The sequence below is a fragment of the Scyliorhinus canicula genome, unplaced genomic scaffold (assembly GCF_902713615.1).
Source record: "Scyliorhinus canicula unplaced genomic scaffold, sScyCan1.1, whole genome shotgun sequence".
In the NCBI taxonomy this organism is placed as follows: Eukaryota; Metazoa; Chordata; class Chondrichthyes; order Carcharhiniformes; family Scyliorhinidae; genus Scyliorhinus; species Scyliorhinus canicula.
In genome coordinates, this window is record NW_024055733.1 from 490,113 (window position 1) to 615,266 (window position 125,154).

A 125,154-nucleotide genomic window follows, 5' to 3' on the forward strand; every position below is an offset into this window, starting at 1 on the left:
ACAAGTATACCGTTTTGGATACTGTTGCGGGAGACGACTTACCAGGGGTAAGCAATGGGGCATAGGTCTCTGGCACAGAGTCTGTCCCTGTTGCTCAGAAGGGAATAGAGAAGAGGAACAGAGCACTTGTCATTGGGGACTCCATAGTTAGAGGAACAGACGGAAGGTTTGCAGGAGCGAAGGAGACTCACGGTTGGTGTGTTGCCTCTCAGGTACCAGGGTTCGTGATGTCTCTGACCGTGGTACCAACGACATAGGTGGGAAGAGAGATTGGGATTAGAGACAAGAAATTTAGGGAGCTGGGGTGGAAGCTGAGAGCTAAAACAAACAGAGTTGTTATCTGTGTGTTGTTACCCGTGCCACGTGCTAGCGAAGTGAGAAATAAGTAGAGAGGTGTTGAACCCGTGGCTCCAGGGATGGCGCAGGAGGGTGGGTTTTGGTTTCCTGGATAATTGTGGCTCATTGTGGGGTCGGTGGGACCTCTACAAACAGGATGGTCTTCACCTGAACCAGAGGGGTGCCAATATCCTGGGGGGCGGAGGGATTTGCAAGTGCTCTTCGGGGGGGGGGGGGGGGGGGAGTTAAACTAATTCAGCCGGGGGATAGGAACCTAATCTCAAGTCCAAGTGTACAGGATGTTGAGAGTAGTGAGATCAGTGACAGGGTTAAAAGTTCGAAAGAGGGCACCGGCAAGCGAAATGCTGGTTGAAGGATGCCTACTTCAACGCCAGGAGCATCCGGAATAAGGTGGGTGAGCTTGCAGCATGGGTTGGTAACTGGGATCTCGATGTTGAGGCGATCTCGGAGACATGGGAAGAGCAGGGACAGGAATGGGTGTTGCAGGTTCCAGGATTTAGATGTTTCAGAGAAGATGATAAAAGAGGGGGGGTTGTGGCATTGTTAATCAAGGAAAATATTACGGCGGTAGAAAGGACGTTTGAGGACTCGTCTACTGAGATAGTATGGGCCGAGGTTAGGAACAGGAGAGGAGAGTTCGGAGTTGTCTACAGACCTCCGAATAGTTCCAGAGAAATAGAGTAAAGGATTGCTCTACAGGAGCGAGAGTAACAGGGTATTTGTTATGGGGGACTTTAACTTTCCAAATATTGACTGGAAATACTATAGTTCGAGTACTATAGATGGGGCAGTTTTTGTGCAGTGTGTGCAGGAGGTTTTTCTGACACAGTATGTAGACAGGCCAACAAGGGGCATGGCCACATTGGATTTGGTACTCGGTAATGAACCCGACCAGCTGTTAGATTTAGACGTAGGTGAGACTTTGGTGATAGTGATCACAATTCGGTTATGTTTACTTTAGCGATTGGCAGGTATATACCGCAAGGCAAGAATTATATCTGGGGGAAAGGCAATTATGATGCTATTCGGCAAGATTTAGGATGTATAGGATGGGGAAGGAAACTGAAGGGGCTAGCTACAATCGAAATGTGGAGCTTTTTCAAGGAACAGCTACTGCGTGCCCTTGATAAGTATGTACCTGTCAGGCAGGGAGGAAGTAGTCGTACAAGGGAACCGTGGTTTACTAAGGAAGTTGAAGCACTTGTCAAGAGGAAGAAGTCTTATGTTAGGATGAGACTGGAAGGCACAGTTATGGCACTTGAGAGTTACAAGTTAGCCAGGAAGGACCTAAAGGGAGAGTTAAGAAGAGCAAGGAGAGGACACGAAAAGTCGTTGGCGGATAGGATCAATGAAACCCTCGGGCTTTCTATAGGTATATCAGGAACAAAAGAATGAATAGAGTAAGATTACGACACATCAAGGATAGTAGTGGAAAGTTGTGTGTGGAATCAGAGGAGATAGAGGAAGCGTTAAATGGATATTGTTCACCAGTGTTTACACTGGAGAAAGAAAATGTTGTAGAGGAAAATACTCAAGTACAGCCAACCAGGCTAGATGGGATTGAGGTTCACAAGGAGGAGGTGTTAGCAATTTTGGAAAGTGTAAAAATAGATGTCCCCTGGGCCAGATGGGATTTATCCTAGGATTCTCTGGGAAGCCAGGGAGGAGATTGCAGAGCCTTTGTCCTTGATCTTTATGTCGTCTTTGTCGACAGGAATAGTGACGGATGACTGGAGGATAGCAAATGCTGTCCCCTTGTTCAAGAACGGGAGTAGAGACAACCCTGGTAATTATAGACCTGTGAGCCTTACTTCGGTTGTGGGTAAAATGTTGGAAAAGGTTATAAGAGACACTGTTTATAATCATCTTGTAAAGAACAAATTGATTAGCGATAGTCAACACGGTTTTGTGAAGGGTAGGTCATGCCACACAAACCTTATTGAGTTTTCTGAGAAGGTGACCAAACAGGTGGATGAGGGTATAGCGGTTGCCGTGGTGTATATGTATTTCAGCAAGGCGTTTGATAAGGTTCCCCACGGTAGGCTATTGCAGAAAATAAGGAAGTGTGGGATTGAAGGTGATTTTGCGGTTTTGATCAGTAATTGGCTAGCCGAAAGAAGGCAGAGGGTGGTGGTTGATGGCAAATGTTCATCCTGGAGTTCAGTTATTCGCGGTGTACGGCAAGGATCTGTTTAGGGGTCACTGCTGTTTGTCATTTTTATAAATGATCTGGAAGATTGTGTAGAAGGATGGATTAGTAAATTTGCAGATGACACGAAGGTTAGTGGAGTTGTGGATAGTGCTGGAGGATGTTATGGGATACAGAGGGACATAGATAAGCTGCTGAGCTAGGCTGAGAGGTGGCAGATGGAGTTTAATGCGGACATTTGTGAGGTGGTTCACTTTTGAAGGAGAAACAGGAATTCAGAGTACTGGGCTATACCCTATACCCGTAACCCAACAACCCCCCCACCCCCTTAACCTTACTTTTTAGGACACTACGGGCAATTTAGCGTGGCCAATCCACCAAACCCGCACATCTTTGGACTGTGGGAGGAAACCGGAGCACCCGGAGGAAACCCACGCACACACGGGGAGGACGTGCAGACTCCGCACAGACAGTGACCAGCCGGGAATTGAACCTGGGACCCTGGAGCTGTGAAGCATTTATGCTAACCACCATGCTACCGTGCTGCCCTTTTTTTCTGCAAAAGTTTAACCAACACAAATGATGGAGCACTACTCTTCTCACCCTGAATTCAACATATTACAAACTTTTCTGGCAATATTATTCCCAAACTACATAATTCCTCTTCTCTTACCATTAATGATTGCCTAGCTCCGTATATCGTAAAATTGTGACCACTTTACCTGCTCTTTCTGGTACACATGAGTAAACTTTACCCATACAAGGAAATTCTTCAAAGAGATCTTGCAGCTTCTTATCAATTACCCCTTGATGAGGCTATTCAATCTTTTGCTTCTCCGTCGCTTTTCTTGGGCATTCATTAACCACTTTAAAAAACCTCACTGTCTTAACCTGTTTGACCACACCAGCTTTCCCAGTGCTTTTCTTCAACCACCAACACTGTGACTTTACATGGCGTAGTTTATTATAGTGAAAACATTTCAAAATTTTCATGTCTCTTCCACCCTCTTGGATTATTTAAATCTGTGATACACTCCCCTTATTATCTTCCATCAGATCTCCTTTACCTCTACCACTTGAATATGTCTCTTGTCCCCAGTTTCTATCCCTGATAGGCTGCAACTGATGATGGAAAGCAAGCTTTTATTGATGAACTAATTGATAATCATCTGCTATTTCTGCTGGTTACCTTGAACTTACCTTTAACCGTCTGCTCTTCCAAATGAATTCTCATGACATCAGGAATTGAATTATTAAACTCCTCCAAAAGTATAAGTTGTCTGAGAGCTTCATACGTTTGCTCTATTTTCAAAGACCTTAACTACCTATGAAAGTTACTCTGTTTGATCCCTTCAATCCCAATGTATGTTTGACTAGGTTATGTCCTTAAATTTCTAAACGTTTGTCCATAGGCTTTAGGCACTAATACATTTGCAACTAAGATGGATTTGTTCACCTCCTCATGCGTTTCAGATACCTCCTCCGCTAGTTATGCAAACACTTCACTAGCCCTACCTTCCAGCTTTGTTTGAATAACTAATAACCACAAATACAGTGGACATTTAATTTGTTACATTACCTTCTCAAATGAAATGGAAAAAAGTTTCTACCTCCTTCTCATCAAACCTTGGCAATTCTTGGACATATTTAAATAGCTCCCCACCAAGCCCCCGACTATGACGCAACTTTCTCTTTTTCCTCATCACTATCCTCCAGCTGTACGTTTCCCTTTACATCTGTCAATTTGAACTGACTGTCATGTCTCATGGCCACTGTCTGAAGTTCAAACTCTCTCTCTCTTTCCATTTCCCCCCTTTATCTCTCTTTTTCCCTGATATTTACCTCCCTTTCTCTTTCGTATTGTTCTGCTCGGGCCATTATTTCTTTTCTCGTTTCTTCTCTCTCCAATTATTTTTCCTCTCTTTCTTTGTTTCTCTTTATATTTTTCCTCCCTGACTCTTTCTCTCCTTTTTTCTGTTTCCTCTCTATCGTATTCAAGTTGCTTTAATCCCTTTTCATGTTAAAGTTGTTTAATCTGCAACTGAATCTTTGCCATTTCTAATGAGTCAGACAATTCAAAATGCTCATCTGCTGTGGTAAGATCTTCTTCTTTTCACGCTGTCAGGTAACGTTAACTGCATTTGCCAAATCCAAGTTTTTTTAGTCTCTGTTCGTGAGGTGCTGCGTGTGACCTGATCCACCCCCAAAATCTTCCGTGTCCATGAAAGTGCCATTGTCCACAACACACTCCCTACTTGAACTGATATGCCAGACCTGAAAAGTAACCGCAATATGCTCACTCCTCACTGTCTTTCAGTTCACAAAATGAACCCAATAGATAGACTTGTATCCGCCTCCAGCCCCCAAGTTGGTACGGGCCAGGGTTTCGAGAACATCAAACTGTATCATGGAGTCTACCTGACGCATAACGTTTGATCGATTTTGGTTATGGTATCCCAGATGCCTTTGAGCCAAAACAACGAGTGGATTCAGGGAACTGTGAGCATTCACAGGCAGGTCCCTCTGGTCGTCTGGAATTCCACACTATCCGACCATTCACTGTGTATTAATTTGCATTGTTATCCTTCCCAAAACGGAATACCTCATAAGCTTCGGCATTGAATTCCAATTTCCACTAAATGCCAATCGTACAAACTACTTTATATTTTTCTGTAATCTCAGCTTTTCAATCACATCGTTTAGCACACCGCCATCTTTTCTGTCATCTGCTAACTTATGATAATTCCTGCATCCAAGCCCAGGCCATTACTGTGGACTACAAACAGCAAGAGACGCACCATCGATCGCTGGGGAATATCACTGGACACAGCCTTCCAGATACATATCAACCTTCGATCATCACATACTACATTAGATGCCCCCTCACCCTCTGGCACTTCACGTCTGACCAGACACGATCTCCAACGTTATTGCCAAAACCTCTAGAAACTCCACCCCTGGCTTCCACAACATTCTCTCATACATCTCATCTGGGTCTTGTAATTTAGACACATTTAAGACGCCTTATACCGTTCTTGCCTCCTCCCTATCAATCCTAAATCGCTCAACTACATCACAGGTTCCCACCCTGTTGTTTATACCTATACCGTCCTCCTCCGTCGTGAACACAGAAGCAGAAGACTCATCGACAAGTCATCTATGTGTTCAGGTTCCGCAAACAGATTTCAGGTTGGACCCTACTACTTTCCTGCCTACGGTAGTGCCTTAAATAAACTTATATTCCACCATTTACCATTTCTGGAACATATTTGCCCTATACTATATTCATGTACTTCATCAATTAATTCCACTGGTCTGATGACCAGTCGGCTTTGGCGAGGCCCTGGTTTATCCTACATAAATTGGCGTTCTCTAAATTAAGTACATGTTTTTCTGTTCCAACTTTGTCCCTTTTAATAACTGCCTCACATTCTACTGAGTTCAGGTCACTGTCAGTAAACTGCTCTCCCAATGAAAATTCTGCAGCTTGTCCGTCTTCATTAAATCCAACTTTCTCGCGCACCGTTCTCATTCTTGGAGATTTGCTAGGTCTTGCAATACATAGCAATACTGGATGCATGTTTTAGTTCTACTCGCTCTCAGCCTCTAATGCTTCGTATCCCAGTTATTGTTGGGGAAATTGAAATCTCTAACAATGATTACCCTAATTAATGTAAATGCATCTAATATTTGGGGCGACACAGAGGCACAGTGGGTGGAACGTTTGACTCACAGCTCCAGTGATCCGGGTTCCATTCCGACCTCGCGTGACTCTCTGTGTGCAGGTTGCACTTTCCTCTGGTTGCTCCGGATTACTACTACAGTCGAAATATGTGCAGTTTCGGCGCACAAGACACACTAACGTTCCCCTTGGTGTCCAACGACTCGGTGGGGTTGCAGGCAAAGAGCAGGCAAAAGTCGGTGCCCTTTGAAGGGTCGTTACATACTCGATGGGTTAAATTGCGTCTTTCGGCACTTGAGGGATTCTATGATTCTGTGATTTGCCTACATTTCTGACAATCTATAACTCCCTGACAGTTTAGGGAATTCCGTACACACAATTGGAAATCTTTCCCCTTTTTACTTCTAGTTTCTACCCAAATGGCCCCAGGTGAGGAACGTACTCAGATATAATCCCTTCTTACAGCAGTAATTGACTTTTGGACAATATATGGAAGCCCCATATTCTCCTCCCCACTCAACGCGGCTCCCATCTCTCCTGAAGATTCTATACCCCGAATATCGAGCTGGCAGGCCTGTCCTTTATTCTGGCATGTATCTGTGATACGAATGTTATCATAGTCTCATTTGTGAATCAACACCCTCAATTAATTTGCCTCACTTGCTAGAATCCGTCCATTAAATAAATGCCATCCTGCTTTTCCAAATTAATCTCATATCCCTGACTTTATCTATAATCTCTGCGTTCTAAACTGACCTATCTTTCATTATATAATTGGTTGTGCATCATTCCCTCCTGCACATCCATCCCATATACTATCGCTCTGCCAAATTATTTTCAACCTTCCCCAATAGCTCTCGCAAAACACCCCGCAATGATGTTATTCCAGTTGAGGTTTTGGTGCAAACCGCTAACTTGGTATAGGTTCTATCTTCCCCAGAACCGGACCAAGTGAACAGTAATTTGAACAATTCCCCCAACACCACTTCTTCTTCCCCGCATTGACCTCCTGCAACTATTGTACTTCCACTCTTATTCTTCTCCCATTGTGCAAGTGAACAACCCACACGTCCGTGAACCAGGCCCTGGCTGCGCTCCCCAGAGGAACTATAACTCTCACAGATTTCAGACACAAATATATTATGGTGGAATGACAAGCACTGCGGGGCCGCTCTAACTATATACCGGCGTCCCTTCTTCTGAACGCTCGTCACCCAATTCCTCTCCAACAGCACTTCCTTAAGTTGCAGGGTGACTCCGCCTGTGTCTCAGCCTCCCGGAAGCACGTTAGTGCCTCCATTCGACCTCACGCGTTCAAACCCGGAGCTAAACCAGGTGTCACTGCCCGCAAACATGATAATCCAAACTGCGAGGCGAATCTACGAATTTCCACATGCTGCAGGCGTTGCAACACGCAGTACTGAACTCTCCTGAATCCAACCACAGAATTATGGACAGTAGAAATGGATTTCACAACCGTTAAGCTATAATTCTAACAATGTATTGACGAAGGCGAGAGAAGCAAGTTAGCCCACAGTCCTCTGCAATATGATGACGTCAACATTCAGAAAATAACCTTCAACCTTCGGGTGCCACCGCTGTTCCCTCACACGCCAGCTCATGTTGGTTTAACGTAACTCGTATCATATACATTCCTCAGAAATTTATATTAATTCACTTCATATTCTATCTATTTGTCCCTTTTCTCCGAATGTTCACTGTCTCCAAATTCACAATGAAGCGTCTCTGTTTAAATGTCACTCCGTTTCAGAACCGTTCTGCTCACAACTGTTCTGCTCAAGGCTCTGCGAAGAACCTTTGCCTTTATTCTATTTCCAAGTTCCCAGTGACGTTTCAACTGTCTAACACTTGATTTGCGCCTCTTCAAACACAAATACTCACAACTGATTGTCAGTAACTGTCTGTGGCAGGTAGGTCCTGTTAAAGGTATAACCATGGAAATTTTAATGAGTGGAGCTGGTAAATTAGGCTTCAGATTTAAGAGAATCCACTTCCCAATACTGACCAGCGACCCGCACTGTCTCCAAATTCCCAATGAAGCTAGTCAATTCCAATGAGACTCCCTTTCAGAACACTCAATTCAGAACCCTGTGTTACTTTCCTAATGTAGGCCATGTTTCGAGAATTGTCGGAAATGATTTTACTGTTAATTAATAAATAAATGTTCTGTCTTTTCAGTGACTGACCTGGTTAAGAGAAGCGTTTCTCAATGCAAGTGTTGGCATTTCTCTCTGAAATCATTATATTAAGACAGCGTTGGAATCCCTACAATGTTAGAATATGCCATTCAGCCCATCGAACCTGCATCGGCCCTTATAGGATATACGGCCCCACTCCAATTATGTCCATGTATCCCCACCTCAACTCCACATCTTTGGGCGCTAAGATTTGATTAGATTTGATTTATTATTGACGCATTTATTAGTATCCGGTGAAAAGTACTGTTTCGTGCATGCTTTACAAACAATGCTACGATACATAGGGAAGGAAGGAGAGACTGCCAAATATAATGTTACAGATATAGAAAGGTGCAGAGAAAAGATCAACGTAATATGAGGTAAGTCTATTCAAAAGTCTGATGGCAGCAGGGAAGAAGCTGTTCTTGAGTCGGCTGGCACGTGACCTCAAACGTTAGTATATTTTGCCTTACGGAAGAAGGTAGAAGCGAGTATGTCCGGGGTGCGTGGGGTCCTTAATTATGCTGGCTGCCTTTCTGAAGCAGTGGTAATTATAGACAGAGTCAATGGATGGGAGGCTGGATTGCGCGATGGACTGGGCTACATTCACGACATTTTGCAGTTTCCTGCCATCTTGGGCAGAGAAGGTTCCATACCAAGCTGTGATACACCGAGAAAGAATGCTTTCTATGGTGCATCTATAGAAGTTGTGAGAGTCGTATCTGAGACGCCAAATTTCCTTAGTTGTTTAAGAAAGTTGGTGGGCTTTCGTAACTTTAGTGTCGGCATGGGGGGCGGGGGGGGGGGGGGGTGGGGGACCAGGACCGGTTGTTGGTGATCTGGACACCTAAGAACGAGAAGCTTTCGATCCTTGGGGGCTGGCTTAGCACACTCGTCTAAAAGAGCTGGTTTGTAATACAGAATAATGCCAGCAGCGCGGCCTCAATTCCATTACCGGCCTCCCAGAACAGACGCCGGAATTTGGCCACTAGGGGCTCTTCACAGTAATTGCATTGATGACGACTTGTGAAAATAAACGCTACTTTCCTAGTTGTGACTTTTTTCATAGGGATCTACAGGAGGAGGGGCATGGTAGCATGTCCCCATGAGGTGCTTGTTTCTGAGGGTCACATGTATTCGCCGGTGCGGGTCGGAGCGCTGGATCTCTGGAGCGGAGCTGGGAGTTTGCATTCTTGTATCCTGGACGTGGTTATATCATTGACTGTGCATCGTGTTTAGTTAAATAAAACATCCATTCATTAATCCATCTGATGGCCTCCCGTCTTTCGAGATATTAAAAATATATAAATGAGGTGCAGCTCACTCTTCAGTTCTCGCATAACTTCGAAACATATTTACATTGAGCTCATGAGATGTGATTTTCCATTAAGTTAGCCGTGCTTCTGGTCACTCATAACTCCATTCCTTCGCTCAGAAACAATATTTCTGTCCTCCAGTCTGACGGCTCGAGAAGTCCTCATGACACATTATACGGGCGGTCTCTGTCGCTGTAGTGTTTGTCACTCTCTCTCACTCCTGTAAAAACAGGAGGGGACATCAATAATCCTCCAGTCCCATAGAAACACTCATGTATCAAAGGAGGATTGACCATTATTGCATGCACCACAGATCTCAGGCACACTACCACAGCGAATCTCCATGCGGTTAATCTTTTACATCATTGCTGTAGAAAAAGTGCTGGATTGAAAGGAGTTGACTGAACACGTTTGTTCAGTGACTGTTGATAATGTCAGTCTCCATGGATTCTTATCGTGACACTGATGGGAATCAATCTTCTATTAATAAGCATTCCATTCAATGTGAGAGCCCAATCTGTCAGCGGGAGCATCAACTCCAACAAGAACAGATCAGCGACTCCAAGTCGACCGAGAGGAGGGAGCAGAATCTGAGAACAGTCGCTTGGAACGTAACAACAATGGATCAGAATCTGAGAACAATCGATCGGAACGGTACAACATTGGACAGGAGTTTACACATGGGTCTTCACTATATGTCTCATTATAATTTCCCTTCATCACAGTGGATCGAAGGCATTCTTTTCCTGATTCAAGTGGGTTACTATCCTCTACTGGCTGTTATTGGCGTCCCTGGTAAGTCTCACCGTACAATTATTTATGGACTAAACCACGTTAAGTGTTTTATTGCTCCAGTCATTTACATACTGGGAAGAATGAAGCCATGTTCCTCAGTTCCAGTCACAAATATTAGTCTCTATCTCGTGGATTTACTCCGGTCTCTCATTGATATCGGAGGCTGTTAATAATCTCCACACTCCTCCGACACTGAAGTAGAAACAAAGAAGATAGAAACAGGAGGAGGCCATTTTGCCCTTCGAGCCTGCTCCGCCATTCATCAAGAACATGGCTGATCATGCAGTAAAAAACCATGATCCCTCCATCCCAATGCCCGTGATTCTAATCGCCCCATGAGCTATATCTAATTGTTGCCTGAAACCACACAATGTCTTGGACACAACTATTTCCTGGGAACCGGGATTTCTCCTCACCTCAGACCGAAAATGTTTTTCCTCAAATTATGACCTTGGTTTGGACTGCCCAAACATCAGGAATATCCTTTCCGAATGTAACAAGTAATATCTGCTCGAATTCCGTAAGCGTCTATGAAATGAGATTTCACTCTTCTAATCTCCCATGCATACAATCCTAACTGATTCACTTCCTCATCCTATGACAGTCCCGTAATCACTGAAATCAGCATTCTCAACCGCCTCTGCACTCCCGTCATAGCAAGAACATACTTCCTCACATAAGGATACCAAAACTGCACAAAATACGCCCGAAGTGGCCTCGCCATTCCTTTATTCAACTGCAGTAAAACGGCTATATTCGTCTACGAAAATCCTCTCGCTACAAAGGCCAACATGCCTTTGCCTTCTTTGGAGCCTGCTTACTTTCAGCGACTGATACACGAGAACGCCATGTTTTCCCTCAGTTTTCGCTATTTTCAATTTGCACCTATTCAAACAACGATCTGCGTTCCTATTTTGCTACCGAAGTGTATAACTTCACATTTATCCACATTATATTGCATTTGCCATGCACATGCCCATTCACCCAGCCTGACAATATCACATTGAGGCAACTCTGAAGCCTTCCCAAAGATCATCCTCCCACCCAACTTTGTATGATCTGAAAATTTGGAGGGAAAGTTCCCTTACCCAAATCATTAATATATAACGTGGACAGTTAGAGTCCTAGCAGACATAATCGCGGCATGGCACGAATCACGACCTGCCAATCAGAAAAAATATTACTTTATTCTAACTTTTTGCTTCCTAACGTTTTATACTTCTGGGCACTACCCGTAATCCCATGAGCTTTAATTTTCCATATTAAACTGCTATGTGATAGTTTGGCGAAAGCTTTCGGAAAGTCCGGATAGACCACAACCGCGCGTGCTCCCTCGTCAGCTTTACTACTTGGTATCCAGGTGTTCTCTATATTCTCAAGCATGTCTATTTACCATTGTCTCCTTGGTCAGATATCAGCTGCAGCATAAACCATCATCTGTGTCTTTGTTAAATCCAAACTCAACTATTCCAATGATATTGTATGATATGAATTCCTGTTAAAAAGCGTCCTGACGCACAGCTTATCCACAACTCTGCCGTCGATATCCTATCTCTCATCCAATCACAGTCACATATCACCGTGTGCTCAATGATATACGTTGGTTTCCCGTCTAGCAGCATCTCAATATCAATATCCTCAGTTTGTGATTTATATTCCCAATAGTGTCGGAAGGAATTGCGTCCTCCATTTTTCTCATTGCAACAGAAATGAGGGAATGAATAAACTCCTCCTACTCCGTTTAGAGGGTAAAAGCCCGAGGAACGGTATGACTTCTTTCTCCTCCTTCCTTGCGGAACAGGCTCGGAGGTTTCCTGACTGTTCCTCCTTTTCGTTCTGTTCCAGAGTAAAATACTGTATGGATGGAATAGTCTCCTCCTGTTCCAGTGTATCTGTCACGATGGGCTGACTAAACTCCCACCCTCACTGTTCCAATGGAAGATACCTGAGGCAGAGAAGGAGCTCTTCGTCATGTTCCAGTGGAACAGACTCGAGGGACTGAGTGACCGCGTCCTCCCGTTCCAATGGAACATTAACGAGTGATGGAATGTCTTACTCCTTCTCCTGATTCGGTGTAACAGACTCGAGGGGCAGAAAGATCTCCTCCACCTCCAGCATCAGTGATTCCGACTCGAGGGTCTGAATGTTCTCCTCACCCTGTTCAGATGTAACAGACTGGGGGGACTTTCTGCCCCCCCCCCCCTTCTCTCCCTGTTCCTGAGTAACACAGTTGAGGGACTGAAAGGCCGCCTACTTTTCCAGGGAAACAGACATGAGACAAAAGTGTCGTCTCTTCCAATTATGTATACACAGACCATCGTGTCTGAATTGCCTCTTCCCCCTCATTCCTGGCCTAACAGGTTCGAAGGTTTGCTTACCCACTACTTTTGTTTGGCCGTGACAGGCTCGAGAGGATGAATGCCCTACTACTCCTTTTCGGGAGTAACAGACTCTGAATGAGGTTCGGAATGACCTCGGCCTCCTCCTGTTCTTGTTAACAGATGCAAAGGACTGAATGACCGTCATCTCCGTATCTTACCACGTAGGGACAATGTTTTGGATATAACAGAGACGTGGCTGCAAGAGCTGGGATCTAATTATACAAGGATATGTGTCATATTGAAAGGACAGGCAGTTGGGCAAAGGGGGCTGGGTTGAATTGTTAGTAACGAATGCATTTAAATCGACAGCAAGGAGCGATATAGGATTAGATGGTACACAATCTGACTGGAGTTGCGGAATCGCAAAGGTAAAAATGCCCTAATGGGAATTATGAATGGGCCACAAAGCAGTAGTCAGGGTGTGGGGCAAAAAAATAAATTAGGAGATAGTGAAATAATGTAAAACATACAATATTAGAATAATCATGCGGCACTTCAATATGCAGGTGGACTGGGAGGATCAGATTGGTGATGGACCTTAAGAAAAGGAATTGGTGGAACGTTTAAGAAATGTTTTTTTTGGTCAGATTGTGGCATAACCCACGATCGAACAGATAATTCTGGATTTCGTGATGTGTAATGAGGCAGACATGATTAGGCATCATGGCGCAGAAACTCTTCGGGAGCAGTGTCCACAATATGATCTAATTTATCCTGCAGTTTGAGAGGGAGAAGCTGGAATCTCAGAAACTCTTCGGAAGCAGTGTCCACAATATGATGTAATTTACCCTGCAGTTTGAGAGGGAGGAGCTGGAATCTCAGAAACTCTTCGGAAGCAGTGTCCACAATATGATCTAATTTACCCTGCACTTTGAGAGGGAGGAGCTGGAATCTCAGAAACTCTTCGGGAGTAGTGACCACAATATGATGTAATTTACCCTGCAGTTTGAGAGGGAGAAGCTGGAAACTCAGAAACTCTTCGGGAGCAGTGTCCACAATATGATCTAATTTACCCTGTAGTTCAAGAGGGAGAAGCTGGAATCGGATCCCTTATACACAAGGGAGGAGCAGGCGTGAATTGATTGGAAAGTGAACTGAGCAGGGAAGTCAGTGGAATAGCAATGGCGGGAATTTCGGATTTTATTCGGGAGTGTTGCCAGTCTGCATCGGAGACGGAAATAATGTTGCCAAATTAACTAGATATGGCAGTTCTGAATAATAATATTGCATTTCAGCGTCGGCAAGTATGAAATTATACCACCACAATGCTTTACCAGATATCGATAAAAGACGAAACAACCAGTTAGTCAGTTCAAGTTGATTATAGTTTATTTACACACAAGGATTACTTCGACATGCAACATAAAACACTACAATTAAACTACACCTAACAACTACAATAACCTACACTTAACTTCAGGGCAACCGGCTCTTTTTAGATGAACAAGGCCTTTGACCGGATCTTGCGTGGCTGGGTAGAAGAAGTGGCTTCGCTTCCGCTGGGCTTATCCGTTGGTAGCGATCGTTGGTCTTGAACTAATCTTCTGTTCGTAATGCTATACTTGTTTTTTGTCGGAGGCCGGGGGAAAGAGAGGCCGAACACATGGCTGTGTCTCTTTTAATCCCTCTGGGATTTCACGCTTTTTGAGACGGTCTTTAGCTTTGGACCCAATAATTGGACGGGCTTCGATCACTGCATTCGATTTTGGCCAATAACGGGGTCGATGCATTGATGGTAGGATTGATCTGAGTAGTCGTTGACATTTGCTGTTTGGGCTTTCTTAGCAAAGGGAGTGGCGCCGGTAAGTCTGCATCTGTATCGGGTTCCTGAGTACAGTGCTTTCGTTCTGGGAAAATGGGCCATTAGAATGCAAACGAGCGGGGGTTTCGATCGCGCCTAGCTAACTGGGTTGCAAATACACACACAATCTCTGAATGTGCCTGAGTCATGGGTTGGCCATAATTCCCATGGTCCTTTGCAGGTGGCCATCTGAGATGGCTACAGAATGTACATCAGAAATTCATATCAATGAGGAGGAAATGTGCGAAGAGAAGGACAATGCATCCATAGTTAACGATGGAAATCAAGGACAACATGAAAGCTAAATAAAAAGCATCCAAACAGGCAACGATTAGTGAGTAGCCAGAAGAGTGGGAAGCCTTTAAAAGGGAGACGAGGACAACAACAAAAGCAATAAGGGGAGAAGATGGAATATGAGTGCCTTCTCTTATAATCCCTGATCTCCTTATGAATGAAGTACCCATGTATCCCTTGATTAAACACCATCAGTGATTGGGCCTCCACAGTCGTCTGCGGCCAAGAGTTCCAGAGATTCACCACCCTCTGCCTGAAGAAATTCCTCCTAATCTCTGTTTTAAAGGTTCGTCCCTTTAGTCTGAGATGGTGTCCTCTGGTTCTAGTTTTTCCTACAAGTGGAAAAATTGTCTCTGCGTACACTCTATCCAGGCCTATCCAGTGTCTTGTAAGTTTCAATAAGACCCCCGATCCTTCTGAACTCTAAAGAGTACAGACCCAGAGTCCTCAACCGTTCCTCATACGACAAGCTGTTCAGTCCACGGACCATTTTGTGAACCTCCTCTTGACACTTTCGAAGGCCAGCACATATTTCCTTCAGAACGGGACCCAAAGCTGCTCACAGTACTCCCAATGGGGTCTTACCGGAGTCTTATACAGCCTCAGAATGCACCCATGGTCTTGTATTCTAGCCCTCTTTACATGAATGCTAACGTTGCATTTGTCTTCCTAACTGTCGATGAACCGGCACGTTAACCTTAAGATAATCATCAACAACGGGGCCTCACGGTAGCATGGTGGTTAGCATCAATGCTTCACAGCTCCAGGGGCCCAGGTTCGATTCCCGGCTGGGTCACTGTCTGTGTGGAGTCTGCACGTCCTCCCCGTGTGTGCGTGGGTTTCCTCCAGGTGCTCCGGTTTCCTCCCACAGTCCAAAGATGTGCGGGTTAGATGGATTGACCATGCTAAATTGCCCGTAGTGTATGGTTAATGGGGGAATTGTTGGGTTACGGGTATACGGGTTACGTGGGTTTAAGTAGGGTGATCATTGCTCGGCACAACATCGAGGGCCGAAGGGCCTATTCTGTGCTGTACTGTTCTATGTGCTGTGTTCTAACGACTCCCAAATCCCTTTGACTTCTGATTTCCGAAGAATTTCCCCAATTACAAAACTGTACATTCCTTCATGCAACACGGTTCCACATTCCGTTTCACGTGCCAAATAATCGCCCTCTCTCCAAGCCTGACCAGTTCCTTCTACAGACCTCTGCTTCCTTAACAATTCCTGCACATCTATACATCTTTGTATCTTCAGCCTAATTAGTAACAGTGCCTTCAGTTCCTTCACCGAACCCAGATGTAAACCACTCGTCCGCGGCTGTCAACCCGAAAAGACCCCTTAATCTCCACTCTGTTACTCTGCCAGCCAGACAATCCCCGATCCACGCCAGGATCTTACCCTTATCATCATTGGTTCTAAACTTATTTAACAGTCTTCTATGCGATACCTTGTCAAAGGCCTTCTGGAAATCTAAATAACTCATGTCCACTGTTTCTATTTTGTTTAACTTACTTGTTAGCCTCCTGAAAGAACAGGTTTGTCAGACAGGCTTCCGGTGGACAAATCCGTGCTGACTGAGGCCTATTACATCATGCTCTCCAAGTACTCCACAGTGTAATATTTTATAATGGACTCTAACATCTTACCAAAGTGCGAAGTCAGGCTAACCGGCCTATAATTTCCCGTCTCCTGCCCCGCGCCTTTATGAAACAGTGGGGTTACATTAGCTACGTTCCAGTCCCATGGAACCCTTCCTGCCTCCAGCGATTTCTGAAAGATCACCAAGAATACCTCCACAATTTCCTCAGCAAACTCTTTAGAATCCTGGGTGCAGTCCATCCGGCCGAGGTGGCTCATCCACCTTCAGACCGTTTAGTATCCCCTGAGTCTTATCCTTCGTGATTGCCACTGCGCAGACCTCTGCTCCCTGGCTATCCTGGGGCTCTTGCGTCCGACTGGCGTCTTCCACCGTGAAGACTGATGCAAAGCAACTATACAATTCGCACGCCATTTCTTTATTTCCTATTATTACTTCTCCAGCCACGTTTCCCAGTGGTCCAATGTCTATTTCTGCCTCCCTCTTCCCTTTTATATATTCAAATAATGATTTCTATCTTTTATATTACTAACTAGCTTGCAGTCATATTTCATCTCCACCCCCCTTATTGCTTTGTTAGTTGTCCTCTGCTCGCTTTTATAATCTTCCCAATCGTCTGGCTTCCCATTAATCCTTTGCCATCTGCTTTGCATTTTCTTTTGCTTTTATGCTGTTCTTTACTTCCCTCGGTTTCCATCGATGCCTTGTCCTCCACTGAGCAACTTTCTTTCTTTTTGGGAATATTTTTTCTTGTCCCGACCAAAGAACCCGACCAAACCCCTGCCATTGATGTTCGACTGTGTTCCCTGCTCGGCTCCCTTTCCAATCAATTCTGGCTAGCTCCTCCCTCATATCTTTATAATTACGCATATATAACTGTAATGCCGTGTCGTCTGATTCCAGCTTGTCCGTCTCAAGCTGCTGGGTGAATTATATCATATTCTGGTCTTTGTACCGTCAGGTTTTATTCACCTTGATTTTCGAATCAAGTCTGTCTGATTTCAGATCACCAAATTGGTTGCCCATATTAGGCTCTTTCATAAGCTGTTCCAAAATCGCATCTCTTAGATATTCCACATATTCATTGTATTGGATCCATTATCAACCTGTATTTCCCAGTCCACTTGCTGTTCATATAATTCATACAATTGGCAGTGCTGAAGGAGGGCATTCTACCTCCTGGTGTGTGCGTGTGTCTGTGTGGTTGTTTGTGTATGGTTTTGTGTGCATGTATGGTTGTGTGTGTATGTTTTCGAATGTGATGTGCATGCTTGTTTATATGAGGGTGAACATGCGTGCCAATCTGACTGTGTGTGTCAGTCTGTTAGAGTGGGCTTGAGTATGTGTGTGTGGATATCCGTGTGGCTGTTTCTGTGTGTGTTGGCGAGTGCACGTAAGTGGCCATATGTGTGTTTCGTTGTGTGTATTGGAGTGCGTGTGCGCGTTTAGGCGTTCACGTGTTTGGTTCTGTGTGTGTTTCGTTGTGGGTGAATGCATCTCTGTGGGGATAGTGCGTGTGTGTGCGCGCAGGTGTGTGTGTGGGTCTTTATACATTTGTGTGTGTGAATGTGCTTGTATCTAAGTGTTTGTGTTATTGGGTGTCTGTGGGTGTGCAAGTCTGTGTGGGTGTGGAGATTGTGCGCGTGTGTGTGTTGGCTGTGAGTGTGTCTACGAACATTTGAAAACGTTTGTTTTGATTTATGAGTGTGTCTTTGTGCGATTGTGTTCTGTGTGTCTGTGTGCCTGTGTGTGTGTGTGGCTGAGAGTGTGTGTATGTGGGGGCGTGTATGAGTTTGTGCCTGCGTTTGTGTGTTTCGAGCATAAGCGTATATTTGTGTGTGTGTATTAGAGTTTACGGAATCGGTGTGCGTGGCGAGGTGTGATGGGGGCCGCTGTCTTTGTGTGTGTGTGTGAATGTGTACGCGTGGGTGTATTTGTATTTGCATTTATGTTGGCGTGTGTTGGCGCATGTCTGTGTGTGTTGGTGCGTATGTGTGAGGGTGTGTTTTTTTTTATAAATGTTTTTTTATTGAGTTTTCATATTTTATATATGACAAATTACAAGTTATTAGAGAGAGAGAAAAAAAAAAGGAAAACACAAAAATTTGAACATGAATATTTACAGGTAAGCATCTTCATAACAATAATTGTGGCCGCCCCTTCAGCCAGCACACATATTTTACATTCCCAAATATGGCCGAGGCACATGTTTATAGGCATTTATTTATAGTTTGGTTTTGGGCCTTGGCTTGCCATCAAACCCCCATACCGAGCCCGTATCCCCCCCCCTCCCCCCGGCTACCTTCCCCCGATTCCCGTCCATTTTCCCCTGGTTCTTGGCCACCCGACTATTCTTCCTCATGTACGTTGGCCACAAACAGGTCCCGGAACAGTTGCATGAATGGCTCCCACGTTCTGTGGAAGCCGTCGTCCGACCCTCGGATGGCGAATTTGATTTTCTCCATTTGGAGAGATTCCGAGAGGTCGGACAGCCAGTCTGCAGCTCTGGGTGGTGCTGCTGACCGCCAGCCAAACAGGATTCTACGGCGGGCAATCAGGGAGGCAAAGGCAAGGGCGTCCGCCCTCCTCCCCAGGAATAGATCTGGCTGGTCTGAAACCCCGAAGACCGCCACTATCGGGCATGGCTCCACCCTCACCCCCACCACTTTGGACATAGCCTCGAAGAAGGCTGTCCAGTACTCCACAAGTCTGGGGCAAGACCAGAACATGTGGGCGTGGTTGGCCGGGCCTCTCTGGCACCGCTCACATTTGTCCTCCACCTCCGGGAAGAACCTACTCATACGGTTTCTCGTTAAGTGGGCTCTATGTACCACTTTTAGTTGCGTCAGGCTGAGCCTTGCGCACGTGGAGGTGGAGTTGACCCTATGCAGTGCTTCGCTCCAGAGTCCCCACCCTATCTCCATCCCCAGGTCGTCCCCCCATTTCCTTCTTGTTGCGTCCAGTACGGTGTCGTCCCTATCTACCAGTCGGTCATACATGTCACTACAGTTCCCTTTCTCTAGGATACTTGCGTCCAGTAGGTCTTCCAATAGTGTCTGTCGTGGCGGTTGTGGGTACGTCCTTGTCTCCTTTCGTAGGAAGTTTTTGAGCTGCAGGTACCGTAGCTCGTTCCCCCCAGCTAGCTGAAATTTCTCTGTCAGTTCGTCCAGTGTTGCGATCCTGTCGTCCGTGTACAGGTCCCTGACTGTCAGTGTCCCCCCGTCCTGCCTCCACCTTTTGAAGGTGGCGTCGGTCAATGCTAGTTTGAACCTATCGTTGTTGCAGATGGGAGCCTTGTCCGACATTTTGTACAGGCCAAATTGCTGCCGCAGTTGGTTCCAGGATTGGAGGGTGGCTGTCACCACTGGGCTGGTGGAGTGTTTTTTGGGTGGGGATGGGAGTGCTGCCGTGGCGAGGGCCCGGAGGGAGGTTCCCATGCAGGAGGCCTCCTCCGCACGCACCCACTCGGCTTCTGGCTCCTGGATCCATCCCCTTACTCGCTCGGCTGTTGCCGCCCAGTGGTAGAATTGTAAATTCGGGAGGGCTAGCCCCCCCCCCCCCCCTGGATTTTGTTTTTTGTATGACCTTCTTTGGGATCCTAGCATTTTTACCCCCCCCCCCCCCCCCATACGAACGCCATGATATGTTTGTCCAGCGCTTTGAAAAAGGCCTTGGGGATGTAGATCGGAATGGATCTAAACAGGAAAAGGAAACTGGGCAGTACGTTCATTTTGATATTCTGGACTCTCCCCGCGAGGGAGAGCGGGAGTGTGTTCCATCTTTGCAGGTCCTTTTTAACTTCCTCCGTCAGGCTGGTGAGGTTCCATTTGTGGATCCCTTTCCAGTCATGGGCTATTTGGATCCCCAGGTAGCGGAATTTATTTCGGGCTTGTTTGAACGGCAGCCCCTTTAGTGCTGCCCCCCCCCCCCCCCCCCCTTGCGGGTGTACTGGGAAGATCTCACTTTTGCTCATGTTGAGGTTGTAGCCCGAGAAGGTTCCAAACTCTTTCAGGAGCGCGATGATTCCGTCCATGCTGCTTTGTGGGTCCGAGATGTAGAGGAGCAGATCATCCGCATAGAGTGAGACTCTGTGCTCTCTACCTCCGCTTCGGATCCCCCTCCAATTTTTTGCTGCCCTGAGCGCGATTGCTAGCGGTTCGATTGCTAGTGCGAACAGCAGCGGGGACAGTGGGCATCCTTGTCTGGTGCCCCTGTGGAAGTATTGGGAGTTGGTATTGTTGGTCCATACACTCGCCATGGGAGCATTGTATAGGAGCTTTACCCAAGCGGTGAACCCTGTTCCAAGTCCGAACCGCTCCAGTACCTCTATGAGGTATTTCCATTCGACTCTATCGAAGGCCTTTTCTGCGTCCAGGGAGACGATCACCTCTTGTGTTCTACCCCCGGAGGGGGTCATTATCACGTTCAGCAGGCGCCTGATGTTCGCGGTAAGCTGTCTACCTTTGACGAAGCCCGTCTGGTCTGTGACCACCTCAGGTACACAGTCTTCTAGCCTTTTGGCTAGGATTTTGGCCAGTATTTTGGCGTCTGCGTTCAGCAGAGATATGGGTCTGTATGACCCACATTCCGTTGGGTCTTTGTCTTTCTTAGGTATCAGCGAGATTAAGGCCTGTGCCAACGTGGGTGGCAGTGTGCCCCTAGCAAGCGAGTCTGTGAACATCTCCCACAGGTGCGGGGCCAGCGCTGTCGCGAATTTTTTGTAGAAGTCCGCCGGGAATCCGTCCGGTCCCGGCGCCTTCCCCGTCTGCATGGAGCTAATGCTCTCCATGATCTCTCCCAGGGCTAGTGGTGCTTCCAGATCTTGTTTTCTGCCCTCTCCCACGACTGGTATGTCCAGTCCATCAAGAAACCGGTTCATCCCAGCCTTCCCCGTTGGGGGCTCCGAGGTGTATAGCTCTTGGTAGAAGGCCTTGAAGGTTTCGTTAATCCTCTCTTGTTCTGTTTCCCACGTGCCTCTGGTACCTCTGATTTGCGCAATTTCCCTGCTGGCTGCCTGCTTTCTCAGCTGGTGTGCCAACAGGCGGCTGGTTTTGTCTCCGTGTTCGTACAGGGCCCCGCGTACCTGGCGGAGTTGGTGTACTGCTTTCCTGGTGGAGAGCAGGTCAAAGTTCCTTTGTAATTCTTTTCTCTCCGCCAGGAGCTCTCCGGTCGGGGCCTCGGAGTATTTACGGTCTACCTCCAGTATGGAGTCGACCAGCTTCTGCCTAGCCACCCTTTCCTCCCTATCTCTTTGCGCTTTGTAGGCAATGATTTCCCCTCTTAGTACGGCCTTAAGCGCTTCCCAGAACGTGGAGGATGAGACCTCCCCGTTTTGGTTGTTCTCCGTGTATTCCGCTATGGCCCGCGCTATCCTTTCGCTGAAGGCCTTGTCAGCTAGTGAGGCACCGTCCAGCCTCCATGTGGGGCGCTGGGCCCTTCCCGTCTCCAGCCGCACGTCCATGTAGTGTGGGGCGTGGTCTGATATCACAATTGCGGAGTATTCCACCTTGTCTATCCCTGGAAGCACCGTTTGCCCCACCACAAAGAAGTCAATTCTGGTGTACACATTGTGTACTGGGGAGAAGAAAGAGAATTCTTTCTCCCCCGGGTGGGCGAATCTCCAGGGGTCCACTGCTCCCATCTGCTCCATATAGTGACTGAGTTCCCTTGCCATGTTTGAGGTTTTCCCCGTTCTGGGGTTTGATCTGTCCGTCTTTGGGTCCTGTACACAGTTGAAGTCCCCCCCATGATTAGTCGGTGCGTCGCTATGTCCGGGATTTCTGCCATGGTCTTTTGGATGAAGCTCGTGTTGTCCCAGTTGGGCGCGTACACGTTAACTAGAACTACCGGCGCCCCATCCAGGGCCCCGCTGACCATGACATACCGTCCCCCTGGGTCCGTAACCGTCTTTGTCGCCCTAAACATTGTCCTCTTGCCAATCAGGATCGCCACCCCCCTGGCCCTTGCCCCATAACAGGAATGATAGGTTTGTCCCACCCAGCCCTTTCTTACCCGCAGTTGGTCCTGCTCCCTCAGGTGCGTCTCTTGGAGGAAGACAATGTCGGCCCTCATGTTTCTAAGGTGGGTGAGGACTCTAGATCTCTTCACTGGGCCGTTGAGTCCCCTTACGTTCCATGTGACAATTCTGGTGGGGGGCTTCTGCCCCCTTGCTCCTGTGGGGTTAACCATATTTGTCCGGTGGACTCGCCCCTGCCCTCTGGGGTTTCCCTTTGTTAGGGGGCCGTCCAGGATGTCCACTATCACTGCTCTCCCCATGCGGTCGGGTCCCTGCGCTCCGGGGTTCCCCCTTGTCCCGGGGACACCCGCCATGGCCGTCCACTGTGTGTCCGCCACGCGGGTAGTCCCCTGCACTCCGGGGGGCCCTTCACCCACAGACCGTACTGGGTGGGTGCTTGCAGTGGTTCCCTGTTTCGAGCCCTTGTCTGTGGCACTTTGTGGCCCTATTCCCTTTCTGGCCTCTTTTGTCCCTTCGTCCTGCATTTCCCCTCCCTGGTCTCTCGCCCCCCGAGTGCCCCCCCCGCTCTATCCCTTTTCCCCCCTCCCCTGTATACCCCTCCATTGCTCCTCTCTCCCCCATTCCTCTCCCCATTTGCTCTCCCACCTTTGATGGGTGATCCCCCCCTCCCCTGCCTGGCGCCTTCCCCCCTGTTGGGGGTGCGCTGCGGCCCTGCTCTGTTGCGCGCCCCCGTCGCTAGCTTTCCTGCTAGCACAGTGGCTCCCCTCTCGGAGGTTGCTGTCCCGCTTCTCCTCTCCCCTCTCCAGTACTCCCGTTCCCTTGTGCCGGGGCCTGGCCTCCCACCTGGAGCGGGCCCTTGGGCATTGGGTTGTTTTTCGTTCTGGGTGTTCCTGCCAGGGGGGAGGGGGCTGGCTTTGCCTCGCCCCTCCCCACCCCCCCCCCCCCCGTCGGCATGGCGTTTCTCCTTGCCATGGGCCCCTCGTCCCTACTTCCCATGGCGTTTTTCCAGCCCGTGCTCCTCGACGAATCTATTCGCCTCGGCAGGGGCTGTAAAGAAATATTCCTTGTTTTGGTATGCGACCCAGAGTTTTGCTGGGTACAGCATACCAAAACGTACTTTGTTCTTGTAGAGAGCGGCTTTCGCTCTGTTGAACTCCGCCCGTCTCTTAGCTATGTCCGCTCCAAGATCCTCGTAGATTCGGATGGCGTGCCCGTTCCATTTGCAGGCTCTATTCTCCTTGGCCCAGCGCAGGATTGTCTCCCTATCCCGGTACCGGTGCAGTTTGGCTATAACTGCTCTCGGTTTTTCTCCTTCCTTGGGCTTCGGGCGCTGTGACCGATGAGCTCTGTCCATTTCCGGTGGGGTGGGAAAAGTTTCCCGCCCCACTAAGGAGCCCAGCATCGCAGCCACGAATGTTGTGGGATTTCTACCCTCGATACCCTCTGGCAGGCCCACTATCCTAATATTTTGCCTTCTCGAGCTGTTCTCCTGGTCGTCTACCCTGCCCTTCAGGCTCCCCTGTGTTGCACTCAGTTTCGCCATTTCCCTCTCCAGGGACATGACCCGGTCGCTCACGTCAGTCGCTGCCTTCTCCAGCTCTTTAATGGTTGCCCCCTGGCCTTCCAGTATCTTCCCTTGGGCATATCTTCCCTTGGGCATCCACTTTCTTCTCCAATCTGGTCAGAGCCTGCTGCACCCCTGACATGGCCCTGGTCACTGCTGCCTGTGCTGCGGCCTCTGCGTCTGCTTTTAACTCTGCCTTGATTGCCTGCAGCTGCTCCCTCACCACCTCGGCAAAGGCTTCCTTCCAATTCACGCCCCCCTCTAACCCCAGGGGAGAGGTTGCCCGCCCGTCCAACTCTTTTGGATGCGGCGATACATCCTTCCCGCCGCTTCGCGTTTTGACTCGTTCGCCCAAGCTGGCTTGCCCTTTGCCCCGTCTACTTCCGGTGCCCCCTTTCTCTTGGCTCCCTTCTGGCATTTTTTTCTCCCCTTCCCCTTCATCTTTTCTTCTCTCCTTGTTCTTCTTTTCCCAATTTTCCGCACCCTATTTTTATTTTATTTATTATTATATATATATATATATTTTTTTTTTTAATAAAAATTTTATTTCCCCCCTTCTTTCCTTTATCCCTTTATTTTACCCCTTTTCTCTTTACCAGTTTTCTTTTGTTTTTTTTTAAAAGAACAGAAATATAAGTCTCTTTTTTCTTTTGTTTTCTCTCCCCACTCACCCAGGAGAGAGAGAGTCCCTTTGTCCTTGCCACGTGGTGGTCACTGCAGTTGGGGGGGGGAGGGGCGAGTGGGCCGGTGGTCGCTGCCGGTAAGGGGGGGTTGTCCCCGCTGCTGGTTGGGGGGGGGTCCCAGCTGCTGGTTGGGGGGGTCCCCGCTGCTGGTTGGGGGGGTGTCCCCGCTGCTGGTTGGGGGGGGGTGTCCCCGCTGCTGGTTGTGGGGGGGTGTCCCCGCTGATGGTTGGGGGGGGGTCCCCGCTGCTGGTTGGGGGGGGGGTCCCTGCTGCTGGTTTGGGGGGGACCCCCCTGCTGGTTGGGGGGGGGGAGAAAAGAGGGCCCGCCGCTGCCGCACCTCTCCCGGCCCGCGTCTGGGGGGGGGGAGAGAGAAGAGGGCCCGCCGCTGCCGCACCGCTCCTGGCCCGCGTGGGGGGGGGGGGGGGGTGGGAGAGGGGTTGGACCTGCCGCTGCTGGGCCCCCCTATCGCCGCCGCTGCCTCTCCTCCGCCGCCGCTCCTCTGCCGCCGCCGCTCCTCTGCCGCCGCCGCCGCCTCTCCGCCGCCGCTGCCGCTCCTCCTCCGCTGCCGCTGCCGCTCCTCCTCCGCTGCCGCTGCCGCTTCTCCTCCTCCGCCGTCCGGCCTGTCCTTGTCTGGCGCTTGCGGGAGCCCCTCTCCCTGCGACCTCCTTGCTCGCCGCCCGGAAGTCGAATGAGAGAGGGTGTGTTTTTGTGGGTGCGTGGGTGTCGCCGTGTGTGAGTCGGAACGTGTGTTTGAGTATTTGTATTTGTGTGTGTGGCTTTGTGTTTGCAGGTGTATGTGTATGGGTGTGCGCGAGGGTGAGTGGATGTGTATTTATGGCTCTGGGTGTATGTGTGCGAGTGTGCGTTTGTGTGAGAGTGTCTGTGTTGTTTTTGAGTATGAGTGCACGTGCAAGAATGTGTGGCGATGTATTGCTTCCACTGTGTGAACTGAAATGTAATTAATAACGTATATTGTCACAAGCAGGTTTCAAATGAAGTTACTATGGAAAGCCCCGAGGCACCACATTCCGCCTGTTCAGGGAGGCTGGTACTGAACCCGCGCAGCTGGCCTGCTTTGGTCTGCTTTCAAAGCCCGATATTTAGCCCTGAGCTAAACCAGCATCCTCAGATATTTCCCATCACAACTTCCCCTTGATCACCATTCTGTCAGAAAAACAAGCAACGCAATCATTTTCATTCTCATGTTTATCCACCAGCACATATAATTACAGAAACTGAACATCGACGCTCGCCCCCCCCCCCCCACCCCCCACCCTCCAAACACGTATTCCGCTGGTACCCTAGCAGAGTGACCGGCAGCATAGGCTGTATGTGGGTGTTCGCGTGAGAGATTGTGTGTGTTTATGTTGGAGTGTTTGCGTTTGTGGGTGAGTGTTTGTGGGGGTATGCATGTGTGTGTGTGTGTGAGTGGGTGTGTAATTCGGTGATCTGTGTGTTGAATGTGTGTGGATGTATGGGTCGTGTTTACGATTGTGTTTGTGAGTGGGTGTTTTTTTTGAGTAAGTGGGTTGTTTTTTCTGTGTCAGTCTGAGTTCATGATTAAGTGACTCCATGTGAGTGTGTCTGCTGTGTCGGAGTGTGCGTGTGTGTGTGTGTATTTGTGGGGGTGGGTGGGTGCATGCGTATGAGTGTGTTATGCGTTTGTGTGAGTGATCACTTATGTTATTTGGGTATGTGTGTCTTTGCTACGTGCTTGCGAAGCGTGAGTCAGTGTTTGGGTGTATAAGTGAGTCAATGCGTGTGCTTGGGTGAGTTTCTGACGATGCTTGAATACATGAGTGTGTATATGTGAGTATGTTTCCTTTTGCATGTGGTTGTGATTTTCTGTGCGTCTGTTGGTATGAACACAGAACGTAGAATTTACAGTGGAGAAGGAGAACATTTGGAGTCTGCATCAGTCCTTGGGAACGCCACACCTCATCTGCCCACATTTACACCCTATCTCAGTATCCCAATAATCCCCGACACACGTTTTTTTCGACAATAAGGGTGAACCCGGAAGAAACCCACGCAGATATGTGGAGAATGTCAAGACTCCGCACAGACAGTGACCCAAGTCAGGAATCGAACCTGGGACCCTGGAGCTATGAAGCCAGAATGCAAACCAGTATGCTACCGTGCCACCCGTGGCTACATGTATGTATGGGGTTTGTCTGTGTTTTTGAATTGGTCAGTGTATGCGAGGGTGGCAGTGTGATTATGAGAGGAGTGTGAGTGAATGCGCATGCGTTTCCGCGTGGGTGTCTGTGCGTGCTTGGGTTTTAGTTTGTGAGTGAGAGTGTGGGTGTGAAAGAGTATGTGTCTCTGGGTGCGTCTATGTGTAGGTGTGTGTGACAGAGTGATTGATTGTGTGCGGATCAGTTTCTGGGTGTGCGTGTGTGGTCTGTTTGACAGTGTCTGTGTTTGTGTGTGTGTCTGATTGCTTGTGTGTGTTTGTGTGTTTTGTGTGCGCGCGGAAGTGTGAGTGACTGGTTTCTCATTGTGTGTGTTGGACGGTGTGTGTAAGAGGGGGAGAGTGTGTCTATATTGATGGCTGTGTGTATTGGCGTATGTGTCAGTGTGTGGGATAATGAGTATGTGTGTGGGTCGTTGTGTGTGCGTGAGAGAGAAAGGATCTGCCTGTATGTTGGTGTGCGTGAGGGTGTGCGTCAAGGTGTGGCCATTTGTATGCGTATATTATGTGCTTGTTTGTTAATGCGTGAATTTGTCTTTCTCTCTGAGTTTCTGCATTTTGGCTTCGGTGTCTGTATGAACATAGAACATAGAACAGTACAGCACAGAACAGGCCCTTCGGCCCTCGATGTTGTGCCGAACAATGATCACCCTACTTAAACCCACGTAACCCGTATACCCGTAACCCAACAATCCCCCCATTAACCTTACACTACGGGCAATTTAGCATGGCCAATCCACCTGACCCGCACATCTTTGGACTGTGGGAGGAAACCGGAGCACCCGGAGGAAACCCACGCACACACGGGGAGGACGTGCAGACTCCACACAGACAGTGACCCAGCCGAGAATCGAACCTAGGACCCCGGAGCTGTGAAGCATTGATGCTAACCACCATGCTACCATGAGGCCCCATGCATGTGTCTTTCTCCCTGTGTGTCTATCAGTGTGTGTATTGTGTCTCTGTGAATATGTGTAGCGTGTCTTTATGCATTTGTGTTCCTTTGTGCCTATGAATGTGTGCATTTGTATATCGGATACTGTGATTGTGTGCATGTGTCACTTTGTATCTCTGAGTGCGTTTTTGTGCCGGTGCGTCTGTGAATGCGTGTATTTGTGTCTGCGTTTGTCTTTATTTGTGCGCATTTTTTGTCTTTGCCAACACCACCTCAATCACATTGGTAATGCATTCCACATTCTGATGGAAAATTCCATTGTTTATTTCTCTTTCTCACAGTGAACATCATCACAACAGTGATCTTGACGAGACGAAACTGTGGACTGTCCAATTGTGTCACTTGTTACCTGGTGGCCATGGCAGTGGGGGATCTACTGGTTATTCTTGACCTGATATTGAGACACATTCCCATTGCTTTTTATGAACAGTTTTTCTTCTTGCTTTTTACCCACTTTTGTAATATCCACGCCGTGCTGCTTTATGCAGCCACTGACTGTTCTGTCTGGTTCACCGTCACTTTCACCTTTGATCGATTTGTGGCCATATGTTGCCCAAAGCTGAAAAGTAAATATTGCAGAGAGAAAACTGCGGCTGTGATTCTTGGAACAGTGACTTTGCTGAGCTGTTTGATGAATATTTTCTGGTATTTTATGTTAACAGATTTTTATTGGCTGCAGAACTTACCCTGGTTCTGTGGCATCACAATAGATGCTGCGCAATCTCCTGTCTGGGGAGCAATCGTGTTCCTCCACCACATTCTAACCCCCTTAGTTCCATTTGTCCTGATTCTGCTGCTCAATGTTCTCACCGTCAGACACATTGTCGTGAGCAGCAGGGTCCGCAGGAGACTCCGGGCTCACAGCAGTGGGGAGAGTCCCAGAGACCCAGAGATGGATAATCGGAGGAAATCCATCATTTTACTGTTTATTATCTCGGCAAACTTTATTCTGTTGTGGTCATTGTTAATATTTTACTCCATATGGTCCCAGATTGATCTTTTGGGATATAATTCTGTACAATTAGATGTTTATGTTCAGGAACTGGGTTTCATGCTCCAGCTCCTGAGCTGCTGCACAAACACTGCGATTTACGCAGTGACACAGACTCAGTTCAGAGAGCAATTGAAGAATCTGCTGAAATTTTCCTTCACTCCAATTCTTCAATTTTGTAAATCCTGAGAGGAACCCACCACACAAAATATCTCACCTCCTATTGGCCTCTAAATCGTTCCATTGCTATCATAGTCACACTGATTGGACAATATATTTGCCTCTGGTCAACTCTACCCTTCCATGTAAGACGTACTCGAACATAATTGCTATCCTTGATCTCATCGTCCAGACATCCGTACACGTGCCATCTCACCTTCCCCATTGCTCGATAAACTGTCCATCGTCAAAATAACTCAAACTCCAGCAGCGAGTTGCACACCCGAAATGCCCAAAGTAATCCACCATCGACAAGCACGAGTCTGAATTCTGATGACATACAGATGGACATCGGGCTAGTAAAAGTAACCTGTTTGTTTGCCACCTCCTCCAAACCGATTCACTTCCGATCTTAACCCTTCCCCACCGACTCATAGTGACAGCAGTGTGCACGATCTCCAAATACGTTGCTGGATCAGACAAAATCTAATTTGACAGTAACTTACAAACTCAGCAGCACAATAAACTATATGGGTAAGGCCAACAGATGCATAAGAACACTATTTTTATTTCACACTCATCATCCCCGTGCGTAATAGCACGCCTTCCTGATTTAAGAACATTTGAAGGGCAGGACGGTGGCACAATGGTTATCACTGCTGCCTCACAGTCATGGCGCCTGGTGCAATTCAAGCCTTAAGTTACTGATGGGTGAAGTTTGTTTTTCTCCTATGTCTGCAGGAGTTTCCTTCGACTGTTCGGGTTTCCTCCCTGCACAGTCGAACGACGCCTGGGTTCGGTGCATTGGCCGTGCAAAAAATGCCCCAATTGTCCACAATGTTAGGTGGGGGTGTGCCCAAAGGAATGGTGTTCTTGCAAAGGGCGTGCGCAGACTCGATGGGCCGAATGACCGCCTTTTTGCATTGTAGTAACTTTTGCATTCTAATGACACGATGTGCAAGCCCCGCTCCATGTTATTCACCATCCTTAGATGGACCGTCATCGTTTGTGTTTCACTGTCGCTGGGCACAATGCTGAGACTGCCGCTGTAGTAGACCTGTGAATGGAATTACATCTCATGGATAGGAGCGGGTGAACGGAGCAACTCATCGCACTTTCCCAGGCGAATATCAGGGATGGGCAGTAAATACTCGTCTCCGTAATTATAGAAGCAATTGATGCTGGTGTCTTTACCAATATTGGTCACTCAATCAAGGTTAAAAATGATCTGATAAAGATATTAATTCCCAATTTGAATGATTGGCTTCTATATTCTTTGCATTTCTTCATTGACTGAATTTTGTAGGAAAATAAATACTGACTGCAATGGGTTACTTAAATCTGTGATATGAATCTGCAGCTCCTTTACGTGTGTATTGATAATTTACTTACGAACTGGTATATGAAGAAGAACTTGGCCCTTCGGAATGAATGCTAATTTTATTAGCATGACTTCCATGTTCATTTTGAGCAGCGAACAGCTATCGACTCAAAAACATTGTTTTCAAGGGGAATCGTTACAGTCGTTTTACTTATTCGGTTGTTACATATGGCCAAAGTATTAGCCCACGAAAGCGGCTTGTAACACCTTCGAAGTGTATTCCTGAAGGGGAGAGGGGAGATATTTTAATCTCACTGTCCGGCAAGCAGCAAGCCTGCGGTCAAGTGTTTGATTTACAAAAAGGTGGCGCAGGTGAATGAAGAGGAATAACGTTGGGGAGAACATTGTGACGTTCCATCATCTGAGCAAAGTGTACTTATCAAAGCGAGACAGCAGAACAGAAATAGACTCCGATAGGAAGGGAAGTATGCATGTTTCAGTCATACTTCCAGAATGTGCTAGGTTCCAGAATTACCATGTTCGCACTGAAGCACCAATCTGTGTGCGAGAAAATCACACCGTTGCTCACTACTTCAGACCCCCAACAATTCTTCGCTAATGTTAAACAGCAGACCACCATGTACGGCCTGGACGAGAGAGAGCAGGTAAAGCTCACAGTTTTGAGCCTCGATCCTTCAGTCGTAGCAGCCCTTCACAACCCACAGAATGTACGAGGATGCACCCTAGCAGAGATGCACAGAGCGATCCTTTATGCGATCGGCTATAACAGAGGAGACCAGATAGAAGGCCTAAATAGATAAAGGCAAAAGAAGACCGAGCACCCCACAGCGTTTGCTGGACGCTTGTGGATTAATTTCACTGCAGTGTTTGGAGAATTACCGCGCACCCACTTGTCCCCAGATAAAATGGTCTCGAATGTTGAACTCTCCTGCAACAGAGGAAGGACAGAGAGCTTGCGCGAATTATAACCCCTCAGATGAGGCCCACAATGAGAAATGGGTTTTGAAAAGGTTGTCTCGCGCTTGCGAGCTATCCGTTCAGAACAAGAACAATTTTCGGAAACCCGAGGAAGAGCAGGCAGATGCAGATATGCATACAGTTAAAGCACACCAGAACCCCGCATGGATAAATGAGAGTAGAAACAGCTCACCCCAGCCCAAATCGCAGGAGTGTTACAACTGTGGTCAGTTAGCAGAATTTGCACGAGAGTGCAACGCGCCACATAAACCACAGAGAGCCCAACAGGCACCCTAAATAGGAATAGGGCAAAGCTTAATCATAGTGTTAGCGCCCGTTGAGACCAGGGAGACATGAACTGCACAGTCTGATGCTGCTCGAGCTCCCCAACATGGGTCTGCGACACACTTTGGGATAAGTCCGGTCCAACTGTCGTAGCTGCCAAAGTCCGACGTCAGCCCGTTGAATTTCTTTGTAACACAGTAGGGTCCCGCAGCACACTTTGTTCCTCCACGATGTTTTAGAGGGACACATGGCCCACTATAGACACCATCACCCTCAGCGGCTTTACAGGCCACTCACAGCAGGGTCACATCACAGCCTCTGTATCCATACAAATCGGCAATATAACAACCAAGCACCCCATAGTGTTAGTTGATCTGCCCCACACAGTAGAACACATTTGAGGAATCAACTTTATGAGCTCCAACAACCTTTCATTTGATCCAGTCAACAAATGTGTCTGTAGAATGGCAAAAGCAGCACGAGCCCCCGCCACGCTCACAGTAGGATAATATGTGAATATGATCAGCTCAGTTGGAGACGACTGGTTTGACCCGAGAACAAATAGTGCAGATAAACAGGTTAGGGCAGTCCTGCAAGAATACAATGCAGCATTTGCAAAACACAAGCACGACTGTGGCTGACTGTGCAGATTACAGGGCCTGACCCCAGACCCCAGAAATAGTACGGATTTCCCCAGGAAGCAGAGGGAGAAATCTCAAAACTAATAGATAGCTTGTTAGAACAGGGCGTACTGAGATCAGTAGCCTCCACTAATAACGCACCGACTGTGCCCGTCAGGAAACCCGAAAGATCATGGCGACTGACCATTGATTACCGGGAACTGAACAAAGTAACCCCAGCAGCAGCCCCCACTGCAGCCACAAGTCCCGAGACCATGCTCAAGTAGGGACTCCAGTCACGATTCTTTACGGTTCTGGACATTAGTAACGGCTTCTGGTCCATTCCATTGGCTAAAGCGTGCCAGTATAAATTCTCCTTCACTTTTAAAGGACAGCAGTATATGTGGACGTGACTTCCACAAGGTTTCCACAACTCCCCCTCCATGTTCCACCGAGAGCTGGCAAATTGATTAGCTACATTTTTCCGCCCCGAACGTCTGGCCAAGTATGTAGACGACCTGCTATTGCAGACAGCCACAAAGGCAGAGCACATTTCGCTTCGAGCAGAACTCCGAGGACTCCTAAAAGAAATTGGATGTAAGGTTAACCCCAAAAAGGCTTAGATTTTGGAAGAAAAAGTGATATACTTGGGAACAGTTATCAAGCATGGTAAACGCGCGATATCGAGTAGAAAAGGGTTGACTCGATTGTCAAATTGCCAGTTCCCCAGAATGTTTCAGCCCTCCAGTCGTTTTTGTGACTGGTTGGCTGCTGCGGAAACCACATAGACAGTTTCGCCACCAAAGCAGCGCCCCTATCCGATCTTCTTAAGAAAAAAGCAACTTCGTAATGGCTTCCGCAGCAGACGGATGCTGTGGATGCTTTGAACCGCGCCCGCAGCACTACAGGTCCCAGACCCACTTTCCCCGTACGCAATCGAAGTAGCAAGCACCAACCGAACCCTTTCGGCCGTGCTCCTCCAGAAACGGCATGACCAGTTAAGGCCTGTAGCATACGCATCCCGCGTATTAGACCCTGTCGAGCAAGGATTTTCTGCCGGTGAAAGGCACCTGCTCGCCGTTTCTTGGGCAGTACAGTACTTTTCATACATTACAGGACTCAACCCCATCACCATTCTCACAGAACACACACCTACACAGCTATTATTAGACGGCCGACATAAAGATGGCATAGTCAGCCAAATCCGAGCATCCCGTTGCACCCTTCTTTCACAGGGACTGAACATCACAGTTAAAAGAACAAAGACACACACTTTCCTTGCGGACAATTTACAGTACCCAGGCACCCGTCATGAATGTGAGATTATTTCCAGACAGCACAAAACAGGCACATTCATTCGAAAACCCGTCCCAGGAAGATAGGTAGTTCACCCCCAGAGACCCCAGCCCACAGACACTTGCGCACCCCTGAAAATATATGTGGATGGCTCCTCCACAGATTTAGACGGCAGACGCATAACAGGATGCGGTATATATGTAGAGGACGCGCAGGGACGCGCCCTAGAAGAGATTTCCCTAAAGTTGCCAGGACACTTAGGCTCGCAGGCAAAGGAGCTGGCAGCAATAGCTTACATAGTAGACCACCCCGATTCGTTCCCCACCCCAGCAGACATCTACTCAGACAGCCTGTTTGTCTGTAACAGCTTAACCGAATTCCTACCCCTGTGGGAAAGAAGAGGATTTGTTTCCGCAGACGGAAAACCCCTGTCATCAGCCCCATTACTCCGCCATATTTTAAAGCAGGCAAAGGACATGAAATACGGCATTGTAAAAGTTCGCAGTCATCACCATTCTTCCCCACCTGGAAATGTTAAAGCAGACGCCCTAACAAAGCCAGGTTCTATACACTGTTATTTTTGGAACCCCCCTGAAAGCACCCCAGTACACGCAGTTCAGTACTCAAAGACCATCATACAGGATTTCGCCCATGCACAGAAACAGGAATCAGGTAAGTTTTAAAGGAAACCTTCCCAGCCCCCTTTTTTTTTTACAAATTTAAGGATTCCATGACCACACATGACGTGTGATTCTTAATGACAACCTTTATGCAGTTCCAGAGCAGGATAGGAACCAACGCATTTGTTTGTTCCATGACAATCATGGACATCAGGGAATTGAACCCACTTTAGCCCACCTCGGACCGTTCTGTTGGTGGCCAAATTTGAAAGCCGACATAACACACGACGTTGGGAATAGCTTGATCTGTGCCCAGAACAATCCGGAGAGATACGCAAAGAAGGCTCAATTCAGCCACAACAAACCTCCAGATAGACTTCATAGGACCCCTACCCCCTTGCAGAAACAGAGATAAGTATTTGCTGGTGGTCATCGACACCTTCACAAAATGGGTGGAAGCATTTCCATCGCGCACTAATACAGCAAAGACCACAGCCAAAATACTAACCCACCATATCTTTACAAGATGGGGACTTCCTCGTAGCATAGAGTCCGATCCCATTGGACAGGACGAGTAATGAAGAACGACCTCACAATTTTTGGATTTACTCAAAAGTTTTATATCGCGTACCACCCCCAGTCAAGTGGTAATGTCGAAAGAATGAATAGGACACTAAAAGCCACCATTAGGAAAATGGTTCTGCAGAACAATAGCACCTGGGACTCAGTTCTCACATTTGCATTGATGTTCTTACGAGACACGGTATCCACGAACACAGGATACATCCCCACACTCTCCTGACCGGACGCCCATGAAAGGAACGGAATATTTATTAGGTTTAGATTTGGCCAGCTCCGCAGTGACAGCCCTCACACACGAAAACGCTGTACAGCAGTTGATAGCGAATGTGCACGCGGCCCAAATCGCAGCCGCTCTGAGAATGGGCAGAAGGAAATAACAGAGCAAGGCTTGTTTCGATTAGACAGTGCATGCCACTGAATTTGAAGTAGGGCCGAAAGTAATGCTTTAACTTTACAACCCCAGCAGGTTCCTGTCACCTAAGTAATCAGGTTCGTACTCCATTTCAGACAAAGTAAGCCCCTCTGTCTACAAGATAAAGTTCCCCAATGGAAAGACTGCGTTGTTTCACATAAACCAGCTCAAGGCTTATTGTCTACAAGATAAAGTACCCCAATGGAATGTCTGTGTGATTTCACATAAACCAGCTCAAGGCGTATTGTCTACAAGATAAAGTACCCCAATGGAATGTCTGTGTGATTTCACATCAACCAGTTCAAGGCTTATGGCTCACAGAACAACCACACGCACCACATCCTGCTCGCAGCAACAGACGACCTCGCTGCGCTCACAGAAAAAAACATTCCAACCCTCCCCCAGCCAGTTCAGCCCGTCCTCAGACTCAACTTCGACTCCGCCCCCTGACACACGACTCCGACTCTCCCCGCACCCAGACAGCAGCGACAGCGACAGTGACTGCGAAAGCACTGACGACAGCAACAACGCACCACGATACTATCCCCCTGCACCAGGCCCCACTCCCAGCGACTCCGAGTACAATTCAAGTGATCTCTTCGAGATCACATACATTAAAGCCCCTGACCCAGACCCACCGTCTGACGATTACGAACTGAACTCCAGTAGCTCCCACCTAGGCACACGAATCTGGAACCGGGAAAATTCATTCAGGCTCATCAGGAACGATGAGGTGGGCCCCAAGTCACACCATGCAGTTTTGGAAAGACTTATGCAGCCGGGAGAAGATGATGACATTGAGTCTGATTCCCACCACGCGAATCCCTTTGCGAGCCTGCCGCAATTGAAAACTGAGGTGTCCAGATGATCTTTAAAAGGAACAGCTCGAGAGATACGGTGTCCTTTCTGATGGAACCTACACGATATTTGTTGCATGTTTGTTTGTATGTGTTTTTATTAAATGTTCAGTGTTCTGAATTTAAACAGCTTTTCACAGCCACACGCAACCACTCCTTTAACGCCCCCTGGCAGTTAATGGAACACGTTTATTCCACGAACAGCTGCCTAGTTTGTCCGCAGAAACCTTTGAGATTTTGCACGACACCAGTTCATAACTGCTCTTCTAATTTGAGGGTACAAGAGGCATTACTGCAACCCACCACATTGACTACATGCTTGCCCGTTCTTGCGGGTTAGGCAGTGGAGAAACGGCACATCCCCGCCCTGCCTGAGGACCCCCCTCTGGTCAGCTAAGCTTGGGGAGAGCACATCCCGGTCTGGTCGGGGATTCCATCCAATTCTTACCCGCCGTGGCCCATATGCACTAATTTTGGCTCTTGAATTTCAAAAGTATTTGTTTTGTTTTATAGCGACCCTTCGGTTGCTTCCCCCCATGCTATTTACACCCTCAAACATTGGGATGGTAAACGCACAGGCTGCGAGACGGCTCGCACTTTGTCAGTACTTTTCAAGAATGTGTTGTCCAGAAATTTGTTTTTTTTTTAAATGAGGGAGTCACAGATGGTTGCCAATTATAAAGGGTATTTGGCAATAAAGGACAGACAAACACACGAGGCCTTAAACAACATAATGACAGATATTATGCTTGTGTTCACAGCATTCCAGACGAAGACAAGAAGAGAAGAAAGAAGAGAAGAGAAGGAAAGATGAAGACGACCTCCATCTTTGTCATATGGACACTAGCAGGATCACTTTGGTTCCGCGCGGACGCTAACCCCCTCACTCCCACCCCACAGACCCTCAATGATTCACTCCCCACAGTACACAGAGCCCAGTATCAGTTACCAGTACCCCGACCTGGTGTGATAAGTTTATCACTTGGTATTCCCTCTCGTATTGTGGTATTGTGTGAAGCAAATAATTGCATGATGGGGAAACTAGTCAAGTCTTCTTAGTACAATTGAATTTAAACGGATTTTCACATAACCTAAGGCACAGATCCAGAATACACATAGACAGCATGTCCTGAGAACTGGATGACTCTGAGAGTCTAGATAAGGCTTGAACCTAGAAGTAGTCTCAATGCATACCAAGCTGATCAACTGTCTCTTCCTGTATGTAAACAAGTTTGTCCAGTTCTTAAAACAAAGACAAGATAATGATATGAAACTCCATTCCCCTAAAGGTCAGCAAGGTGACGCCATTGTAACGATTATTACTTATGTTTTACTTTCGATAAAATTCCTGACCAAGTTGTATTCATGTTATCTTGATCCTATAATGTATAAGAATCGCCTTCTTTTTCTGTAATATCGCAGACTTGGGACGGACTCAGCAGTTTGTATTTGACTGCCTTCCGACTTCATTTACTGCTAGCAGTCAGTTCTAATTCGGAAATAAAGTTCAGTTTTGCTTACCTAATGAATCATGCTTGTATTTCTCTATCACAGTCAAGACGCGGGGAAAATATAAAATACAACATTTGGCGCTGCAAGAAAAAATCCAATATCCTGAGTGAGCTTCCATGAGGGACTGAGAAAAAGTGATCAAGGCCACGACCGGAGTAAAGAGACAGACGTCGGCACAAGGTATGATTCACCTTGGTCTCTCTCTCGGATCTGTGCTGCGACCCCTCATCCCTGTCGGAAGTAACTAAACAGGTGACGGTTCTCGAATCTAAATTTGACTGAGTACATTTTTTTTGTGTAATTAGCCTCAGGTTAGGGACCTTTTTGATCTCGTTTTTCATCCGCATCAGATTTATACAGGCTCTCAATAAGTTTTGGGGTCAGGGACCCTTTGATTAAGTTTTGGGGTCAGGGACCCTGTCAATAATTTTTTCGGGTCAGGGACCCTGTCAGTAATTTTTTGCGGGTCAAGGACCCTCCAATTTGATTTGGTACCAGAAATCTTGTTTGAGCGTTTTTTTGCCTGGGGCACATTTTACTGACATTATGCGACAAACTTTAGACAAAACTAGCGGCAATTCCCCTCTATTTTTCATATGTTTAGAAACCCCCTTCTCGAGAACGTAATATTCGAAGACTGGCTGCAGCGCTGCTTTAAACAATAAATTAGGTAACGATATCTGGCCACTAGGTAACACAGGGAACTTGGAACTTTGACAATAGCATTGATGCAGAAAAAAAAGCAATCTGGAAAAAAAAATGCCAGTTTCAAATTGTTTAATTTTACAGTGGAAAAAAACAGTCCACTTAACGCAATGAACAATCACTATTAATGAGTTTGAGAAATAACACCCGCAAAAGCGATTAATTATGTGTGAACGGTAAAGCGAATGATTGGAAAACTTTAAAATTGTAATGTGAGCTTTGGGATAGAAAACAGTCAAAATGATAAAAAGCAATTCGGCAATAAGAAACCTCCTCTCACCAGACAAATAGGGCTAGCTCGTAAGATTATAGGAAAGGAGGATCCTCCCAGTTGCTCTGGCATGCCGATGTTCCCATATTCAAGCGATACGGTAGACGAGGAGAATTTGAACCCTGGACCCCACCCTCATTTTGCGCTCCCCGATCTTACAATTCCACTTTCCCAAGTCCTGACTCCCACTTCTGATCCCATTACCAATGAAACTCCTGCTAACGTATCCCCCTTAGCGACTCGGTCACAGACGCAAGCCGTAAATATCGAACAACCCTTTCTCTACGGAAGACATGATAATTGACTAAAAGATGTTGATTAAACGATCCACAATAAGGAAATTATAGAAGTGAAGTTAATAAGTTACCAATTTAGAAGCATGCTGGCAATAATGACTAAAGTTTAACATTGCTTTTGAATGAAATTTAGTAGATCAGATGGTGTTAACTAACTAATGCTTGGAATGTTGTACTGGCCTTATTATGATAACAAGTGGTTCATCTATAGAACAGTGCAGCACAGAACAGGCCCTTCGGCCCTCAATGTTGTGCCGAGCCATGATCACCCTACTCAACCCACGTATCCACCCTATGCCCGTAACCCAACAACCTCCCCTTAACATTAGTTTTTTTTTGGACACTACAGGCAATTTAGCATGGCCAATCCACCTAACCCGCACATCTTTGGACTGTGGGAGGAAACCGGAGCACCCGGAGGAAACCCACGCACACAGGGGGAGGACGTGCAGACTCCACACAGACAGTGACCCAGCCGGGAATCGAACCTGGGACCCTGGAGCTGTGAAGCATTTATGCTAACCACCATGCCACCCTGCTGCCCCTATTCTAAAGGACAACAAAATGAGTACTCGAATTGTTTTAAAACTAATGGCAAAACATTCATATTTCCTCTTGCAAAGGTTCCCAAAGTTGTTCACACTATATCAGTTTAAAAGAAAGTAACTTTACAAATAAGAGTAACTGAAATATTAATACGTTTTTAGATTGCGTGAAAAGACGTAAATGGCATCACGCCATGTTCTCCGCCCCTTAGATTCTGCAGGAAACATTAACCATTTCAGCAGACAGTTGGTCTTTTTTGAATTGACAAAGAAAAAATACATCTCAGAGAACAGCTAATGCCTCTAAGATTAATCAGTGCAAATTGACTTAAATGGAATAACACAGATAAAGTTTTCGAAGGAGAATGAAGAATGTTTGTTCAAAATTTGTCCGCAAGGACAAGGGCTGAATCCAAGAGAGAGAAAGAGAGACAGAGGAAGAGATTGAAGGAGAGAGAGAGAGCCAGCGACAGAGACAGGAACGGTTAGAGAGAGCGAAAGCGAGCGAGTCAGGCAGAGATGGAGAGGTATGCAGATAAAGAGAAAGAGCAACAAGAGTTCCAAAGACAGACAGTTATGTAGAGAGTGAGAGAGATGGATAAGAGAGCGAGGGAAAGAATTCATATTTCATTTTTCAGACTTTGTTATTTGAAAGAGGTAAAGAGATATCGATGCCAACATGGTCTTTGTTATTACTTGAAACCTTCACGATAAAAGGTTCCCGTTAACTTTGTAAGGCGGGTTACATAGAATCTTTACAGTGTCACCTTCGAGCTGTTAATTGGTTTGTACGAAGCGCGATTACTCCGTGATTTAAATTATAATCTCCTGCAGATGGAGATTACTCTGCTTAATAACACATATACAGGGCAAAAAGCGTGCGGACCCTGACATAAAACATCACACACGTAATTTCCTTAATCAATTGTTAAAATTGTAATTGGAAGGACCATCTGGCATCAGACAAAGTGTGCAATGGGTTAAACTTTAGATACAACTTTTTAAAATGGCAGCGTACTGCAAACACTGTGTGAACTTAAGCCCTCTCACAGGAAGGATGTACCTGAACTAGCGACACCTGACCATATTAGGCAGACAGACACTGCAAATTCGGAGCGGTAATACATCGCATTGATAATGGTATGTTTATAGAACTGTCTCAAATACGAGGTCACCAGCTTCAAGATTTAATAACTTCTGTGCCTGCGCCTGATTGCTCTGTGTTCTATGCTGGCAGCTAACGTTAACCCTGAGTACCACTGTTTAAAACACCCGATAGAGTCCAGATGAGAGAACATAGTGACCCAAGCCTTGATAACCGCATTACTATATCACCTATTCCGCAGGTCCAGCTTCGAAACTTTCCCCTATTCGCTACTCCACAGTGGTGGTCGATTGATTTTGCTCCCTCACACTTTTCACCTCCCTTAGATATTCCCAATCCACATGTCACTCTTTGCTACGATCATACAGTAACCTCGCCCGATTTGGAGAGCATTTACCAAGACAAAAGAAGGGTTTGACTTTCTTGTCGATTTACCCCACAGCCTATGGCATCAGTCGATACTTGTGTCACCCCACGTGACCCTTTCTGTCAACGAAGTCTACAATGCCAAGTCCTTGGGATTTCTGGCAGCTGCACTAAGAGGACAAGCTGATCCTTTCCTTAATGATAGTCAAACCCTACCCGCAGGCACTTTAGAATATGTTAAACGCCCATTTGTCTACATTGGCACACTGCACCATCATCATTCAACCCAATCTACGACTCCTGAACTACCCACAGATTTATGGGCAGCCTCCAAACACGAAGTTGGTCTCACTAATGTCCCTCCTGTTGTTATTAGAATCAAACCTGATATGCCCTTGCCCTCTATTTCACAGTATCCTTTGCGCCCCGAGGCTGAAAAAGGAGGCTCGGTCATGATTCAATCGTTCCTTCAACAGGGAATTCTGATACCATGCCAATCCCCCTGTAATACCCTGATTCTTCCAGTTCCTAGGATAGGAAGACCATCCGAATGGCGTTTAGTCCAAGACCTCCAGCTTATTAATCAGATAGTTGAACCCTTACATCCTATTGTCCCAAATCTAGCGACAATCCTTAGCAATGTCCCACCGGAAGCGACTATTTTTACCCTTGTTGATTTGCAACAGGCCTTTTTTGCGAAAACCCTCGCCCCTGAATCACAGTATTTGTTTGCCTTTACATTTAAGGGGACGCAATAGACTTGGACTAGACTTCCACAGGGCTTCATTCATTCTCCAACCCTTTTCTCACAGGCATTTCACTCCCAGTTAGCGACATTAGCACCTCCTGGTGGCTCCACCATCATTCAATATGTTGATGACTTACTCCTTGCCAGCCCTGATTTCATCGCTAACCAGCGTGACACCTTTTTAGCTGCTCATCCGTCTCCATTTATGGGGATATGTGATCCCGCCCGCTAAAGTTCAAAAAGGCCAACGACAGGTCAAATTTTTGGATGTCCTAATAAGTGCTACTGATCGCTCCCTTACTCAGGAACGCATTACTCCTATACTGCAGACCCCATCTCCTACATCGCCCAAGCAGGTGCGAGCCTTTTTAGGATTAGTGAACTTTTGCAGACAATGGATTCCGAATGTTACTGTATATACTAAAGAATTAACTCCGTACTCCTCTCAAAATGCTCCTCTTAAGTTTGAACTACCTGATTCAGCAAAGCAATCTTTTATTACTATGAAAAACACCCTGGCTACCGCCCCAGCACTAGGGCGACCTATGTATGACAGACCCTTTCAGCTGTACGTTAATTTTCTTGATAAATGCGCCACTGGTGTTCTTACACAAGAACACGGTGATCGGCGTCGTCCGGTCGCCTACTATTGTACCAAATTAGATCCTGTAGTTTGCGGTCTACCTCCCTGCACCCAAATTCTTACTGCTGTCCATTTGTTAGTCCAGGCAGCCTCTAATCTAACCCTTCACCAACTAGTACAAGTGTATACTTCACATTCTATCGTGGCTCTCCTAACGTCTCAGCAAACCCAGCATCTGACTCAAGCGCGCTTAAGCCGCTATGAGGTTTCACTATTGCAAAACCCCTACCTCTCTTTTCATTATTGTTCAACCTTAAATCCTGCTGTGTTCCTTGAACAGCCCCCCGATAACCTTGGGGACCCACCACACGATTGTTTACTTCGGAATCACTTCCTTACTGCACCTCGCCCGGATTTAACAGACAGGCCTATTGATAATCCAGATCTAATTTTTTATGTTGATGGCAGTTCTTCCATTTCCCCATTTGGCGTCCTACAGTCGGGATATGCCATGGTAACCGACACTGACGTGCAAGAAGCAGCAGCCTTCCAGACCCCTGTCTCTGCACAAAAAGCCGAGCTATTCGCCCTTACTCAAGCATGTATTTTGGCCACAGACAAAAGTACTAATGTTTACACTGATTCTAGGTATGCCTTTGGCGTGACCCCATGATTTTGGCCGCCTCTGGCAACAGCGAGGTTTTCTCACCTCTGTGGGAATTCCCATTCAAAACGCTCTTTGGGTTAAAAATCTCCTCGATGCTATTCAGCTTCCCCGTCAATTGGCAGTAATTAAATGCGTTGCACACACGAAGGGTGACACTCCTGTTCAATTAGGAAATGCCTGTGCTGATTCAGCTGCTAAAACTGCAGCTTCATCAACCTCTTTAATTATTCCCAGTGGAGCTAATCAGGCTCTAAACCAGGTACCTGCATTACGGACGAAGGGCATGCCAGAGATAGCTGAAGTTAAAAATTTGCAGAGGGACGCCTCTGATTCTGAGCGAACACTATGGAAGTCAATGGGGTGTTCGCACTCCTTGACACGAGACCTCTGGCTGACTCCAGTTGGTCAAGTTTGTATTCTGAATTCTTTATTGCCGTAACTTGTTGATTATTTGCATTCTTGTACCTATCTTGGCAAGGAGGGAGTGGTACAGCTACTCCTAAAAACTTGGTGGCACCCAGATTTGAATACAGCAGCGCAAACGCGGCTGGATCGATGCGTCATTTGCATGTAACATAATAAGAGTAAAGGTATTAAATGCCCTCCGGGAACCACCCCCTTGCCAGATGATCCTTTTGCTTGTATACAGCTTGATTTTATTGAATTGCCAGAAGCACAGTGTTATAAATATTGTTTAGTAATAACTGACGTGTTTAGTAAATGGATTGAAGCCTTACCCACCAATAATTGTACGGAAAGAGCCAACGGGACTTTAAAAGAAAAATTATCTAAATTAACTGAAGAAACTGGGTTAAATTGGCTAAAAGTAAAACCCTTGGCATTGTTTCACATGCAAGTGGCTCCCGATTCGCGGACCGGACTGTCAGCTGCAGAGATAGTCTATGGTCAGCCAATGAGGACTCCCTGGGATGCCCATGAAAAACCCCTAGAGGGAGTAGACCTCCATGTGATGGGGGAACAAATGCAGAACTACTTGATGCAATTAACACTTTCTTTGAAGTTTCTCCACTCACAGGTAAAACAGGCACATCTCCCAGTGACGATAGGGACAGCCGTCCCTCGATATCCAGTGGTCAAACCCGGACAACTCGTGTTGGTAAAAAATACTGGGACAGAAAGAAACTAGGACAACGCTGGAGCGGACCATTCCTCGCACTACTGACGACGCCAACTTCGGTCAAACTTGAAGTACGTTCAAGTTGGATACATCTGGGTTGGATACCGTGAGGGGCCTCACTGTAGCATGGTGGTTAGCATCAATGCTTCACAGCTCCAGGGTCCCAGGTTCGATTCCCGGCTTGGTCACTGTCTGTGTGGAGTCTGCACATCCTCCCCGTGTGTGCGTGGGTTTCCTCCGGGTGCTCCGGTTTCCTCCCACAGTCCAAAGATGTGCGGGTTAGGTGGATTGGCCATGCTAAATTGCCCGTAGTGTAAGGTTAATGTTGGGATACCGGTTACGTGGGTTGAAGTAGGGTGATCATTGCTCGGCACAACATCGAGGGCCGAAGGGCCTGTTCTGTGCTGTACTGTTCTATGTTCTATGTTCTATCTATCCGATTGCAAGAAGATAGTCTCCAACCCAGACGAGAACACAGAATGAAGATCTTCAGTATAATTTTTGGACTTTCTGGACTACTTAGCCTTGATGGCCACTCGGTAGTAAAAAAAAACGAACTAAACGAGACCTGCCTTCCAATACCTATTTACATATGTCATATCTTTACGCCGAAAAATTGAATATTAGTAAGTGTTGGGTTTGCACCCACATCCCTGTCCATTCAAGGGAAGGAATACCTCTCCAATCTCTCCCCTTTCATACCACAGAAACAGTTGAATGGATTGTACGACAAAATCAAACAGGAATCAGGGGAGATAGGGGGAATATGAAAATATGGAGGTCTGTTAGCTATGACATGACTAAATTTTCAGCTTCGTATCAACCTACCTATAATCATGCCCTAACTCCACTTTCCCTCACTGTCCACTCGGATAATGTTCAAGGTTCCGTATGTTTTAATAAAACAGGGAAAGGAAAGTTAATGGGGCAAAGTAGATGCAACCTACCAATACAATCCCCTGGATGACATCAGCTGATGATTTTACAGCCTACAATGTCATACCCCAAATGCGTCACCTATCCACCCTTAAGCACTCCCCGCGAGCAAAAAGAACAAATTCTTAAATGGAACAATTACTTATGATGGCCTTTCCCTTGTGTGGAACAGGCAAGGCTTCCAAGGAACTGATCTACATGGCCTCAGCATTGGAACATCTGGCAAACGTAATGGCAACAGAAGCCAGGGACATTGGACAGGCACTGGCCGAGGTCTCAGCTGAGCTTGTGGCTGTCCGGACCGTGGCATTACAAAATCAACTGGCTTTGGATTATCTGTTAGCCTCGCAGGGAGGAACGTGCGCTATCGTAGGCCAAGAACGCTGTACTTACATTCCAGATGGCTCTGAAAATATCACTAACCTGGCCGACCATATTAAGAGACAGGCTGCTCTAATTCAAGAAATTGGCAGTGAATTTCACGACTATAACCCGCCGAGTTGTCATGGATTATTTGACTGGATCTTTAAGGCCTTTATTCTACTGCTACTAATGCTACTAGGGATAGGATTGCTTTCCTGCTTGTGTAAATGCATTTTCAAACGAATCATGGATATACCTATTTAGCTAGTTGTCATGATATGACAAAAAGGGGGAGTGTGGTATTGTGTGAAGCAAATAATTGCATGATGGGGAAACTAGTCAAGTCTTCTTAGTACAATTGAATTTAAACGGATTTTCACATAACCTAAGGCACAGATCCAGAATACACATAGACAGCATGTCCTGAGAACTGGGTGACTCTGAGAGTCTAGATAAGGCTTGAACCTAGAAGTAGTCTCAATACATACCAAGCTGATCAACTGTCTCTTCCTGTATGTAAACAAGTTTGTCCAGTTCTTAAAACAAAGACAAGATAATGATATGAAACTCCATTCCCCTAAAGGTCAGCAAGGTGACGCCATTGTAACGATTATTACTTATGTTTTACTTTCGATAAAATTCCTGACCAAGTTGTATTCATGTTATCTTGATCCTATAATGTATAAGAATCGCCTTCTTTTTCTGTAATATCGCAGACTTGGGACGGACTCAGCAGTTTGTATTTGACTGCCTTCCGACTTCATTTACTGCTAGCAGTCAGTTCTAATTCGGAAATAAAGTTCAGTTTTGCTTACCTAATGAATCATGCTTGTATTTCTCTATCACAGTCAAGACGCGGGGAAAATATAAAATACAACATTTGGCGCTGCAAGAAAAAATCCAATATCCTGAGTGAGCTTCCATGAGGGACTGAGAAAAAGTGATCAAGGCCACGACCGGAGTAAAGAGACAGACGTCGGCACAAGGTATGATTCACCTTGGTCTCTCTCTCGGATCTGTGCTGCGACCCCTCATCCCTGTCGGAAGTAACTAAACAGGTGACGGTTCTCGAATCTAAATTTGACTGAGTACATTTTTTTTGTGTAATTAGCCTCAGGTTAGGGACCTTTTTGATCTCGTTTTTCATCCGCATCAGATTTATACAGGCTCTCAATAAGTTTTGGGGTCAGGGACCCTTTGATTAAGTTTTGGGGTCAGGGACCCTGTCAATAATTTTTTCGGGTCAGGGACCCTGTCAGTAATTTTTTGCGGGTCAAGGACCCTCCAATTTGATTTGGTACCAGAAATCTTGTTTGAGCGTTTTTTTGCCTGGGGCACATTTTACTGACATTATGCGACAAACTTTAGACAAAACTAGCGGCAATTCCCCTCTATTTTTCATATGTTTAGAAACCCCCTTCTCGAGAACGTAATATTCGAAGACTGGCTGCAGCGCTGCTTTAAACAATAAATTAGGTAACGATATCTGGCCACTAGGTAACACAGGGAACTTGGAACTTTGACAATAGCATTGATGCAGAAAAAAAAGCAATCTGGAAAAAAAAATGCCAGTTTCAAATTGTTTAATTTTACAGTGGAAAAAAACAGTCCACTTAACGCAATGAACAATCACTATTAATGAGTTTGAGAAATAACACCCGCAAAAGCGATTAATTATGTGTGAACGGTAAAGCGAATGATTGGAAAACTTTAAAATTGTAATGTGAGCTTTGGGATAGAAAACAGTCAAAATGATAAAAAGCAATTCGGCAATAAGAAACCTCCTCTCACCAGACAAATAGGGCTAGCTCGTAAGATTATAGGAAAGGAGGATCCTCCCAGTTGCTCTGGCATGCCGATGTTCCCATATTCAAGCGATACGGTAGACGAGGAGAATTTGAACCCTGGACCCCACCCTCATTTTGCGCTCCCCGATCTTACAATTCCACTTTCCCAAGTCCTGACTCCCACTTCTGATCCCATTACCAATGAAACTCCTGCTAACGTATCCCCCTTAGCGACTCGGTCACAGACGCAAGCCGTAAATATCGAACAACCCTTTCTCTACGGAAGACATGATAATTGACTAAAAGATGTTGATTAAACGATCCACAATAAGGAAATTATAGAAGTGAAGTTAATAAGTTACCAATTTAGAAGCATGCTGGCAATAATGACTAAAGTTTAACATTGCTTTTGAATGAAATTTAGTAGATCAGATGGTGTTAACTAACTAATGCTTGGAATGTTGTACTGGCCTTATTATGATAACAAGTGGTTCATCTATAGAACAGTGCAGCACAGAACAGGCCCTTCGGCCCTCAATGTTGTGCCGAGCCATGATCACCCTACTCAACCCACGTATCCACCCTATGCCCGTAACCCAACAACCTCCCCTTAACATTAGTTTTTTTTTGGACACTACAGGCAATTTAGCATGGCCAATCCACCTAACCCGCACATCTTTGGACTGTGGGAGGAAACCGGAGCACCCGGAGGAAACCCACGCACACAGGGGGAGGACGTGCAGACTCCACACAGACAGTGACCCAGCCGGGAATCGAACCTGGGACCCTGGAGCTGTGAAGCATTTATGCTAACCACCATGCCACCCTGCTGCCCCTATTCTAAAGGACAACAAAATGAGTACTCGAATTGTTTTAAAACTAATGGCAAAACATTCATATTTCCTCTTGCAAAGGTTCCCAAAGTTGTTCACACTATATCAGTTTAAAAGAAAGTAACTTTACAAATAAGAGTAACTGAAATATTAATACGTTTTTAGATTGCGTGAAAAGACGTAAATGGCATCACGCCATGTTCTCCGCCCCTTAGATTCTGCAGGAAACATTAACCATTTCAGCAGACAGTTGGTCTTTTTTGAATTGACAAAGAAAAAATACATCTCAGAGAACAGCTAATGCCTCTAAGATTAATCAGTGCAAATTGACTTAAATGGAATAACACAGATAAAGTTTTCGAAGGAGAATGAAGAATGTTTGTTCAAAATTTGTCCGCAAGGACAAGGGCTGAATCCAAGAGAGAGAAAGAGAGACAGAGGAAGAGATTGAAGGAGAGAGAGAGAGCCAGCGACAGAGACAGGAACGGTTAGAGAGAGCGAAAGCGAGCGAGTCAGGCAGAGATGGAGAGGTATGCAGATAAAGAGAAAGAGCAACAAGAGTTCCAAAGACAGACAGTTATGTAGAGAGTGAGAGAGATGGATAAGAGAGCGAGGGAAAGAATTCATATTTCATTTTTCAGACTTTGTTATTTGAAAGAGGTAAAGAGATATCGATGCCAACATGGTCTTTGTTATTACTTGAAACCTTCACGATAAAAGGTTCCCGTTAACTTTGTAAGGCGGGTTACATAGAATCTTTACAGTGTCACCTTCGAGCTGTTAATTGGTTTGTACGAAGCGCGATTACTCCGTGATTTAAATTATAATCTCCTGCAGATGGAGATTACTCTGCTTAATAACACATATACAGGGCAAAAAGCGTGCGGACCCTGACATAAAACATCACACACGTAATTTCCTTAATCAATTGTTAAAATTGTAATTGGAAGGACCATCTGGCATCAGACAAAGTGTGCAATGGGTTAAACTTTAGATACAACTTTTTAAAATGGCAGCGTACTGCAAACACTGTGTGAACTTAAGCCCTCTCACAGGAAGGATGTACCTGAACTAGCGACACCTGACCATATTAGGCAGACAGACACTGCAAATTCGGAGCGGTAATACATCGCATTGATAATGGTATGTTTATAGAACTGTCTCAAATACGAGGTCACCAGCTTCAAGATTTAATAACTTCTGTGCCTGCGCCTGATTGCTCTGTGTTCTATGCTGGCAGCTAACGTTAACCCTGAGTACCACTGTTTAAAACACCCGATAGAGTCCAGATGAGAGAACATAGTGACCCAAGCCTTGATAACCGCATTACTATATCACCTATTCCGCAGGTCCAGCTTCGAAACTTTCCCCTATTCGCTACTCCACAGTGGTGGTCGATTGATTTTGCTCCCTCACACTTTTCACCTCCCTTAGATATTCCCAATCCACATGTCACTCTTTGCTACGATCATACAGTAACCTCGCCCGATTTGGAGAGCATTTACCAAGACAAAAGAAGGGTTTGACTTTCTTGTCGATTTACCCCACAGCCTATGGCATCAGTCGATACTTGTGTCACCCCACGTGACCCTTTCTGTCAACGAAGTCTACAATGCCAAGTCCTTGGGATTTCTGGCAGCTGCACTAAGAGGACAAGCTGATCCTTTCCTTAATGATAGTCAAACCCTACCCGCAGGCACTTTAGAATATGTTAAACGCCCATTTGTCTACATTGGCACACTGCACCATCATCATTCAACCCAATCTACGACTCCTGAACTACCCACAGATTTATGGGCAGCCTCCAAACACGAAGTTGGTCTCACTAATGTCCCTCCTGTTGTTATTAGAATCAAACCTGATATGCCCTTGCCCTCTATTTCACAGTATCCTTTGCGCCCCGAGGCTGAAAAAGGAGGCTCGGTCATGATTCAATCGTTCCTTCAACAGGGAATTCTGATACCATGCCAATCCCCCTGTAATACCCTGATTCTTCCAGTTCCTAGGATAGGAAGACCATCCGAATGGCGTTTAGTCCAAGACCTCCAGCTTATTAATCAGATAGTTGAACCCTTACATCCTATTGTCCCAAATCTAGCGACAATCCTTAGCAATGTCCCACCGGAAGCGACTATTTTTACCCTTGTTGATTTGCAACAGGCCTTTTTTGCGAAAACCCTCGCCCCTGAATCACAGTATTTGTTTGCCTTTACATTTAAGGGGACGCAATAGACTTGGACTAGACTTCCACAGGGCTTCATTCATTCTCCAACCCTTTTCTCACAGGCATTTCACTCCCAGTTAGCGACATTAGCACCTCCTGGTGGCTCCACCATCATTCAATATGTTGATGACTTACTCCTTGCCAGCCCTGATTTCATCGCTAACCAGCGTGACACCTTTTTAGCTGCTCATCCGTCTCCATTTATGGGGATATGTGATCCCGCCCGCTAAAGTTCAAAAAGGCCAACGACAGGTCAAATTTTTGGATGTCCTAATAAGTGCTACTGATCGCTCCCTTACTCAGGAACGCATTACTCCTATACTGCAGACCCCATCTCCTACATCGCCCAAGCAGGTGCGAGCCTTTTTAGGATTAGTGAACTTTTGCAGACAATGGATTCCGAATGTTACTGTATATACTAAAGAATTAACTCCGTACTCCTCTCAAAATGCTCCTCTTAAGTTTGAACTACCTGATTCAGCAAAGCAATCTTTTATTACTATGAAAAACACCCTGGCTACCGCCCCAGCACTAGGGCGACCTATGTATGACAGACCCTTTCAGCTGTACGTTAATTTTCTTGATAAATGCGCCACTGGTGTTCTTACACAAGAACACGGTGATCGGCGTCGTCCGGTCGCCTACTATTGTACCAAATTAGATCCTGTAGTTTGCGGTCTACCTCCCTGCACCCAAATTCTTACTGCTGTCCATTTGTTAGTCCAGGCAGCCTCTAATCTAACCCTTCACCAACTAGTACAAGTGTATACTTCACATTCTATCGTGGCTCTCCTAACGTCTCAGCAAACCCAGCATCTGACTCAAGCGCGCTTAAGCCGCTATGAGGTTTCACTATTGCAAAACCCCTACCTCTCTTTTCATTATTGTTCAACCTTAAATCCTGCTGTGTTCCTTGAACAGCCCCCCGATAACCTTGGGGACCCACCACACGATTGTTTACTTCGGAATCACTTCCTTACTGCACCTCGCCCGGATTTAACAGACAGGCCTATTGATAATCCAGATCTAATTTTTTATGTTGATGGCAGTTCTTCCATTTCCCCATTTGGCGTCCTACAGTCGGGATATGCCATGGTAACCGACACTGACGTGCAAGAAGCAGCAGCCTTCCAGACCCCTGTCTCTGCACAAAAAGCCGAGCTATTCGCCCTTACTCAAGCATGTATTTTGGCCACAGACAAAAGTACTAATGTTTACACTGATTCTAGGTATGCCTTTGGCGTGACCCCATGATTTTGGCCGCCTCTGGCAACAGCGAGGTTTTCTCACCTCTGTGGGAATTCCCATTCAAAACGCTCTTTGGGTTAAAAATCTCCTCGATGCTATTCAGCTTCCCCGTCAATTGGCAGTAATTAAATGCGTTGCACACACGAAGGGTGACACTCCTGTTCAATTAGGAAATGCCTGTGCTGATTCAGCTGCTAAAACTGCAGCTTCATCAACCTCTTTAATTATTCCCAGTGGAGCTAATCAGGCTCTAAACCAGGTACCTGCATTACGGACGAAGGGCATGCCAGAGATAGCTGAAGTTAAAAATTTGCAGAGGGACGCCTCTGATTCTGAGCGAACACTATGGAAGTCAATGGGGTGTTCGCACTCCTTGACACGAGACCTCTGGCTGACTCCAGTTGGTCAAGTTTGTATTCTGAATTCTTTATTGCCGTAACTTGTTGATTATTTGCATTCTTGTACCTATCTTGGCAAGGAGGGAGTGGTACAGCTACTCCTAAAAACTTGGTGGCACCCAGATTTGAATACAGCAGCGCAAACGCGGCTGGATCGATGCGTCATTTGCATGTAACATAATAAGAGTAAAGGTATTAAATGCCCTCCGGGAACCACCCCCTTGCCAGATGATCCTTTTGCTTGTATACAGCTTGATTTTATTGAATTGCCAGAAGCACAGTGTTATAAATATTGTTTAGTAATAACTGACGTGTTTAGTAAATGGATTGAAGCCTTACCCACCAATAATTGTACGGAAAGAGCCAACGGGACTTTAAAAGAAAAATTATCTAAATTAACTGAAGAAACTGGGTTAAATTGGCTAAAAGTAAAACCCTTGGCATTGTTTCACATGCAAGTGGCTCCCGATTCGCGGACCGGACTGTCAGCTGCAGAGATAGTCTATGGTCAGCCAATGAGGACTCCCTGGGATGCCCATGAAAAACCCCTAGAGGGAGTAGACCTCCATGTGATGGGGGAACAAATGCAGAACTACTTGATGCAATTAACACTTTCTTTGAAGTTTCTCCACTCACAGGTAAAACAGGCACATCTCCCAGTGACGATAGGGACAGCCGTCCCTCGATATCCAGTGGTCAAACCCGGACAACTCGTGTTGGTAAAAAATACTGGGACAGAAAGAAACTAGGACAACGCTGGAGCGGACCATTCCTCGCACTACTGACGACGCCAACTTCGGTCAAACTTGAAGTACGTTCAAGTTGGATACATCTGGGTTGGATACCGTGAGGGGCCTCACTGTAGCATGGTGGTTAGCATCAATGCTTCACAGCTCCAGGGTCCCAGGTTCGATTCCCGGCTTGGTCACTGTCTGTGTGGAGTCTGCACATCCTCCCCGTGTGTGCGTGGGTTTCCTCCGGGTGCTCCGGTTTCCTCCCACAGTCCAAAGATGTGCGGGTTAGGTGGATTGGCCATGCTAAATTGCCCGTAGTGTAAGGTTAATGTTGGGATACCGGTTACGTGGGTTGAAGTAGGGTGATCATTGCTCGGCACAACATCGAGGGCCGAAGGGCCTGTTCTGTGCTGTACTGTTCTATGTTCTATGTTCTATCTATCCGATTGCAAGAAGATAGTCTCCAACCCAGACGAGAACACAGAATGAAGATCTTCAGTATAATTTTTGGACTTTCTGGACTACTTAGCCTTGATGGCCACTCGGTAGTAAAAAAAAACGAACTAAACGAGACCTGCCTTCCAATACCTATTTACATATGTCATATCTTTACGCCGAAAAATTGAATATTAGTAAGTGTTGGGTTTGCACCCACATCCCTGTCCATTCAAGGGAAGGAATACCTCTCCAATCTCTCCCCTTTCATACCACAGAAACAGTTGAATGGATTGTACGACAAAATCAAACAGGAATCAGGGGAGATAGGGGGAATATGAAAATATGGAGGTCTGTTAGCTATGACATGACTAAATTTTCAGCTTCGTATCAACCTACCTATAATCATGCCCTAACTCCACTTTCCCTCACTGTCCACTCGGATAATGTTCAAGGTTCCGTATGTTTTAATAAAACAGGGAAAGGAAAGTTAATGGGGCAAAGTAGATGCAACCTACCAATACAATCCCCTGGATGACATCAGCTGATGATTTTACAGCCTACAATGTCATACCCCAAATGCGTCACCTATCCACCCTTAAGCACTCCCCGCGAGCAAAAAGAACAAATTCTTAAATGGAACAATTACTTATGATGGCCTTTCCCTTGTGTGGAACAGGCAAGGCTTCCAAGGAACTGATCTACATGGCCTCAGCATTGGAACATCTGGCAAACGTAATGGCAACAGAAGCCAGGGACATTGGACAGGCACTGGCCGAGGTCTCAGCTGAGCTTGTGGCTGTCCGGACCGTGGCATTACAAAATCAACTGGCTTTGGATTATCTGTTAGCCTCGCAGGGAGGAACGTGCGCTATCGTAGGCCAAGAACGCTGTACTTACATTCCAGATGGCTCTGAAAATATCACTAACCTGGCCGACCATATTAAGAGACAGGCTGCTCTAATTCAAGAAATTGGCAGTGAATTTCACGACTATAACCCGCCGAGTTGTCATGGATTATTTGACTGGATCTTTAAGGCCTTTATTCTACTGCTACTAATGCTACTAGGGATAGGATTGCTTTCCTGCTTGTGTAAATGCATTTTCAAACGAATCATGGATATACCTATTTAGCTAGTTGTCATGATATGACAAAAAGGGGGAGTGTGGTATTGTGTGAAGCAAATAATTGCATGATGGGGAAACTAGTCAAGTCTTCTTAGTACAATTGAATTTAAACGGATTTTCACATAACCTAAGGCACAGATCCAGAATACACATAGACAGCATGTCCTGAGAACTGGGTGACTCTGAGAGTCTAGATAAGGCTTGAACCTAGAAGTAGTCTCAATACATACCAAGCTGATCAACTGTCTCTTCCTGTATGTAAACAAGTTTGTCCAGTTCTTAAAACAAAGACAAGATAATGATATGAAACTCCATTCCCCTAAAGGTCAGCAAGGTGACGCCATTGTAACGATTATTACTTATGTTTTACTTTCGATCAAATTCCTGACCAAGTTGTATTCATGTTATCTTGATCCTATAATGTATAAGAATCGCCTTCTTTTTCTGTAATATCGCAGACTTGGGACGGACTCAGCAGTTTGTATTTGACTGCCTTCCGACTTCAAACGTCTCAGCCATTTACTGCTAGCAGTCAGTTCTAATTCGGAAATAAAGTTCAGTTTTGCTTACCTAATGAATCATGCTTGTATTTCTCTATCACAGTCAAGACGCGGGGAAAATATAAAATACAACAGTATGTCTTGAAGCACTTTTCGCACTGGCGATACTTTGCAGTGTCGTGCAGACCATTCGAATGAAGAAATGGTGAAGGACAGCCTTCCACTCTCGCACTCCAGTATACAGAATTAGATACCCAATTTTCGGTTTCTACTAGGCCCCGAAATCATTGACATAGATTAAAGTACATTCGTTCTCTTTGTTTTTGTGTGTGCTAGATGGTTGAATTAAGAAATGTGAACTCTGTGTTTGACTGCCAAACCTAGAAATTTGAATGCTCCTATTTTTGTACAGTTAAGAGGTTAGGCTATATTGAATTGTTTGAGTGTGGACAGTTTATTGAGAATAGTTAGAGATTCCATTTTTTTTATTTTGTAACGCATGTCCTTAATGACATAGCGCCCCCATAGAATGTTGATGATGTATGTATGTAAAGTTGTTTAGTTAAAGATATGTTGCATAGTTAGGGTCAGAGTAGAGCCGAGTCATGGGTGCCCAGCTTGGTCAGAGAACGAAAACATCGCAGTAGTGTGATCCTTCATGATTCGCGTTAAGGATCACAAGGAGGGAGTGTCACCACCTGGAGTGGCCATGTCCCGATCGCAAAATAGATACTCGCAAAGAGCGCAGGGGAAAATAGAGAGCACTAAAAAAACAAGCAGGTGCAAGGTTTCCGGTGGATTGGAACTTGCAGAACACAGACAGAACAGAAACTACGAGCCATTAGCGTAGTAATGAACTGTCTCCGGGGACAAAAATAAACATTGAAACAATCGGTACCAGGACAGGCTCCTCGGCGCCAGTGGAAGCTAAAACAAAGGCAGGCCGACGGTTACCTGGAGCACGCCCAACGATCAGGGAACGACCCTGTTATTGGAGAGAATCGATACAAACGATTGGGACATGGTCGAATTAATTTGAACCAAGTCCAGGGTCCGCCCAGAAGGGCGCGAAACCCCTTGGGGTACAAAACAGAGTCCCGAAGGTCAGTTCGCTCGCATGAGAACTCTTACTTTCTTCATCTTCACCTTAGCATTTGGCTCTCAGAGACGAGAGGCCCGCTAAGCACCAGCCATGTAAGTCTAAAGGTCAACTCATGCTACGAGATAGACGCTCCTGGCAACTATTCTATACCAGTTCGAAGCCAGCAGTATCAGAACCGGACAACGGCCATTGTTCCTCTGACTGTGGGCACTCGATGTTAAGTATATGCCTTTAGTAGTAGTTGTAGTTGTGCGAGTAGTTTATGCATGAGCAATAATTGACTGTGTGTGTAAATAACTGTGCATTGATTTCAAACTTACTAACTGGTGAATCGAGTCATTGATCAGTATTCGGTTTGAACCTTGTGGTGGTATCAGAAAGATACCTGGCGACTCTTGAGCAAAGGTAATTAAAACAGAGCAAATTATGGGAAAGCATAACGAGCAAGAGTATACATTGGGGTGATAATATACATCATGTTGGCAAGGCCACAACTGTCCTTTTGAACCAGGTTTCGCCTCCTTATTTGAGGAAGGATAGAACATAGAACATAGAACAGTACAGCACAGAACAGGCCCTTCGGCCCTCGATGTTGTGCCGAGCAATGATCACCCTACTCAAACCCACGTATCCACACTATACCCGTAACACAACAACCCCCCCTTAACCTTAGGACACTACGGGCAATTTAGCATGGCCAATCCACCTAATCCGCACATCTTTGGACTGTGGGAGGAAACCGGAGCACCCGGAGGAAACCCACGCACACACGGGGAGGACGTGCAGACTCCGCACAGACAGTGACCCAGCCGGGAACCGAACCTGGGACCATGGAGCTGTGAAGCATTTATGCTAACCACCATGCTACCGTGCTGCCCCATTTGGGCAGTTCAGAGAAACGTCAGAAGATTGATTCCAGTATTAATGGGTGGTGTATGAGGAGCGATTCCACAGTTTGTACTCCTACTGGTTCGAGTTTAGAAGGATGAAAGGGGTCCATGATCGAGCTCCATGAGACCTAAAATTGATTTACAGCTTAAATGTCCCCCTTGTGGGACAATTTCGAAGGATAATTTACAGCGATACTTTGACAGGCGGTAGATTTGATACAAAGATGAGGAGGCTTTCCTTCTCGCAGAGGGGGGTGACTTTATGAACTCTCTGCCCCATATAGCGGTGGAATCAAAGTCATAAATGGCTTCAAGAAGGAGATAAATACATTTCAGATTTTTAAAAGGGGATGAATGGGATATGGACAACAAGTGGGGAGGTGGAATTGAGACCTGGACGAGATGAATCATGATCTCACTGAAAGTTAGAGAAGGCTCAAAAGGCTGAATTGCCGGTTTCTGATCCCCATTCCTCTTTTCCAATGTCCCCATATGGGGACACGTGTTTATTGAACTGTGATAGGCACTTATCAAAATATTGCAGTCTATCTGTTAAATTAACAAGTTGCCGGATCTCGAACCACATACAACTTCACTACAAGCATCCATTTTGCGAGTGATCCATGTCATCTCTTCTTGCTGCATTGCACCGCTCCACATACTAACGGTCCAATGTTATTGCAATACATTTTGAAAGTTGCTTGTTTAAACTACTTGTTTTGACTCTGGGTGGCCGGGTGCACCAACTTCAGTGAGTGGAATTGGATCTGAGCATGCATTAAGCAGCTCTGATGTTCCAAATTACTGGGTATAATGAGCGTCTGCTAAACTTATGCAGGAGCGGAGAATTTCCAGTAAAAGCAAATGTTAAAAATGAAGCTCCATATGTTTTCCTGTTAACTTGACCAATTTACAATCCGTTTTAATTTGATTTCGGATTTCTGTCATCCCATCTTTACAGATATCAGAAGCACAAAAAGCTCAGTTTGCCGTCATAAAACTGGGTCAATAAACAAAAACGGTGTACATGAAAGCCTAATGTACCATAAAGAGACACATGTTGGCAGTCATATCAAAATGGCATGACTATGTTTTTTAATGGAGGGGATAAAGAGAGCGTTTTATGTCGATATTTCCATTTACGTCACCCTATATAACATATTAGGGGCCAGGGTTCAGATATCCCAAAGTGTTTTATGAAGTTCAACTGACCGAAATGTTAAATTTGACTAGCATGAGCACAACAATCTTCGCTTCATGTGTAATTCATCACATTTCCGAGGCGCTTCAATGAATACAGTGTTTCGTCTGAGAATGTGATGAACAGACATTGGTACACACAGCAAGGTTTTTTTAAATATCTTTTTATTTGCATTTTCAAAATTACGTATATTATCGTTCGTCAATAATAAACATAAATAAAACACAACAGCTACAGTAATCATTGTATGTCAACGTAAATTAATTCACCTTTTCTGTTTCAATTCAATAAAAAATTCAATAAACCACAACTCATTTCCAGGGAGTGTCACGCACATAGTATGATCACTTGACTGGCACTGGTCCTTTCCCTGAGAGTCTGATTCAATTTTAACCAGCAGCTTCCAACTCCTTACAGAAAAACCTCTATATTTGAAGACACGGAGATAGTTTGCTATAAACAATGCGTTTTTCACTGGGACAACTTCTAAAATGACAACAGAGAAAAACAGGGAAAACACTTAGTTTTATTCTTCTCCAAAGCACCCAAACAAAAACTGAAACCAAATGAAACTATCTCACCGGACAATCAGCAGAGATCTCCCTACAAAATGACTTGTCTGAAGCCGTGCCACAAGTCACATGATAGGAGACCGAACATTTCTTAAAGAGACACTCACATGACACCTTCCCCAGGAAAAAATAAACCGTGAACTTCAAATGTGGTTTCATTTTTCACCTTTTAGCTTGCTCATCACTAACACTTAACAATAAACATATATACACTTTAGAAATCAAACAGGCAGATTTTCAGGATGTGCGCAGCACGGTAGCATAGTGGTTAACACAGTTGCTTCATAGCTCCAGGTTGTCAGGTTCGTTTCTCGGCTTGGGTAACTGCCTGTGCAGAGTTCACACGTTCTCCCCGTGCCTTCATGGGTTTCCTCTGGGTTCAGCGCTTTCCTCCCACAGTCCAAAGATGTGCGGGTTTGGTGGATTGGCCGTGCTAAATTGCCTTAGTGTCCAAATAGGTTACGTGGGGATACTGGGTTACGGGAATAGTTTAGAGACGTGGACTTGAATAGGTTTCTCTTGTAATGGCCAGTGCAGACTCTATGGGCCAAATGGCCTCCTTCTGCACTATTAATTCCATGAAAAAATTATATAACTATGAATCCTGCTTCCCCACCCACGCCTCAACACCCAATTCACGATCAGCCATTTGTCTATCACCACCCAAACAGTGCATACTCACCCTCTGTGCTGCTACCTGAATACAGATTTTATTCTCACGCTGCTGAATCTCGACGAGGATCTCCCTAATAATTCCCACCACATCCGCAAACTAAAAGAATTCCAGAAATTTCGATCAACTCCCGTATGCCTGTTCATGCCTTTGTGCAAATCTCCTCTCCTTATAGCGAAATCATGAATTTCTGTTATCTTCGACAGACCCTTTCAAAAGCAATGATCCTACCTAGCTACCTCCGTATTTCATTAACCCCTGCAGCAATGCATTGCTATGAACACTGTCAGACACTCTACCCTATCGTGTAGAACACGATTGATCCTCTTTTCCCACGCCTTCTGATCGAGCATAAGGAGATTTTTTACAAGTAACCACACCACATGAACTCTGTGGAGCAGAGGGACAGGGGTAGACCATCTTGAACATCGAGCTCATTCTGTTTTCCAATGAGGTTATAGCTTATACATGATCTTGTTCGCCACGTAAACTGGATTAAACAAAGACCTGTTCGCTTCATATTGAAAATTAACAATTGGCCTGACATGCATTTCCTTCAGTAGAAGTGAGTTGCACACTTCACGCACACTTTTCATAGATAATGCGTTTCTACCTATACGCTAAATCCAATCTATCCCCTTCTCTCTCATGTTCTATTTTTATTCTCGCTTTCCTGATTCAAGTCTTTCGACGCTCTAACTCCCTTTATCCTTCCCCCCTTCCCCTTCCCTGTTGAAACTGTAAGCTGCTTTCACTCTATACTGCCGCTCCCTCTGACGATTTTACGTTATTTTGCTCTCAGTCTGGTCTCAGTGAATTACCAAGTCGGATTGTAGGTATTAATTATCGTTTATTTCAAACAGCTTGCAAGCTCCACTCACTCTGATATAAAGGCAGGATACCTTTATATGGACCTGACCACATAAGCTGTTTGGCCCACTATACCTTCGTCAGCCCTTGGGGGCCCTTTCATCCATCATTCTTTGCAACACCCTTTGCATAAATACCTGCCCCCCTCCCCCCCCCCCCCCACCTCCTCCTGACCATGCTTTGCCCAGTTCCTTTGTTCATCCCCTGAAACCTGAATGCCTATAAATGCAGTATCCTAATCTTAGGCTCTCCTATACCAAAGACTATCTCTGCATTATCCTAACTAATTATCCCATTTTACATCATACTATTTTGTTCAATTCCTCACCTGGACCATTGCGTGTCACGATTGTAAAAGTATCTTCCAAGTTATTGCAGCCGCTTGTATGTTAAAACTCTGCAGCATGCAGTGTTAAGTGCAGGCTTTTCTCCTCCCGTCCTCATGAACGTTGGAGCTGTAATTTTCAACATCTCTGTCAGAGGGAGAGAAGAACAATCAGAGACCGAGAGATCATAGGCAGCATTCCCATAACTCCGAAATGTAACTGTCTGCTGCTTGTTTAGATCAGAGAGACTGGAATACCACAGAAACATTGTTGTTTATTTCAATTTCCCTTTATTTGTAAGTCATAACCTTTAATGTAATTTCTTTCATATTCAATGACATGATCATTCTTTTCAACTATTTTACATTCATTACCTTCAGTCAGGGGGACAGATCCTGCCACGGTAACTACAACTGAGGTAATTATACAATGTTGCGTTCATTGTCCTCAGTTACAGAATAGGGGGGAGGGTGGTAGCTCCTGCCGACGGTAACTTCAAATGAGGAATTGGAACAAAGGGAGGAAACCTCTCTCCAGATCACATCTCAAAGAGAGGCATCAACCAATCACACAACAGCAAGAAGTGGTCTCATCCAATCAGGTTTATTCAGGGTCACAAGGCCAAAATCGGCTTCTCGTGCAGTCTCACTGTATTAGAGGGCAGTTTTCAGGATCAACCCCACAGGATGATGGAAATGTTTCAAATAAACAAATCAACCGTTAGCGACTGGTGGCAGAAATTGTTCCACGTGTTGACGACTTTTAAAAACAGATGAGCAGGCTTGACGTCTTTGATTACGATGTAAAATATCATTCCTCTTTGGCATCGCTCTGCCCAGTGCTGCAAATGTGCTGTTACGAAGGACGTTCACGGCGTTTGCGTGAAATGCCTGTGGATAATTAGCTGGAAATAACCAACAGCCCCGAAGAGGTCACAGGAGATACATTTTGATGTCTGATGTCACATGGACGCTACATTTCACCTGTAACTATAAGGAACAGATAAAGTAAAGTAGACGACATATGGTTAAGCGCGATTAGAAGTCATTGTATCCACCATCATTTTTCAGTATCATCTGCGATTGCAATATTGCGCTTTTTTGTGCTGATATCTGCGTTTGCGGAATGTACCTGATGTCAGGCCAATGAATGTATTTCATTCAGATTCGCTGAATAAAGGAGTCAGTCAGACCAAGAAAGGCAGTTTCTTCAAAGAGCAACCGTCATCCATTTCTGTCAATATTTCAGAGGTAACACAAATCTTTGCACGGTTATCTGGAATTCGGTTATCTGTTTTCTTTTTTAGTTCCTTCATTGAATGTGTGTTATAAATCCAGGACAATGGCATTGGAACAGAAAGGAACAGGACAGTGTTGGATCCACCTCCCTCCAGCGATGGACCGAAACATTTTGTTGTCGTGAAATACCCAACACAAAACCGAGAAGATCATTCAGACTAAGTCCAGATGTTCAATGGAGGGCGGAAGTTAATTTCCAAAGAGATCGTGGAAGAATAATGAAGAAAATAATATTTTTGTTCTTCTAAGGGATATTCATCTATTCTACTCTGAAGTTTGCTTTTTCAGCGTTCCACGCAGCATGAAAACTTTAAGTTCATCATAACATAATAGAGAAGGAGCAGAATTACGTCATTTTCCCCATCGCTCCACCTTTCGATCATGGGTGATATGTTACTCATCGCCATAATGCCGCCTTCTCCTGTTAGGGGTGAAAATATTCACACGGCCTGAATATCAGTAAAAAAGCAGTTTATTATGTCAGAATGCTGGTGGAAAAGACCTGGGGATTTCGCAGCCCCTGTCAACATAATATCCCTCAGAAGTCTGACATATTAAACTGCTTGTTTTACTTATATTCAGGCCTTCGTGTGAATATTTTCCCCCTAATATTTGGTGTAGTCTGACGAGAGGTTGCCGAGCCGAAAACCGTTAGAGGCGGTGGGCAAGGCGAGTAGTCAAACCTTTGTCCGCCAGAAATTAGAGTCAGTTGGCGAGACGGACGTACGGTGAGGTAACATCCAACGAAAATGGTATGAAGGCCAAGTGAGTAAAATACTCAGTTTAAAATGTTTTGTTTGTGTTTGTTTTGTTGTTCCGCTTTACCATTTTCTTTAGTGTTAATTGGCTGCTCGAGGACCCATGCTAAGCCTGAATTAAGGGAGCAATTGAGCTCTCACGCGCCGGCCAGAGATATTGGGAATCCGAAAAGCACAAAACGTTGAGTGAATGGCGGGGCGCGAAATTTACCGTGAAACAGTGCCAAGCCAGGACCGCAAACCTCCGGAAGTGAACGATAGGTAAAGCCTCTAATCACAGTCGCCTAGGCACACCGGCTACTCGGGTGACAGAGACGACACGGTTAACACATCATGGAAAAGAGAGGTATGAGGCCTCTTTTCTGTGGTCCCGCGAAATCCATGAGTCTGGCGTTCGGGCAAGCGCGTAAAACTCTGACACAGAACATTAGAAATGGGTGGGACGCCGACGCAGCCCCAGTGGAACAAAGAAAATAGTGGAAAACACAGAAGCGAGATAAGACAAAAAACGCTAGGATCATTGTAGTTCATCAATTAATTACAGTTACAGAATCAGCACAGGCGTCACCACAACAGACGACGGAAATCATAAACACCTTTAGCCAAGGAAAGCCAGCTCCGTACGCTTCCGCCCCACTAAACACTGGGGAAGGCGAAAAGGTGACATAAGTTAAGTGCACCTCCCGTGCAGCGATCCGCTTGTAATGCAATTTATAGACACAAATCCTTCACACCGTGAGAAAAACAGGCTATTTTAAAGGATTTAGGAACTCTCGCTCCCCGTAGCAAAAACACTAACTTTTGGAAAAACATAGAGATGTGGCACGTTCACGACCTCCATCCGCGTGACATTCACCAATTGGTGAGGGCCAAATGCCCAGCAAATAAATGGAGGTCTCTGGCGGCCAATTTCCAAAACTGAGATTGGGCGGACGCAGTCGCGGCGAACGTTGCCCAACAGGCAGCCGAGAACGCCTTGTAGACGCCGTCTGCGCCGGCCTGGGGGACCGTAGCGTCAATTGGGGAAGGATCCATGCTACACGACAAAGAAAAGGGGAGCCTAGTACTGATTATGGGGAACGACTGATAAATGCATGTTGGGAACATTCGGGACAACTGAATGCCCAACGGGATGATGCCCCTTTCATTCAGATGTTTAAGGATGGACACTCTCAGGCACAGCAGACAATATTAAGAATCAGAGTAGTGGCCGCGCCCACATATAATCCTGCGGTTCAAAGGGCAAGCCAGGTAGATGCAATGGTCAAGATATTCATGATGGGGGAATGAAACCAAAAATACAAATAAAGTGGTAATAGATAGCAGCTGCACAGACGGTACACCCCGCCGGTAGAATAATAGGAAAATGTTTTAATTGTGGGAAGGTGGGACGTAAGTCCAAACAGTACAAAGCTCAGGCACAGTCGTGTGTCAATTGTGGAAAACCGGAGACCAGCGTCCGAGCTCTTGGCAAAACTCCGAGAAAACTAACGCAATTGACCCAATCGATCAGTCAGCTTTCCTTCAATGGCTCAAGGATAAAGGGAATGGACAGGCCTCCAGATGCCAGGTGGCTGCCGCTGATACAGGGATAGATAATCCTAACTACATACCTGCCCTGTTAGGGGGCCAACTGTGCCAGATGTTAATTGACACGGGGACAGATATCTCCTTCACCCTTACCATTGACCAAATAATGCATATGCATTGGAGGAACATGGCCTCCAAGACCCGAGTCTATAAGAGTAGACCAGTCATTTTAGGCATAGCTGACCGACTTATACAGATTCAGCTTTTTGTATGCGCCAACAACGAAGGCTGTGAACTGGGGATGGATATTTTTAAATAATTGAAATTTCTGATGGACACAGCAAACCAGAAGACACGCTGATCCCGACACGGCGGGAATAAGGTTATGATTAACCAACCCTGCCGCCATCTGGCCAAAGTAGGTAGTGCCAGCATCTGGCAGCGCGATTGGGACACAGCACCCGAGTCTTTCGACGCCGTCCGCAGGTCGCTGTCTGCGGTGTGGGCCTCAACTAAACAGGAAACGGGCCGCGTCCTAATGGCACCTGTCGCCTTAAACGGACCTGAAAATACACCCCAGAAGCAAGAGACACGACACGTCGTTCAGGAGATTATCCAGAATTTAGAGAAAATGGATATAGTCAGGCGAACTGAAGGTGATTTACCCATCTTGCCAGTCAGCAAACTTGATTAAACATTCCGCCTGACTATTGATTACAGCGAATTAAACAAACTCACACCCAATCTGCATCATATAGTAGCGAGCCCAAGCACTATTCTCAAAGACTTAACTCCAGACCTTAAAATCTACAGTTTTAGATGTAGCGAACGGATTCTGGCCCACACCATTAGACCCAGAGTTTCAGAATAAATTGGCCTTCACGGTCGGGGACAGTCACTTGGACGAGATTACCGCAGGAATTCCACAACAGCCCAGCTATTTGCCACAGAGTTATGAGCTCGCTGTTGGAGAACGTAGATTTGTTCCTGGATCGCAGCACAGTTCAGTTGTACGTCGATGACCTGCCGAATGCCTCGGAGGATGCGGCCGGTCACGCCGCCGTGTTGACCGAAGTCTTCCAGGCATTAGAAAAAGGTTGATTTAAAGTTAACCACAAAAAGGCACAGATAGGACGTACGCCCGTCCATTATCTCGGACAACAGGGGACACTCTGCCACCCGACAGAAGAACAGCGATACAGGAGATGTCCTGCCCGTCCTCAGTCCGCGGGGTCTTTTTAATTACTGTCGAATTTCCATACGTAACTTCGCTGCCTTAGCGGCACCGATCCAAAAACCTGTGCAAGGGGGGGAAACCCTGGTAACCACACCATAGACTGGGGTCTGGATAAGGAAGACGCAAATGGGGAACAGGCATTAACCTTTGCCCCAGCCCTCGGACAACCAGACATGAGGAAGCCATTCCACTGTGGCTACGAAGGCGAGTTTTATTCAGCGGTGTTAACGCAGGTCCACGGGGACAGGCGCAGACCGGTGGCATATCATTCAACAAAACAGTCACCAGTAGCAGCTGGGTTTTCCCGCTGGGTCCGTTTTAATCACCAAGAATCCGTCAGTTTTAACCATCAGAGACATCGTGGAGAATCCCGCTTCTGGGATCATATCTGAAGGGACACCCATATATGCTCACAGGTAGATAAGGCAGTGGGTGAGACGCTAATAGAAGAAGACCCTCTCGGAACTCCAGATCACCCTGTAAAAGGATGGCTCAAGGACATATATTGAGGGGACGCCACGAACTGGTTGGGCGGTAATAGACAGTGAGCTGAGGACAGTACTTTCGGGAAGGTTAGACAGTTCCCTCTCAGTACAAGTGGCTGAATTGGCAGCAGTAACGAAAGCACTTAGCTTCGCAGAGGGAAAACACTGAACATATACAGCGATAGTAGATATGCCTTCGGAGCAGCACGTGATTACATGACTGCCTGGGATAGGAGAGGATGTGTTACCTCTGGGGGCGCGGGGAGGGACCGGGTGGCACATCAGCACCGCATAGAGTCCATGTTGGCAGCCGTGAATTTACCAAAGCAGGCTGCAGTAATAAAGGTTAAAACCCACCAGAAGGTAGATATGCCACAACAATGTGGCAATGAAGCAGCGGACAAGGCGGCTGAGGGTGGCTTGGTCAACGGCTTCACTGTTATGTGTGCCCAGTTTGAAGAAATCGGTATTGAGAAATTACACGCAGACACACCGAGGGAAGAAAAGGTGTACAAAGGGGGGTCAACAGGTGAAAAGGGAACTTGGAGAAAAGACGGAAGAGTAATTGCCCTTGATTGTATCCGGCAGACCCTGCTCACTGCACATCATGGTTTGCACCACGCAGGGAGGCTATGGTACTCGTAATTGGTAAAGACTGGTGGTGGCCCGGCATGGGACGGGATACAGCTAAACACTAACAGTGATGCATCCCATGCGCACAACATAATCCCGGATCCCCGTTAAAATCAGGATTGCACATCAGCCGAGACATAATGGCCCTTGGGAAAACCTGAAAATTGACTTTACTCGACCACTTCCCCAAAGCAGAGGGAAGCGACATTTTTTCGTCATCATCGATCAATTTACGCGCTGGGTTAAGGCATTCCCAAGACGCAACTGCACAGCAAATACGATTGCATGGATAATGGCAGAGGAAATTATGCCGCGCTATGGGGTGTCCTTACAGTTTGCTTCATTTCACTCGATTCATTTCAGTTCACTGGACTAGTTACCAAGAAAATATATGAATGGATGGGTATCAAACAGAATTTCCACATAACATATCGTCCACAGAGCTCTGGGATGGTGGAACGTATGGATTGAACACTCAAAACTGCCCTAGTGAAAGCCCTAGGAGCGAATCCTCACCAATCGGCCGACGTTTTCCCCAATGTCCTGTAGAAATTACGAGCATGCCCTAATCGGACGACCGGCTTGTCTCCCTATGAACTGATGACCGGCTTGTCTCCCTTTGAACTGATGATGTACAATGCAATTACCAGCGGGTATAATTACGGGTTGCGGGGGGGGGGGGGAGGGGGTGGGGGGGGGAGAGAGATGTGGACCCACTGAGGGACAGAATGCGCAAATATATATTTGAACTCACCAACCAATTGAACGACATGCTCCAACAAACACGATCTAGAGAGGAAAGTAAGGATAAGAATTTAGAAATGACAGCATTATCCGATATTGCTCCCGCTGGCTCAAAGGTAGTGGTCAAGGTTCAGCCTGAAAAAACAGGGTTTGCACCCAGGTGGACAGGAATCCATCAAGTCCTGATCAGTGGTGACACTTGAGCATGCGTAGACATAAAAGGCATGTGGCGCTGGAAACACTGGACGCAATTAAAAATGTATAATGCTTGATTTATTTATTATATTTTCGATAGGTACCGAAGAATAGAAGTCCTCTACTCAGCCGAAGCATGATGAGGCCCAGCATGTCAGCCTTCTACATTTTCATTGTGATTTTTCGGAATTTGCTTTGTGTAACCAAATACTCTTACATGAAACATGCTATCATTAAGAATACACTTTTTGGCTCTACAATGTGAATATGCACAGGTAACAAATGTTGGGTGTGTGCGCACATCACGGACCAGGTAGATAACGGAATCCCCTTATGGCCAATACCCCTTAATTATACCGAAAGAATGAATGTGTGGTTCTTTGTTAGTATCAATGTTGCGCAATATCGAGCCGCAAAGATTTTGGGGACTCACTCGGTTGACTGGGTGGTAGATGCCGCGCTTTGATGAAAATTGGGCCCTTGCTTCTCGCAAAGATGTCCCACTCCTTAAACTAACCAGTATCGCTGCTCTCCATAATTCCACAACATGCCACTGTAATTTTCAAGGCGATAGCCCGTTTCTCGGGAACGGGGAGAATGACAAGGCGCAGGCGCGCATGTGCGGTCAAATAAAAACTCTGCCAACCCTACGGAATTTAAATGGAACCTGCTGGGTCTGCGGACTTAAAGCATATCCATGGCTCCCGGGCCGCCCACTGAAGTAGTCAGCAGTTAGCGGTTAAATGTAGAGAGTGCTGCATTTTACCTTATGTCGTTCCGCACATAAGGAAGGCTAGCACTCTGATCCAGCCCCCGGCCCTTCGGTCCCATCTTGGCATTACCGAGGCGCAACGGTTCTGGATTGTAGCCTTTCCACCATTTGGTAACGCAAAATCAGCAAGGTAGCTAATAAACATAGCATCTGCACGCGGGAGACGAGCTAACGAGACCGCATTAGTTCTCGGTGAGGGGAGCCAAGCGCTTCAGGCCACATCAGCAGAATTAGTGGCAGAGCGAACTATTGCCTCACAGAATCGCTTGGCTTTAGACTTCACTCTGGCGGAGAAGGGGGAACATTGTGTGTTGGCGTTGCATTACCGACTCCACTGAAAACATCACTGATTTGGCAGCCCAACCGCAAGGAGGCCTCAAAGATTCAGGGAATTGCGGCGGTGTTTTACGACGACGACTCAGGTGCGGTGGCTGGTTCGAATGGCTGTTTGAGGGCTCTTGGCGATCATACAGGTTGTCCGGGGTGATCTTAATTGCTGAACGTTTGCTAACATGTACGCTTAAACTCCTGCTGCAAAGTCATGGCAGCACAGATCGCGTCTGTAGCTAGTGCGGATGTCGAGGCACTCCTTGAAATTACGGCAGATGAAAAGGTAGGTCGTTACATTTTGTGAGGGGTGATCTTTGAATCACATGCGCGGTGTACATACGGAACATCTGGGAGGTTATATACCCCAAAAACCGTATATCATTACGACATACCCTCCAGCCCTCATATCGTTTCATTTTGGCCAGTTGGCGCTCTGGAAACATATTCCATGACCAATAGGAGGGATGTGTTGGTGAGAATTCTGTCTCTCACGTTATATTCAATTCTGTCTCCCACATTATATTCAATCATGTCTCTCACATTATATCCAATTCTGTCTCTCACAGTATATTCAATTCTGGTCTCATGTTATATGACTGTAGAACATAGAACATAGAACAGTACAGCACAGAACAGGCCCTTCGGCCCTCAATGTTGTGCCGAGCCATGATCACCCTACTCAAACCCACGTATCCACCCTATACCCGTAACCCAACAAACCCCCCCCCCCTTAACCTTACTTTTTATTAGGACACTACGGGCAATTTAGCATGGCCAATCCACCTAACCCGCACATCTTTGGACTGTGGGACATGTTAGTGGGAAATCCTGCTGTTTGTACTGAAACTAATTGTTTCAAAGTGTAGCTTACTTCGGAGTCCGATATGCTTTCTGTACCCGAGACTGAAGACAGTCCTTGATGCAAAACAAATGACTCATCAGGTACATGAGTGCTGACCCAGAGACAATGAACTATTCATAAATTTTTCCCAAGATCTAAATGCCTTAAGGTAACTCTATTCTGCCTGGCTAGCTTCGAGCTGGCAATTGAACAACAACAGGAAGAGGCAATAGATTACAACTGAATAACCGTTTATGGCATGGACTGAGACAATGGAGGCCTAATTAGGCATAATTAGTTGCACGTAATGATTGTGACGTGAATAAAGGTGATTGGGTGTACGTAAATGAGGTTCCGAACTGATTTCGTTTCTCTATCTATATATTAACCCATGTGAGGTTCAGCTCAAGTGGGATAAGATGCTGTCAAAGACTGCGGAGTTCTCAGATCTTGTCACCCATATTTCTGGCATAATAAATTGGTTTTTTTTTACTGATACTCATGCTTTCGTGTTAATATTATATCTCTAACAACGGAATCTCAAACATCCCACTAAATGCACAGCTTTCACAGAAGCTCCCACATAATTTGTCCCAAGCTTGCGCATCTTTGAACACTAACATTTTGCTAACATTTCCTCTGGAGCCATCTCATCATCCATGAGGTACATTGTCCAGAACAGAACACGATACTCTAAAACGTGGCCTAAATCAGACGTCTTAATAGTTAGATCGAATCGAAGCTCTGAATAGTGCTGAAGGAGCTCTGTCCGCCCATAGAGTCCACACATATCCTCTGGAAGCACCCGTCCTGGCTCCTGTGCCTTTTCCTAAACCGTAACCCCACCGACCCTGATAGAATCTGGACAATAACGGTATTTTTAGCATGGCCAAGCGACCTAACCGCAGCAACATTGGATGCCACGCAACGATTTTTGCTTTGCGAATGGAACTAATAAGCTACTCCCTTGACACGAAGGGGGAATTTAAGCATGGCCAATCCAGCTCATCTTCAAATTTTTCGACTGTGGTAGGAAACGGGAGCACCCAGAGAAAACCCACACGCAGAGAGAGAAAGTGCAAACTGCAGACAGTCATCCAAGGTTGAAATCGTGCCAGATCCGGGCAGAACGGTAGTGCAGTGGTTATCACTGGTGCCTCGGCGCTAAGTTTGATCCTGGTCCCGGGTCACTGTTCCTGTGCGATTTGCACATTCTCCGTGTGAATGTTTCTGTATCATCCTGACAATCAGAAAATGTATGGTAGATGAATCGGCAACGATGAACTGCCACATCATTGGGGAAAAAATAGTACAATAAAATTATCTTAATAACATGAATTATTCCGACACCGGGCGCTGTCAGGCCAGTGCTAACCATTGTTCAAACAACTCCCTTATTCATATCTAGACCTACAATTCGAAAATCTAACCTCAGTGTTGAATTCAATAGGGTTCTCGCAGTTGCCGGATACATATTTCGTGCTGTTGAAGTGACAGATCCCTTTTGGAAAATGATGGATCATTTAGCTACCCTGCAGGAAGCTGTATATGGCATCGGCTTCAAAAATACACTAAGCAAGGTTATTATACAAATTATTGGTAATATCGGCTTTCACCGTTACCTTGGAACCAAGGATCACTGTTTAGTTCCACTCATACTCGGGAAACAGATATCATTCGACGACAGATATTGTAAAAAAGAAAGGATGACTTAGTGAGAGAGTCTGCCCTGAGAATGACCCTGCAGCGTCACCAAGCGGGAGAGGTAAAATCTGCAGTTATAGAGAAAGTAATTTGCCCATAATTTACTGACTCCAGCTTTGCATTTAGGGCATAAGTTATTGAAGCGCTGGGGTATCCCTCTGGGAAGTTCCCATATAAGGGCTGATACTGCAATTTTCCAGAAACGCTACTTTTCTCAGAATAATTGCGGTGGGCTTTCAACAATCGGACTGAAGGAATTCAAATGCCGAATATCCAATGGTTTAGGACCGCTTTATGCTTATAGTTACACAGAGAGTGTCAGAAGGGAAAACACATCACTTCTAACACCACAGTAACGATATAAAAACCCAGATATAGCCCCTCCCGTGTAAATTATATCCCTCCCACACACACTACAGTGCAACAGACCCGCGCCTGAATCCAAATCCTGACCCGACTTGCCATGCGCCCAATAAACTGTCCAACCGGTCTGACACCCTCTCCCGGATGGATCTGGCCCGAAAACCACACCGCCAACCGCAACCTGCACTACAACTGCCCCAATCATACTGCCGCGCCCCACCCAATCCGCGCCAAAACGAGCTGGCTGGCACAAGCCCAGTCCAGCTGGAGCCCCAATTCCTGCGGTGTGACCCAACCTGACCCTCTCGCCCGGTCTCCACTGAATCGATGTCCGCACTGTGCTCGAAATATACCCGTCCTGTTTCCGCTCTCTGCCGATCTGAGCCGACCACACCGCGCGTCCCTGACGTCTTCAAAGTACTTTTCCGGCGCCCACACTCTGGGGTCTCACAACTCCAAACGCCGGTCCCACTCACCCTCTCGAATCTACACGGCCCGTCGGCTCCATAGGCCCGAATCAACCCGAGCAGCGACTCCAATCCGAGCCGAGCCTCCATTTAGAACTGAACTAACTCAACCTTCCTAACAGCAGTTCCACTGACACGTCCATCGGGTCACATTCCCTCATTCATGATCCTCCACCCGGCAATGTGGGGGTAGAGACCTAACCCCGTCTCCACAACCCATCGATAAACCGATCCTGGCGAAACTTGCCAGAAAACCGATTCTAATAGGATCCCATCCTCCGCTTCGGTCGCCCTCTCGGGACCGCTCCACTCCCAACCCCAATCCAGTCATGCACGGTTCTACCTCTCCCCAATCCACCCAGCTTTCTCCAATACAGCCTTGCAGTCTGACCCTCCCCTACCCGCCCCCCCCCCCCCACTAAGGCCCAAACGAACACCCACTCATCTGCACCTGACCGACACCTCGCTGGTACAAGCACCACATCCTCCCCTACCGACCCCAGCCCATACACCCCTAAACCATTGCACCTACCACGTCCCTCCATCCTACTGCCGCTACCCCCTTCCCCGCTCCCATCTCCCTCACAGTCGCCCTCCAATTCAACTATTTACCTTATCCATTTGTATCGACCTTTTAAACAGCATCCAAGATGCTACTCGCAGATGCATTCTTGGGGTACTTCACTGTAAATGTCCCAGCTCAACCGTCGTTGCTGAGGGATGTTAGACCATAAAACCTTGAGACCCAGGAGCGTAAGTACATCGAACATACAGTGCAGAAGGAGGCGATTCTGCACCGACCGACTTAAACCCTCACTTCCACTCTATCCCCCAACTCAATAACGCCTCCAAATCTTTTTTGTCACGAAAGGCAATGTATCATTGTCAATCCACCTAATCTGCACGTCTTTGGACTGTGGGAGGAAACCGGAGCACTCGGAGGAAACCCACTCAGATACAGGGATAACGTGCAGACTCCGCACAGACAGTGACCCAGTGGGGAACCGAATCTGGGACCCTGGCGCTGTGAAGCCACAGTGCTATCCACTTGTGCCGCCTTGCTGCTCTAATTAGACCATCGAGTCTGCTCCACGAGTCACGCAGATCAATAGTTATCTGGTATGATTATCCTCAACTCCACTTAACAATAATAATAATCTCCATTGTCACCAGTAGGCTTTCATTGTCACCGCAATGAAGTTACTGTGAAAATCCCCCAGTCGCCACAGTTCAGATCCACTGAGGGAGAATTCACAATTTCAAAATTACCGAACAACCCATCTTTCGGGACTTCTGCGAGGATAATGGAGCACACGGAGGAAACCCACGCAGATAGGGGAGAATGTGCTGACTATGTGCAGACCCAAGCTTGAATCGAAGCCGGGACCCTGGTGCTTGAAACAACAATGCTAACCACTGTGCTACCCCGTGCCGCCCACTTCTCAGCCATAGCCTTTATTCACTTCCTGATTAAAAATCAGTCTATCGCACCCTTGAACATATTTATCGACCCAACCTCCACACGACTCTGCGGTAAAGAATTCCATAGATTCACTTCCCTGTCAGATAATTAATACCTCCTAATCGGTGTCTTAAATGGCCGACTCCCTCACTCAAAGATTATGTCCCCTGGTCCTAGAATCATCCAAAAGAGGAACCATTCTGACACCATGAATCCAACAACCATCAAATAATCCTATATGTGTCAGTAAGGCCGCCTCTCATCCGCCGAAACTCCAATGAGTACAGGCTCCACCTTGTCAATCTCTCCTCATCAGAAAACACCTCCAAACCCGGGATCAACCTTGGAAAAGTTCTCTCCCGTCCCTCCAATGCCATATATCTTTCATTAAATCGGAAATCTTTGTGGAATCAAAGCTACGAAGCCCCAGACTTTTATTCACCGATACCATGAAGAACCGAAAGTGTAAATAGTTTCAAATGTGATGCAGGCACAATATTTGGAAATCCAAAAGGCGAATGGAGATATTCCCGCTTGTCCACTTACCTGATTGTAGAGAACGGATGTGACCAGACTCTTTCATTTGTAACTCTGTTTGCTAAGCAATAGGTGATGCCAGCAAATATCGCTATCTCGCCACATTGTATCAAACTCTTTTGAAAGGACTGAACAATATTCCTTATTCTCAGTGTTTAGCTGAGGAAACAATTGTTTCCAAACATGACTTTAATATGTCACAGCTGTCTGCCATAGTCCAGCCGCACACAATGGAAAGTACTAGTTTAATACGTTAGTCATGACCCTTCCACTGCGCGTCAATCCCATTTTAGTGCCTGTTCCTTTTACCACACATTCACTATTTCCAGGTCTATGGAAGAATGTGGGTTTCCCATGTTTGTCCGCTGCTAGTCTTTTCTCATAATCCCTCTTTACATCTCTGATGTCTTTTTCCAGCTGTCCTCCAACCCCCTTAGAGCAAAGTTGTAATTTCCACTTGATATCGCTCATCAGTTCACTTTTCTCTTCCTTATCTTAATTTATTTGCAATTGCTACCTTCACCCCGACCTTTACAATACAATGATCACTGTCTCCCAAATGCCCCCTACCCCCCCCCCCCCCCCCCCTACCCGCTGACAACAGATCTATTTGGCTCTCGTCATTTCGAAGCTAACTGTCCAGAAATGCAGCCTTTCTTCCTGGGGTGGGCAAATACTGGGATTGGAAAATATCCTGAACACAATCTTGGAACTTTTGTCCTTCCCTGTCCTTTGCACTACGACTGCCTCCGCCAGCATTTGGGTCAAAACGGTCCTCCATTAAACCTGTTCTACAATGTTTTCAAACCTCGGCCGTTTCCTTGCAGATTTGCTCCTTCGCATCATTATCACTAGGTGGCGGTAGAGACACTGTACAGTGCAGTGTAATTGCTGCTCTCTTTTCTTGTTCTCCAGTCATAGAGTCCCAGAGGTTAACAGCACAGGAAATGTATTTCAATCCATTGCGTCTCTGCCAGTCAAAACACATACCAACACTTCCAACCCCATTTTGCAGCATTTTCCGGATCCCCTTGGATATGTTTTCATTACAAGTGCACATCTATGTCCGTCTCAAATATCACAAGGGTCTCTGCCACCAGCACTCTTTCAGGGAGAAAATTCTAAACTCGAACCATCATCTGGTTAAAAACCGTTTTTCCTCACATTCCACCCTCAACCATCCGCCCGACCCGAGGAAATTGCCCCCTGGTCATTGGTTCTCCGCCAAGGGGGACTGTTTGTTCCTGTGTATTCGAGCTATGCCTCTCTAATTTTATGTATCGCAATCATCTCCCCTCATTTTCCCCTGGTCCCAGGAAAATAACCCCAGCCTATCCAATCTCTTCACAGCGAAAATTCACCCGCCAAGCAACATCCTAGTAGATTACCTCAGCACCGACCACATCCTCCTGTCATGTCAATTCCAGAATATCACACAATGTTCCAGCTGTGTCCCAACGAACGTTTAATACGGTTCCCACATAACCTCTCTGCTCTTAAACTCTATGCCTCGGCTTATAAAGGGACGTATAAAAGATGCCATTTAAACTATGTATCTATCAGCCCTGCTGCTACGTAACGGGACCGGTGGGCGTGCACAACAAAGACCCTCTGTTCCTCGCTGCTCTTTCATGGTCCTCCCTCGCTTATATTGCATTGCGTTGCCTGTTAGTCCTGCTCGTGCATCGTCTCACAGTATGCAGATTTGATTTAATTTGCAACAGATCAACCCATCTGCACAGTCCGTCTCTATCCTATTTTAATCTAAGCCTATCCTTTCCACTTTTTACCACCCAACCATCTTCAGAATAAAGCGAGAACTTCCAAATCAATCCTCGTGCATTCATACAGAACCCATTGTTATAAACCACAAACTGCAAGGGCCAGAATATTGATCCTACAGTCTCCACACTACACATGCTTCCTGTTAGAAAAACTGCCTTTGAACGTTAACCTCAGCTTCTGTCTCTCAGCCAATTATGGGTCAAACATGCCAAATTCACTTGTATCCCATGAGCACAAACCTTCATGATAAGTGAAATCTTACTAACAGCCAAGTAGAATAATTCAAATACATTGCCCTCATCTACATATCTTGTCTCCTCCTGTAAAAATGAAATCAATTTGGCCAGTCATGGCCTTCTCTTAAAACAATCATGCTGACTCTTCTTGATTAATCTCTGCCTTGTCAAAGGCAGAAATTCGGTCTCTCAGAATTGCTTCCCCACCACTGAGGTTAGACTGACTGGCCTCTAGTTTTCTGGTATTTCCCTTCCTCCCCTCTTGAATAATTGCACCACATTGTCTCTCGGACAGTCTTCTGACACCATTCCTGCGGAAAGAGAAAATTGAAGATTATTGCCAGCGCCCTTATTATTTACTCACTTGCCTCACTCAACAGCTTTTGATACATTTTATTTGGATCTGGCGATTGGCATTCTTTTAAGCATGACAGGCAACTCAGAAACTATTTTCTGTCTCGTTGAATCTATTTTATTTTATCACTGTCCTCTCCGATTTCTATAACGACACGGCCCTCATACCAGTGAACAGCGAAACAAGGTATTCATTGAACACCCTACCTCCGTCCTCCAGCTCCATGCTCTGATTACCGTTGTGGTTCTTATTGGGCCCTCCTGTCTCCTTTGACCCTTAAAATACTCGTGAAACAAGCTAGAAGGTTTTCTTCAGTCCCCTGCCAGTATCCTTTCATGGCCCTTTTTAACTCTCATAGTTTTATTTTTAAGTTAACATTCGCACATTCTATAGGACTGTAGTGTTCGTACAGTTTTGAGTGCTCAATATTTGCCATGTGCCTCACCTGTTCTCCTTATCCAATTCTGTAAATGCCTCAATATCCAGGGTTGTCCAACTTGACTTGTTGTACAAACCCTTTTTATTGATTGGAACACGTTGGCCTCGTACACTCCCTATCTCCTTCTTTAATACGTCCCACTGCCTGCCACAGATTTAGCTAAAACTGTCCACTCCGAGTCTAATTAAAATCTTTATTGACATTGGCCTTCACCCAGTTGGAACTTCTATTTTAGGGCCATCCTTTTCCGCATATTACAATCCCACACCAGACCCCAACAGTGGCGAGGATAGTGCAGATAAACCTCAATATTGGATTTCAATTTTGTAAGACTGTGAGCAAAGGATATCTCACTCCGGTAATAAATGCATCAATAAATAGAGATATGGTATATGAAAACAAACTTTATTACAACACAGCATCAAAATGTCTTTAACATGACAGAATAATATAACCTGCAATTTTCCCTTAAGCAATGCGAACCAATACATGAATAAAATATCTTTAACTGCAATAATTATTCCCAATTAAACCAAGAAGAAAACTAATTGATTGATGACACTTGAGCCAAGCTGCGATTACATGTTGATCCTCCACTGTTCGAAAGCAAAGTCATTTCATGATTGAGCTGTACATCTTATTTTAACCATTAGCACTGCAGCACAAGATTTAACACAATTCAAACTTTTTTTCTATGGCTTCAGCAACGCAAGCGCATGAACATAATAGTCTGGTTCTAAACAGTCTAAGTTTGCAATATCAGTTATTTTCAACTTTCTCCAAGAATCGCCCTTTTCACAATGTAAGCCTACTTGTGACAAGAAAAGTTGATTATTATGTATTCCTTAATTAAATGTTCCCTCGTTCTTCTCAACTCTCGAGAATATAGGCCTAAACTGTCCAACCTTCAGCTTGATTATGCTGAGCTGCTTCAACAGCTTATCAAAGCCGACTGAGTATGTTTAAACTAATTTAATTCGAACTTCCAGAATATAAAATGATCTCGGAAAGCTGTTATTGGACGGTTTTCAGATTCCAGGAATCAAACTCTTCAGCCAATTAAACATGTTTTATAGTTTCTTCCATTCTATAACTTCAACGTATCATCTAAAAGTTATTATCATAAAACTATCAGCTCCACTCAAACAATTAACTCTGCACTGCATTTCCGTAACTAGATGTCAATATAAGGATGATCAGCTTTTATTCAGCACGGATATAATATTTTCGCAGCCAATCATTCCCCCAACGTGACTGAAACATGTTTAATTTACAAAGCGACCAGAACTGTTTAGATTTGATTCCGCGTGTTCTAATTAATTAACTTGGACCTCATCCTCCAGAATGATGACCATTTTGAAACATTTATTTTATTTTAAACACTAGCAAGATGGCGTTGCAGAAAACTCCCGAAATCATTAATAATAACAGTAATATCTTGTCACAAGTAGGCTTGATTGAAGTTACTTTAAAAGCTCCGAGGGGCTCCGACATTCCGGCACCTGATCGGAGAGGCCGGGGCGGCAATTGAACTTGCGCTGCTGGCCTTGTACTGCGTTACAAGGCAGCTGTATAGTGCACTGTTCAAAACCAGACATTGTACATCGTCTGTAACACATTTACCCATAATCTCCCTATTCTCACACCCCAGACCATTTGAGCGTGGTTCACCGGACCCCGCCCACACTTCTCGGTGCGAAGTTCACTCCCTTGAAATAACTTCTTCATTGGGGCATATGTCATATTTTCCCTATGCACGACGTTAGATTGAACTAGACACATCATAGAATAGAAGAAAATCACTGTAGTTCATAAGGAGGCCCTTCGCAACATCGAGTGTGCATGGATAATTTGAAAGTATACGTTGCCCATGCCCACGCCCTTATCGTATCCTCGCAACCCATACCCCAGCTAACCATATCTGAGACCAAGGGAGAATTAGCATAACCAATCCACCTAACCTGCAAATCTTTGGACTATGGGAACAAACCGAACACCCTGAGGAAACCCACGCAGACACGGAGGGAACGTGCAGACTCCGCACAGACAGTGACCGGAGGTTCCAATTGCATCTGGATCCTTGGCGCTGTGAGTAAGTAGTGCTAACATCTGCCACCGTGCGGCCTCGGAAATGACGACTTCTCATTAATCCAGTACAATATCTTACTCTATCCTCCAAACTACCTGGGTCCCCACTTCTTTTCCCCTCCTTCTCTTGAACCTTTGCACTCATGCCGTCTCCTCCTCACAACCACGTATTAATAGCACAGATTTTCCCTTCCCCAAAATATCTGGCGCTAACAGCTTATCCAGTAACAGAGACTCCAGGATATGGGAGAAAGTGGGCAGCTCGGACTGCGCCAATCCCCAAACTACAATTATTGGAACTCTGCATTAACTCAAAATTCGTAAGCACAGGTAAACCTGCAAACTTGTCCCCTCAAAATAGATCCCCCATACGCCATACTCCTGCTTCTCCCACCTCTCACAGATTGCGTTCATCCACCTGGGAACAAACCAATGATTCCCACATATAGGGGTCAGTACCGACTACAGTCACCTTGATATGTCGGCGGCATGATAGCACAGTGGTTAGCACGGTTGCTTCAGAGCTCCCGGGTCCCAGGCGCGATTCCCATCTTGGGTCACTGTCTATGCGGAGTCTGCACTTTCTACCCGTGTCTGTGTGGGTTTCCTCCGGGTGCTCCCGTTTCATCCCACCATCCAAAAATGACCAGGTTAGGTGGATAGATGATGATAAATTGCCCTTAGTTCCCCAAAAAGGTTTGGTGGGGCTAATGGGTTGTGGGGGCAAGGTGGACGTGTGGGCATAAGTAGGGTGCTCTTTCCAAGGGCCGGCGCAGTTCCGATGGGCCGAATGCCCTCACTCATGAGTAATCACAGCAAAAGCAGAGGCATTTTCCAGCAACTGGTATAATACACCAAGAAAGAAATGCTTAAATTCCACACACTTGCAATATGCCCTCTGGAGAAGGTACTCTTGAAACAGCGAATTGACCATGTCATATTTGGACTGTATTGTCACAGTTGTAAAACAACGCAGAGCCTCTTGTATTCAATGGTATCCTTCCTGGAGGCAATAACAAAACATGAATTCACTGTCATGTGTTAGAATATTACTATTGAGTTGAGCAAGGTGTTTTTCTGTCCTCTGGAACTTTTACTCAAATTCTAAATGTGTCCTCAGAATGAGGAGCAATTCTCGGTCCTCTTCCCGAGTTTTGCCAAACCCCGTACACCGGAGGCGAAAAATTATACTGAACTTCTTTATAGAAAGTGTCATACAGATAGACTCAAACATACGTACATAGACTGAAGCACGCACACACGAATGCACACATTTAAATGCAGAAGCGCACACACACACATACACAAACATGTGTGCAGAATAAAAAACGTACATGCACGTACACAAACATAGGGACGCACACATGGCACACAACACACACACAAACACACGTATACATCTACACACATATTCATACACATATTCAACACGCTCATCTACGCACATATACACAGAAACATACGCACACAGAACATACACCACACACCTATGCACGTACATATAGTACACACATACACACATACAACATGCTCATACATATACATACCCACGCACATATCACACACACAGAACAATCACACACACACATGTATGTATATATATATATATATATATATACAAAAATATGTGTGTGTGTGTGCGTGAGTGTGTGTGTGTTTGTACATACATATATTGATGGATACACACGCAAATAGAACCAATACCTGAAGGGAGCGTTATGAAAACCTGAGCACTGAGTAAACGTAATGACGAGGTCCTGAACTACCCAATTGTTCTTGAACAGGAAATGGAGTCGACATTGACCAGCAGGACAATGTAATTTCATACAATCTGGAAACTGACTTCGCATAATGAAAGCGGACCTTCACGCTGCCCCGTGACCAACATTACAGTTAAATAAAAGCTAATCCTCATCTAACTTCTGCAGACACTTCGGCAGCAACGTTGTTCTGACATCACAGGAATTGCAGGTACTCAACATTGCGGTTCAATGCCACTTTTCTCACGGGCAAGGTGGGTGGTCAATAGATTGTCGGCTAGCCAATCACACCTCAATTCCCTGACTTTTGTGCCTCTTGCGTCTTTGAACGACACCTCATCTCGCACCTGAATGGTCGACACATTCTGAGATATTGCGCATTAGTTATTAGCCTCATCGACCGTTCTGACTTTGTCATGTCTGTTGGCAAGCTCCATAGGAATCAAATTTGTCATATACTCGCTCGAATACACAAGAATAATAGAGGAGCCGATGGATGTCTATAAAATATTAGGAGGGATTAATGAAAACAATGCCGACAAATTGTTCCCCCCTTGGGGGTAAATCTGGAAATAGAGGTCGCCATTATAGTTTCAGTGTTGGTAGATTTAGAGTTCGAAGAGGAGGAAGGTCTTCTTTCAGAGAGTGGTGATTTTGTAGGACTCGTTGCTGTGTGGTGCGGTGTAGTCTGAGTTATTAAATAGTTTCAAGAAGGAGGTAGATATATTTCTGACTTAAGCACGCAGGGTTAATTGGATGTGAAGAACAGGAGGGACGTGGATCTGAGACCAAGAAATGATGACTCGCATTGCGAGGACACGACCTGTCAATTTCTGATAACAGTCCCGGGGATGGAGTGATTTTCTCCAAGGAGAGGGCCTGTATTCAATGGTTCAGAAGAATGAGAGCGACCATATTGAAACATACTGGATTCTCAGGGGGCTTGACAATGTAGATGCTGAGACCAAATTTACTCTTGTCTGAGTGACTAAGACTTGAATGCATAAACTCTGAGTAACCTGGCGTTCAATTGGAACAGAGATGAGGAGGAATATATTCTCACAGAGGGCAGTGAATCTGTAGAGTTGTTTACCACAGAGAGCTGTAGAGGCTGGGGCGTTAACTGCGTTCAACTCTGAGATCGGCACATTTTTAATCTGAAAGGGAATGTTGGATAATGAAGGTAAGGCGGAAAAGTGGAGTTGAGGATAATCATTTCTTGGCAGCTATGATCTATGATAGTGGCGGAGCTATCTCGTTGGGCCGAACGGCCTACCTATGATCCTACGTCTCATGGCCTTATTTTGAATCAAAACACAATTTGTAACTTCAGTGATGAAAAGAATGTTGTTGATATGGCAACATTTGAAAGGATGGTCGCATTTGTTGAATCATAATCCATGAGACCTCTTTATGAATTGGCATGGAAATAAATGATTGCACAGATAATGTTGACAATCATATTGTTTTTTAAAATAGAAGTCAAATTACATGACAATTAATGAAAGGAACAAGGAGAGGTGGAATCCCAGAGCAAGGATACAAAAACAACTGACTGGTCCACTTCAGAGATCCATAAGGCACAATAAACTAATGAACAAACATTGGTTTTAGTGACGGTGGAGAGCATTGAAACGCACATAAATAGTAGACAAATTCCATGGAAGCCAGGTGATGCCACGCTTGCGGTATTTTCAGTACGCATGATACAGATATAGGGACAGGCCTCATACAAATCGGGGGAGGATTATCATTGGAGAATTGGAAGCCTATGCCAAACATGAAAAGATGAACAGACTGAAATGATTGCTTTTCAAAGCAATTGAGAAATTACTTGAGAGTCCGCTGAGGTGCAGCACGAAATTACTATTAAAATAGTAGAACTAGAGGAATGGGTCTGCATTCAAGAGAGAATGAGCGGCACAGTCACAAATTGGGTTAGCACTGCTGCCTCACTGTGCTGGTTTCAATTCCCACTCTGGGTAAATATATGGGTTTTGCGCTTCGGGCCGTATTCTCCGGGTGCCCGTTACAACCAACAGCCCACACCTGTGCAGATAAGGTGAACTTGCCATATCTTTTTTTTGAAACTGTAAAATATAATTATATCAGGCCGAACGGTACAAACACTAATTTTGTATTGGAGAAACAGGGTATCCTACCCTCAGTACCAACATACGGGAAGGTGGGGGTGGTGTAGAGTACTCTGATTATTAAAACAGTTCTCAACACAGTTGAACAAAGAAAAATATAACGGTGCAAACTCTAAACTTAGCGCTGGAGAGACCGGATACGCTCGCCCCTGCACCAACAGAAGGGAAAGACAGGGGTCTGGTGGGGAGAGAGGAGCAAGGAGGGTGGTGGAGAAGGGCCAATAGGACACTACCTGAACTGTCTACCGAGGTAGAAAAACAAAATATTTTATGATGTGCCAGATTCCGGGAGTCTTCCAGCTGAATTGCCACTCAGTGCTGAAAGATGTGAAGGGTAGTTGGATTGGCAATGCTAAATTGGCATTTAGTGTCCCACGATGTGCGGGTTAGTTGGATTGGCCATAACTTTATTATTAATATAGTAAAAAATATATACAAGTCCAAACGGTACAAACAATAATTTTGTATTGGAGAACGAGTGTACCCTCCCCTCAGGACCAACATACGGAGAGGGGGGGGGGGGTTGATGCTCTAGTTAGTAAAACAGTCCTTAACACATGTCCACAAAAACAAATGGTACACGCACTAAACGTTGCGCTGGAGAGACCAGATTCCCTCGCCTCTGCACCAACAGAAGGGAAAGGAAGGGGGTGAGGTGGGGAGAGAGGAGAAAGGTGGATAGTTGTGGATTGAGGGTGTTGGGGTATTGCTGGCGCGGGACGGGGGTGAATAGGACACTGCGTGAACTATCTACGGAGGCAGAAAAAGAAAATAACCTTAAATTAATATGTGCCAGATTCCGGCAGTCCCCCAGAGGGTAATCGGATTGGCCGTGCTAAGTTGCGATATTAGTGTCCCACCATGTGCGGGTTAGTTGGTTTGTCCATGCTACATTGCCCCTGAGGGTCCCAGGGTGTGCAGGTTAGGAGGAGTGGCCATGCTAAATGGCCCCTGAGGGTGCCAGGATGTGCATTTAGGTGGATTGGCCATGCTTATATGGTCCTTTGCGTCGCAAGATGTGCATGTTAAATGAATTGACCATGCTAAATTGTCCCTTAGTGTCTCGCTGCGTGCAGGTTAGCTGGTTACGCTGGGGAAGTGTGTCTAGGTAGGTGCTCTTTCAGAATGTCGGTGCTCACTCGATGGTAAGAATGGTTTCAACATGCACGTTAGGTGTAGGTTCCAACCATGAACCAGGGATTAAGGTCACCACGGCATTACGTTGGGTGATCGGCTGTCGGTCTGTATTGTACATTCTGCATGGCTGAATGCTATTCCCTATTTGTCTAGACATCACTGACTTTGTCGAGAACAGCAGAATAACTTCATAGCCGTACCTTTTTGTGATAAGTCGTTCACTTTGTGTTCAACGATGATTAGCACCATACCAACGAGCAACAAGGCACTCAGACAATGCCTCACCAAGGGCACCGAGTTGGGAGGGATGTCTATAAAAGGATAATAAAAAGGCTTTAGTTCTTATTTTGTCCCAGCCTTTTTAAATTGGGATGGAAATAAATTATTGCACAGCTAATGTTCACAATCATATTGTTCAGTAAAATAGAAGTCAAATTACATGACAATTAAATAAAGGAACAAGGAGATGTGGAATCCCGGAGAAAGGATACAAAAAAACTGACTAGTCCACTTCAGAGATCTATAAGGCGCAAAAAAACTAATGAACAAACATTGGTTTTAGTGTCAGTGGAGAGCATTGAAACGCAGAGAAATAATAGACAAATTCTATGGAAGCCAGGTGAAGCCACGCTTGGGGTATTTTCAGTTCGCATGTTACAGATATAGGGACAGGCCTCTTCCAATGCGTGGGGGGATTATCATTGAAGAAGTGGAAGCCTATGCCAAACATGAAAAGATGAACAGACTGAAATGATTGTGTTTCAAAGCAATTGAGAAAGTACTTGAGAGTCCGCGGAGGTACTGCATGAAATTACTATTCAAATAGTAGAACTAGAGGAATGGAATGGATTTGCATTCAAGAGAGAATGAATAGTTCTTCATTTGTCCCAGCCATCCCTAGGACAATGGGAGTAACGCGGACACATCGATACCCTCTTCTATTGCAGGCTTGTAAGGCTGCTTAATGCTGAACTGTTTGAAAAACAAGAGGTGCACCGACTTCAATAGTGTCACACTCAACGTGGTTGAACGCACGGTTCAAGGGTGCAGGTTTATTTGCTGGATATCAGTATCAAGAAGCATGTGGAAGTGACCACTGGATTTGTGACAGAATGAAATCTGGGCAAAGGAATGCTCAGGAACGTTAGTTTGGAATATTATTTCTAAAAATGTATTTCTAAATGAACTTCCTTCTTTCTTTCTGCAATTGTCGATGTAAAACGCAGAAGATAGCTGGGATTAGGGATGCTCAATCCTTTACCACTAGTGGGATTTCCGGTGCACCAGAAGCGCTCCCACGCCCCGGGTTTTAGCCGGCTGGGGGGACGGGGAATCCTGCTGCCGGCTCGGATGCGGCGTACCAGAAAAATAGATGCAGCGGGACAGAGACCCCGGCCAGCTTGCGATCCGGCCGTTTGCGTCTTTCTCAACCGCGATGTAGGGTGGCTACAATGGAAAAATCTCAGTGACTGGCGGTGTGACGAGAGAATCCTCCAGCGAACGGCGCGCCGCCGCGGAACACGTGTCTGCGGAGGCGGAAAATCCCCTATGGTAATAAGAACGATGCAAATCTGTAAAATGTATCTGCACCAAATATGGTTCGACCAATCAAGTTTCGTTTTTAACTGAAGCGCATTTCATTAAATGGCTGAAAAATAATACGGGTCAATTTTGAGTTAATCAATACCTGTAGCTTATAGACATGCCCCTTCAATCCAACGGGCATTGTACATATATGTATGCCGGTGTGGCGATTACAAATGCTTATTTAAAACAATATTTGTTACATTAAATCTCAGATGTCGTTGGGTCTTCCTCGAAGAATAATTGTAATTCTACCACTGTGATTTTTCTCTTAAACCTGGTTTTAACTCTGGTCCACACTATCCCGGGAAAGCTTTGTATTGTCACTGCTTGAAAACTACTCGCCTTCCCCCTGGTCCCCGAGAGGAGCAAAGACGATCAGGTCATCAAGGCAGCAGACATTCCCGTTGTTATAGAATCGACAGCATTCTCAGAGGCAGGTGCCAGCCTTGCGCTTAGTCGATATAGGGACACTTACACTCGTTGGATGATGCATTTAATGCCCTGAGAAATTGGGCTGTAGTGCTGTTAGACCTTAATTTGGAATATAACATTTCCATTCTAATACCTCACTTTCTTACCAGTAATCTGATGGGATTACGCATCTGCAATCGGTGTCATTTCTGCCTCACTCACTGACGTGCCTGCAGTAGTCCAGCTGCTTTGTTCTCGGTTCAAATAATTCTTCCGGTATTAATTAAGACAATTTTGCCCACCGTGTCGACAACGGCCCCCGAATGAGAACCATCACACTGTGCATACCCCCTGCCCCTTCCCCGCACATCTGTATATTGCTTCTCTGTAACGCCATGCAGTGGCCTCCTGAGTGCTTCGATTGAAACTGCCTCTCCCACACTATCAGGGAGTGCATTGCAGAATCCGAACAACTCTCTTTGTAAATCTTGTGTTTCTGAATCACCTTGTCTGCGATTCGACTTTTAATCTGTGCCCCCTCGTTCTCATGCGTTGCGTGAGCTACACCTGGGCGAAGCAATGGTATTCTCGCACAACAGTAGCTGAAAATAAGCGCGCAGGTACAGCAGGCAATAAAGAAGCAGAATGATATGTCGGCCTTCATAGTGACAGAATTTGAGTACAGGAATAGGGATGTTTTACTGCAATTATATAGCGCATTGGTGAGGCCACACTTGGAGCATTCTGCGCAATGCTTGTGCCTTTATCTGAGGGAAGATGTCATTGCTATCGAGCGAGTGCGCGACTGTTTACTCTGGTGATTCCTGGGATGATAGATGAGGAGGGATTAAGTTGCTTGGTATTATATTGATTGGCGTTAGGAAGAGTGACGGGGTATTATAGAAACAGAACATGATACAGATGAGACAGGGTAGAATCAGAATCAATGGTTCCAGTTGTAGGGCAGCCCAAAACTTGTGGGCCATAGTTTGAGGATACAGGTTTATGTCTCAGCAGAAATAGATTTACCGAGAGCTTGATAAATCTGTGGAATTCGCCACCAAGGGAAGCATTTGAGGCGAAAACGTTGTGTTATTGCAAGAAGGAATTTGAAAGAGCACTTGAGACAAAAGGGATCTAACATTCTGGAAGGAAGGTGGGATCAGGACAGGCCATTTATGATCAGCCATGATCGTAGTGAAATATCGACCAGGTTCAAAGGGCCAAATGACCTCCACGTGCAACTGTTTGATATGTATAGTTCTGTGTATAATTATCGGCTCTGTCCATCCCTATTCTCATATTGTGCACATGAGTCAAGTCTCCTCTTGGACAGTTTTCTCCAAATGACCCTCCAATCGAAACATACCTGACGTTTCTCATCCCTGGAACCATTCTTGTGAACCCCTTCTGCATTCCCTAAACCACAGCAAATAGAATTGAACACAGTACTCCACCTGAGGTCAAACTGGTGTCTTATATATGTTCTTCATTACTCACTTGCGCTTGTACTCTATGCCGCTCGTAATAAAGCCCAGAATACTGTACTCTAAATTATATTTTCTCTAAACCTTTCCTGCTAATCTCACTGATCAGTACACTTATGCACCCAAGTCAATTTGCTCCTGCACAGCCTCAAATAGTGTAGCTTATGTCGTCTGTCCATATTGTGGCAGTCTAAATACACGGCTCTGCATCCCAATTGGAATTCGCCCGCCACCTATGTGTTCACGAGACTAAGTAGTCAGTGTACGTTTCAGACTCTGGTCAGTGCTCCTCCCAATTTTCAATGATTCAGTATGCCGTACCATTCACTTAACTTATAAATCCATCCCCCTGAACAGCAATCAAGTGAGTAATAATACATAAATACAGCAATCCTTCCAGAAACATTATTTGATCTGCAACTCTCTGATTTTCTAGATCACTGTGTCGTCGAATATTTGGAGTTCCCTGTTTAAATTCTCATTTCCTGACTGTCACCCATAATTTGAATTGAGGCATACCATTTTTCAGAAGTTGTAAGAGCTAGCTCAGGGTACGTTTCTCTGGATAGGGATGTTCCCCTTCTATCCGATTCATCTGTTTTATAAATCTAATCTAAAGTACAGAGTCATGCTAAACGGGCAAAGTTTTAATCGTTTATATACTTGCGTGGGCAGTAGACTGGGCGAAATCGCTGGCTTTTAAAGCAGACAAAGGCAGCCCAGCAGCACAGCAGCCCAGCAGGTTCAATTCCCGAACAGGCGCCGGAATCTGGCGACTACGGACTTTACACAGGAACTTCATTTGAAGCCGACTTGTGACAATAAGCGATTTTGATTTCATTTCGTTTCCAATGTTTCAACAGAGTCCAATAGTTTTTACTATTGTTCTGTGAAGGATAAATTGGTTTTACGACGAAAACATTGCCGAACGTCGATTCAATTCAAAATAACTACTGTTTATATATTGAGGCCGATTCAACGAATGTATTCAACGCTGAAAATGAAATGACAGTTTTCATCTCTCCCCTTGAGCAGCGTAGAATGTATGCATCCACTCATTACCGACAATGAACCCTACCTTAAATACAATGAGGGGATGATTCAAGTTCGGACAGGGGAGGACGTTGAATACAGAAATTGCCTGGAAGTTAGCGGCATTTAAATTGAAAAACTACAATACACGTTGCAACGTTTGCTATGAGCTGGCAATACTGCCTTGTTGGTAGCTTGTGACTTGTGACTTTTATTTGAACTCCCCCACCCCCTTTTTAACGATGCCATCATTATTTAAAGATGAAAGATGAGGGAGTGGTTGATACTGGCAATTAAATGTGCATGGAAACTATAAGGCCGCACAGTCGACCACCCGCACTTGTTCCTTGCAGATATTCACTAAATGTTAGATCATTTAAAAACTAAATCAGTCTTCTCTTTGACTACAGTCGAAACAATAGAAATACATTGAGATAAAGAAACATGCCTGGCATTGACATATCCAGTTCCTCATCATTCTCAGTCACCACAACATCTTTGCTCCATGGAGAATCCGTCCAATTTCCTAAAACATGTGTCTGATACCGGCAGCCATAACTTCCCAGATAATCATTTCCCGTAACGTTGACTTTGAAGGTCGCAGTTCGCTGGTGGCCATTCATTTGATGAGATTGTACAGGTTCCATGCTCCGGTTTCTGTACAAGTGGAACATGCCCCCGGAGGAGCGAATGTCCCCATTGCAGGAAATAAGAACAATTTCGCCGCTTGAAGTAAGTCCGACATTTTTGAATTTGTTGATAGTCGGTTGAGAAAGTCGATCTGTAACAGGAAAATAAATATCAGAAACTTTTTGAAGCACAATGGCAAATAAAAAATCTTGCGTGCAGACAATGTTGATGAATGTTGGACTTTCAGATATACTGTAGTATATGTGTTTAGTGCAGTGAGGCTTCAGGGTCTAGGTTAGTGTGTGCTTCACTGCTGCAATAGTGTTTTTAAAACTCCGGATTTGAAATACAACCGAGGCGGTTTTGGAGAGAGGGGTCAATTAAAGCATCGTGAAAGCTTGGTAAATTGACCTGCGTTTAAATTAAGAGGGTTCCTTTCAGGTTCGTGAATTAGAGGCATTGCGATCAGATGAGTAAGGTGGAGTAGCTAATAGGTGGAGCCAGGGGTCCAAGTAGTCAGCTGTTGTTGTTTCCAGCTCTAGCTATTGGCAGAAAAGGGAACTGATCATGTTTCTGAAGAAAGTCAGCCGGATGATCTGCAGTATTCTGACAATGTGCCAGGTCTCTCTCTTTCGCGCAGTCTCAAAATATCTCTTGCTCAAAGTAGAGTATTCAAGACATCTGTATGCAGCAAATACTCCTGAGTTTGCGAACTGTATTTAAAGGTGGATTGTGACCTGAGGTAGCTTTGCTGTTTGTGTGGAAGTCAAGGTTCCAGTTAAGAGTTATTGTGTCACTGCGTTGATTAGAATTGTTTAAGGAGTAATTGTAATATATTTTATTTTGCTATGTTAATTAAATTTCAATACTGTGTTCGCAATAAAGTGTGTTTTAATATACCGTATCCTTTAACTTCGGGAAATTCCCCCAGGAGCGAGATATCCTTTCCAAACTATCTTACGAATGAATAAAGCAATACATATTCGGGTTTCCTTATGGTATAGCATAAACCGTTGTGGTTTTTGGGCTCGAATGCGTGCCCTCTTCCTAAGCAATAGCAATGTCGACTAAGTGCTCAGATAAATTATTTCGATAAGCTACCTCCAAAATTTATCGGTATGGGATGGCTCAGATTTGACCTCCTCCAGCCTTTTTCGCTCCAATCCAAGCATTCACAACTGTAGATTCCTCCAATGGCTACGGTGTCGTTATATTCAAGGTAGGTCCTGCACTGCCGTTTGTCATACTCCCTTCGATTTGTTGGATTCCGGTTGTGATAATATTGGATCCTTATGGCAGGACATTGACAACGACAATTCAAAGTTATATTCTCTCCGGTAAAAAAGTCTCCGTACGACGGAAACGAAGTTAAGTCTGGCAGCGGTAGATCAACTGAAGTCAAACAAATCACACATTGAATACATTTCACCCATCGGCGTGCCAATCATACAGCAGACTCGTTATTGGTTTGCCAGTAAGTCGTCTCACATTGAAATAATATAAGGGTCGCAATGTTGCTCGATCCGAGCTTTTAATTTTGCAATAAATATATTTTGAATCATAGAATTTACAGTGAAGAAGAAGGCCATTCTGTCCACCGAGTCTGCACCGGCTCATGGAAAGAGCACCCTACCCAGCGTCCACACCTCCACCCTCTCCCCGTTCCCCAGCAACCCCGCCCAACACTAAACGCAATTTTGGACACTAAGGGCAATTTAGCATGGCCAATCCACCGAACCCGCACATCTTTGGATTGTGGGAGGAAACCGGAGCACCCGGAATAAATCCACGCACACACGGGGAGAATGTAAAGACTCCGCACAGACAGTGACCCAGCGGGGGATCAAACCGGGGTCCAAGGAGTTGTGACACAATTGTGCTGTCCTCAATGCTACCGTGCTGCTCTAATTAACGTAATATGTGTTATTAACGACAGAGAATAAAGCTTCGTAAATTTTCTTACAACAGAACTGGTTCCAAAACCAGAATATACTGGACAATCCCAGCATCTGTAGAATTAAATGAGCTAAATATTCTCGTCTGGATGGCTCTTTGTCACAAGTGGAGAGACCTGGAAATAGCGCCAAATTTATAAAGTTGTGGGCACAGGACTAAGGGCAGCGCCTCTGGATAGGGAGCCTGCCATGTCTGCAAATTGACAAAGGTATCCTGGACAGAAAGACAAAAGGAATGTAAATGCGGGTGATTATGGCGAATGATGATGCTGACCGTGGCACATAAAGACCTCAGAACATGTTAATTGCACAATAAAGGTAAACAAGATACAAAATGCAACTTGGAGCTGGGAAAAGATGGACATAATGGGATCGGAGGTCCGCCCAATGCACCATCTCTGCTTTCCACTTCCCTCCTAGAGTGTGACAACGGTGCGCTATCTTCTCTGCAATAACTAGTTTGTTCAACTGTTTCAACGTTAAACACTGTCGTTCACACGTGGTTAGTTCTGAATGTTGTTGCCAAATAGAATATACAAGAAGAGGGCAGGTCGCAATCATTGCTCCGAACATAACAGGAAGACCGTTTGAGAGCAGCAAACATTGCCTAAGTATCTGAGGAACGTTGCACGCTGATTTATTCAGCAGGTTATTTCCACCTTGTGTTAATCTCCTCACCAAGAATGAAAGCAATTATATGATAATACGTTAGCCCAGAAACTGCAGTTATTGTCTTCAGTTTTAATATCGCTTACTCACATATGTCCATTCCGAGAAGCCAGCCGAAATGAACTGAAAATAAAAGGAATGAGAATTTTTTAAATCTGTAACGTGGATCATTCCGTTCACTCTCTCCAGACATTGAAATTAACAGAATGTGGAGATATAAACTCAAACTATTTCCTGAGTCTAAGACCGCTGGGTTTAAGAGACATATTATGGTCTTCGGTCCATTCTGTCTCCACTGCCAATCATGCACCTATCTTTCCAATCTCATTTTGCAGCCCGTCAGTCGGTACTCCTGTATGCCGTAGAGTTTGAGGAGCTCATTAAAATGCTTCTTAAAATTCTGAGGTCTCTGGGCTATACCAAATTTTTAGGCAGTGGTTTCCATGTCGAGAACACCCTCTGGGTGAATGGTTCCTCCTCAACCGCTTCTCCCATCTCCTGGCCCTGTCTTTTTGTTTCTAGGTTTAGAGTACCCAATTTTATTTTTTCGCAATAAAGGGGTAATTTATCCTACACATTCTGGTCTGGTTGCAGGGGTGAAATCCACGCAGACACGGCAAGAATGTGCAAACTCCACATGGAGAATGATTCGAAGCCCGGTTCGAACCTGGGTCCTCGGCGCCCTGAGGAAACATGCTGACCACTGCGCTACTGCTCTACACCTTACCTTAAACCTGCGCCCCTTCCGCACGTGGTTAATTACCCCGCCGTGAAGGGTATGGGTATTCGTTTCTTTCGAGCTGCCGTCTCTCCGCCCCTCGTGGTTTTGTACAGCTCAGTAAGATCTACCACCACACTCCTCTGCTCCGAGCGAAACCATCACAGACCATCCACCCTCTCTTCATAGCTTAAACACTACAGCTCAGGCAGACTGTTGGTGAATCTACTCTGCGACATTCCTGGTGCAATCTGATTTTTCCCAGAATGTGGCGGCCAAAATTGAATAGAGCTCTTGATATGGCCTGAAGTGTTTTTTAAAGCTCCACCATGACCTCATGTGCTTACATCTAATGACTCAGCTAATACAGGGAAGCATCCCACGCGCTTGCGCCACCATCCTACAGAGATCAGTGGACATGCACCGCAAGGCATCTCTGTTCCTTTGTAATTCCTAGCGTCCTGCCGTTCACTGAGTATTCCCTTGCCTCGCTTGTCCTCCCAAATTGCATCACCTCGCACATTTCAGGATTAAATTTAATTTTTTCACCGATCAGTCAATCTCAGCATCTCATTTATATAGTCCTGGATTCTAACGTGTTTCTCTTCGTTATTTACTGTCTTCTTTTGTACGCAGACACTAGTTCACACTGTACCTTGGTGCACGTGACAATAAATCTAAATCTCAATCGAATCTACCACACGACCAATTATCTTGCTATTGCGAATATTCTGATCATTTGATCAACTGGGATGGTCGGGTTGAGTTGGTTGTTGGAAGTTGTGTCAATCTTGGAACATTGGAAGATAAGGAAACTAAATCAGTGTTAATCTAATGATAAATATTTCTATTGACATCAAGATTTAATAATTCTGCTCGACTTTTTTAGTGAATGGGGTTGGGGGGTCTTCATGACTGCAAAGGTTTGCAGCCTCCACACTAAAACCTGGAGGATCCTCAGACCCAGTTTGATGTGACACACGTCATTGGAGGAATATGGAAATTAGCTCATCTGTACTCCCAGTGACGTTGTGCGCTGCTCTGGTTGGTTTGCAGCATAATGCTCCGAGATGGACGAATGGCTGAAAGAAGCAAAATAGGGGGCTCTGCACTTGGAAACACAGAAAGCAGTAGCAGGAGGAGGTCATTCGACCCTTCTAATCTGCTCCAACATCGATTATGATCATTACAGATCATCCAATTCAATAGCCCAATCCTGTTTCCCCAAGAGAAACAGACGGGTATCATCGAGACGTAGGCCCCTGTTGTGCAGAAGGCCATTCGGCCTACGGACTCTGCTTCGACGTTCTGAAGGGACGCATACAAAGTCCCACTCTCCGAACCCTGTCCCCACAGCCCCAGCTAATCTTTGGACCGTGACGAATAATTTAACATGACAAATCCAGCTAATTTATATTTCTATGGACACTAAGGGGCAATTTGGTGTGGCCGATGTATCTAAACAGGTATGGATTAGGCCGCTAACATGCTTAGATTTTCACCGAAGCTCAGAATAATACAATGCAGAAGATGTCATTTGGTACAAAGGACCAGCACCGACACATAGAACACACGTGACCTGCCTATCTAATCCCTTTACGAATACTTTGCAAATAGTATTTAATGTTACGAGATGCCAAGTACTGATCCAGGTACTTTATGAAGGCAATGCGCCTCGATTCCCGTCCCATGAATTAAATTCCAGTCCATGACCGCACTCTAGGTAAGAAGGTTTTCCTCAAATCTCTTCAAAATCTTCTGACCCTCAGCTTGAACCTGTGTCACCAGATGACTGACCCTTCAAGTAAGGGGAATAGCTGCTCCCTATCTACTCCGTACATCTCCATCATAATCTTGGATACCATAACCAGGTTACCCCTCAGTATTTTCTGCTCAAGTGAAAATCCTCGAAGGCTCTCTCCACAACCTCTCTCCATGCCTTAACAATTCTCTCCCAGACACCATCCTGGCGCATCGCTTCTACATCCCCTCGAGTGCAATCACATCCTTCCTATGATGTGTGGACCAGAATTTCACGTGGTCCCACAGCTGTGGCCTCACTAAAGTTCTACATAAATCCACAGGACCTCCCTCGCTTGCTCGTAATTTTCTGGAAAACATGTTCGGATCTATTTCAATTCTACCACTCAGTAATTTTTCTATTGTATCTTTCCTTTCCGAATTTACATTTTGACTTCACCGCAGTACTTTCTATTATGCTCCTGTCTTTCCACACTGTTGTGCATTTTGTGATCGTAATACACGAACATCCTGGTTCGTATTGACATTAGAAATTAACGTTTCTATATTCCCAACAACTGCTATCCTCCTTTCGAAGAAAGCTGACAACTGGTAGCTGAATCAAGAGCGTGTCACACCTCGGGCGAGCGGTAGCTGAATTCGCGGCCTTCATGAATAATTCATTCGGTATGGAATGTGAACCCGTTTTAGTTGCGGTCAGGATTGGTATCACGAACCAGCCGTCCAGGCAATTGAGCTAATCGACCCGGAGTTTGCACTCGTCTAAGTAATCGCGTGACTCTAGATTTGGCAGAATTACCCTCATAATTTCTGGCCCCATGTTTCCGCTGGGCAATTTCACTTCTGAATGCCTCCGACTGCTTTGAAATAGTTTTACATAGAGCATTCCAATAGCTGTAACCAATACTCTCTTGCTAGCTCATCTCCCAAATTTGTAAAGTCTGTCTGCCACAATCTATGATGTGGAAATGCCGGCGTTGGACTACGATGAGCACAGAAATAAGTCTTACAACACGAGGTTGAAGGCCAACAGGTGTGTTTCGAATCACTAGCTTACGTAGCACTGCTCCTTCCGCAGGTTAACACAGTAAGAAGTCTTACAACACCAGGTTAAAGTCCAACAGGTTTGTTTCAAACACGAGCTTTCGGAGCACGGCTCCTTCTTCATTTCTGTAGTCCTTTCGGGATCTTGTCTGCTTTTTTGCATCTTTGTAGAAACTGAATGTCAGTGTCTATATGCGCGATCTTCCTGGAGATCCTCCAGGAAGGTTAATGCAGGTTAATGAAGAGGTAGGTTCCAGAAACATAAAAATAAACAAAGTCAAAACTGAAAAACTGAATGCGAGTCTTTGCAAGTAATTAAGTCAACATTTTCAGATGGATCCACTGCAGAGAGATAATCACAGGTTAAAGAGGTGTGAATTGTCTCAAGCCAGGACAGTTGATAGGATTTCGCAAGACCAGGCCAATTGTTGGGGATGAATGTATTGCGACATGAATTCAAGGTCCCGATTGAGGCCGGTACTCATGTCTGCGAAACTTGGCTATACGTTTCTGCTCGGTAGAAACATTTCTCTCTAGTGCCTGCGTCAGGGTCCTCCACCTTCACGACACTCTTGTCGTAGCTGACTGCCTGCATCAGGTTCCTCCACCTGGACAACCACCCTTGTTGTGGGTGACTGCCTGTACCAGGGTTCACAACCTGCACGCCCACCCTTGTTGTAGCTGACTGCTCCTCCACTTGCGCGACCCTCTTATAGCTGACTGCCTGTACCGCGTCCTCAACCTGCACGTTCTGTTGGTGTAGCTGACTGCCTGCACCAGAGTCCTCCATCTGCACGACCACCATTGTTGTAGCTGACTGTCTGCATCAGAGTCCTCCACTTGCACGACCCTCTTGGTGTTGCTGACTGCCTGTACCAGAGTCCTCTACCTGAAAGATACACTTGGTGTAGCCGACTGCCTGTACCACGGTCCCTTACCTGAAAGGTCCACTTTGTGTAGCTGATTGCCTGCATCAGGATCCTCTACCTGAAAGATCGACTTGGTGCTGCTGACTGCCTGTACCACGGTCCTCTGCCTAAAAGATCCACTTGGTGTTGCTGACTTCCTGTACCACGATCCTCTGCCTGAAAGATCAACGGTGTAACTGCCTGCCTGTACCACGATCCTCTACCTAAGTATCCACTTGGTGCAGCTGACTGCCTGCAGCAGGGCCGTCCACCTGAATGATCCACTTGCTGTAGTTCACTGCCTGCATCAGGGCCCTACAGTTGAAAGATCCACTTGGTGTAGCTGACTGCCTGTACCATGGTCCTCAACCAGCACGACCCTATTGGTGTAGCTGACTGCCTGCATCAGGATCCTCAATGAAAGATAAACTTGTTGTAGCTGACTGCCTGTACCAGGGTTTTCCAGCTGCACGACTTACCTTGGTGCAGCTCACTTTCTGTACCACAGTTCTCTGCCTCAAAGATTCACTTGGTGTAGCTGGCTGTCAGCATCATGGTCCTCAACCTGGAAGATCCACTTGGTGTTGCTAGTTCAGAACGCTGGGCATGCAGTCAGAAAAAACCAAGATGGAAGTGTAGGTTGACGACACTGGTGCAGCTGTCATCAACACCAAGAGGGTCGTGTACGTGGAGGACCCTGGTGATGCTGCCTGTCTGCAGCAGGGATCGCCAGATGCACTCCCTGTGGGTGATGCTGACTGCCTGCACCAATGTCCTCCACCCGCACCCCTTTCTACCTGATGAGGAATGACTGCCCCAGGGCCCCCTTCACGCACTCTCCTCCAGATGTTGGTATGGTGTACTTTCTACCTTTTCCGACTTTAAAAAAAACATTCTCTCCGAAATTTTCTCTTTGTTCAGAACACAGGGCAGTACGGGTGCACAGTGGTTATCATAGCGCCAGAGACCCGAGTTATATTCCGAACATGGTTGTCTGTTTGGGTGGAGGTTTACTTTCTCCCCTAGTCTGTGTATGTTTCCTCTCGGTGCCCCGGTTTACCCCACGGTGCAAATATCTGCAGGATCGATGGATTGATCATCGACTTTTTGTCCCAAGGTATGCAGTTCGGTGACTACCCCGCTCACAGGGTGGGCGGGGTAGTACTATGTAGGGTGTCTTTCTGAAGGTTGTTGCAGACTTAATGGCTTCATTCTGCACTGCAGGAATTCTATGTTGCAAGTCAGGCAAACAATTCCTTACACGGTTTCATAGTTTCAGTTGCAAAATATAGGAAGTGGGCACTGAAACAGACATGCAGACTTACACCTATTGATGCAGTTCCTGAATTTTAAACAGTTCCTCAATTACAACCACAATCCTGGCGATTTTGAAGTTAATATGCACAATATGTACTCACCGAATGGAAGGAAAGTTAACGTCTTAAACATTTTCCAATCAGGTTCAGAGACGGTGGTTGGATCTCCAAAGGGTATACTTCTTATACGTTACTTGATGTGTTCGCAATATATTTTGTCTAACGGATATGACGAGTCGGTTGCCCTGGAAACTAAGATTTTAGCATAAGATATAACCTTCGCCAAAGTCACCAATTGACCATGTAACACACCACAACTTGATCAGCAGATTCCAGTCAGCAACATCACTCGGTAAAAAATGTACTGCCTTTGTACCTGAACTTGAATGTAAAATGTTACACCTATCAGTTTGGAAAATGCAGTAAACGAGGTAATGAGGTAATCTGGGTGTCGTGGAAATTATAATAAAGACAAATTCCTGGAGGTTCGATTTAAGGAAATTTATTGACACACACATATTTGTGGAGAGAGAGCGTCCAGCTGCAAAAAATCTAGTGCACTTCTGTCTGAGTTATGCAGTCAAAACCATTGTATTTATAGGGTGAAATAAACAATTTTGAAGAGATAAAGCTGGGAACATACGCAAGAGGAAATATGAATGTTTTGGTTCAAAAACAATTCGAGTCCGCATTTTGTTGTACTTCGGAAGAACAACTTATTATCATAATAAGGCCGAGTGCAAATACTCAGCAGTATTTAGTTCACATTATTTGACCTACTTATTTTCGCTCAAAAGCAGTGTTAATATATAGTCAATATTCCGAGCATGCTTCTAAATTGGTAACTCATTAACTTCCCTTCCACAGTGGAACATTTGTGGAACAATTGCATGTACTAGGAGACGGTGACATTCTGACATTTTCACTGCACTAGTCACGCAAAATCTCTGGGGACACGGGTTAGAATCCCAAATGGTAAATGCGGAATTCTATCAAATAAATCTGGAACTGAAATACTGATTATAACTCTGCAACACGTGCCGATTGGTGGAAGGAGCTGGCCTAATTCAACAATGACCACCTCTGCATCCACAGTAATGTGCTAGGCTCTGTTAGCCTAGTGAAGAAACGTGGAATAACACAATTACTGCACTGAAACTTCAATGACAGAACAGCCCACCTAAACCAGTCCTTGCCCTTAACCCGACCTAACCGGCACGTCTTTGTATACTGAGGGCCAAATACAGCGTGGCTGATGCACTTAACCTGCACATATTTCGACACTAAGGGATATTAAGCATGGGAAATCTACATAACCTGCACATCTGTGGATACGAAGGGCAACCAACATGGAGGAAGTAATTAAATTCAAGTACTAGCAGCTGCTCAATGTTCTCTGATAAGTTACTGAGGATAAAATATTTTATTCGTTTTTAGTAGGGCAAATTAGCATGGGCTGTCCACCTAACGTGCATATGTTTCAACTCCGGGAGAGAACTGGGGAAATCGGAGGGACACATGCCCTACGATCAATAACATGTCTTGTTTTTGGGAGTTAGTCTTGTGCATATTAAATACATACTGACTTTATTATACTGTTATTAAAACATAATTTAGGTGATGTGGGCGTCACAGGGTGGGCCACCATTTATTGGCCATACCTATTTGCCTTTCAGAAGGTAATGGTGTGTTCCTTTCTTGAACAGCTACAGTACTTCAGGCGTAGGCACTCCCATTGTTCTGTCAGGGAGGGAGCTCCAGGATTTTCCACCAGCGACAGGGAAGGAACAGCGGTATGTTTCTTAGTCAGTCTGGTTAGTGACGGCGGGGAACCTCCAGGTGGTGGGGATCCAGGTGTCTGCTGCTCTTGTCCTTCTAGAATCTAGATGATAGTGGCCGTGGGATTGGGGGGTGCTGTCGAAGGTGGGCATCTGTAGTACACTGTGCAGTTGGTACACATGGCTGCCACTGTTCGTCAATTGTGATGGGTTTGAATGTTAGGGAGAAGAGGAGCCTTGGAAAACGAGGGATATTTTCTCCACATTGTAGCCCTTGTTCGGCGACACCGAGAGATAATTTAGAATGTCCAAATTACCAAACAACACGTTCTTCGAGACTTGTAGGAGAAAACCGGATCACCCGGAGGAAACTCACGCAGACACCTGGAGAATGAGATATCGTCAATCTAACCTGGGACCCTGGCGCTGTGAAGCAACAGTTCCAACCACGGTCCTGCCATGCCTCCCAGGTGCTACCGTACCGCCTTTGAATCCTCATTGGCTTTCTCTGAGATTCAGAGTACTGGAGATTAACTAATATGGAACCGCTGTTTAGAGAGTTAGCAGCAACAGTACAGGAAAATTTAGGCCGCTGAGCCTTACGTCTGTAGCAGGGACATTATAGGCGATAATTCTTGGGAACAGGATTTATACATATTTGAAAACATATGAACTCATTAACGATAGACAGCATGTTTTTGTGAAGGGGAGGTTGTGCCTCACTAAATTAGTCGGGTATTTTGAGGAGGTGAAAAACATGATTGATGAAGGGAGGGTGTCGGATGCTGTTTACATAGAGTTCAGTAATGCCTTCACCAAGGTGTCTCATGGAAGACTGGTACAAACGGTGACGTCACTCGGGATCAGATGTGAGTGGGAAGATTGATACAGAACTTGCTAGGACACAGAAGGCAAATGGGTTGCAGTAGAAGAATATTTTTTTCTGAATGTAAGGTTGCGAGTACTGGTGTACAACGGGGATCTATGCTCCAGTGATTCCGTTTGTAGTATATATATATATATACGATTTGGAGGAAAATGTGGCTTGTCTGTTTAGAAAGTTTGCGGATGACACTAAATTTGGTGGAGCGGCAAATAGTGTTGTAGATTAGCAGAGGATACAGCAGGTCATAGATAGAAGAAAGAACATCCAGTGCAGAAGGCGACCATTCGGCCCATCGAGTCTGCACCAAAGCACTTTAAGCCCTCACTTCCACTCTATACCCATAATGCAAAAACCCCTCCTAACCTTTTTTCACACTAAGGACAATTTATTATGGCGAATCCACTAAACCTGTACGTATTTGGCCTGTGGAAGGAAACCGGATCATCCGGATAAAACCCACGCAGACAGGGGGAGAATGTGCAAACTCCACACAGACAGTGAAACAGCGGGAAATCGATCCTGGGACCCTTGTTCTCTGAAGCTACAGTGCTATCCACTTGATCTACCGTGCTGCAGGTTGGAGACCTAGGCAGGGAAATGACAAACAGACTTTAATGCAGACAACTGTGCATTAATACATTATGCCAGATCAAATATTGAGTGGAAATATACTGAAAATGGCAAAACTCTTAACAATATTGAAAGTCGGAGAGATCTGGCGTGCATGTCCACAGATCTTTGAAGGCGGCAACACAAGTGGACAAATCAGTCAAGAAAGCATTTGGATATCTTGCCTTCATTTGACGGAGCATTGAGTACCAAAACTGCCACGTCATGCTCCAGATGTATAGAACCTTAGTAAGGCCACATTTGGAATATTAGGCACAATTCTGGGCGCCACACACCAGAAGGATATGGAGGCTTTGTTGAGGGTGCAGAGGAGGTTTACCAGGATGTTGCCTGGTCTGGACTGTGTTAGATGTGTGGAGAGGCTGAATAAACTCGGAGTGTTTTCATTAGAACCACGGAGGTTGAGGTGTGACCAGATAGAGGTTTACAAGATTATATGGATTACATGAGCATGGGTAGCCTGCATGGACAGACACGCTTTCCCAGGATGGAGTGGCTAGCCACGAGGTGAAATAGGTTTAAGATAGTTGGGGCACAGTTTAGAGGAGATGTACGAGGCAGTTTTTTTACGCAGAGGGTGGTGAGTGCATGGAACACCTTGCCCGGCTGAGGTTTTGGAAGCAGATACATTAACGGCTTTCAAAATGCATCTTGACCAAGACATGAAGAGGATGGGTATATTGGGATACCGCACTGGGAAGTGCTGAGGATTTTGGCCAAAGTTGGTATCATGACTGCTACAGTCTTGGAGGGCCTATGGACTTGTCCTTGTGCTCAATTATTCCTTGTTCGTTGCTAAATTAACGGTGCTTTTTCCTGGATGGTGTTGGGCTTCCTAAGTGTTGTTGGAGTTACACTCATCCAGGTAAGTGGCGAAAATTCCAAAACATCGCGCCTTTTGCGTTGTTGATGGCAGAACGGCTTTGGGGGGTTGCGAGGTAAATTAATCGCCACATGGTTATCAGTGTTTGACCTGCTCTGGTAGCCAAAGTAGTAATTGTGTAGCCCAGTTTTGTTTTTGATCAATGGTAACTAACAGAATATCGATTGTGGGGATGCAACGATGATAATGTCATTTAATGCCAAAGGTTGGTAGTTACATCCTCTCCTGAAGGTGATGGTCATTGCCTGGCTCTTGTGTGGCGCGAATGCAATTTGCCACTTGCAGGCCAAGCCTGGATATTGTCCAGGGTTTGCTGCATTTGGACGTGAAATTCTTCATTATATGAGGAGTCGGAAATGGTGCAGAACATTGTGTAGTCATCCGCTAACATCCCCACTTATGATCGAAGACAGGTCGCTGATGAAGCAGCAGAAGATGGTTGGGCCACGGAAAATACCCTGAGGAACTCCTGCAATGATGTCCTGGAGCTGAGATGATTGATCTCCAACCACCACAACAAAATTCTTTGTGCCAGTATGATTCCAACTAGCGGAGAGTTTTCCTCTGACATCCATTGACTCCAGTTCAGCTAAGGTTCATTGACGCCATACTCAGTCCAATATTGCCTTGATGTCAAACGCAGTAACTCTCAGCTGATCTCTGGTATTCAGCTGAGGTGATTCGCTTGGTTGCATTAGTCCTGTTTCTTGTGTACAGAACACACATAGGCAATTGTCCACATTGCTGGGAAGATGCCAGTGAGTTAGCTGTACTGAAATCTGTTTGGCTCGGTGTGTGGCAAGTTCTGGAGGACAAGTATTCAGTACTATTGCCGGAATTTTGTCATCGCCCATAGTCTTTTATTTATCCGTTTATTCAGCCGTTTCTTGATATCACGTGGAGTGAATCATACCGGCTGAAGTCAGACACCTGTGATACTGAGGATCCCCTGAGGATACCGAGATGGATCATCCATTCGGCACTTCTGGCTGACGATTGTTGAGAATGCCTCCGCCTTGTCTTCTGCACAAACGTGTAGGGCCCATCCTCATTGAGGATGGGGATATTTGTGGAGCCTCCTCCTTCAGTGTCGTCCTGTCTTTCTGTATATCTACCTATATATCTACCTATCTATCTATCTATCTATCTATCTATCTATCTATCTATCTATCTATCTATCTATCTATCTATCTATCTATCTATCTATCTATCTATCTATCTATCTATCTATCTATCTATCTATCTATCTATCTATCTATCTATCTATCTATCTATCTATCTATCTATCTATCTATCTATCTATCTATCTATCTATCTATCTATCTATCTATCTATCTATCTATCTATCTATCTATCTATCTATCTATCTATCTATCTACCTACCTACCTACCTATCTATCTATCTATCTATCTATCTGTCTATCTATCTATCTATCTATCTATCTATCTATCTATCTATCTATCTATCTATCTATTTTTCCATCTATCAATCAATCTATCTATCTATCTATCTATCTATCTATCTATCTATCTATCTATCTATCTATCTATCTATCTATCTGTCTGTCTGTCTGTCTGTCTGTCTGTCTGTCTGTCTGTCTGTCTGTCTGTCTGTCTGTCTGTCTGTCTATCTATCTTTCTATCTATCTGTCTATCTGCCTATCTGTCTATCTGTCTGTCTGTCTGTCAGGGCCGGCTTAAGGTACCGGCAACTCGGGCAGTCGCCCGGGGCGCCATGTGCTCGGGGGCGCCAATCCCATCACGAGACAAAATCCCATCACGAGACAAAAAAAAACTAACTTGTTTGAAGGAGAGAAAAGGAACCAGACGAAGGAATGAGAGAGAGAGAGAGTCAGAGAGAGAGAGACTAAACAAACTGTGAGTTAAACCCTCACAATCTTAGTTTGGGCTACAATAAGCTGAACAGCCACAAGTGGGCTGAAAGCAAACTTTAGGAGAATAATGCCTCAGACTCTGAGACTGGCTCGGAATTTTTCAACCTCGGAGCGCTGCAGTTTCTGAGCTGCTATGCCTATTTAGCCCTCTTGGTGGAAATTGGAATGCGCACCTTAGGTCAGCGAGAGTCAGGTATTGTAGATTAACTGGGTCTAATTAGCTTCCCGAAATTTCATTATACTTCTGGTGCTCTCTCGAAGTGTTGTTTAAAAAACACACACACAAGGCAGATTTTGCCGCCGTAAATAGCATTTGGAGGGAGTTTCTTGTTTCTGGGTACTCCTTGCCGAGTTAACCTTACCTGTTAAGTTTATTTGCAAGGCTGAATTTTGAAACCTAAGCGTCGTGCTTATTGCGTGATTCAGAGTTCGCCCAGACACACTAGATTTTCAAAATTCATCAGTTACAATACACTTAAGCAACTGACTGTAGTGTATTGTAACTGATGAATTTTGAAAACCTAGTGTGTCTGGGCGAACTCTGAATCACGCAATAAGCATCGACGCTTAGGTTTCAAAATTCAGCCTTGCAAATAAACGTAACAGATAAGGTTAACTTGGCAAGGAGTACTCAGAAACTCCCTCCAAATGCTATTTACGGCGGCAAAATCTGCCTCGTGTGTGTGTTTCTTTAAACAACACTTCGAGAGAGCACCAGAAGTATAGTGAAATTTCGGGAAGCTAATTAGACCCAGTTAGTTAATCTACAATACCTGACTCTATTATAAAATATAGAGTTTTATAACTCTTATAATAGAGTCAGGTATTGTAGATTAACTAACTGGGTCTAATTAGCTTCTCGAAATTTCATTATACTTCTGGTGCTCTCTCGAAGTGTTGTTTAAAAAAAACACACACACGAGGCAGACTTTGCCGCCGTAAATAGCATTTGGAGGGAGTTTCTGGGTACTCCTTGCCGAGTTAACCTTATCTGTTAAGTTTATTTGCAAGGCTGAATTTTGAAACCTAAGCGTCGATGCTTATTGCGTGATTCAGAGTTCGCCCAGACACACTAGGTTTTCAAAATTCATCAGTTACAATACATTTAAGCAACTGACTGACCCTGACTATATTTTATATTAACTGAATCTGATTTACATAGACTTTACAGTGCAGAAGGAGGCCATTCGGCCCATCGAGTCTGCACCGGCTCTTGGAAAGAGCACCCTACCCCCTATCCAAGGTCAACACCTCCACCCTATCCCCATTACCCAGTAACCCCACCCAACACTAAGGGCAATTTTGGATACTAAGGGCAATTTATCATGGCCAATCCACCTAACCCGCACATCTTTGGACTGTGGGAGGAAACCGGAGCACCCGGAGGAAACCCACGCACACACGGGGAGGATGTGCAGACTCCGCACAGACAGTGACCCAAGCCGGAATCGAACCTGGGACCCTGGAGCGATGAAGCGATTGTGCTATCCACAAGGCTACCGTGCTGCCCCTGATGTTGACACAATGACATTGACACACGGACAAATCACAATAACGTGAAGAGCATTATATGAAGAAAACCCACACTGGTGGTAAACAGATTTATTCTGAACAGTTCCTCATCAGACTGGAACAAAAAGACCAGTATCTTACACTCACCAACAATATATATATATATATATATATAATATATATATATATGTATATACTATACATATATATTATATTCCATTTAAGATTTGTTTTATTATTTTCCGAGATAGCAAATGCCTCCAAAAAAGTTATCCGGCTATGAAAACAGAAAAAGAGGTCTTCAACAAGAAGAAGCAGTCAGGAAACACCCAAAGCTATCAGGTTTTTTCAGTCCTAAGTCTAACAGTGGGGACAATGCAGGCTCAACTTCTTCAGCTACATCTATCTCTCCAGATTTGTCATCTAATGATTGTGAAGTCAAACCAACTGAAGATACTGTACATTCTGAAGGAAAGAACAATTGCATGCATGAATTAAAACATCAAGATCACAATTGTAATGCTGTTGACGACTTAGGCAATAATGTCACAGCAGGTAATACTGAGAATGTTGAAAGTAAATTTGAAAACTCCCCCAAAAGAAATATCAACTACAATGATCCTGCACACTGGCCAGATGAATTATGAATGGCTGAAAGTGATCACATCATTATGAATGGGCCGCATCCTATTAATAAACAGTACAATTTTCCAAAAGATGCAAATAAACGTAGTTTCTCTGTGACAATGATGTATAGGAAAATAAGCAACGGTGAGAATTTTCTTAGAAGGTGGCTTATTTATTCAGAGAGCACCAATAAAATTTATTGCTTTTGTTGCAAAATTTTTGGCTTCTCAAATAAGTCATTGTTAGGAAAATCTGGAATTAATGACTGGAAGCATGCTCATGAATATTTGCAGTCACATGAAAATGCAGTACATCATCTGGAATGTCATAAGAAGTGGTTTGAAACATCACTGCGATTGCAGACTAATAAATCTATTGATAAGGGGATGCAGTCACGAGTGGAAAAAGAACGAGAGCATTGGTGTAAAGTTTTGGAACGTTTAATGAGCATCACTCTGTATTTAGCTGAACATAATTTGGCTTTCAGAGGAACTTCAGACACATTATTTACACTGCACAATGGGAATTTTTTAGGTCTTGTCGAGCTACTTGGAAAATATGATCTGACAATGAGTGAACATTTACGTCGGGTTGTGTCTAAAGAAACTCACATTCACTATTGCGGAAAAAATGTTCAGAATGAAATAATCAATTTGTTGGGAAATGCTGTTCAGGAAAATATATTAAACCGAGCTAAAGAAGCCAAATATTTTAGTCTTATCTTAGACTGTACGCCAGATATAAGTCATGTGGAGCAGCTTTCATTTAAAATACGATTTTTAGATGTAGAAGACATTTCAATAAAGGAACATTTTGTTAACTATAAACCAGTTATAGATACTACAGCCAAAGGATTATATGAAAGTATACTTGATTTTCTGAGAGCGAGCGAGCTAGACTTACATAACTGCAGAGGTCAGGGCTATGATAATGGTTCAAATATGAAAGGAAAGAATAAAGGGGTTCAGGCACGGATCATGAAAGAAAATCCACAGGCGTTTTATATGCCATGTGGATGTCATAGCCTAAACTTAGTGGTTGGTGACAGTGCAACAAGTTGCCGGGAATCCACTTCATTTTTTGGTACTGTCCAGCGCATATATGTTTTGTTTTCTGCCTCTCCTTGCCGATGGCATGCACTGAAAAAACATGTTAAATGCCTCACTGCAAAACCTTTATGCGAGACTAGATGGGAGTGCAGATTAGAATGTGTCAAAGCCATTAAATATGAAATTATAGGAATCCGAGAAGCTCTTTATGAACTTTCAGAAATGCCTGCTTCTGATCCTGCAATGCGACATGAAGCAGAGACTCTTGTAACACAAATAGAAGATTACAGTTTTCTAGTGATGCTGAATGTCTGGTATGATGTCTCAGGCAGAGTAAATGTTGTCAGTAAAACTATGAGTATTGAGGGGAGATCTAATAGAAACGTACAAGATAATGAATGGCTTGGATAGGATGGACGTAGGGAAGTTGTTTCCATTAGCAGGGGAGACTAGGACGCGGGGGCACAGCCTTAGAATAAAAGGGAGTCACTTTAGAACAGAGATGAGGAGAAATTTCTTCAGCCAGAGAGTGGTAGGTCTGTGGAATTCATTGCCACAGAGGGCGGTGGAGGCCGGGACATTGAGTGTCTTTAAGACAGAAATTGATAAATTCTTGATTTCTCGAGGAATTAAAGGCTATGGGGAGAGGGCGGGTAAATGGAGTTGAAATCAACCATGATTGAATGGTGGAGTGGACTCGATGGGCCGAATGGCCTTACTTCCACTCCTATGTCTTATGGTCTTATGGTCTTATGCAGAACACCTCTGTGGAAATGTCTACCGCAGTTTCATTAATGAATAATGTCACTGATTACTTAATTGATTATCGTGCAAATGGATATGAAAAAGCACTAGAGTCAGCAAAAGAATTAGCTACAGAATTAGATGTAGAGCCCATTTTCAGAAGTAAAAGAATAAGCAGAAAAAGGAAGCTGTTTGAATATGAGTGCATTGACGAGGTTCCAAATGCAGATGACCCAGAAAAAAGATTTCATAATCATGTGTTCAATGTAATACTCGACAGAGCTATTAATTCTTTATCAGAGAGATTTGAACAGTTACAAAGTTTCAATAACACATGGGGATTTTTAAATAACCTAAAAGATCTGCCAGATAAAAGTAAACTCAAAGTAGCATGTCAAGGTTTGGAGGATAAGTTAAAGTACCAAGAAAATAGTGATATTAATGGATGTGATCTCTTGACTGAACTGGATATTGTAAAAGAATTATTTCCTGAAGATGTAAAGCTTCCAATAGAAGCCGTTAGGTTCATAAACATTAATAAGTTACAGGCTGTCATGCCAAATCTGTGGGTTGCATTAAGAATAATGCTTACAATACATATTACTGTGGCCACCGGAGAGAGAAGCTTTAGTAAACTGAAGCTTACAAAGACATACTTACGGTCGTCCATGACTCAAGACAGATTAAATTCTTTGGCAATTTTGTCAATAGAAAATGATCTTGTAAAGAAGATAGATATAGAAAGTGCCATGAAAAGATTTGCAGATCTAAAGGCTAGAAAAAAAATGTTTTAGGTAGGATAATAAATGTTTTCTAGCGTCACTGTCTGTGCGGAGTCTGCACGTCCTCCCCGTGTGTGCGTGGGTTTCCTCCCGGTTCTCCGGTTTCCTCCCACAGTCCAAAGATGTGCGGGTTAGGTGGATTGGCCATGCTAAATTGCCCGTAGTGTCCTAAAAAGTAAGGTTGGGGGGGGGGGGGTTGTTGGGTTACGGGTATGGGGTGGATGCGTGGGTTTGAGTGGGGTGATCATTGCTCGGCACAACATCGAGGGCCGAAGGGCCTGTTCTGTGCTGTACTGTTCTATGTTCTATGTTCTATCTGTCCATTTGTTCATACTTTTTATTAGGAGCAAATTCGTTACAGCTACAGTTTTTATCATCGTGAACTTACGGAATATAGTATGCTTCTCAGTTTGTTCAGATTCTGTGCAGATTTGAATGCTTCGATTTTGTAATATTGTAATAAACACTTTATTCTACATTTTCAGTTTTTCTCCTTGTGAAAATTTTAAAAAATTATACTTGTAAGGGCCCCGAAGTTCAGCTTGCCCGGGGCGCCAGCAACCCTAGGGCCGGCACTGCTGTCTGTCTGTCTATCTATCTATCTATCTATCTATCTATCTAGCTAGCGAGCAAGCGAGCTAGCTACCCATCTGTCTACCTATCTATATCTTCTTGCGTGCCTGCCCTGTTACGATTAATTGATGTGCGATGAGAGGGTTAGCTGTTGAGACAAGTGCTGCATTTCGAATGTAGTTTGAAATTAGGTGGAGTTCTGAAAGATCCTTGCAGATAGGAATGTTGTAAAGGAAACCGCACTTCCTGCAGCGGGAAACAGACCTGATCTCTTTCCGCGGGCAGTTGGATAATTGTTCTAATTTATTACACATGTCATGAAAGGAAAGCATTTGGGAAACAGTGATAAGATTGGAAAGAGCCAGAAAGGGTTTGTGAAAGGAACTTTAACGAGGCTTCCGATAAGGTTTCGCAGTAGATGCTAGATTGGACCTTGGATGATTTTCGGGTGACATGCGTGTGTGGTTTGCGAACTCGCAATAAACATGCCCTAATTGAGTTCTGTTCGTGATGAGGTTCCGTAATAAACAATACTGCGACAACACTTGTTACGTGTTAGGTGATGGGACCAAATGCACTTTTTCAAAGCGTCTTGAGGACCGAAAACTGGCTCGGGGTCTAAGCTGTGTCCAAAATGCTGTTACGTTTCCCGGAGACGGGAATGGGTCAGAAGATCAATGATTGTATACATTGCAAATAAGCTTGATGTTAGTCAGCTAATGTGGCAGAGGAATGGGATCCAATGTGTAAGGTTGGAGGAAAGTAAAACGGTGCCGAAACAAAAAGCAGTCAGGAGGAAAGTGTGAGGCCGAGAAGCCACATTCAAAGATCAAAGTGAGCCACAGTGCAGGGTACAGTGACTGAGGAGAGTGTGAAAAGGGTCGTGGAAAATTCAGGATTAAGTGTGTTGTACCTAAATGTGCGCACTATACGGAACAAGATAAATGAGCGTGTTGCGCACATTTAAATTGGCCGGAACGAAGTTGTGGGAATCACAGAGATGTCGCTCCAAGGGGTTCAGGGCTAGGACCTAAATATCCAAGGTTACATATCCGATCGAAAGGACAGGCAGATGGGCAAATGGGTTCCATTGTTAGTAAGGAATGAAGTTAAATCGATAGCACGGAGCGATAGAGGATCTCTGTTGGTGGAGTTGAGGAATCGCAAATGTAAAAAGACCTCAATGGGAGTTATGTACAGGCCCTCTAACAGTAGTCGGGATGTGTCGCAGAAAATAAATCAAGAGATATAAAAGGCATGTAAAAAGGGCAATATTATAATACCCATGGTGGACTTCAATATGGTGGACTCAGAAAAAACAGGTTGGTAGTGGATCCCAAGAAATAGAATTTGTGGAATATCTAAGATATTTCTTTTGGAGCAGCGTGTGTCAGAGCCTACTCGGGACAAAGGCAATTCTAGATTTGGTGATGTGTTATGAGGCAGACTTGATTCGGGAACTTAGGTGAAGGAACCCTGAGGGAGCAGTGACCACAGTATGATAGAGTGTACCCTGCAGTTTGAAGGGAGATGATGCAATCAGATGTAGCACTATTACAATTAAATAAGGGGAACTATAAAGACATGAGGGAGTAGCTGGCCAGAGTTGATTGGAGAAGGAACCTAGCAGGGAAGACAATGGATCAGCGATGTCAGGATCTTTTGGTTGTTATTAGGGAGGCATAACAGAAATTCATCCCAGGGAGGAGGAAACATGGTAAGGGGAGGACAAGGCATCCATGGCTGACGAGGGATGACAAGGACATCATAAAGGCTGAGGAAACAACATACGACGTGGCGAGGATTAGTGGGAATTCAGAGGATTAGGAAGCCTTCAAAAGCGAGAAGAGCACAACTAAAAAAACATTTACGGGGAGAAGATTAAGTACGAGTGCAAGCAAGCCAGCAATATAAAGGAAGATAGGAAGAGATTTCTTTCAATATATAAAAGGTGATAGAGAGCGAAAAATAGATATTGGACCACTAGAAAATGTGGCTGGAGAACTAATAATGGGAAACAAAGAAATGGCAGACGAGCTGTGTTACTGTGCATCAGTCTTCACGGTGGAAGACACCAGTGGGATTCCAGAGCTCCAGGAGAACCAGGAGACAGAGGTGAGTGCAGTGACCATTACCAATGAGAAGGATCTTGGGATAATGAAAGGTCTGAAGGTGAATAAGTCACCTGGATCGGATGGACGATCCCCCAGGGTTCTAAAAGAGATAGCTGAGAAAAATGTGGAGGCATTAGAGATGATCTTCCGGGAATATCTGGAGGCAGAATGGGTCCGAAAGGACTGGAAGGTGGTTAATGTAACAGCACTGTTTAAGAAGGGAGGGAGGAAGAAGACACGAAATTGTTGGCCGGTTAGCCTGACGTGGGTCATTGGTGAGATTTTAGAGTCCATTATTAAAGCTGAGATTGCTAAGCACTTGGACGTGGAGGGTAAAATTGGACTAAGTCAGCACGGCTTCGTCAAAGGGAGGTCGTGTCAGAAAAAATCTGTTAGAGTTCTTTGAAGAGGTATCGAACACGTTAGACAAAGGAGATCAGTGCACGGGATTTATTTAGAATTAAAGTAGGCCTTTGACAAGTCACCGCCTAGGAGACTGTTAAATAAGTTAAAAGCCCATGGTGTTAAGGGTAAGATCCTGCATGGATAGAGGACTGGCTGAAAGAAAAGAGTGGGGATAAATGGGTATTTTTCAGGATGGAAGCCGGTGAGTAGTGGTGTGCCATAGGGGTCTGTGCTGGGACCACAACATTTTACAATATACATTAATAATCTGAAATACGTTACAGCGGAATTTCAAGAAACAACCGTGGGATGGTGGGATTGCGCTTTCAGATGAGATTTCGAAAGCAGGCCCTGCAATTTGTGCATTTTCCAAGAGCAAGCGATGATCTGAATGCATCTTGAAGGATTCTGACGCGGGGGAGAAATTGCGTACGGTAAGTGAGTTTCGATCAAGGGGAAAAAGCTTCCCACAATAATTCTAGATACCTTCGCCAACAGTTTTGCTGAATCTTTGGAATTTCCTCATTCCGGGCGCTGTGGAAGTTGCATCAATGAGCTTAGTCAATACACATATGGACAACTTCAAATATATGACTCACAGCGAGGATTCTGGAGATATTCTGAGAAATTTGCTATCAGCTACCATTATCCACCATCATCTAATTGGATGGCAGATAACTTTCCACCGTCCCATAGCCGTGTAACTTCCATCAAAATTCAGATGGGTGACCAAAATGTAGCATTTTCAAGTTTGCTGTTGACAATGAAATTGGTGGGAACGCGAGTGGTGCGCAAGGTGAGAGATTTCAAGCTTTAAATTATACAATTCATAGAATCCAGAATAAGGCTACTTGGCTCAATAAGAGCATGCTACCTCTGTCCATCCTTCTCCTGAACACCGAAAGAAAATCTCAACTTTACATTATTAAAGGTCAATTTAGCATGGTCAATCCAACTTACCTGAACATATCTGGACTGTTGGAAGAAAACGTAGGCCTCGGAGAGAGGGGGAGACTGTGTAAACACCACGTGCATCCAAGCCTGAAATTGAACCCGGGCCACTGGCACTGTGATGTAAAAGTGTGAACCATTGGACCATGGGTGTATGGGATAACATCTGAAAGACAACATGGAAAGTTGTGAAGTTCTTCAAATTGACCGGAGAAACAGTACTGCAGAGTATAAATTAAATGCTGATAGAGTTAGGAATTTCTTCGCAGAAGATCCTTGATCTCCATTGCACCAGTTACTGAAAGCAAGCGTACAAGTACAACAAATAGTTGGGAAGGCAAATTTAATGTTGACCATCATTGCGAGAGGACTTCAGTTTTGTAGTAATGCTGGCTTTCTGGAGCAAGACAGGACCCTGGTGAGATCACATCTGGAATATTATGGGAATTACTGGTTTCCTTACTGAAGAGAACAATATTCTTGCCAGAGATGGAATGCAGCGAAAGTTCATAAGACTAATACCTTGAAAACAGGTTTTTTTGTCTGAGGACACATCGGGGTCTCTATTAACAGGAATTAAGAAGAATGAGAGGGGACCAGATGGGAATTTCGACAGATCTAGAGGGACTAGAGACTAGAGGCAGGAAAGAGCTCGCTTTGTGTGGCAGGTCTAGAACAAGGGATCATAGTCTAGGAATAGGTCGCAGGGCATTCCTGACCGAGAATCGGCGGAATTTCTTCACTCAGAGCTGTCGTTATCCTCTGTACTTCCCCGCCACTGGTTTTGGGAAAGCAATCGCTTAATATATTTCAGAAGTAAATGTATAGTGTTCTAGATTCTAAAGGGATCGAGAGGTACGCGGACAACACTGGAGCATGGTGTTGACATAGAGGCTCAGAAACGATCCTGTTGAGAGACGGAGCAGGCTCGAAGTGTTACATGGAATTCCCCTGTTCCTTGTTTCTTAGTTTCTCACTTTACTATTCAATGAATACAAGGAATAGCACAGCACAAATAATACACAACTTACATTTCCTCCTGCAAATCTTTCAGCTGATGCTGCAACATTAACTGCTGTACAAATATACTGCTGGTACTCCAAATCGTCCCCAAATCATGATGCCTCTCGAACCTAAAGCCATCTGCGCTTCTGGGGTCAGTTCGGCTCTACTCCCATCCTCTTCATGCCCCAGTCGATGCGGCTTAAACGTCGCTGTCTTTCCTGCTTCCAACACTTCCCCCAGCAGCGAGTTCCAGACACTCACCACTCTCCCAACTTTCATCTATGTTCCCTCGTAATTGACTCTCCCACCCTCGGAAATGAGCCTGATTATGCACTCCGTCCATGCCACTGATAATTTGTGACTCTCGAACAATTCGAGTTAATCCAGCCTCCCATAATAGCTAATGCAATCCATATCAGGCAACATTTTTGGAAACCACATCAGTAAACTTTCCAAAGTCCCCTTAGCTTCTGGTAGTGTGGCAATCAGAATTGTGAGCAATCGTCCAGGCATGATCGAAATAAGATTCTCTGCATAACATGTCATTTTTTACACTTACACTGTCAATGAAGGCAATCTTGTCATATGAAGTCAACGAGGTTTTCAGCATGAGAACAGGCCCTTCGGCCAATATTTATCATGCCGTAGAGTTTATAATCATTAAGCTAGTGCTAGTCCCAACTGCCTGCATCGGGCCCATATCCTTCAATATCCATTAAATTGCCATGTTTCCCATGCAACCATCTAAATACTTTTTGAATGCTTCTTAACGATCTAACCACCTGAGCTACCGTTAAATTCCCATGTTGTTCTTAGGGAATTCACGATTCCGATGCTTTCGGAAAGCGACGATGACTGAGCAGACTGATAGTTGGCAGATGAAGTTAAATGCATACAGATAGTGTTATAGTGGATAGCACTGTTGTCTCACAATGCCTGGGACCCCAGCTCAATTCGGCATTGGGTGATTCTCTATCTGGTGTTCGCACGTTCTACCGCTATATGTGTGGGTTTTCTCCGAGTGCTCCGGTTTACTCCCACAGTCCAAGGATGTGCAGTTGAGGCGCATTGGCCATGAAAAAATGCGCACTTTTGTAAAAATGCTTAGGTGGAATTATGGGCCGAAGCTTTTCAGAGGATCTGAGGAGAACCAATTACCTGAATGGCCCAAATTAGCACTCTAGTGATTCTCTGGATACGAATGCGTGGGAAATCACACATTTTGGGAAGAAGGTGGAACGACAATATAGAGCAAGGTGTAGAATAATAAAAGAGGTTGAAGAAGGAAGGGATATGAGTGTATCTGTGCAGAGATCATTGAGGGTGGCAGGACATGTGGAGAGAGTAAAAGTGTAAGGAAGTTATGCCGAATTTACACAGAACACAAGTTAGACCTCAGCTGGAGTATTATGTACATATCTGGGTGCCGAACTATAACAAGGATGTGAACGTATTGGGCGAGTGTAGATGAGATTTACATGAATGGTTCCAGGGATGAGAAACTTCAGTGATGAGGTTTCGTTGTCGAATATGGGACTGTTGAGCCTGGAGAAATAAACGTTCAGAGGAGATTGGATAGTGATAATTAAAATCACGAGTGAGCTGGAAATAGTAGATATGGAAAAACTGTTCCCACCGGTAAAGGGATTGAGAACAGAGGGGGCAGATTGAAGCATTTTTACAAAATAAGCAAATTATGTCCCCCTTGTTCAAGAAGGAGAGTAGAGACAACCCTGGTAATTATAGACCTGTGAGCCTTACTTCGGTTGTGGGTAAAATGTTGGAAAAGATTATAAGAGATAGGGTTTATAATCATCTCGAAAAGAACAAGTTGATTAGTGATAGTCAACACGGTTTTGTGAAGGGTAGGTCATGCCTCACAAACCTTATTGAGTTTTTTGAAAAGGTGACCAAACAGGTGGATGAGGGTAAAGCGGTTGATGTGGTGTATATGGATTTCAGTAATGCGTTTGATAAGGTTCCCCACGGTAGGCTATTGCAGAAAATGAGAAAGTATGGGATTAAAGGTGATTTAGCGGTTTGGATCAGTAATTGGCTAGCTGAAAGAAGACAGAGCGTGGTGGTTGATGGCAAATGTTCATCCTGGAGTTCAGTTACTAGTGGTGTACCGCAAGGATCTGTTTTGGGGCCACTGCTGTTTGTCATTTTTATAAATGACCTGGAAGAGTGTGCAAAAGGATGGGTTAGTAAATTTGCAGATGACACGAAGGTCGGTGGAGTTGTGGATAGTGATGAAGGATGTTATAGGATACAGAGGGACATAGATAAGATGCAGAGCTGGGCTGAGAGGTGGCAAATGGAGTTTGATGCGGAAAAGTGTGAGGTGGTTCACTTTGGAAGGAGTAACATGAATGCAGAGTACTGGGCTAACTGCAAAATTCTTGGTAGTGTAGATGAACAGAGAGATCTCGGCATCCAGGTACATAAATCCCTGAAAGTTGCCACCCAGGTTAATAGGGCTGTTAAGAAGGCATATGGTGTGCTAGCCTTTATGAGCAGGGGGATTGAGTTTTGGAGCCACAAGGTCATGCGGCAGCTGTATAGAACATAGAACATAGAACAGTACAGCACAGAACAGGCCCTTCGGCCCTCGATGTTGTGCGGAGCAATGATCACCCTACTGAAACCCACGTATCCACCCTATACCCGTAACCAAACAAACCCCCCCCCCCCCTTAACCTTACTTATTTTTAGGACACTACGGGCAATTTAGCATGGCCAATCCACCTAACCCGCACACCTTTGGACTGTATATAACTCTGGTGCGGCTGCTCCTGGTGTACTGCGTGCAGTTCTGGTCACCACATTATAGGAAGGATGTAGAACCTTTGGAAAAGGTTCAGAGGAGATTTACTTGGATGTTGACTGGTATGGAGGGAAGGTCTTACGAGGAAAGGCTCAGGGACTTGAGGTTGTTTTCGTTAGTGAGGTGAAGGATGAGAGGTGACTTAATAGAGACATATAAGATAGTCAGAGGGTTAGATAGGGTGGACAGTGAGAGTATGTTTCCTCGGATGGTGATGACCAACATGAGGGGACACAGCTTTAAATTGAGGGTTGGTAGATATAGGACAGATGTCAGAGGCAGATTCTTTACTCAGAGAGTAGTAGGGGTGTGGAACGCACTGCCTGCAACAGTAGTAGACTCGCCAACTTTAAGGGCATTTAAGTGGTCACTGGATAAGCATATGGATGAAAATGGAATAGTGTAGGTCAGATAGGCTTCAGATGGTTTCACAGGTCGGCGCAACATCGAGGGCCGAAGGGCCCGTACTACGCTATAATGTTCTATGTTCTATGATGTGAGGAAAAAAAGAATTACTTTATTGACAGGACCAATTGTTCGGTTCTGGAATGCTCTGCCTGGAAGGTGCGGTCCGGGTACAGTCAATACATTCCAGACGGCATTAGATAATGACCGGAATATAAATAATATGAGGAATACATGGAAACGACAGGGGAATGGCATTGAGTCATAGTGCTCTTTGAGGAGCAGTTGCAAAGATGATGGCCAAATGGCCAACTTCTGCTCCAAAGCAATTGTATGATTCCGTCAGTATTATCAACGTCCCCCTCCCATTTCTTTCCAAAATTACACAACACCGAGAAACGGGGTATAACTTGGAAAATCATCTTATTAAGTTCGAACTTATGTATTCAGTGCGTGATTAGCGTGGGACTGACTGTAGCGGTAGCCAAGCAGGTAGTCCAGAAAAAGAATATGACAACCTCAATATGTTGCGTAGTTTCTTATTTGTCTGCATATTGTCACCTCCCTCTTTCTTTTGTCCGACCTGACACCCGTGCCCACTGCATCCTGTTGTCAGTGGAGTTATCTGACAGGAGAGGAAACAGACTCACTCAAACCCAGAATGGGAAAGTTCCTTGTGGTCTCTGCGATTAAACAGGCTTCTTTACTGAACGTGCGCAGTTTCGGATGAAGTAAACTGCAACCTTAATGCCACGTTACATTTTCTGACTCACATATATGTATATAGGCTGAACAATGAACACCAATGCTTCATTCGGCAATTAGCAAAACACACACACACAAGCATACACATATGTATATATAGATAACACACTTTAGATCCGGATCTTTCGGGAAAAAACCTTATTTCACGAAATCATCAGATGATTGAGGTTGTTTGCCGCCATCAATAATTATTTGACCTTGGGATTTATTTGGATATTATTATTTTGGGTACACATTTGTCCTGAATCCATCAGTCTCGGTCGATACGTGGTCAATGTGGAAGAGATCCCCACAGACTCGTGACAGCTATAAATTGCAGCACACTCAATTCATGAGGAGAGGTTAGCATGGCGACACAGTGGTTAGCACTTCTGCCTCACAGCGCCTTCGAATAGGTCTTTGGCTGACCGCCAGTTTGGAGTTTACACGGTCTCCTCGTGTCTGCGTGGGTTTTCTCTGGGTGCTCTGTTTCCTTCCACAGTCAAAATATACTTTTCATCTTGTGTTTTAATGTGGGCAGCACGGTAGCATGGTGGTTAGCATAAATGCTTCACAGCTCCAGGGTCCCAGGTTCGATTCCCGGCTGGGTCACTGTCTGTGCGGTGTCTGCACGTCCTCCCCGTGTGTGCGTGGGTTTCCTCCGGGTGCTCCGGTTTCCTCCCACAGTCCAAAGATGTGCGGGTTAGGTGGATTGGCCATACTAAATTGCCCGTAGTGTCCTAATAAAGTAAGGTTAAGGGGGCGTTATTGGGTTACGGGTATAGGGTGGTTACGTGGCTTTGAGTAGGGTGATCATGGCTCGGCACAACATCGAGGGCCGAAGGGCCTGTTCTGTGCTGTACTGTTCTATATCTATGTGCAGGCTAGATTGACCTGCCATGATAAATTGTCCCTTGTCTCCAAAGGTATGCAGGTTTGGATAATTGGACATGGTAAATTGTCCCTTCCTGTCCAAAGTTGCGTAATTTTCTGGGGATAGGGCGGGGGAATCAGTTAATGTAGGGTTCTCTTTCGGAGGTTCGGTGAAGCCTGTCATACTTCTGCACTGTCAGCTTTCAATCATATCTCAGAATGTTTTAAAACATCATGGAATATATTCTACGCAGATGAAAAATATGAGATGACATTTCCAATATAGGAGCAGATGGTTATTTCTTCCAACGCTCTGGTACATCAGAATGAACGCAATGATTTACAGGTTTCCAATGTTTACCTGATACACAAAGAAAGAATGGACAAGATGACTGATTTCAGGTGGTCTGTGGGTCGTTGAAAATTTGTGCTGGCTTATGCAGGTTCCAGTATTGGGAGTTTTCATAAAATCAATGTATTCAAGGGAGGAGAACTCTTATATGTATCAGAGAGACATATGGACAACTTGTCCAGAAAACAGATTTGCTTATGTTGACCGCTTTCTTCACATCAGTTGATTCGTGTGAACATCCAGGACACACATCAATAGGACGAGTTGCCTACAAAAACTGTGCATTCCTCTTGTGCCTTAGTCAGCCTAAATACAGCACTCAGTCATAACAGATCAATACGTCAAAAAGTTAAATATGGAGGCAGAGGTAAGGGTGCGCTCCATGAGATCAGTGAAAAACAAATAATGCTGGTTGGATGGATAATGCCGCCTGCTAAACCAACATGCGAAAATTTTCGGATTGACAGCAATGTGCTGGATTTTTAGAATTTAGAATTTAGAACAGTACAGCACAGAACAGGCCCTTCAGCCCTCGATGTTGTGCCGAGCAATGATCACCCTACTCAAACTCACGTATCTACCCTATACCCGTAACCCAACAACTCCCCCTTAACCTTACTTTTTAGGACACTACGGGCAATTTAGCATGGCCAATCCACCTAACCCCGCACATCTTTGGACTGTGGGAGGAAACCGGAGCACCCGGAGGAAACCCACGCACACACAGGGAGAACGTGCAGACTCCACACAGACAGTGACCCAGCCGGGAACCGAACCTGGGACCCTGGAGCTGTGAAGCATTGATGCTAACCACTATGCTACCATGCTGCCCCTCATGACTTAACCTGTATAAATATAGTCAGACATTGAAATTTGCAGAGTGCCATATCGCATCCTTCTCTGAGAATGGACTACTGGCTGGAAGAATTCTGCAATCAAAACCGGTTCCCAAGTCTTCAGTGTTTAATTTGTGGAATTCCTCCACAACTATTTAATGTAGCCGGCAGGATAATCTTGTTGCATCGTCGGACTGGCTCTGCACAACGGGTTCTCCTAATGTATTTACCAAATATTCTTAGTGTTGCAAGCTTGTCTGAGGCCGGTCTGGTCAAGTATAATAAAAGATCTGTAGAGTACAACTCACAGCAGGTGGCACAGGGATAGAAGGCCCATTCTGAACGTTCCTGTTCAGAACTGCAGTGTCACTCGGTGAGGGCTGGTCGTCCATCTGGTGGCCCTGAGTTAGAATTGCACAGAATTGAGGGGAATATTCTCTGTCAAGCCCAAGTCACTGAAAGTCAAGGCAATGTCCCAGGCGAAGCCTTATAACCCGAGCGTTCAAAATGAAGCCAAATGCTAGAACATGCAAACCAATCGATGGTACACAACACGTCGCATTCTGAGGTCACCAACTGCAAAGGCCGCTATGGTAGCAGCCAAGATTATCACATCTCGTCCTGGTTAATTTCCATTATTTTTATTCTTCCGCTTTCCCACTGTGTGACTTTCGTGTGGGAGTTTAGGGGGTGGGGGTATGATGGGGGTAATTAATTCAGCGGAGTGTTGCTCTATTATTACCAGGCCATATTTTACTCTGCTATTGTTATGAATAAACTGCTTTTTATGCTTTTTTTCTTAGAAACCTGGTGCCTTGAAGTCACCTGGTGCCTAGAATCAAATAACTCAGGAAAACATACAGATTATTGATTATTTCACGAATGGTGGGGCTCGGGGGCCTGTGGAGTTGCAATCTCCCGCGCACGAGCCGACAGTGTCATGTCGAAGGACCTTCGATCGACCTGAGCACGTTGAAAACAATGACTTGTCTTTCTGAAACATGGTCGCAGGTACGTGGGAACTCCGGATGTCAATTTTCAAAGTGCAATTTCCGACATATCGTACAATGATCAAGTGCATTTCATCAATTTGACTGGTGAATAACTTTCGCTCGGATTCACTGGACAGTTCCCTGATTTTCTTTCAAATAAATTTCTCTTCTGGCTTTACTTGGGAGTGCAGAAATGTTTCAATGGAGGAAGGATGACACATTGAAGAGTGAAATGTCCCTCAACATTCCCAACCATTCCTGAGTAGAATCCACAATATGTGTGTTGCCAATTCAGTACCAGTTATATACAGGTATGGCATGAACCCAGATGTGAGCCAACAAAATTCACTTATTGAGTTCAAATCACTGAATGGAAGAAACGGCGCCCTTATGTATATGACATCCACCATGGGCAGAATGTGATTTGTATGAAACCCAACATTGTTTGAACCATGAACTGCTCACTATTTGAGCATTCATTTAATTCTTCATTTGAATTTCAGAAGAATGCATCATTACTGTTTGAACCTTCCCAAATTTCGCTGGACTTTACATCAATGGACAGAACTATCAAGTGGACAATTTAAGATGTGCCGGTTAGGTAGGTTGGCCATGATATATTGCCCCATATGGTCCAAAGACGTGCAGGTTAGGTGGGCTGATGACGCTGACGTTACCCTAATTGTCCAAAATTGTTCGGGTTAGGTGGACTGACCCCGCTAAAGTGCTCCTTAGTGTCCAAAGATGTGCTGATTAGGTGGAGTGGTCATGCTAAAATTGCCACTTAGTGTCCAAAGATGTGCAGGTTAGCTGGAGTTACCATTCTATTTTATCCTTTGTGTCCAAAGGTGTTCAGGCTGGGAGGATTGGCCATGGTAAATTTTTTCTGCGTGTTCAGACTAAACTGATTGGCCGCGCCGAATTAACCCTTAGTGTGCAATGGTGTGCAGTTGACCTGGGATTACGAGGATTTGTTTGTGGAGTGGGCGTCGGTGTGGTGCTCTTTCAACTGTCGGTGGACATTCGATGGCCAGGATTGCCCCATTCGCATGATTCCATGCTTCATGCTTCAATCACACAGGTTCTCAGCAAACCAAATCTCATGGCGGACAAATGGGCCATGAAACAATTGACTTCTCCATAATAAGTTTATACAGTGAGCATGACGGCCGGTTTTCCTTTGCAGAAGGAATACAAAGGAAACACACATTTCACCTTTAGTCAAACCATTTATCACAGATCACGCGGTACACATGCTCGCACATGGAACAGGAATAATTGTGAACGTTCTGTGGAAAGGTCTGTCTAAGATGGGTCAGTGGAAGTTGCAATGCTGCCGCCGGTAAAGTTTACTTAGATATGGGTATGGGGCAATAGATATACATAGGGTTGAGTTTGAGGAGGTCTATAATTTAATTACAATTGACAGACTAGACGAGTGAGGGTGAAAAGCCAACTCTTATTTAATGTTTAGCAGCTGGCCCACCATTTCGAACTTGGAGACATTTCATGGCTTCTTCAATGTCTTTCCACACACCAGTCTCCAACTTATTGTCACAAAAAGGATAAATAAATGGTGGGCAGGATCAGATCAGTTCGGTGACAACATGTTAAACAATTTTGATTTCCGGCCCAGGGAATAACATAACTTGACAACGTATTTCATTGTTGAACAAAATTATATGTTTCAAGTGATGATGAGTTGCTTGTTAACACTGCCCAAAGTGCTATTCAAAGGAAAACCGTTGAGCTAAGGTAATTAATTCACGTAAAATGTGCTGACTGCAAAAAGTTGCAAGAGTTACTCAAGATCCGTGCTGAGTTCTCTTTTATAGTTCCATGGTAATGTGTGCATCGCAACTGATGCAATGATTTTGCAAGAAAAGCGCAAGGAAGAGATGGGGCATTCTGGCATTATTATTGGAAACCATGTAATACTCCTCAGAAAAATACTTTCAACGCACATTCTTATGTACGCTCGCTAATAATGGGACATACAGCTGTTCAGATGTAGGATGACCGAATCTATGATGGACCTGTGATTCCTTCCACACTTTTCTGATTCTGACTTTATTTTAACTGGCGGTGTGTCTGCACCGCACTGATGTTATTGTAAAGAATACTTCAGAATCTCGCATTCCAGATGTCTGCTTCAAAGTGAGATACTGACATCAATCCGCCCGCCTCTTAAATGTCCACTCCATAGATTTCGTGTCAGACTTGTGACGACTGCAAAGTTTTAGACATAGTAAATCCTCAGCATTAGGCATTTTCAGGTTTCAAAAGCGGAGGGTTAGACTGTGTTTGACTGCAGCGGTCATGTTTTGTCTTTTAATAATTCTGTTTTCCAGGTGTGGTGTGCTTCCAACAGCCAGACAGGTGAAAAGACAAAGGCATGTGCTTTTCAGTCTGAGTTAATGGACTGTGGTCTGACTGGGTCAATCTCTGTGGAGTTAATGCGCTTTTCAGCCGGCGGAGTTGATGTGTTGATCAACTTGGGATATACGGTAATTGCTGGGACGAGTCAAGGAATGCAGAGAAATATTTTGAAAAGCTTCAGGGATGAAGTTCTTGGCGAATGCTTTGAAGAGAGGATTCGAATTATGATCTACCTGACGCTGGGTTGACAATTCTCCCTCAGTATAATAGATTGTGAGATGCATAGAACATAGAACATAGAACGATACAGCGCAGTACAGGCCCTTCGGCCCTCGATGTTGCACCGACATGGAAAAAAAAAACTAAAGGCCATCTAACCTACACTATGCCCTTATCATCCATATGCTTATCCAATAAATTTTTAAATGCCCTCAATGTTGGCGAGTTCACTACTGTTGCAGGTAGGGCATTCCACGGCCTCACCACTCTTTGCGTAAAAAACCCACCTCTGACCTCTGTCCTATATCTATTACCCCTCAATTTAAGGCTATGTCCCCTCGTGCTAGCCACCTCCATCCGCGGGAGAAGGCTCTCGCTGTCCACCCTATCTAACCCTCTGATCATTTTGTATGCCTCTATTAAGTCACCTCTTAACCTTCTTCTCTCTAACGAAAACAACCTCAAGTCCATCAGCCTTTCCTCATAAGATTTTCCCTCCATACCAGGCAACATCCTGGTAAATCTCCTCTGCACCCGTTCCAAAGCTTCCACGTCCTTCCTATAATGAGGCGACCAGAACTGTACGCAATACTCCAAATGCGGCCGTACCAGAGTTTGGTACAGCTGCATCATGACCTCATGGCTCCAGAACTCAATCCCTCTACCAATAAAGGCCAACACACCATAGGCCTTCTTCACAACCCTATCAACCTGGGTGGCAACTTTCAGGGATCTATGTACATGGACACCGAGATCCCTCTGCTCATCCACACTACCAAGAATTTTACCATTAGCCAAATATTCCGCATTCCTGTTATTCTTTCCAAAGTGAATCACCTCACACTTCTCCACATTAAACTCCATTTGCCACCTCTCAGCCCAGCTCTGCAGCTTATCTATGTCCCTCTGTAACCTGCAACATCCTTCCGCACTGTCTACAACTCCACCGACTTTAGTGTCGTCTGCAAATTTACTCACCCATCCTTCTGCGCCCTCCTCTAGGTCATTTATAAAAATGACAAACAGCAACGGCCCCAGAACAGATCCTTGTGGTACGCCACTCGTAACTGAACTCCATTCTGAACATTTCCCATCAACTACCACTCTCTGTCTTCTTTCAACTAGCCAATTTCTGATCCACATCTCTAAATCACCCTCAATCCCCAGCCTCCGTATTTTCTGCAATAGCCGACCGTGGGGAACCTTATCAAACGCTTTACTGAAATCCATATACACCACATCAACTGCTCTACCCTCGTCTACCTGTTCAGTCACCTTCTCAAAGAACTCGATAAGGTTTGTGAGGCATGACCTACCCTTCACAAAACCATGCTGACTATCCCTAATCATATTATTCCTATCTAGATGATTATAAATCGTATCTTTTATAATCCTCTCCAAGACTTTACCCACCACAGACGTTAGGCTCACCGGCCTATAGTTACCGGGGTTATCTCTACTCCCCTTCTTGAACAAAGGGACCACATTTGCTATCCTCCAGTCCTCTGGCACTATTCCTGTAGCCAATGATGACCTAAAAATCAAAGCCAAAGGCTCAGCAATCTCTTCCCTGGCTTCCCAGAGAATCCTAGGATAAATCCCATCCGGCCCCGGGGACTTATCTATTTTCACCTTGTCCAGAATTGCCAACACTTCTTCCCTACGCACCTCAATGCCATCTATTCTAATAGCCTGGGTCTCAGCATTCTCCTCCTCAATATTATCTTTTTCTTGAGTGAATACTGACGAAAAGTATTCATTTAGTATCTCGCTTATCTCCTCAGCCTCCACACACAACTTCCCACCACTGTCCTTGACTGGCCCTACTCTTACCCTAGTCATTCTTTTATTCCTGACATACCTATAGAAAGCTTTTGGGTTTTCCTTGATCCTACCTGCCAAAGACTTCTCATGTCCCCTCCTTGCTCGTCTCAGCTCTCTCTTTAGATCCTTCCTCGCTTCCTTGTAACTATCAAGCGCCCCAACTGAAACTTCACGCCTCATCTTCACATAGGCCTCCTTCTTCCTCTTAACAAGAGATTCCACTTCTTTGGTAAACCACGGTTCCCTCGCTCGACCCCTTCCTCCCTGCCTGACTGGTACGTACTTATCAAGAACATGTAATAGCTGTTCCTTGAACAAGATCCACATATCCAGTGTGCCCAACCCTTGCAGCCTACTTCTCCAACCAACACATCCTAAGTCATGTCTAATGGCATCATAATTGCCCTTCCCCCAGCTATAACTCTTGCTCTGCGGGGTATACTTATCCCTTTCCATCACTAACGTAAAGGTCACCGAATTGTGGTCACTGTCTCCAAAGTGTTCACCTACCTCCAGATCTAACACCTGGCCTGGTTCATTACCCAAAACCAAATCCAAAGTGGCCTCACCTCTTGTTGGCCTGTCAACATATTGTGTCAGAAAACCCTCCTGCACACATTGTACAAAGAACGACCCATCCAATGTACTCGAACTATATCTTTTCCAGTCAATATTAGGAAAGTTAAAGTCTCCCATAACAACTACCCTGTTACTTTCGCTCTTTTCCAGAATCATCTTCGCCATCCTTTCCTCTACATCTCTAGAACTATTAGGTGGCCTATAGAAAACTCCCAACAGGGTGACCTCTCCTTTCCTGTTTC

At 45.1% G+C, this 125,154-nt stretch overlaps 1 protein-coding gene across 2 annotated transcripts; it reads right to left on the reverse strand.

Annotated features, from left to right (window-relative positions):
• Positions 1-79,286: 79,286 nt before the first annotated feature.
• Positions 79,287-97,269, reverse strand: LOC119960774. 2 transcript variants are annotated; one of them, XM_038788374.1, is made up of 6 exons: positions 97,151-97,269; positions 91,392-91,424; positions 89,779-90,069; positions 88,496-88,828; positions 83,731-83,841; positions 79,287-79,483 (listed from the first exon to the last, which is right to left on the reverse strand). In XM_038788374.1, exons 1-6 carry the CDS (start codon positions 97,179-97,181, stop codon positions 79,416-79,418), a joined length of 867 nt encoding a protein of 288 aa, XP_038644302.1. In that variant the 5' UTR covers positions 97,182-97,269; the 3' UTR covers positions 79,287-79,415. The 2 variants fall into 2 exon arrangements, with proteins under 2 accessions (XP_038644302.1, XP_038644303.1); XM_038788375.1 differs by lacking the exon at positions 97,151-97,269 and adding an exon at positions 96,212-96,368.
• Positions 97,270-125,154: the final 27,885 nt, after the last annotated feature.

Excerpts from the sequence above, each read along its gene's own strand:
- LOC119960774 (XM_038788374.1), bottom strand. The coding sequence starts at position 97,181 with ATGTTTAAGACGTTAACTTTCCTTCCATTCG. Across the intron at positions 90,070-91,391 it reads GCTTCTCGGAATGGACATAT|TTGATCTACCGCTGCCAGAC; the intron begins GTGAGTAAGCGA and ends GTTTGACTTCAG. Across the intron at positions 83,842-88,495 it reads ACTGGATATGTCAATGCCAG|ACATCCCTCCCAACTCGGTG; the intron begins GCATGTTTCTTT and ends ATCCTTTTATAG.